This window comes from Lissotriton helveticus, chromosome 1_1, assembly GCF_964261635.1.
Source record: "Lissotriton helveticus chromosome 1_1, aLisHel1.1, whole genome shotgun sequence".
Lineage (NCBI taxonomy): Eukaryota > Metazoa > Chordata > Amphibia > Caudata > Salamandridae > Lissotriton > Lissotriton helveticus.
Window position 1 is genome coordinate 1655858210 of NC_136057.1, and position 144179 is coordinate 1656002388.

Consider the following 144179-nt stretch of genomic DNA (forward strand, 5'->3'; position numbering starts at 1 on the left):
CTTTTTGCAACTTTGGATGTCGATCATCAGTTGGGCTCCATTGGGTAAGATATTAGTTTGGTTTTGGACTTCCTTTTAAGGGGGATTGGACTTGTTATTTAGTTGCTGTCTAATTCTTCTCTGGCCATTAGGAGCCGGTCAGGCTATTTTAAGGCCATGGAAGTATGGACGCGCAGCGGACTAGGGCAAGACTCCTTATTTTATTCACTAAAGAAAATGCTTTTTTTACAATATTTTAATTGTTTTTAACTTTGTCTGACTTTAAGTTTGACAGTGTTCAGTGTTGTACTCCTATTCTGTACTGCGCTTGCAGCTCAGCTCTTTGTTTCTGGGAGAACAACGCCTTACTTCCACAACGCTTGGTTCAGGGCAGTTCAGGGGTTTTTGACCTCCTCACATCCTTTTTATTAGACAGTTTTAATTATACACAGCTGTCTTCCCCTTAAACGGTGTGGAGTGTCTTTTTATACACCGTCCCACGTGAAATACACAGAGTAAAACCGCAGAGGACTCCACTTACCCCAACTCCCACTTGGTGGCACTCCATGTAATATTCAGCCTGCCCGTGCTGCCTAAACTTGGGAATGCATCGACCCCTACTGTGTATTCCCTGCACCAGTTTTAAAGCATATACAATTATTTTCTGCACCACCACTTTTATTATTTCACTGAGCTTTACTTCACATTCATATGCAGGATCAGATCAGAAGAACAAGACTGCTTCACATTTTTCAAACACCAAACGTTGGGCCACGCGTAAATCAGCAATGCTTCGTACTTTTTATTCAAATACTGATAATTTTATCTGAATGCAGTTTCAACCAGAATGCTAGAAGTAAGGGGTATGCATGTGTGTATTTAAAAAAAAGAGTTTCTGTTTTGGCATTTCCCATTGCATATTTTGCTGTGATTTATTTTGTATACAAATTGTTAAAAACAGTATTGTTGAGCTGGCTAATCTAGTATACTAATCTATAAAACACAAGTACATGACAAACAATTATGACCTGTACAATTGAAGCTAAGGACAGAAAAAGGTAAAACATAAAAAATTGTTAAATACAAGTTGTACATTCAGGCTCCTTTATAATTTCATCGATATTTCGTTACTACAGTATCTGTGAATCAACATCAGTGTTTTTTTAATTAAACATTACAAGCCTTATAAAGGGGCCATAGTTATCAGTTTATGCTTACTTTTGTATAATCATGAATACGCATAATAGATTAACGTTCTATTCTATTATAGGGAAATTCGACTGACCCCCTTATTGTGACAGATTAACAGAAAGTCTTGATAAAGGTGGTAATTATTACTAGAACCCACCGAAACGCGTCGACGCCAGCCCTGGTATAATTCAAGACTCCAATACCGATGTTGATTCACAGATACTGTAGTAACGAGATATCGATGAAATTATAAAGGAGCCTGAATGTACAACTTGTATTTAACAATGTTTTAGGTTTTACCTTTTTCTATCCTTAGCTTCAATTGTGCAGGTCATAATTGATTGTCATGTACTTGTGTTTTTTAGATTAGTATACTAGATTAGCTAGCTCAACAATACTGTTTTTAACCATTTGTATACAAAATAAATGATTTTTTAACTGTTAAACTTCTTGTGTTATATATGGTTGCACTCTTTGCATTCAAGAGTATGTTCATGAGAATTTGTTTGTAACTTAACTCAAGGGAACCTTCGATACTTTTAGTATAAGGTGTGGCAGATTGCTTAAGCTCACTCTCACTTATGTGTCGCTTAATGTACCGTAAATAATTCAGCACAATGACAATTTCTTTCACTGTGCCTTATTACAAACATTTCCTTTGGCTTGTCTCTTTACAATAGATACACTTGCTTATATCACCATTGCTTGCTCAGGGGGCAGTGAGGAACGTTTAAATATATTGTACCTAGAAAGGAGACTTCCATGGCTAGAGGGAGATAGGCTGTGTACTAATGGAAGGGTCATGTGGGCGGGCCAGGTCACCCTGGCAAAGGCATGAGGAGAAATGTGGAGCGTGGAGTTATGAGGTGTCCCAGGCAGGCCTTCTTGTTCTCTGTTTGCACTAGCATACCAACACAAACATAGTCTCTGCTTCCAGTCCCAATACCATTTAAGCTGGTAGCAGTGTCAGGCTTGTTTTAGCACTGTAGCTCACTGAGCTAGTCTGATGCAAAGGTTTGTGTGCAACAGGGACATGTTTTGTTTCCTTGAATGGGTGCTGGTGTGTCATTGGTTCTACCAGCACTGCCATAACTGGTGAATTCGTTTAAACAGCTTAGTTAGTTATTAAGTCTGTGATAAAGCTGATTCTGAAGCTGTCAAACTTTCAAGGTTCAATGATAGCAATTTGAAAAATGTTATGGATTCAAAATTGCATTTTTATTGGCACACGATCCATGGCCCTGGTTTTAATGACCTATTGACTTATTTAACTGTTGACTTTTGATGGATTCAGAGGGTTCTGGAGGTGGTGACCGTCCTCGAACATGGTCCGATATTCATTTTATGCATTGTTCTGTAAATTGATTTACTCAAAATTAGTTACTCCTGCTGGAGTCCTTGTGTGCTAAATTATTAACTTTATTATTCCTCGTAGTTTGTCTCTGTTTTTGGGTGTTTGTATAGTGTCATATTACTTTTGTTTCATGTCTGTATAAGCATGTTTTGAATGTAATCAATGTGCAGTTGTTGGCGATAATACGTGTTTACACTTCTGCATATGGTCAAACATGGGATTGCTGTGGCACGAAATGCAAGATTTTGCTTTTGATTTTATGTACTATATTGAAGACCTCACTGGTGGAATCTGTCAGCTGATACAACCTCTGGTCTGTGGGTGGTGTCTCTCGTCTAATGCAGTCTAGTAACTTGTGCAATGTATTCACTTATTTAGTCTCATCAAGTGGGCATTTGCTCAATGTGCACCGTCTCTGGGTGTTTTGCCTCTTGCTCTCTCCCTTGCACTTCCACCAACCCTGTCAACTCTCCCCCACACACCCACTGCCCCTCTCATCTCTCCCTCACACTGCCACTACCCCCTCATCTCGCAATCCCACTGCCCCATCATAACTCTCTCACACTCCCTTTTACCTTTCTATACTGCCTGCTCACACATACTTAGCACAGTTTCTTTCCTGTGCCTTTTCAAGGTTTCCGTCCCTCAAACCCACACTTTCCTCCTCTTCCTGTGGTGTCTTCTGCGTACACAGGCCCTCTTTATGCATCTGTGGACTGCTTTCTCCTTCTTCCTCTCTTTCTCCCTCACTCTTTCTGCTCCTCTGTCTCAAGTTCACTCACTACTTCATGCACAAACTACCTATTCCTCTCTATCTTCCTTTCTATCTATTCTGTGCTGCTCTCACCCCTATCAATTCACCATGGACATAATACCATTATACAAATACACTCCACACAATTCCACAACTAACAATTCCAATACAACCCACATAATTCCACTCCACACCACATACATCTACTACACTCTAAACCAAAACACATGGGTAAAAGACATACTCATTTACAATGCCTTTAGCTCTAACTCTCGAAAATGCGAGACCTATTGCATTGCAAATGCTTGTTTGTTATAGTTCGCAGGTCTGAAACTTAGTTATAATATCTTAGACGCACTTGTTGAACCTGTGTGTGTCTTCTGGCATTGATACCTGACTTGACCTTCTCAAGGAAGATGTCTATTTCTTTTATTGTACAATTATCCACAGCGTGCCGTGGAAGTGTATTCGTCATGGGAGCTTCATGCGGCACCTCCTCCTCCTGGAGAGCTTAAAATTATTGAAAGCCCCTCCTGGCTAAGACTAACTGATACCGGAAAAAGCTATCATCAAAACTGAGTCAATGAAAATAATTAAGGAACAAATAAAATGAATAAGCAGTCGCACATTAAAAACTATATCAATAAACAAAAATAAATAGTGGATGCTAAAGGTTAGTAGAGATTGGACTCCTAGAGGCCATTAAATTCCAGGCAAATCAAGCATCATTGTAGCGTCTCATGCAGCAGTAGCTTGAGTGCGCTTTATAGCTCCTGTCAGATTCAATCTTTATTGTTTAAGTTAATTTAACCATAACATTTTGTTAGTAAAACTAAGTGAGTTGCGCCAAATTAATATACATATTAAAAAATGATTTAAGTTCCCAATAATACATACGTTTAAAAATGGTACAGGGTCCACTTGGTGCAGCATTGACTTAAAGTGCTATTATGGTTTCCCCATCATTCTGTTTCCTATTAATTTTTTGCATTAAATAAAGAATCTTATCAGGTTACAATTAAGCTTCGGGTCATTCAGGTCAAGACATCTTAATATTGCAGATCTACAGGTGCAAATACCCCTAATGTTAAAACATTTTTTATAAAAAATTTCAATATGGTTTTACACCTAGACAGATACATATTAAGTGAATAAAGTCCTGCTTTGATGCTCCACAGAGGCCACATGATGTAGGCCCAATGTATTCTAGCTTGGTTGATCTGCATTAGATGGTAGCAAGCCAAATCGTATTGCTAGCAGCTTTGTTTTTAAGAAGGGGGAGTAGGTCAAGCCCAAGTAAGTTGCAGGTTTCAGTTTCGTGTATGATTGCAAGACCATCCAAGCATGCGCACGCTTGTTTAAAATGATTTTGCCATCCATTAGTGACTTCATTCTTTCTGCTTTCTTCAGTATTTGCTGAAAGGTGAAAATGGAAAATTCTGTTGCCAGAGGTCTGTCATGTTCTTTAGCTTTAATGATGACTGTAGGTACTTGGTATAAGCTGATTGTGGGTCATCTTCTTCTGCCTTCCAGAGAGCGTTGTTAAGTACGTTTTGTCAGTTAATCCAGAATTTGTACCATGTGTTTATTGATACATATCTTCTTTGTATATGCTGTTGTTGCATTCCAAACTCCAACCTGACCTGCGCCGGTGAGGAGTTCCGCGGTAGGGTGAATACTGTTTTTAGGTCGAGGCTACCGTCCCACAGCGAAGCTGTGGGGGCGGAGCCGAAGATTCAATGAGTTCAACAGTGGTGCTTCAACACGCCTCTCTCTTCCATTGGCTAGCTTCGTAAATGGAGGCTAGCCATTGGAAGAGATGTGTGTTAATTACTATTTTACCCGCCTTGATGCGATCCGTGGGCGTTTCTGCCTCTTTTTTTAAGTCCCGCCCCTTGTTGCTGTGTGTCCCGGGCCGCGCTGTGATTGGCTGCCGGCCCGGGACACCCCCGTGACGTCACTTCCCGGGCCGCGCTGTGATTGGCTGCCGGCCCGGGACCTGACTTGTTTCAACATATAATTACCGTAACTACAGCAGCGCCCAACAAACCCAGCCAACCAACAACCTGCCCCTAAGGCGGAAACTTTGTATTAGTAGTGATAAAAGCATGCAGCTATACGATTGGTAGTAGAAATATTTTCATTATCATTTTCATATGGTTGGCTTAACGGCTACACGACAGCTATTCATTTGCTAGTTGTCCCCACACATTGCGACCTTGACTGGGATTGGTGTATAAAAACTATTGGCGATGATCATTGGTCTGAGAAACTGCACGTGCCTATGATAGTGTGTTTTGAGCCTGAATAACAACGCAAGCGGAAGTAGTTCGACTCTTTACTGAGCGCCTTGTTTTTCCGAGGGAGGTCTTTTGCCAAAGCCGAATCGGTGCCCACCTAAAGGAGCCGGAAGGCGGAAGTGTCCGACGTACATGTGCTCAGTGCCAGTAAGTAGAAACGTCACCCAAGTGCGCTCAGTCTGCCTGGGCTCTTGTCATAGCATAGTTTGTGGCGCTATTCTCCGCCGAGATCCACCCGGGCTGTACGTCTTTGTAGCTGTCATCTCAAGCTACCTACTTTTCGGTGTTGGTGACTTCCACGTCTCCTCGTCCGGTCTCGGAGTGTGTCTGCCCCGTCTCCCGCTGCTGCTCTGTGGGCCTGGATCTCCCTCCACGGACACCTACCTGGTGGACCCCCTTCTCCGGGTTCACCCGTCTCAGGAAGTGATCTAGGTTTGGAAGTAGGTCCCTACGGGCGTGGTGAGCGCGAGGGGGCGGGACTAAAAATGTAGAAACTTCAATGGGTTGAGCGCCTGCTGCGACCCTTCCCAACCCCACCTCTTACTCCAACACCTTCACAACATCCCTTCCATTATCTCTCCCTTCTAGACTCTGCCACAATCCCACCAACGCCGTGGAGCTTCATTGTTTGTCATGAACACCTATTCCTTCCTTCTGACATCCCTTACTCCCTTCCAATATAATTTATGTATAACTGCTTTAGTTTTGTCATTTGTGCTAGACGGGTAGGCCGAGCTTAATACCATTGGGGCCTGCTTAGATGACACAAAATTCTGCATAGAGGGCTCATTCCCACCCTACGTATATGAGCACACCTATTTACATCCTTATTGTACATTCAGCAGACCTGGTTGAGTTTATTTTCTTACTTAGCTGGATGACAGGAACTTGCTTGTATTTTTCTTCTAATTGTTTAGTTTTTGTTTAATTTCGTCTTTGCATAACATGTATGCCCCACGAAAGCATTCCGAAAATTAAAATACGAATTTGTTTGTATTCAATAATTAAAACTTATTACGCCAAACAAGGCGCTGAGGAGGTTTGCGGACAGGTAGCACCGTACTGTATTGGAGCCAAGTGCTAGGATGTAGTAATACAGAAGAATTACAGTTTCTTATGCTGTTTTTATTCCTCGTATCATATTGCAATATGCATCTCATGCAAATGGGTTGTGCAATTCTTTATAAATGGATGTTAAAGCTGTTGTTTGGTTTGAATTTTGTGGTATGCTATACACCATTAGGCACTTGAACACTGTTTTGTATTGACATTTGCTTGTGGGTTTTTAACCTTCGTGAAGTGCTGAAGTACTTTACAGATGGGTAGCACCCTACTCTATGGGTTGCTTCCCCCTAGATATTTTCATGCAAACTGAGTTACAGTTTGTCATACTGTTTATCTCACAGTTTGTAAGTAGTTTGCCATGCAGTCTGTTATATAAAGCTGTCCTAATTTGTCATGCCATTTGAGCTTTAGAGCCTCGGTAAGCAGTTTTTCAGGTAATTTCATATTTGGTTGTGCAGAGCACACAGAGTGGGCATCCCCAGGCAGAATGCATCATCCCCTCCGGACATCCTGGTTTGCATACATGAATTTCAAATAAAGGAGGAGATACTAAAGAAAGCACGCAGCTTTTACCCTGTGGTCTTTTGGGGCCTCTCCCCCACCCTTTTTCAGGACCTTGTGGCAATTACCTTGCAGAAACGCCAGTTGTTCCGACTAGTGACTGCTCATCTCCGAAGTCTTGGCATCTCCTACACGTAGGGACATCCCTTCCGACTAATCTTCCGATGGGAGGGCATACTCCTCCAGCTACGGTCACGAGAGGAGACATGTAGAGTACTAGGAATAGCACCACCAGAGGAGCACTGCACTGAAGGCACACCACCATCATCGCAAAGAGCGGAGAGAAGAACGGCTGTCAGAGTGGCCGAACCCCAGCCAAGCCAGACCCAGAAGAGATTGCTGGGGGTCAGCAGGCGGCCCTAGAGGCGGTCCCTTCCACAATGGCTAAAATTGTTGCCCCCTGAGCTGGGTCCAGGTCTCTGCTCACTGTACGACTAGAAGAGGGGCGGCGGGCGGTAGGTGTCGAGCCACAGACAACGTTACACCCCCCCATAGGATTCACCATGTAGTTCCACGGCTCCACAGGACTGGACACAGGACTATCTTTCAGATTTTTCTTATGGCTGTTGTTTGTTATTTTGTAGGGGTTTTTGTTGGGGTCAACACTCACCCACACAGGGGTTGCTTTGGTGGCACACACGGTATTGCTCTCACTAGCTGCACGGGCTTCCCAGGAAGAACAAAGCGGAAGTTAGCTCATATGCCAGGTAGCGCTCTCCAGATCCTAACGCTCCATGTACGTGGGCTTCACAACCCAGTCAAAAGGCAGGCAATCCTCAACTACATGGAGTCCTCTTGGGCAGACATATGCCTACTGCAAGAAACTCACCTTCTTGCCGAGGACTGCCACAGACTGAAATCTAGGGCCTTTCCCCAGCAATTCTTTTCATCAAGCCTTTCTAAATCGAGGGGGGTGGCTATCCTGGTGGGCCAATCCTTTCGCGGGGGGCAATCACACAGAAGATAGACGAAATCAGGGGTGCATGATAATATATCGGTTTACCATTGCAGATAGGTCACTCGTGATAGGTTCACTATACTCACCCAACGAGAACAAGCAGAGTTCCTGCATGGGGATATAGAGCGGGCACTGGGATCAGGAGATCAATTGGTACTGCTGGGAGGGGATCTAAACCTTGTCTTTGACAACTCGCTGGACAGAGACTTGGCCAATCCGGAGCAGTGTCCATGGATGGACTGTCCCGGTTGGAGCAACTAGGGATGGTTGACCTATGGAGAATCAAACACCCACAGTCCAAAGCATTTTCATATTACTCCAGTCCCCACAAAACATATGCTAGTTTGGACCACTTCCTAGGCACTAAAGAACTTCTCCCGTTCACTAAGGAGGTAGAGATACACACAGCTACACTATCAGACCATGGTAACACTTTCTCTCCCTACCCCCACCTGTGCTCCCTCCCTGATCCTGGCGACTAAGGGACTCCCTGTTGCATCACAAAGAGGTTAACAAGCATTTGCAGTGCAATAGGTCTCGCATTAACACGGGTTTGAGCTATTGGTATTGTAAATTACATTGCCTTTTATTTATGTTTTAGTTTTTAAAACATAAATAAAAGGCATTGTCATTTACAATGCCAATAGCTTAAACTCACTTAAATGCGAGACCTATTGCATTGCAAATGCTTGTTTATGTCTGTTTTTGAAGACTTTCCAGGGTTGCTGCATCTTTCCTGTGCTGAACTTCACTTGTGTAGGCCACAGTCAACATAAGTTTTGCTTTGATGACTGCTAATAATAGGGCAAATGATGGGCCGTTTACGCTCTTTGCGATTGAAGAGAAGGCAAATATTAGGCTGTTTCCTGTTTTTTAATAGGTACTCATTGTGTGTTTGAAAGCTGAGTTGATTATCTATATGTACCCCTAGATATTTGTAATAACTGACTGTTTGCAGATATTTTTGCCAAGTTTGAACGGCTATTGTTTCTGGGCGCGAAGACTTATAGTCATCACTTTTGTTTTTGTTGTGTTTATTTCTAGCATATTTGCCTTGGCAAAGTGTCCCAATACGTTAATTGCTCTTTGGAGGCCTACTTTTGTATAGCTTAATGATACTATATCGTCAGCATAGGATAGATGTGTGATGGGTAATGTAGCCAGGCGTGGGAGATGTGAGTTAGCCTGATCTAGCATTGGCAAGAGATCAGCCATAAAAAGGTTGAAGAGGTGCAGTGCTAAAACGCAACCTTGTTTTAATCCAATCTCCATAAAGCGCCTGTCAGTCACTGGGGCCCTTCTCCTTCCGCCCCTCCTCCTTCCGCCCCTCCTCGTGACTCAAAGGATTCTGGGACAGGAAGTGCCTCGAAGAACGCGCGCCCTCCAGAAGACACAAAAAAAGACAATTATTGTAAAAACTGGTGGCAGTTTAGTGAAGACATCATAGTGCTTGCTGAGAGAACATGTTGATAGTATGAAAGGCACATTACAAGTGCTGTCTAAACAACGAAATGGATAACTCACTTTTCAGCTTTCCCAAACTATCGTCCCTGAAAATGTTCAGTCATTAGCATAGAGGAGCTATTAATGGTGATATTTTTATGTTTTCCATGCTAGAATTTGTGATATCAAAGCAAAAATCTATTTGCATTTTCCAGATTACAGTCGCGTGTGAACATGACTTACATATAACTTGTGCACCAAATTACTAGGTACAAGCTGATATGTTTAATTTTGCACAGCTGTTTACCCATTAAACACTTCAACAACCCTGTTATCTTTCTTACAAAAGAGCAAGAGAACAAGGGCCATCTTTGAAGTTGGTTGAACTGAAAATTATCCTATTTCTAGAGGAAGCAGAATTTCATCCCCAATACTGTCCTTATGGTGGAGGAAAATCATCCGGAGGATTCTACTTTGTACTTACATTTCCTATAGAAATTAGACGATTTTCAGTTTCATCCAAACTCAGAATGAGGCCACAAGGATTAAAGCTTTTGAGGAAGGATAATTATGTCAGCACACATTATAAGGAATAAAATACACCCTGCCATAATTCAGAACAATGTTGCAAGTTACTTCAAAGTTCCATGACCTTATAAAGGCACTTTGCTTAGGCACCATTCCTCTATATGGTCACAGAATACTTGGGGGTATATATTCTAAGGTTTAGTGCCAAACTGATGCAAAATCTTTTTTACTAATTTAATTTGCAGTGGAAAATCACTTGAAAGTAGTGTGAAGCAGCACACGCTGCCTTTCATTACTTGGCATCAAAGAGGCATTCCATGGGTGGTGCATTGGCGTTCCAATGCAACCAACCAAGGTTTCTGACACAAAACATTATTTAATAAAAAAAGTAGACCGGGTTTTGCGTCAACAAATAGCACCCACTTCAACCAGGTGCTAAAAAAGAGAAAGGCTTTTATTTCTCTTTTTTCTTATCCGACTTTGCATGTGTGCTGCACTGAACAACACACATACAAAGTGGGGAAAAATGTAAAGTTAGCCTTACCATAGTATTTTGTACTGGAAGGGTATCCATCCCGTACAAAACCCATGCTATACTCATGAGAAAAACCTTGCACTAAAGTTCCAAATTTTTGCACCCGCGCTATGGAGAGGGGAGGAGAGTGAGATATTTCTGTAAATATGTCCCTTTGCTTCTCACGCAGCGCAGCATTTGCGACTGCTGCACTGAGTGATAATTTAGCAAAATAGGGCCTTGCTGACTTGCAATATCCTTATAATATGTAGTAGAGGAAAGGTTATCCCCTATAGTAACCTATTGCAACATTATATAGACTTAGGTTGCTCTGCAGCTGGATTGCCTATATGCCAAACAGGAGGGTTCCTCTATTGACAATGTTTCCTGTTTTTCAGCTAGTATTGCTCATAGGTTTCGCTTGTCTCATCATCACGCCTGGGAATTTCCCCTTCTGCAGTATGGTAATGCGTCTCGGCTGAAAGCCGCTCTTGGTTTCGACCAGAGCTTAAGTATAGAAGGCTTGCACGAAGTATACAGCCTGAGGGAAGAAAGTGTTTTGCTGTGGTCAGTTGTTAGTTTCTAGACAAACCTTGAGAATTCATATAGCTCCTTGAGTGAATGCGTCCAGTCTATAACTCTGGACTCCATTTTGGGCGGCAGATTGCCATCGTAGGAGCCACACTGCTTTTCATCATTCAAAGGTCAGTAACAGAATACATCCGAGAAACCTCTGTTGCCTAGAGTGCAAGCAAGCTGCAAACTGGAGCAGCACGTTATATATTTTTTAGGGTCTTATTTGCTGTGTGCATGAAACATTTTAATTAATCATTTAAAGGATATATGAGGTTACCTTTAACTGCCGATTTCATCTACAATTCCTCGTGGAATCCTCATGCTTTGAAATATTGCTTCTTTCCTGGCAGCGATACATTTTGTTTTCAGTACTGCTCATATAACAAGGCAATTCGTGTTGCAGTAGGGGTCAGATTTGTACCAATAATGGGCTTAAGTTATTCCATTTATGACAGGAGAAAGTGTCACTGGTGCAGAATTATTGCCCTTCATTGAAGGGTTTAGACCAGAGAACGGTAACCACGAGAGGGGGCGGTTTAGGGTTTGCTGGTACATCCTAGGGTTAAAATTTGAAATATAATCATTCTTTGGAGATGAGCATTTAGCCGATTTGTGGGTGAATGTGCTCCCTGTGATGCTGACAAATGACAGCCCCATTTTAACAGGGAAACAACCTTTACAACGCAACTTTTACAACGCACTACCATTACAAGGAAACTTTTACAACGCAACATCCATTACATCGCATGCCATTACAACGCAACCATTACAACACATGACACTACAACACATACCATTACAACGCATGTCATTACAACGCAGTCATTACAACGCAGTCATTACAACGCATGCCATCGCAACGCATACCATTACCATCCAACACTTACCCTACTGTTGCACCCCCTGGAGTTAGAATAGTAATTTTTACCCCTACACTATCCAATACTTACCGTACATGCAATGTAATGTTATGCGTTGTAATGGTATGCGTTGTAAAGGTAGTATGTGTTGTAATGGAATGCGTTGTAAAGGCAGTTTTTAAAAATTCATTGTAATGGCATGCGTTGTAATGGAATGCGTTGTAATGGATGTTGCGTTGTAAAAAATGTGTTGTAAAGGTATGCGTTGTAAAAGTATGTGTTGTAACGTCATACAACCGTTTAACACATTCGGTTGTGTCCGATAGACAAATCCGATCTGATCAAAACAGTTTTTTCATTCTCAGGGGCACTTTCCCACCAAAAAATGTGTTTCTTCTTTCCCCCAGGGCCTAAATGGTATTTTTACTCATACAGACCCGCCCTCTTTACCTTTCTCTGGTTTTCTGTTCCTGTGCCCCCCTTCTCTGAACCGTTTTGGGGAGCAGGGATTTTATCAATGTTAACTGTACTTATAGAACGCACATTCACAGTGGTTTCTTGGCGCTAAGGTGAGCTGTTGGGTGGTGAACTCCAATCCGTTTGCAGTCTGCACAGTTTTTCCCACTTTGCGCTATGCGGAGCGTGTGCAGTTCTGAAAAACTCTGATCCGCAGAGTTTTTTCCTCGCTTGCGCTCGCCAACGTTTATGTTGGTGAGCACGAGCTAGGAAAATCAGACCACCTCCCGCCGAGATTTCCCAACGAGGGCAGTCGCGGATGGTCGCCACTGCACACGTTGAGAAACCTTCTGTTCGCATTCAGGAAGCTGCCACTTGAGTAGAACTTCTACTTGAGCGGCAGAAAGAAGCAGCGCCCTCTTCCGCTGCGCATGGTGCCATTCGCAATGAATTTACATCACGGGGCAAATACCCGGTGCTAAAAATCATCGCGAACGGCATGACCTAACACACTCACCACCTTGCGGAACTCTGCATAGCGCAGCGGATCTCTTTGGTTAATTCACAGAGTTCCACGAACTTCGTCTAGGCCTAGCTGTTAGCTTTACAGTGTAAATGAAGCAGCCAAATCAAACTAGAGACCAAAGGCTTTTATAAATAGGCAGGTCTTTAAAATCTTTCTAAAAGACTCCAAGTTGGATTGAGAGTAGAGATCAGGAGGTAAAGTGTTCCATTCAGCTGGTGACAGAACAGAAAACCTTCAGACATCGTGTTTGGCTTTGTGAAATCTAGGCACTGCTAGTAGATTTGCTATGGATGAACATAGTGTCCATATAGGAACACATTTACACACTCGTTTGGTCATGAATTGTGGGGTCAGGCCATGAAGGGCTTAAAAGACTAAGCAGCAGGTTTTGAACTAAATCCGCTGTTTGGAAGGTTAATAAAGAGAATGAAGGGCAACCTAAAAACCTCGTGAGCTTGGGTATCGGTACAAACTGCGGTAAATGGGCAACAAGGGGATTATTAATGTCAATGTTTATATGTTTTTTCCTCTATACGTATATAATTTGTCTGTCCATCAGAAAGACATTGGGCCCAATTCACAAAGGCAACTTACGAGTAGTAATTTTACAAGTGTGGAGTCTCTGCACTTGGGGTGGAGTCTCTGCACACGGGGTGGAGTCTCCGCACTCAGGGCAGAATCTCCGCACTGTGCACTCTCTGCAGTCCTAAAATTTCACTCCAAGTGCGGAGCCCCGAAAGCGGAGACTCCGCACTCGTAACTTTACTACACATAAGTTACCTTCGTAAAGCAGGCCATTTAATAGTAATCCTTTGAATCAATCCAGACAAAAATGTTCATAACAAAAGAGCAAAACAAGAAGAGAGGCATACAAGTATGTAGACGTATCTTTCAATTATTGCACTTTATAAAGATGAAAGCAAGTAAACAAAGTAAAGACCCCTACTTAAGCTTAGACCCCATTGGGAGAGACGGGTTGAGTATGCAAAAATGGGTCATATAGCTTGGATAGCATGGACTACTAAACCACCCAGTTGGTGTGCATAGTGCTATGATGACTACTGTGATAAATCTAATATGCTTTTCAAAAATAGAGTTGCATACAGCTCACTGGCAAGACAACGTGGCATACAACTGGCAGACTGGCAGGATAAAACAGCCCAGCTCTCCCAACAAAGTCTGAACTAGGGGTGGGTGGAACTCGTGTAGTTTCACTCCACAGAATTCTGTGAAGTTACATAAAAATTCTGTGAGATTCTGTGGTGTTCCGTGAGCGGGCGGAATTCGGCACGTTGAGCTGCTCATGCTGATAGTTTGCACAGGTGCTTGTTCCATGCTGTAAAATCTGTGCGAATGGCACCACATGACGGGCCAGAGGTCGCTACTTCATTCTGCTGCCCAAGTAGATTTTCTACTCAACCTGCAGCTTTCTCAATGCGAACGGTCGCAACCTGCCTGGACCTACAGCGGATAGAAATCTCGCTGGGAGGCATTCTAGCGCCCGAAAATCACGCTAGGGGATGTAAATTCTCACTCGCGCTTGGCAACTTAACTTTGGCGAACCACACGTAATAAAAAACTCCGCCACGCTGATGTTGGCAGAGTTTTGCCATAACTCTGCCTTCTAAGCGGAACGTGGAGTGGGCAAAACTCTGTGAACTCTGCTGGCAGAGAGAATTTTTCACCCACCCCTATCATGAACATAAGTAGGGGCCTCAGTTTATCCTATGCAGTACACTCCTATTCACTTCACTCACCTCTGCAATCTACATATCTGCGTTAGTCACGTATGTCATTTTTCTCCCTATAGGCCTTATCAAAATGGGCTGAGGGCCTGTTTTGCAGGCAAGGTGTCGAAAGTTTAAACATATAACTGGGGATTTCTTTGAGTTAATCAGGCCACCCAGGATTTTGCGAATTTGCGATATGCAAACAACCCATGAAATAGGCACGTTTGTAAAAGCCCAGCGTTTTTCACAAAAGTGCTGCAACATTTAAAAAAAAAAAAAATTATTTACCAAAAAATTAGGCTGATTCACCTTTTATTGGCTCTGCACTATCGCCGTGTCAGTCTGTCAGTCATAATCACTTTATTCGGATAATTAAAACCATAAAAGTACACTACAAAGAATTTATAAAAACAACCATAAAACATATATAAAATTCATTCAAGATATTCTTAAGCACCATAGAATATAAAAGTAAAATCATTCCCCTCCTTATGGTATGAGAACTAGATCCAAATAAATAAGCATTTAATTACAGTTAAAATAGAACTAAAGTATGTCATATTATGAGGTCCCTTTTTTCCTTTCCCTAACACCTGCAACTAAAAAAACTGGCAATGTTAAAACTTTCCCATGCATTATTTAACATCTGCAAGTATACTAACGCAGGCCTAACCTGCATAAAACCCTTCCTCTTTAAAATAGGTACTAAAAAACGTTTGTGGATATGCAGATATCAGATATGTCCCGGAACATAGTAAAGTGCAAAGTGTCTTGGGAAGAAAAGTTGTCACAGGAGCAGCGACCCAAATCTTTCTCCGAGCTAATTAAGGAAGGGAGGGTTGGGAACAGGCAAGCTGGCGGCAGAGGTGTTAAATTCCTGCCTGTTGAGTGCTTTGCAAATGCAAGCTACGGGTCTGGCTCCCTGCCTATTTCCCCAGTCCCCCTCCTTCTCCACTGCCCATTCCAAAGAGATGACCCTCCTGCCTGCTACTCGCAGCCTTCTGTAACAAGGTGCTCAATCCACTGAGCTCCCATTGTAGAGCTTAATGAAGTTACTTTTAAGATGCTATAAAGCCTCACAACTTTTGGTATTGTGCCACTGGACTCACCAAGCTCCTATGCAGTTTGGGATGTCCTGATCTTATATGCCTGGAGGAAAATCTGCCTTTGTTGTGAACAAATTGCACATTGTATGTTGTTCAAGTGTAGGCAGATCTTTTCAGCTGTTGCTAAAATTCCGTCAGTCTTGAGGATTTGAAATAGTTCGGTATATGTTATGTTGCCTAAGATCACACCCAGAGTGAGAGTGTTCTTAGGTGTCTCTCCATATTCTCATCCAACTGCTTGCCTACTTCGTTCTGAGTGGTTCATCTTGCATAAGACTGTACGCCACTTGTGAGCAAAAGGTGCAGCTGCAAATGCACCGGATTCAGCTGCACTTACTGCACTGATGATAAACTGCATGTGGAGAGGGCCACACGTGTGTGTACATTGGAGCAATAGATTGCTAAGCAAGTTTTTAGTCAACATTGTAGAAATACATTGGCTAGCGCACCCCCGCTCAAAAGAGGATGGCACACAGTGTCATGATAGACCCAGGCATCTTGTCACATCTCTAAAGTAAAATAGTGATTGGTTTGGTAAATTGCTCATTGATCTTGCTTTCACCTTTCCCACGCATGTCTTCACTCATTCCTGAATTATCTGTAACTGTTTTCCTTCCCTCCATGGGTCCCATACATATGCCTCCACTCCCCATTATGTCTCCACTCCACCCTGGAGCCCGTCCCAGACCTCTCTCACTCCTTTCGTTCCTTTTGCTGGGTCCCCATCTAGTCCCACGTAACTGCGCAGCTTGAGGGGCGAAATCTACTTAAAGGTCTTGATTTATTTATTCATGACTCTTACAGGCAAGCTTAGTTTCCGAAGAGGGTGCTGTAAACGTGGTCTACCTTATGAATAGCATCACTTATTAAGTCTCACCTAGGCAGCGCTTGCGCTGTCTCTTCGAGACATGCTGTATTCAGGATATGCAAAAACAACAATTGATGGACAGAATGCAGAACAATGTCATACATTCACCCCAGTACAGAGATCTGGGCCTAAATCCATCGTTTTTTTGCAGTGTGGCAGGGTATGCTCAGACGTGAGTCCCTTGCTCACTTTGCCACTGGATTCAAACAAACCGGGCTGAAGACGGCTGCAATGCCAGAAACCGGTCCTCGGAAGCTTGTTTCCGGTCCAGGGAAGGCATTGCTTGGCAGTTCGGGCTGGACAGTTCCCATGAGGCACAGGGTCAGACTGATTTGCATATGGCCATGTCTGAACTGGGGTGGCAGAGTGGGCTAAAGAACGGTGGTGGATTAAACCCAGATCTTTTGACTGGGTGTGAGTGTTTGATTGGTTCAGATGCTCCGTCCATTACCACCCCCTTTTGTACCTCTTTTGCCCGCCATAAGTGTGGCAGGGTATGCTCAGACGTGAGTCCCTTGCTCACTTTGCCACTGGATTCAAGCAAACCGGTCTGAAGATGGCTGCAATGCCAGGAACCGGTCCTCGGAAGCTTGTTTCCGGTCCAGGGAAGGCATGGCTTGGTAGTTCGGGCTGGACTGTTCCCATGAGGCACAGGGTCAGACTGATTTGCATATAGCCATGTCTGAACTGGGGTGGCAGAGTGGGCTAAAGAACGGTGGTGGATTAAACCCAGATCTTTTGACTGGGTGTGAGTGTTTGATTGGTTCAGATGCTCTGTCCATTACCACCCCCTTTTGTACCGCTTTTGGCCGCCATAAGTGTGGCAGGGTATGCTCAGACGTGAGTCCCTTGCTCACTTTGCCACTGGATTCAAGGAAACCGGGCTGAAGACGGCTGCAATGCCAGAAACCGGTCCTCGGAAGCTTGTTTCCGGTCCAGGGAAGGCATGGCTTGGCAGTTCGGGCTGGACTGTTCCCATGAGGCACAGGGTCAGACTGATTTGCATATAGCCATGTCTGAACTGGGGTGGCAGAGTGGGCTAAAGAACTGTGGTGGATTAAACCCAGATCTTTTGACTGGGTGTGAGTGTTTGATTGGTTCAGATGCTCCATCCATTACCACCCCCTTTTGTACCGTATTCAGGATATGTGCATAAAGCTCCGCCTACTTCCTGCCCATCTTTTTAATTGGCTCATATCCGTGCCCTTTTAGATGGTTGCTTTTCATTGGTCATTAGGCTTTGTAGTCCCTCCTTAGTACCACTCTGTCTCTTTTTGGAAACTCCCATGAGAACATCCCCTATTACATGTGTTATTACGCCCTAGGTTTTAATTACGGCCTCAAGGCACTATTTTCTTAAAGGCCTTCAGACAGGACACTCACTTGGTCCTAAACAAGGTTGGCAGTGGTTACTTTACTCACTAGCACATCTCACATTTATGTTAGACCTTTTATAAATTTCCCTTCATCAGCTCCACATAGAGTACAACCTAATCCGGAATTAATATAATAATTCTTTTGTCACATTTTAAAGCTACTAATTGTATATATTGAATGTACTGTGGTACTATCTTGCATGCAATGCATTATGGGTGGGGTGGATTTATCGTATCTTCAAAGTGTATGATGCTCACTAGGGACCTCTAGGGACAGCTTGCGGTACTGCGCCTACACATCTCACATTTATATTAGACCTTCTATAAATTTCCCTTCATCAGCTCCGCATAGAGTACAACCTAATCGGCATTAATATAATTAATCGTTTTGACACATTTCAAAGCTATTAATTGTATATATGGACATAGCTATTTGAATGTACTTGTGGTACGGTCTTGCATGCAATGCATTATGGGAGTATCATATGTGACCAAAAGTTTGATGCTCACTAGGGACCTCTAGGCGCAGCTTGCGGTACTGCGCCTACACATCTATATTTGAACTTCTATAAATTTCCCCTCATCAGCTCCACATAGAGTACAACCTAATCGTAATTAATATAATAATTTGTTTTGTCACATTTCAAAGCTATTAATTGTATATATGGACATAGCTATTTGAATGTGCTCTTGGTACCGTCTTGCATGCAATGCATTATGGGAGTACCATATGTGACCAAACGTTTGATGCTCACTAGGGACCTCTAGGAGTTGCTTGCGGTACTGGCAGTGCTGGTGCCTTGCTTACTAGGGACCTCTGGGAGCAGCTTGTGGTACTGCACCTACCACATCTCGCATTTATATTAGACATTCTATGAATTTCCCTTCATCAGCTTCACATAGAGTACAACTTAACCTAATCCAGAATTAATATCATTCTTTCGTCACATTTCAAAGCTACTAATTGTATATATGGCCATAGCTATTTGAATGTACTTGTGGTACTGTCTTGCATGCAATACATTATGGGTAGGGTGGATTTACCAAATCTTCAAAGTTTATGATGCTCACTTGGGACCTCTAGGAGCAGCTTGTAGTTCTGCACCTAGAAAAGCAGTGCTGGTGCCTTCCTCACTAGGCAGCTCTAGGAGCAGCTTGCTGTACTGCACTGAGACATACAATGCTGGTTCCTGTCTCACTTTGCAATCATCTGCAATGCACTAGGTCTCTCATTACTGAAAGTATGAGCTATTGGCGTTGCATTATTATTTGGAACACCAATAGCTCAACCTGTCAGTAATGCAACACCTATTGCCTTACAAATGCTTGTTTTTTAAACTGGCAGCAGGTGGATCATATGACTTGTATGCCTTTATTTAGTGCTTTGAGTTGCATGCAGACCTGTGATGATTTGAAACATTGTAAATGGCAGCTGTTGATATTGCCGAACTGCTTGGCTTAACCTATGCTCCAGAATATTACCACAAAGGAGAATATAGCAAACAAACACTGTCAGACACTTTAAACATGCCTATTTCAAAGTGGAATACTATGCTAAAACAATTTCCGTTGATTTATGTCCTAAAAGGAATAATTACAAGTTAAATAAAGTGTCACAGTAGTGCCGCAAAATTTACATTTTCGTGTCGTAAAATGTAAATATTTGACCTGCAAAATTTGCAAATCTATGCCGCAGTATCCTGCGGGGTATGGTTAATGCATTAACTTTAAACAGAAGGAGTCAGAAAATTTTGATTTTTCTCTGTTTCCGACTTGTTCTGTCTAAAGTTCAAAAAGTTATGAATAGGGAGCTACCCTTTCTGTCAGGAAAAGGATTGGGTCAACAATCATATACAAAAACAGAGCTCCTTCTCCTGATTTTATGAATTGTGGGTGGTGTACCAATCCCAACCGGGACGTTCACCTTAATGAAAGAGATTTGCAGTATTGTCTGGGTTACCAAATTTCCAACTAGATATATCAGACCCAAAAGTATCATGAAAAACTACATATGCACAAGAAATGCTTAATTTAAAAATTGTCATTCATTTATTTGTAGAGTTTAAAATTCATAGTAACACAATTTTGTTATAAAAAACAACAAGAAATCCACATTCACTTTTTGCAAAAAATTTAAACACTCTCTAAAAAAATCTTTAAGTTAAAAAATGCTTATACAGCATTGTTTTCCACAAACATGTTAAAACATCATAATTGTTGAACAATAGATTTATAGGAACAAACTGTCGACGCGGCGTTTCGGTGCCTCTTTTAATCTTGCACCTTCTTCAGGACTCGTTCCCTGATTTGTCACATCTATAAAAACATATATCATAATACATCTCATTAGGTCCCATTCTTTTTAAACATCAATTGCACTTAGATTACTAAACATATTAAATTGTTCCCTAATATTTGGTAACCCCTACATTTCGCAATCCAAGATTTACTAAATCTTTCACAAGCATCTCTAACTGTCTACATTCTCATGCGTTTTAGACAGATTGCCTAATAGGCAAAACAGTGCCATAGTCTTATGACCTAGACACTCATGGGGTGTTTTGTTAAATTAACACTAGGGACTAACTGAGTTTTCCTTACTTTACTGTTCAGTCCCGCCCACAGATCTTTCTCAACTTACCCAGGTGAGTTATATTCCCTGGATCTGTTTTCTCAATCTTTATGAGTCTGTTTGCATCTGCTCATATTTCTTTCTTATCTTCTGTACTAGAAAGAAAAGAACCTGTCTAAAGTTCATGCATTAACTTGGAGAAATTCTCAGTTAAATGTTTGAACTTTTGACACCTTGCATGCAATCAAACAGCGGAGTCCACTATGATATGTACCTAGATTTCTTTCTGAAGTCCTTCTGTCTGCATCATATACATGCTTCACACACACGCACACAAGCACGAACGCACGCACACACACACACACACACACACACACACACACACACTGTAATTGTCTTTCCCTTGCAGTGGTCTATATTTTAACATCTGAGTACCTCTTTCACACACCTTCCCACAATATCGCAGTTAAATTTGACACATACATGTCTATCACTCTGTGCATTTGGTTGAGAGGCCATGGACTCGATGAATATATATTCAGCACACCTTTATGACCCACTGACAGGCACCGTCAGAAACCTGCACTGCTTTCAGCCTTACCTCCATAGCTCTCAATCGTGTATCATCATGAACACCCACCCACACCCTGAACTCACAGTTGAGGCGACTCAGTCTGTAGTATCTGCTATACAAGACTCATTTGTTGCATGAATAACTCATCATCGAAAATTAATTACTACTAGGAAAGACGACCACTCATACAGACCACTGAACCTAAAGTCAAATATGTGAAATATATAACGAGGGACTTCTTTGTTGACTTGGATTACATTGTGTTCTTACATTTACTGTCGGGAAGGAGATACATGTTTATGCATTTATTGTAAAGGACACACATATTGGTCCTTGTAGGAACTCATTTCAATGTCTGTGTTTAATTGCTACTGGTTCTGAAAACTGCCAAGACCCATCACACTTAAAGCCCTGCATTCCCTGTAGGTTTCTATGGCCCGCCTTGCTTATCCCTCGGCTACTCTGCCCCAATAGTTCAACCTTCTTTCCTTTAGTCTTAAGTCACCATCTTTAGTGGTAGTTTGATTCTCTCCGTTTATTTATATTTTTTAACTGTGGATTGTTCTTGTGTCATATTTGCAGTTTTCTTATTTTCATTTGTAGTACTTGGGTTTGTAACATTCTGGTGATATCAATTGTGTCTAATATGTTATGTTGCATTATATTTTATTGCACCATTTATGTAGCGCTTACTATCCCTATGTGGGGTGCTAAAGCACTTGCCTGCATGGGTAGCATGCTATACCAAGCAGGGTGCGTGGTTGGAAGGATGATGTCTTTGTTTTGATCATTTGTGGGAAGTGTTTCCATGTTGTGCGTGATGACCACTGAGGTGTGTTGATCGTGTTATGACGGGACGCAACGCGTATCAGCATGGTGGATGATGAAGTGTGAGAGACATGTGCACAGTTTTATGGTTTTCAGCATATTTGCAGCTTTGAACAGCTCTGCAGGTCCCTTTCCGTTATTTCTTATGATTATAGTCTTCCTAGCTGGTTATTGCACTGTGTTGTCAAATTTGAGATTCTGAGTATAGTTATGGTTTTTGAGATGGCATGAATGGAGAAAGAGAGATGTGGAGTGATCTGTTAGGATGGTAATTATTATCATCACTATATCTGAGTGTGGTTGTGAGATGTAAAGAAGCAGACAAAGTTTATAGATATCTGTGACCTGCAGTGTTTGTCTATTTTAAAGTCCTCGGAAGAGTGCTGCAGTGTGAGACAGATCTATTTAGTTATTCCATGCTTGTACATTTGGTGATGTTGTATTTTGGCTGTACAGCACTCATGAAGGACTACCCTCATCACAGATATGTCTTATGTGAATGTAAGAGGTAGGAGTTACATTTTGCTAATACTGCTACATGCTATGGGTCTTGGTATTACTGTAGGCCATAAATGTTGTATATGCAAGTGCATAACTATATCATGCCTCCAACATAGCAGTAAAGCGCGCTCTCAGGCGAAAATAGTAGATGCATCTTTTGGCATCTACTATTTTCATCTGAGAGTGCGCTTTACTGCTGTGTCGGAAGTATCGAATTGCCGGCTGGCTCCACCGGCAAACGCCCCACCTTCCTTGGGTCGCAGGTTTTCCGGCAGGAGCAAACCGGGTTTTAAACTATATAATGCCACAGATCAGCCCTTCTGAGTTTACCTACATATCAAAAGCAATTTGCTGGTCGAGTTGTTTCCAATCTGTGGATTAAAAGCTGACGATTGCAAGTAAGGGTGCAACTGTTTTCTGGGCTCTATTGCCAGGATAAGGTGGTGCAGTTATATAGCAAATATCCATGTTTTCAACTGTCTTTGAAAGTGTATATGCTCCTGAGTGCTTCTAATGCTGGCTGGTAGTTAGTGCCAGAGCTTGGCAGCTTGTACAGAGAAAGCAGTACCTCCAAAGGGATTCTTACGGTGAGGTGCTATGATGATAAGTAGCGCAAGCCTGGTGCGCAGTATTCTCTTTGTGCTAGTCGTCTGCACTCAGCCTCCCATAGAGCTGTGGATGCATCACCGTATAGCTAATAGCTTAGTAATATGTTTCTGTACTTGCCACTTGTCAGTGTCCAGTAGCACACATATAACAATCCCACATGTAACAACCATGTTTTACCTGTGTAACATTACAGAGTGGTTTAGTGGGTTACAATAGTGTTACCTCAGACAAGTTGCTTTACCACACATTGCACTCCTGAGGCTGGTCTGGACGACAGGTCTGGAATACTGTTTGCCTAGTCTTTTTTAATTTCAGAAATACATTTTGTTTTCTATGTCTCCTAGAAGTAAGTCAGCAATTTTTGAGGGGGTGATGACATTGTAGCATTAATCTGCCCTTGTCTCTCTAAAGTGTTTGAAAAATGCAGCATTCCAATTTGTTACAAATATCGCTTCTCTGTCCAGGAATTCCTTCCATGCTACTCAGCAGGACTGGTCCTGCCCGCTGCAGCACTTGACGCCAGAGCTTTGGCAAGCCATCTCGTTAAAAGTAAAGAACTCTAACCACATTAAGGATTATTGGTTATACTTGTATGTGGTGATCCTCTGTTTGGGGGGCAATGCCCTAACGCTCCAATGGATGGGCCACCTCTGGGTCTGAGTGCTGCTCCAGCAGGGATTGGAGGAGAGGATTGCCCCACACCTCAGGATGGGGCCTCTGCTGATCAGCTTCCGAGGGCACTGCTTTTATGAATGCACATTGTGACAGCCTTTTCACCCCAGCCCATCACGTACGCTGTGTGCCATCCAACTGTAATTGGTATGTTGAGTGTGTCACACAATCTGCCTAGTGTAAGCATTCCAGGGTTTGGAGTCGGATCTGTATGGAAGCGTTTGATGGTCCTTACTCCAGTACTTGACATCAATAAATCAACTTGCCTGGATCTTGTATTTTTCTGTGGAATTAGTGTGACATCATCACTGGTGGCGAGCTCTGCTTGCAAAGTGGGCTAGTGGCAGACCAACCAATCCCCTTTGGAGCCGCACAAAATCCTCAGCTGTCCCCTTTGATTCGGCTGGATGATGGATCTAAGTCTGATTGGTGTATTGACTTCAGCAGTGAGTTCATGTTTTGGAGTTATTTATGCTTTAGAAGTAAGAGCGTGTGCTGCTTATTTGAATCCGGCCCAAGCACAAAGGACTTTTGCCAAGGCTGCCCGGGGGGCCACGTAGGGGACCCTCCAACAGGGCGGCCGTCTTAGTGCCACAGGAAAACAAAGGACACAGTGAATGATGTGCCTTAGTGCGCATTGCTTGGCTGCTTACATCACCCACAACATCTTGATGTATGGTACATGGCAGCCATCTTGGGATAGGGACAGTGCAGGGAATGCACATGGATGTGCCCCAATCCTCTCACTATTACTCACAAGTGACGAAATAGAAGTAGTGGCACCTTTATTCATGTGAGTTTTTTTTCTTAAATGGTATTGCAAACTTTAAGAAACTTTAGACTTTTGTGTCTATATCAAATTTAAAATACACGAAGTACTAAAATGTAAAATACGCTCCTTCTCCTGGCTGCCTCATTACATACATATATGTTTATCGGCAAAAATATCTGCTACTAAAATTATAGTTTATGTGAGCAGATGAGCAATTTCACTGTTATTGTCAGCCTCACGATTAAAAAACCATATATAAATATATTCAGCTAAAGGCAATGCTTCCATTATCCACTCTTGTGTTGGCTGATTGTGCAGAAGTAAGTGTGAATGAATGTAGTATTTTATTTTGTTTACTTACATTTTGTTTAAATCTTTTTTATTATCATTTCCAAGCAACAGTTCATGTCACCTGTATAATTTGGCATACTTTGATTTGCCCCTATCTCCCCATATGTTAAGCAGTACCAGTTAGGGCCCGTCCTGTATCTTTAAACCTACCACACGCCCTAAGCATTCTCGGACCCTCTTCCTGTAGGGGCTTTTTTCCAGCAATAGAACCAAAGTATGTGTGTGAAGGTACCCCTATGATCACACCTCTTTGCGCACCTATCATTATTTACCATCACTAGTAGGATCCTTGTAGGATTTGTAGCTGTATGAGGCAGAATCCTGCTCTGATTTTCACCTCCGTCAGAGCTCTTCCCACTCTTCATCTTACAGTTCCCAAGCTCTGGCTCCAGTGGCAGCTCTAGGCTCATGGCGGCTCTGGGCAGGGAGCGTAGGTAGGGGGGCCCCGGAGGAGCGCAGGCGCGGAGGCCAGTGAAGAGGTGGGGAGGGTCAGGGTGTTTGGAAGTGGAATAGAGCCGGAGGCCGCCAAATCCCTGCCAGGGGCCGCCACGCAAATATGTATCCATCCTCAGAGGATTATTATATTAAGGCTATATAATGGCGTGGCGGCCCTGTGTAGTTGCACAGCTTGCACATGCCTAAGGCCGCCCCTGCTGGCTCCCAATCACTTTTCAGTTTCCCTAGATTATGGGTCTTCAAACTGGGGGGCGTACTCCCTAGGGGGGCCTTGTGTGATCTTGGGGGTGGAGGAGGCTGACTCTGGCCAAAAGAAGTCTTATGCTGATAGCAGTGCTTTGTTTTAGCGGAAGAAATGAGCAGTAGTAAGTCGCTCTGTGATGGGCCCTCACTAACATCTTTTGCCATTTATATCCTAGCTGGGAGTCTGTGTCAAAGGGGAAGGGACTCCAAATATTCTTCAAAACCCCCAACCCCATTTATAATAATCGCACTGTGGATACTTTTACCCGCTAGCAAGGCCTGCCTGATCAGAATAATGTGTTTGGCAATCATATCTTTGGGTGCATTTGTAAAATGGTAATAGAACTTAGCTACAATGTTTAAATAAGTCCCGACATATTTAAGCATTGTCAATTTAATAGAATAATTATGAAAAATTCTGAGTGGGGCCCAATTATTATTATTTTTTTCCACTGGGGGGGTCATTAAAATGTTTGAAGACCACTGCCCTAGACGATCAGGGGAGTTATTGACTATTGCCCTACAGATCAAAAAGATTGCCTTTTTGAGGAAAGGTTCATAGTGGGCGCTGTCCTCCAGTGGTGACGTCATTTCTGTCCTAATTCTTGTTCTTATGGGATGAAAGCGCTGGTCGATATGAATGTAGCATTATAGCTGCAGGTCTGCATTAGGTATTCTTTGTGAAGTGTCTTGAGAGAAACTGGTCCTCGACCCTTTCCATATGTCACCCAGGTTGCTGATGCAGATGATGTCCAATTCCAGAAGACCCCTCAGTTTGCCTACTTCTGTTGGTGCATCTCTATCTCATAAGGGTGTTTCACTTGTCTGACTTCCCTCCCATCCCAAATACCTGTTTGTCTACTTCCAAACTTCAAGAACTGATCTCATGTGTTTGGGAATCTCCTGCCCTACTTAGCCCTGTATAGGGCTGCGAGGTATCCCTTGGAGTCCATCACAACTCAAAGAGGCGGGTCCTATTGTGGGAAGAATATCCAGTTGTTAACCACTTCTAGTTGGGCCTCTCATCACTTGCTCAGTTTTATTATTTGTACTGCTGTTTTACAGTCCCACATCGAAAATGTTAAGAACCCATATGGTTATTTCCCTTTACATTTTGACACCGCATTCGTTTGACCAAAAGAACTTTTCATTTCTAAAGAATTTAGACATGGTTGCATTATACCCCATATAGTTCACACCGCACAGATTAGTACCACCTTCTAAGCAGGTGCGCGAGAAAGGGGCAGATTAGGTCTATCCAGGCCACTAGGCAACTGACATTCAGAAAGTGAAACCTAGCAAAAACACACAGGTGGTATTTCATCAAAATCACAAGGGAAATGAAAGTGATATCACATTCTTTGACCCTGCTAATGTCACAGGAAGTTACATCAAATGATGTATGGCTGAGTAGTATCATAGGAAATGACACCGCCCAGCTCATGACTCTGATAAAATAACAGATGAAAGCAGGATAAGAACATCCTAAAATAAGGGTAAACCTAGTAAGATAACTTCAAAGACTAATGGATGTGGCAAGGAAGAGCACGGGAGTAGCAATTGTGACATTCCTTGTGCCTCCTGAAATTGTGTCAGTGTCATCAGTTACAGCTCATGAGATCCTTTATGTTTCATGTGATGGGCTGGTTAATAAACATCCCTGCTTCTCCTCTGCTCTGCTACTAGAGAAGCATGAAATGGCTGATCTCGAATCTGGGAGAATTATGGGCGCAAAAGATAGAGCCAGGGAGCTCCCCAGAGGGCACCTCGGGCGCAGCAGTTACAAATGGATATGTACCAAGGACCCTCCCTCCCCTCTGGAAAGACACAGGGAAGGCAACCTTCAAAGGCTGGGTCAACTGGATCACCTTCCTCAGAGGGGCGGATAACATAATGGCACTGCATGCACCCAACCACACAGCAAGGGGCGAAATGTGGGCCTCGCTGTATAGACACTTGGGTCCAAACAAACCCCCATAGAAGCCGTCATACTCTGCCCAACGAAGCCAATAATGGGCACTGGATGCTCACCGCGGAGAAACATCAAACATCATAATGCTCTGTCTCCCCTCCCCCACACCCACCTTCCTCTACTCCTCCTTTCCTCACTCCTCTCTTTCTTCTTAGTGAGGGTACAACAGTGTTACCTGGAACAATTTACACCAACCAGCAATTCGAGTGTTTATGACTTACTTCAAGCCATACGAGCCACTATGCCTTATGTAACCCCAAGGCGTCTGTATTCACCCTCACACACTACTACTGTACTGTGTATATATATATATATTCACAGAAAAAACCATAGGTTATAGACCATATATAGTTAGGAATTAGCATTTACAAAACCTTGAAAATTCACTGAAAAAACCATAGGTTATAGACCATATATAGTTAGGAAATAGCATTTAGAAAACCTTATTTTACTCACACAAAACCATTGAAATTCCATATATAGTTAGTTGCACTAACTATATATCGCGCACCTGCAATCCACTGCTGATGATGTCACATATTACATCATTCATGACATGGTCAGTGACATCACTGATGACATCACTGATGACATCTCAAATGACATCACTGATGACATCACTGATGACATCTCATTTGACATTACTGATCACATCACTGATGACATCATTCATGTGATGATACAATGAACCTCTTCAGACTCTAATATAACCTTAGATACACTCAGTGTAAACAGACACTCACAGACTGTCACTCATCCATGGAGTTACTCACACACCTAGTCAGTCTTGCAAAGAATCAATCACACCTCGATTTCCTCAACTATATAGTTATACACACCTTACTTATTGGAACATATAATAACACATATTTACTCTGTTATACAATCCCTGATACAAGTTCACAATAATCCATACAGCCACTCACACATTCACTGGCTCTTATGCACAGTTATTTATATATGTCAACTATCACATGTACTGTGTTTTACATATGTACTTACTTTGACATGTAGCACTGAGATATCCATTCACTCACCAATACACTCATGCACACAGTCAACCGCCCATACAGATGTTTCCACATGCACTTTTGAACCCATACATCTAGTGAATCAACTGCTCACACATCTATGCACAGAGTCATACACCTCCCAGACACCCACACACACACTCAGTCTCCCATACAAATACTTGGGCAACTAATCAATAACCCATATAGTTAGTCATATAGCTAATGATCAACACATGCATCAGATTACAAAACAACAGACACAATGATGCACAATTTAAAACAGTTTAGTCACTAACCCATGCACTCAGTGAGACACATTTAATCACTCACTTATACAGTCAGTCATGCACCTACTAAATCCTTCATCCAGACACTTATACATCCACTCATTCTTCAATATGTAAGACATATTTTAACTTTACAGAAGCATACAGTCACTGGATGTTGTCATCAGTGATGTCATCAGTGATGTCATTTGAGATGTCATCAGTGATGTCATCAGTGATGTCACTGACCATGTCATGAATGATGTAATATGTGACATCATCAGCAGTGGATTGCAGGTGCGCGATATATAGTTAGTGCAACTAACTATATATGGAATTTCAATGGTTTTGTGTGAGTAAAATAAGGTTTTCTAAATGCTATTTCCTAACTATATATGGTCTATAACCTATGGTTTTTTCAGTGAATTTTCAAGGTTTTGTAAATGCTAATTCCTAACTATATATGGTCTATAACCTATGGTTTTTTCTGTGAATTTCATTGGTTTTTTAACAGCTAATATCTGTAGCTGTAAAATGTATTCTTCTTTAAATCCAAAAATATATTTTATATGTTTATGAATAATTTTTTTTTAAAATATTTTTTTTTCTTCGTTCCCGCTTCGCGAATCGGGAAGCTTCCCGTTAGCTGACCTTGATGCCGCGAAATAGACCGCGAGCCGGTAAACGTTTCTTTACCGCAAGTGCCGCGTTAGAAAACAACATCGTGACGCCTCCCGTCCGCATGACGTTCCACGTTGTCGCTTGATACGTCATATGACGTGCTACGTTAGCGAACTGGTACGCGAAGCGAGTGCCAAAGCGCAGGTTTCTGGAAGCAAACCGGGAGGCCCTGCAAAGCGCTTAACGTAAACACAGCAAGTCATGTGACTTGGTAATAACACTTTTCATTGGTTCATTTCACTTTTGGTTTCCTAATGATGTAAGACTAGGTCATATAATCTAAAATGAACACTTTTGATTGGTTGAGAACTCTTGTTTTTCCCAAATGATGAAAATCCCTCCTTCTTTCCTCACTCTGACTTTCATCATTGTGAGAGAAAGACCCTTTGTGATCACTGAGCAATGGCTTCTTTAGTAGCTTCAGCTGGTGCTTCCCCACCACCTCCACCACATCCAAGGAAGAGTGGACCACCTGCTCAAGTTGTAATTCAACAAGAAGAAGAAGAAGAGGAACAGGAGGACGAGCACGAAGAGAGGCAGTTTTTGCCTGAGCAGCCCAAGACGTCTCACCGGAAAGAAAACTTCATTTGGCAATTTTTTAAAATTCCCAAAGGTCAGAAAAAAGTAAATGCAAGATACGTAACTTGCCTTATATGTCAAGATAGACTGTCCAGAGGGACCGACAAAAAATACAGTTTCGGAAACTACACAATGCATCGCCATATGACTAGGTGGCATCCTAACAACTACAGTGCTGCACAGTTTCGGAACGACCTAGATAATCTCCCTATTATGGCCAGAAGATCTGTTGTACCGGAAGTAACGGGACCAGAGGGCAGGGAGATGGTGCCAAATATACAAATGAGATTTGGTGAAGTAAAACACACCTGCGTATTTTGCGATGGATTCATTTCCTACGGAGAAAGAAGCATCACTCTGATCAACAGAGCTATTGACTATCATATGCAAGTTTGTCCGAAACGCCCAAAATAATAAATACTTCTTTTTTTTGTTTTGTTGCTCCTGTTGAGCCCTTTACAATGAATCGTTTTCATTGCCCCCTCCAAGAAAAACCCAAAAAAATATAAAACTGTTCCGAAAAATTCAAAAACAGTAAAAAAATGTTCAGAAAAATAAAAAAAAAAGTTCTTTTCAGAACTACCTCCCCGTTATTAAAAAATTGGTACAATATTTGGAACTGTGCCAACCTCTATTTCTCTTAGTTCGCTTCCTAGTTCGCTCGCTGGTACGCGAACTGGAAGCGAACCAAAAACAGTAAGTATAAGGGAAGGAAACACACACTTATGTTAAAAGAAAGACAACTATAGGGGAGTAAACTAGAGATACTATTACCCATAATCCACTACTGATGATGTCACATATTACATCATTCATGACATGCTCAGTGACATCATCAGCAGAGGATTGCGGGTTTTTTGGCAACATGCCTTATCCACGGTTTAATAACGCTGCCTTTTGCTTTATATAAGTTTTCAAATTGTATGAAATATATACCAATAGGTCTTTATGAACCTTTAGGTAGTGCTTTTGTTCATGAGGTCTGGTCGCTTCCATACACATACAGATGTTTCAAAGATGATCAAGAAGTTTATCTGAATGGAGAGGAATGCACTGAGACGCCAGATCATTCACTAATGTGTAGGCACATACAGTTACACGATTCATGCAACAAACACCGACCAAATATGGCTTGCGTGTTGCAAGGCACGCCAGTTCCTGCTATCATCCCCACGTTCAAGTTGTTGGAAAATGGTAGTTATTTGATGCTCAATAATGAAGATTGTTCTGAGTTAATTAAAAAGTATTCCTTTTATCGTAACAGTAAGTGAACGGGTTATTTGCTGCAGAAATGTTCTATTTCCTCCCACACATGAACATAGGGAGTTTTCAATCTGGCCACAAATACCAACCTTGGGACACGTTTCAACGGCATGACAAGAATAAGAGCTCTTTTGTCTCAGAGAGAGGTGGCCTTGAGTTCGGCCCGTGAAACTTTCGTACTTCACATAGCGAACACCCGTACACAGGTTTGCCTTTCAATTTCAGCAACATGTTTCCGACTATCTTTAACGCATCCTCCACAAAATCCCTGGCACACTTTTTTAAAGTTGTTACCAGTGGTCTCGTGACTTCATTTGAGAAAATCTTTGGAGTCATCCCTGCTCCCTTTCATTCCATTTTCTCCACTCTGCTTCGTGGATTGCATTTTTACTTGCATTACCAGCGGACGCTCTTGTGCTTTTTTACATTTTTAAATATGGATGTCCCTCCTATGCAACCTCCGACCCTGCAGCTGCTGACACTGTTCCGCAATCGCATGCTAGAATATTATGGCACAATGCCGTTGGCGATATTAAGCACGGCATATGGATTATCTTTTCGGTTCTCCTACTTCACCTGTGTCCAGCCTGTATTTCACTGCCTGACCTGTGATTTCGATTGGGCCATTGATTTGTGTCTCTGCGGACCGGTTTCTCCTGACGTCGACTTTAATCAGCTGATGACTCCTATCATTACTCACGAGTTGATTTGTCCTGGCGAAAGGATTATGGCTGTGGCATTGATGCATGGACTACTTGGTCCCTGGAATTTACTGGCGGCAGCACAGTCTTTCTTGGAACACAGCTTTCTTGAAAACCCACCGAGCTGTCCTCTGATGGTGATAGAGGATCCGGTGCTGGGAGAGCACGTATGTTCTTTTCCGCTTTTAAATTGGATGGCTGAACTGTTTTCGGATGAAGACGGTGACTTCCTATTGGAGGCTGTTGCAGCTTATTTTGCATACACAGTTATGTCATAGACCTTTTTCATGTTTCATATGCTGAGTACTAGCATTTCATTGACAATTCATTGACTTATTTGTCAAGTTTGTATTATTTACCTTGCCTATTGGCTTAAGACTCGATAAAGTACTTGGCTGTTTTATTTTTCTTTAGCATTGAATTTTCCTAGTTTTTAATGCTTTACCTTGCGGACCGTCCACATATAAACTTGCAATCTGCTCTCATGAGATGGCACTTCTATTATCTTATTCAGTTCGTTTCCGGATCATGAGGAGGTGTCATCTAGGTCCTGGATATCTTTACACCGTGTTAAGTTAGCATGGGCTCATTACCGGTTTAAACGCCATTTTTCCTTTTTTGCAACTTCTGCACACGACACTTAGTTGTTGCTTTAGCTTTCCACCTAGTAGTTCATCGTGGTTTACATGAGAATAATATGTTATTGGTCTACTATCTGCTTTACTTGTTAAACTATATCTGTACAGCGAGTGCTAAAGTTTCAAGAACAACACGATACAGAATTGTTATGAGGTCTGATCTCCACGACTTCATACTCATAACATAAGTGCAACTTCTGCCAATTCTGGGCATGAGGCGGGTTTTATATTGCTTTGCCGAACACACATACACAACAGTTGATGCGGTTCACATGAAGAGAGAGCTGGTGTATGCTGATGTGATTCCTTCAAATGTAAGACACTAAAGTATGGACACGCCCTAAACCAACACAAAGAGACCTTCTTAGCAAATAATATAATATGTGTATTAGGGAGGGTGAGATATAAGCAGCCGCGGGCCGTGGAGGGAGTTACGATGGGGCAGGGAGGCGGGGAGGGGGAGAAGCAGGGTGGAGCCCTCTCTACCTTGCCCCTCCCCCTCCCCGCCTCCCTGCCCCACCGTAACTCCCTCCACGGCCCGCGGCTGCTTATAAGTGTTGCTAACTCTTATTCATTTACAGCATGTTAACATACTGTCACCATTCGCTTTTTATGTACTAGTAACTATGCTGGTAATTTTGCTACTGATAATATGTGTACTTGTATTCTCCACCCTGCTTCTCCCCCTCCCCGCCTCCCTGCCTCACCGTAACTCCCTCCACGGCCCGCGGCTGCTTATAAGTGTTGCTAACTCTTATTCATTTACAGCATGTTAACATACTATCACCATTCACTTTTTATGTACTAGTAACTATGCTGGTAATTTTGCTACTGATAATATGTGTACTTTTATTATCTAAGGTACTACGCCTGAGAAGACGGCATTAGTAAATAAACATTTCAAATACACATGTGTTCTTCTTAACTCCATGTTCTGGTTTCTAAGAAATATATAACGACCGACTGTTCATGAGTTCCACGTATCCTGAGGTACTATAAGTTCATATTCTGGATTGTCTAAACATTGAGAGTTTGTTATATCCAATGTGACACTGTACCTAGCTTGCTAAATAGTTTTTGATTACTAACGTGAGTTTTGGGACACCCTAATTCGCCGAGGTTCCAATCCTCTGTCCACAGTTCTGTGTGAGAACAGAAACCCTGCGACAAGGGCACCCCCGACCCTTGCTGGAGCTTCATCACACTTGCGATACAACTCCAGCAATGCGCCACCTTTACGGCACAGATACATCACGCATCTGTGCTGTTTTTGCCCCATGATGCGCCGCATTGTAAATGCAGCACACCATAGGTGACGGAACAGCGGCACAGAATGACTAACACATCCCTGGTGATGCGCCAGTCATCATAAATCTATCCCTATGCTTCTTATCTTGTTAGAGATGAACCGCCATATGTATCATAAAAGTTATTTGCATTTCCTAAATAGCGAACTTTAAGGAATAAATAGCGATTCTTTACCATTCCTAGTTTGCGATGAGCTATTTGCTAATTAGCCGAATGTAGCCCAATGAAGCCCAATGTAGCCCAATGTAGCCCAAAGATGGCCGCCAGACACACAAAAAAACAAATGTAGCCCAAATATCAGCCAGATGTAGCCCAACTATAGCCCAGTGACAGAATGACCAATCAGCTTCGCAAACCTCCGTTACGCGAAGCGGAGCGCTGTTACAGATATATATCTTTTTTTGAACGTTAATTTCTCAAAATCCACTGGAGCACATATATTGAGACCTAGCAAAGGCACATCGGGCTACCAGTCCCTAATATTTTGCCAAGTTTCGTGCAAATCCATTCAGCCGTTCAATTATTATTTTTATTATTTTTTTTTGCCCCGCGGGGCCCTTTTAAAACCTCCACATCAAACCTAGGGGGTCAGCGAGGATCTACTATGCCCCCTTATAGTTATTTCCCCCTTTGTTTTGACCTCCTCTTGTCTCTCGATCCTACCGAGAGACAAGATGGCGGCCGCTACGGACTGTTTGGAATGTTGACAGACGCCGGAGAACCAATCAGCTTCGCTTCACAAAGCTCCGTTGCGCGAAAAGTCCGCGAACCAGAGCGCTAACCGGTCCGCTGTTACAGATATATATCTTTTTTTAAACGTTAATTTCTCAAAATCCACTGGAGCACATATATTGAGACCTACAAAAGGCACATCGGGCTACCAGTCCCTACAATTTTGCCAAGTTTCGTGCAAATCCATTCAGCCGTTCGGGCTAAAAGTGAGGCCAACCGCCCTATGGAAAACTCAATGTTAAAAACACGTTTTGGGACCCCCCTTTTTTCTCGGCCCCCACTGGACGAACCCCCCCCAAATTTTCAAGGGCTGCTCAGAAACAAAATGTGCCATTTTCCTGAAAATTTCAGCCGATTCCGTCCACAAACGCCAAAGTTATTAGACATAGAATTTTCAAAAAACCCATAGAGAAAAAATCCTAACTATATATACCTACTGGCGACCGCCAGTAGGTAATACAAATCTTCAATAAAATACTTTGAAATAAAAAAAAAACAAATGGATATGTGCCATGGGCTGGGATGATTGATGAATGAACTAGGTCTAACCGCTAAGAGGCAAGTGTAATTGTCTCTGTGTGATGCCAGGAGGGTGCAGTAGAAAGTGCAATGCTGTTAAATGGGATTGTGTGCGCTCAGGCCAGAGTTCACGTGGAGATCTAGACGCAGATAAGTAGATACTGATGTAAAGAGGATTATGCTGTTATTAATCCTCCCCAGATTAGTGAGCCTTTTTTTTTTACATTTTCAAAGCTTTCCCTAAGCTGCTGGATGTGTGTTAGCGTAGTGGGGGTTGTACTGGACGGTCATCATCCATGCTGTAATGTTTTTATTCCTTCCTCTGACATCCCACTAAACTACAGACGTCACCTTTTACCACTTAACTCCTGAAACTTTAAAATTGAGGGTCCCAAATTAGCGCCCACAGTGATTTTTTTTTATAAATCTTTTTATTATTTTCAAACAAAGAGAAAAGCATTAAATAGACATATCATCAAACAGCAAAAAGAGATCGCAGGGCAATGATACACGTCACATTGATTGGAAAAAAGGACTTTCAATAGTACACATGGGGTAGAGTGATTGAGTAAGAGGTAATAGGGACAGATTTGTCTCCCCAGTATTTCTACGCTAAAAGTGTGTCTTGTTCCCGATCTTCGTGTGATGAGGTGGGTCCCATATCTAAGCCCCTATAAGAGAGCCATCCGCCATCCCGCCCAGATCTTTTCCCATTTGAGCGGACAGCCCAACCCTTGATATATCTGCTTCTCGTTCAACATGCACCAGTCCGTATCCCGCTCTCATTCCCTCACGTTTGGGATCCTCACTGCCCTCCATAGTCACGAAATATTCCGTTTAGCTACTATAAGACCTAATGACAGCCCGGTCTTGGCGAATTTTGGTGCTCCCCAGATGTGTAAGATGCATTTGTTCGCTGTTTTGGGAGGGGGTTCCATAGTAATCTCCCCAAGGGTTCTTTGTAGTTCGATCCAGAAAGTTTGGAGCACTGGTCATGCCCATATAATATAGAAGAAGATCCCTCCACACCCACAGCCCCGAAGGCAGAGATCTGTTGGGGTGCGTCCCATGGCTCTAAGTCACCCGCAGTGATTTAAAATGCACTCAATCTGTGTCCGTCTTTGCTGGAGGGTGTCCACTGACGTTCCCTTTACTTACTGTGGAAAATTGGAATGCAATGCCCAGCTCTTGAAAAATAATTTGGACCATATTTAGAGTATTGCTGATACTCTGTCAAAATGTAGACAATATGTTGTCTGCCATATTGACTTGTGAGCCGCGGGCCCGCAGCAAACCTATACTGCTCTAAAGAAGCAAGCAGCAAGTAGAAGTAAGTGCTTTACCTTATTTGAATTCCATACCCCATAAGTTCCAAGTTAGTGGCAAGTGCATCATTATGATCGTCCCTGGGGCAGTAGCCAGTGGCCAGTGCATGGCCTGAAGTGGCTTCTTCGCTTCTGCTGTCTGCTCTGACTCTAACAGGGCTAGCTGGTCCCTAATCAGTTAGACGGGGACAGCGGGCCCAGAGTGGAAATAAAATGTGTTGTTTGTTTGTGGATTCCCTCTCGATGTAGGATTTTCTCCTTCCTCTTGTGTAGCCAGTGTCCCACATGCACCGTGAGCACAGCCAGGGCCCCGTCTTTCCTGACTATGGGTCTGTACAATAAAATGTCCCCCATGGTGTACAAGAGTCTCCTCACTCCCTCACTTCAGTCCAGTGAGCCACTGCACAGCAGCTGTGTAATTCTGCACTCACAGCTGGGGTGGCTGGCCAGGGAATAGGTTCCTTTTAGTGATACAGCCGCCCTTATCAACACCAAGCCTCAGGTCCCTACTCTCCTGTATGAATTATTTTCTTCCAGTCTAAGCCATGCAGCTTTACTCGTAACAACTTTCTTATGCTGATTTGTGTTTCAGTCGTGAATATTCAACTTTGGGGCATATTACCAACGATTAGCTATACTTATCGCTAACGAGGCTTAGCAACACATTTTTTAACGCTAAGCATCACCGGAAATTATCGCAGAGATAACTTGCTATTAGCAAGGTTTATCTCAGAAGTGATAAAAATCCTCGCGCTAACTGCCAAATGAGAGATTATCGCTGGAAAACCAACGATAATCTCTCGAAGTTTGGCGTTAGCGTGATGATAGGGGCTCACAAACTTAGCCATGATATCCGCCTTCCATAGGATATCATGGCTAAGTCAGGAAAATACCAGGTGTAAAAAAAGCAGTGCTAACCGCGGTTAGCGCTGCTTTTTTTTATCACTAACAGGGTTAGCGAAATCCTTGATAATAGGAGAAATGTCGCTTAACAACATTTCTCCTATTATTTTTCTCTGGAATGCCCCCTTTGCATCTCATTAGAAATGCAAGGGGAAGCGTAGAGAAAAAGGGTGCTAACATGCGAATTTCCGTGTTAGCACCCTGTTGCTGATAGGGAGATAATTTTATCTCCGCTTTCTTGGCTTTTAAAGCCAAAAAAGCGGAGATAAATCCCTTGATTATATGCCCCTTTGTTCTCTGTCTGATCTAATTCTGCTGTCTTCCTCCCAATAGCAGCACCGTGTGCCTCTGCCTTCGTGCAATCAAAATATAGGGGCATATTATCAAGGGGCTTTATCTCCGATTTTTTGGCTTTAAAAGCCAAGAAAGCAGAGATAAAATTATCTCCCTATTACCAAGCTGTCGCTAACACCAGTTAGCGACAGCTAATAGGAGATAGTGACCATCTTGGGCCCCGCTTTGCATGTCAGTGATATTTATCACTAATGACATGCAAAGTGGGCGTGCCAAGATGTTAGTGACTGCAAACAGTCGCTAACATCGCTATCTCCTATTACCAACTTTTGGAGATATTCGCTCTAAGCGCGAATATCTCCAAAAGCTAACACTTGCCCAGGAGCAGTTCTTAGCCATGTTATCCAATGGGAGGTGGATAACATGGCTAAGAGCATTTGCTCGATAATGTGGAAGGGCGAGATTTTGATCGATACCTCATCACTATTGATCCAAACCTCGATCTGGTCGACTGAACCTTTGTTGCCTGTCTTGGAGGAAGAAAGTGCCCCTCTCTGCAAGTTAGTTCACCCAATAAAGGACTCTGCTCCCAAAGATCACAAACAACTTCTAGCTTTCAAAAGTTTATTGTAAGGATATGATAAGCTGCAAATACAGGCATCTCAGAATGAGATTCACGAGATACACAGGTCCAATTACATACATGTGCTCTCGGAAAGCCCTCAGACGAGCAACGGAAATCACTAACACAAGTTCTAAGAATAATAAAGCTATCAGCATTGACGCATATCTCTCCTTCATTTAAGTTGGAGGAAAACGCACAGGTTAGGCTGTCCCTACCCTGCTCTAGATGGTATCCCTACTTAACCAAGTCCCAACCTAACAAAGGTGTCAGCAGTGAATGACCCCCAAGGGAAGTCACTCACTCTAAGTCTCTTGGTGAAAACCTATAGTTCTCCAGTCATGACCCCTCTCTGCCTACCCATCCGCTCTCTAAAGGGTCCTCAGGTATCTGCTCTAACTCCACCCAGGGGTGCTGTCCCTAATACAAAACAGTCAACAACATTTGAGACGCCCCTTGCGAGACGCCCCTCACGTGGTGTAGCTTCTGGCTTTTTCCATGATGCTTTGTATTGGGCCTCATACGTTAGAGTTGACCTTGCTTCTCAGACTCTTCTCCGGCCCGCTGATACCCCTTAAACATTCCGGAACCCTCCTCCATGTCTGGGCCGTCTACTGAACAGACCTCTATTCATTCATTTATAATTGGATCCCCCCTTTTCCTTTGCAGACAGATATCTGCAGCCAAGAACCCAACTCTCATAGACTTCCAAAAAAGGCTTGCAACATTTCTCAGCCCAGACATGTACGTGCAAATCGATGTTAAAACATTTCAGGCCTACAATATTTCTCATCATGATTATAGCATTCAACTTCTTCATTAATTAAAGCATGTTAATACTCTTATTCTATTATTCAGTAAACATCTCTATAAATCATGGCCCATTTAATGCAATGACCAAAACATTAATACAATCTGTGTCGTGAAAAGAAACACCTTCCCTTTTAGCTCTGGCCCTGAGGCCTACCACATTCTGCGTTTAACCACATACCATCTTACATTTTAACAGCTACACGACATGGATTCAGAAATAATCACATCTACTAAAATCATATAGTGTCACACATTTCTGTATTAGTTCCACTTCTACTTAAATCTCTACATTAGCTATACATTCAGAATATAATTACAGATACTATTAGCACTCATGGCATTTCTCCTCATGATTTGTGCTTACTACAGGTAAGTGTGACGTACTCATACATTTAGGTCAGTTTGCGCTCTCTCAGTTCCCCCCTTTGATGACCTCTCGGGGTCATCACTAACATTTAAACTGCAGTTATTGCTGGCATGATTTGTCTCTGCGCTTCCAGAGCCCTCAGGCTCCTGTACTGATTATCTTGTATGGCAGCCAATCTCTGCAGCTGTTCTCTTTGGGCCCTTTCTGACCTTCTTGCTCTGTACCATTTGAATACCCTCACCAATCCCCACAATATAATCCCACAGATCAATATTATGATGATAGGTTTTAGTATATACCACACAAAGCTTTTGCCTAAGGTGGAAATCCACCCTCCAACTTCACTCATTCCGTGGCCCACCTTTTCCCAGACATTTTCTCTACTCAAGTCTTCGATCTCCTTGTGAATATTAGTTATGTTCCTAATAACTTTCTCAAGGGGCTTCGAATTGTCTGGAATGTAAGTACAACATTCCTGGACCTTCAAAGCCTTACAGACTCCGCCCTCTTTTGCTAGTAGGACATCTAACGCAAGACGGTTCTGAAGAACCATAGCCCTTATCGATTGCATCTCTCCTTCTACCAGCATTAAGGACTGAGCAGTGCTGGCAGACAACCTGTCGACAACTGTTGCCAGTCGTCTAATTTTAACATCATTAAGGATTACTCCCAAAAGAGGGAACATAGCTCCAAAGACATCTCCAACCATTTCTGCATCTCCTATATCTCTCCTTCCCCTCGATGATGTCTTGCCCTCAATGATCACTAAGTCTTGTGCATGATATATTTTGGGGAAGACAATTGCTAAGTAACATGATCCATACCAGTTGTCAGGTAGTCTCACGTAGGCATTTCTTCCACATACAAAATACACATTTGGAATCACTTGCATTCCCTTCAGGAAATCTTTAGTATAGTACTCTATATTGAAAGCATGTTCACAGTCGACTTCTCCCACGTATACATTTTCATAATACGTTTTGGCTCGGTGAAGACATAGCTTTCCTCTCTGCGTCTTATCTAAAGCTATTGGACCACTACTACCCTTTCTCTTGTGTGCCTTCTCTTCCTCGGTCCAATCTGTTTTCCATTGTCCTGATTTTTTCAAAATCTTTTGTCTCCTGTAACGATCATCCACCTGCCCTATGAACTTCTTCTCGACTTCTGACACCTTGCATGTCAGGTTATTTCTACGGGCATGTGAAGTATCTAAGGTAATCCAAGGAATGAAGAACTTGGCCAATCTGTCTTCACTCTTCCAGTAGTCCCATTTGTTCATCTGCTTATAATTTGGGACTTCTGGCAACACTGAATCATAATTGGAGAAATAGTATTCGAAACTATCTCTCTCATAAAATATACTAAGCAATAAGCTACATGTAATGCCATATGTCAGCGGGAGGTGATGGTATCTAATGCCTTCATCTACAGACGCCGGCAACTGCATGCAGACGTAACAATCCTTAACCTCCATGGCATCCACGTATTCATATAAAAGTTTAGCATAAGCATTTGACCTAAAGTCTCCTTGGGACTCATCTACGTGTAACCTGCGGGCTTCTGCAGCTAATAACGCTTTCTCTTGAGTGTTTTCCCTTTTCTCACCAGCAACAGTAGGTGTAAGCGTTTCTACAGAATTCACATCAGTTACCTTTGCCTCTTCCTCATGTCCCTTTACATAAGAAATTGTTACCACTAAAGCTATTAATATTATCACTCCTACTATTAGTGTACCTATTATACATTTAGCTCTGCGGTTCTGGGTGCCGGCCTCCATTTCGTCAGACAATATGGCTCTCTCTTATCTTAGCAAAAAGTTCTTTTCCTCTCGTTCCTTTACAGTCTCTTTTTAATCCTTTTGTCTTTAGAATCCACACAACTGGAAGCTGACAACCTTCTTCGCAAAAGTCCTTTAACAGTTCAAAAAAGACAACCCTAGCCCTTCTCCATCAACTCAAGGGAAGTTCCCTAAAATTCTCTGCTTCCTGGGCGCTAGGTAATCTTCTTTTTCTGCTTGCTTTATTTACAAAGTCCTTTAACAGTCTACTATCAGGTTTGTGCCTGTAGCTTCAATAGCATAGTTCAGTATTTCCAAACGAAGATTGTGCTCTTCATGTGCTGTTATCGTTGTACCAAAGTCGGGGAATTGCAATTCTGAAAGAAACATGTGTTTTAACTTGCTGAGGCGGGGAGGTCTGGGGAGCATGAATGTTAGTGACCCTTCTTGTTCGACTCCGGGTACCAACAGTCGTATTTCCACGGTGACAATGGGCTCAGAACTGGACACCACCACCGCTCGGATCCTCCCTGTCTCCGGTTTCACAGACATTTGTCGCCAGATATGTCCACTCAGGTGTGGAGTATCTTCTGTTAGGCACACGCACTCTTCTTGACCTTCTTCGGTCCGGTGCTTCAGCGCCCTGAGCACCTTCTTCCGGGTCTGAGTCTTCTGATATCGGAGGAAGGGTTACCTCTGGAGTTGACCTCAGGCTAGAGCTCCTTCTTTGCGGCCAATTAGCTTCTCCACGTGCCCTTCTACTCCTTCTCCTTCTTGTCTGTTCTCGCTCTCTGTCAGACCTGTCAGTGTCTGACTCGTACTCCCAGCTACTTTCTCCTTCTGTAGCGTCTTCCGTTTCGCTGTTGTACTGACCGTCCTCAGCTTGGTCAGACTCGTTCCCTGCTTCCGCTGGCACCTCTACAGCTTGGCTAGCCCCCTCTATGGCTTCTCGGTCCTCTTCTGGACGTCTATCCGAGAGAGGAGCTGTTTCTTCCCGAGGTGCTGGAACCCTTCGCGTATGTGACGCGTGGATCCAATTGGGCAGGCCTCCCACCTTCACAGCTGTGTTCGTGATCAGGATGATCTGGAAGGGCCCACGCCAACGAATATCCAAGCAGCTTCTTCTCACATGTTTTTTCACCAGGACCCAGTCCCCAGGGTACAGGTCATGGCACGGGCCCTGGCACGATGGAACCTCGGCAGCCTGCACCTGAAGGGACACAGAACGAATGGCGTCAGACAGCCCCTTACAATAGTCCAGGATCATATCATCTGTGATATTTAACAGTGCAGTAGTTGGGACAGATGGCAGCCTCATTGCTCTCCCCATTAACACCTCATGTGGTGATAACCCCGTTCTTCTGTCTGGGGTACTACGAAGGCTCATGAGAACCAATGGCAGGGCGTCAGGCCAACTCAGGGTCGTTGAGGAACAAACTTTGGCTATTCTGGCCTTGATCGTGCCATTGATCTGCTCCACAATTCCTGAGGCTTCTGGTCGGTAACTGCAATGCAACTTCTGATCGATATTCAGAGCTGCACAAATCATTTTCACAAGCTCGCTGTTAAAATGTGTTCCCCTATCTGATTCCAAAAAGGCCGGCACCCCGAAGCGCGGAATGAGTTCCCTAAGCAGTAACTTGGCCACTGTGAGGGTGTCGCACCTACGTGTAGGGTATGCCTCAACCCATCTGGAGAACACACAAACAACCACCAGGACATAGCGGAGGCGGTTGCACCTTGGCATTTCAATGAAATCTATCTGCATTCTATTGAATGGACCTCCAGACCTTCCTATGTGGCTCAGTGCAACTGGTGTTCTTTTTCCTACGTTCAGCTGCTGGCAGGTCACACAACGCTGGCACACTGCTTCTGCTGCTATTCTAAACTTAGGATTGTACCAAGTCTGTCTAAACACTCTCAGCATAGCATCTCTCCCTAAGTGTACGGGACCATGTATGAGTCTAGCCATTGGACTCACCATCTCATTGGGCAACACTGCTCTGCCGTCTGCTGAGACCCAAAAATGGGACTCACCCATTACACATCCTGCCTTTTCCCATGTTTCTTTTTCAATATCAGGAGCATTTTCTTGCATGTTTGACAGTTCATCCCAAGTATCAACAGTTTCCAGTATCATGGCTAATTCAGACCTTACATTTATTCCACCCACTTCCACCTCTGTGAAAGAGTACCCTTGTTCCGCGCAATACCACGCAACTTCATCAGCATATCTATTGCCTTTCGAAACGAAGTCCTCATTTCTGGTATGTGCGGTGCACTTTACAACTGCGATACCTGCTGGGCATTGCAACGCCTCTAACAACAGGCGCACAAACTCTCCATTGCGAATGGGAGAGCCTGAAGAGGTCATGAAGCCTCTTTGAGACCATAACTGCCCGTAATCATGAACTACCCCATAACCATATTGGCTGTCGGTGTATATGGTGACTCGAATTTGATTGCTGGCCAAGCACGCACGTGTCAAGGCAACAATCTCGGCTACCTGAGCGGAGTGTACTCCTTCCAGGCACCCAGCTTCCACAACTCCAGCAATTGTACAAACAGCATAAGCTGCTCTCAACTGCCCAACTTCGTCTCTTACACATGAGCCATCGACAAAGAAAATTTCGTCTGGGTCGGTCAGTGGCTCATCTACGATGTCGGGTCTGGGTTTGGTGCATAGTTCAGTCACATCGAGGCAGTCATGGTCTGTACATTCATCATCATCCTCGATATCATTTGGGAGTGGCATCAAGGTAGCAGGGTTCAAAACAGAGCATCTCTTGAGGGTCACATTCTCTGCAGCAAGAATAACTTGCTCATATCGCGTGAGCCTGCTGTTGGTCAGATGCTGTGTTTTGGTCCTGGTCATCAACAGTTCAACAGAATGGGGCACGCACACCTCTAACGGGTGCCCCATGACGATATTTTCACATCTCTCAATGCTGACACCCGTTGCAGCAACGGATTTGAGACATCCGGGCAACGCTGCGGCTACTGGGTCTAAAGTAGCCGAGAAATAAGCAACTGGTCTACGGGCATTCCCATGGATTTGGACTAACACAGACAACGCGCAACCTTCTCTCTCACAACAGTAAAGAAAAAATGGTTTATTGTAATCAGGCATTCCCAATGCCGGAGCACGACACAGGTCCTCTCGCAGCTGTAGGAATGCCATCAAACAGTCTTTGTCCCATGGTACCGGATCGCTCACCTCCTTGTGCGTCAGTTTTTGCAAGGGCTTTGCTTTCAGTGAAAAGTTCACGATCCACTGTCGGCAATAACCCACCATCCCTAGGAACATCCTGACCTCTCTCTGTGTCTTAGGCGCATTCATTTTCATGATCGCCTCTATCCTGTCTGGTGACACCTTTCGTTTGCCTTTCTCTATTCTGTGTCCCAAGTACTGCACTTCTGTCAGGCAGTACTGCAATTTTCCCGGGGACACCTTGTGCCCATTGGCAGCTAGGTGATTTAACAAAGCAATGGAGTCCTCCCTGCAAGCTTCTTCTGTTTCTGACGCCACGAGGAGGTCGTCTATGTACTGGACCAGAACTGACTTCTGGGGCAGCACTAGACTTTCAAGATTTTTCTTCAAAAGCTGGTTAAAGATCGATGGGCTCTCTGTATACCCCTGAGGGATACGACACCATGTTAGGACGCGATTCTCCAGCTTAAATGCGAAAAGAAAATGGCTTTCTTCGTCCAGAGGGATCGAAAAGAAAGCCTGACAAAGATCGATCACAGTGAACCACTCAGCTTGGAATGGAATCTGAAACAGTATCACTGATGGATTCGGTACCACTGGACAACACGAAACGACTATGTTATTAATCTTTCGAAGGTCCTGCACTATCCGAAATTTCCCATTTGGTTTCTGCAGACCCATAATCGGGGAGTTGCATGGACTACCCACGATTTCTTTCAGTATTCCCTGTTTAATCATGGACTCGATCACGGGTTTTATGCCTGCAATCGTTTCTGGAGTCAATTTATATTGGGGTGTTCTTGGGAACTCAGCATGCGGTTTCACTACAATTTTCACTGGGTCCACCCCTTTTACCAATCCTATCTCTTCCCCAGTGAAATCCCATACTTCTGGTGCCACTGTCTCTCTCAAGTCCCAGGGGAGCTCATCTACTGTTAAAGTAGGATACAGCTCCACGCATATTCTTGAGTTTGCAACTTTGAAGTCTGCATCATCATCATTGGTCAATACCTCCACTCCCTGAGGTGTACAGTATATAGTACAATTCAATTTACACAACAGGTCTCTTCCTAGCAGACACACAGGACTTGAATCGCAAACCACAAACTGGTGCTCATCGCTGTACTTCCCTATTTTCACCTGTACCGGTTCTGTCAATTGGCTGGTTATTCTCCTGTTTGCGACCCCCACCACCTGTATGGTCTCTCCAGACATGGGCAGGTCTGGAACTGCAGCTGATCTGATCGTGGATCTAGTGGCTCCTGTGTCCACCAGAAATGTCGTAGGGCACCCTGCTACTTCTGCTTCCACATAGGGTCCCCTCTGGTCCACCTCCAAGGCTGCCCCGAGGGTGCAGTCTTCTCTTTCCACTCTCTGTCCGGTTAATGGGTCCACATAATAGCACTCTTCCCCTTCTACAAACAGGGGCATTTGTCTATAGGTCTTACCCATAGTCCCTACTCGAGGAGGTTGCGGGAACTGGGCTCGGGGAGGAGCCCCCCCTTTGAGCACCTTTCCTTGGTATGGCGTCACCCCTCTTGTAGGCGCGCTCTGGACCTCTTCCTCCTCTATCTCTTGCTCTCCTATCTCTACATTGTAGGGGCACTCGCGTTTCCAATGCCCCACCTCGTTACACTGGTGGCACCTAGTCGTTTTCTTCAAGGCAGCTATGTCTGTTCTGGGTCTAAAGGTGGAACTCTCCTCATTACCCTTGTTCTGACTGTACTGCTTCTTTCCTCCTGTACCTGTCCCTTGCTGCTGTTGCTGCTGTCCCCCCTTTCCTGCTGCCTGCATCTGTACCACCATCAACTTTTCTTTTAGTTTCTTAGCCTTGGAGTCTATCTCATCACAGCAGTACCTGGCATATCTCAGTATTTCGTCTAGGGGTTTACTTTGCCAACAAATCGAGTGTTGCTGAATCATTAAACTAATATCCGGTCTCAGTCCTAGGACGAACTTGGACACGAATTGCCCTATGTCTTTTGGATCCATTACATCCAAGCCGCTATACTGTTTAAACGCCTTCAGCAATCTCTCGTAATATTCGTGGACTGTCTCTTTGGGTTCCTGTCTTGTTCGGTCTATTCTGACCCAATCTATGTCTTGCATTGGCACTTTCTCTTTCAGCCAAGTCATCACTCTCTCGAATTTTGCCATCACAATCTCGGACGGCCCATTAGTCTTAGCATCTCTCTCTGGCTCCGTTGTGGGCCACTCAGCGCTAACCTTGCATGCTGTCCACAGATCTCCTGGTACTACAATGTCAAACAGCGTGTTCAGATCTATCCATAGGACCTTTGAGATTTTTACAAATCTCTCCACTTGCTTGTACCACTCCACTGGGTTTTCCCGTAATTTGGGGAAGGAGGTGGTAAAAGCAGCTAAATCTCCCCTACTCCAAGGGACATGTACATAGTTCCCATTTGCGACTTCACGCAAAGGGTAAGCTTCTATTCCCTGCTGTCCTCCTGGTGTCATACCAAGCGTGCTTCTCCTGCCGGTCCCTTTCTTGGACCACCTCTCTTCCCACTTATCTAGTGCCCTCCATGTCCTTATTCCAGCGATCAGTTCCCTTATGTGCGTTTTCAGCCCAATCGTTCTCCTCTCATCTAGGTCTCGATCTGTATAATGTAGCCTGTGGTTACCCTGTAATGCTTTGGTTCTTGACAAGTCCACCATATATTTGCCTGCTAGTTCGACTAACTTCTCATGGACTGCTCTCGCTTTTCGAGTAATGTCCTTTGCCATATACAGTATTTCATCCTGTTCATACATTTCCATTCTTTCTAAAGGCAGGGTACCATCTACCATATCATCCAGGTCTGACCTTAAACTGGCGACATCGAGTCTCTTGGCTTTTATCTCAGCTCGCAATATGTCTTTCGAAGGGGGCTCACTGGTCTCCCTACCATCCCAACTTCGAGCTCTACGTTTGGGCTCGGGAGAGTTAATGGGTGCCCTCCCTTGCTCCCATCTCTCCAGGTCCCATGCTCGGCCATCCGATCTTGGAAGGTGATGGAACACGGGCCTGTTACCCCTACTCTTGCTCTGCCCACTCTCTTCTTCTTCTCTCCTCTCACCGCACACCTCTCTGTTATTTTCCCTCTGGTCTCTACTCTCTCTTTGCCTAGTATCGCTCAGTATCTGATACGATCCTTCCTGGTTCCCCATATTCCCTGGGCTGCGCTCATTTCCGTCATCACAGGGACTATGGTGCGACCTCTCACAACTCCCATTCAGTTCTCTGGTGCCGGGCACACAGTGTGGACACTTAAAGCTGTTTCTGTACTCTTGCGCTCTCCTCTCCCCTTCACTGAGTATTGGGCGCGCCACCCCTCCACTCCCGGGGCCCCCGTTTTCCAAATCTATTCTATTCCCACTCCGGGCCCAATGGGTGACTCCCCTACTATCTCTCTCTCTACAGTCCCACTCCGGGCTGCTCTCCCCAGCCCCGCAGTGAGTCCGAGCTCGGCTGTCCTGACTTTCCCTTTCAGCTTCCGCAGCTATGATGCTCTTTTGAGCCTTCACTGCCTCATCCCACTGCTTCATGTACTCATTTAGCTCTTGAAAGGATTTTCGTCCAGATCCCCTCAGATCCACTGGCCATCTAGGGCCCCCAGGATCTCCTCCTGGGTCCCCTGCTGTGTGCATCGGGGTGCTCCACTCTCTCGGTATCGGCATCTGACTTGGGGAATTGATCGTATCGTTCCTTCTTGCCTTCTCTGCTCTTTCTCTGTCCTTCCGTACCCGTTCTTCCCCTCTTGCTCTCTCTTGGTCATATATCGATATTATAGGACCTATGGTAACAGGTACCTGTAGTGCATCTGGTAATGCGTAGGATGTGGCGCTTTCCGTTTCCGGCGCTCTTTGTACCACAAACCTCCCGACTACCTGTTGCACCTGACTAGGCTGGGACAGCTCTTTCTTTGCCTCAGGATCCCACTCTGAACTGGGAAGCGGTCTATGCTCTCCTGCATTGCCCCCCTTTCCTCCTTCCGTATTCTCGACCTCTCCCCCTGCTCTATTATACGGGGGTGGCCTGTCTGTCAGTAATCTGTTTATCAGGCTGTCCTCTGTTTCGCTCTCATCATCTTCTTCTAGGGGGCTTTTATTTACGGGCACCTCTAACACTGGGTACAGTTTATTTACTTCCATGTTATGCACTCTCCATCTTTTAGCATCCGCATCCCACCTGGCATCCTGTACTGCCCTTACCGATCGTTTCACCCTTTCTTGTCGTCTGTTCATATTCTTTTCATGCGCTGCCCTAATCCATGCATCAAGAGCTTCAAACTGGGTCGGTCTAGGCAAGGGTCTCATTGAGGTCATGACTGATTTTAATCGATGTAACACCTCTAATCTGAACGTCCCGTACTTCGGGAACGTCAGTTCCTCATTTCCTTCAGTAATCTTACTCCACTCTGATATCCAAAGGATCGTATGCAGCCCAACATTCACTGCCATGTAACGAGCTGGCGTACCCTCCGGCGGGGCTTCTTCCCCTTCATACGATCCCCTCTTCTCTTTTTTTAACACCGCTCTCAGCCATTTAAAACACTTCATAATTATGCGCACAATATCCAGCCTCGCTACTCTGTTTACTTCCTGATGACAATCCACCAATCCTGTCGCGGCTTTGCTAACTTGGCCTATCGCAGCGCGGTCTTTCTCCGGTCGGCCAATCACGTCGCGACCCTTTCTGACGTCTTTTCTAGCTGGCCTATCACGGCGCGGTCTTTCCAATCACGTCGCGACACTTTCTGACGTCACTTTTCTCCGCTTCGCAGCAGCACCCCTCCTTTCTCAACTCGTCTCCCGGTTATGCATGCGTCCCATTCATACACCGAAAAATGACTACTTCCGACCAAGCGGTCACTTCTCTCGACTGTACGTCCACAGTCTATATGTAATTGTCAACACAACTGACGAAATGTCTATCGTCTCTCTGATAGGTTGCTTACACACACAGTAACTTCCGACCAGCGTCCGTTACTCACGCACTCACTCTTACGGTCCCCCTATCTCGGTCTTTCGGGTGATCAATGGTACCTCATGACCCCCTTCACACTAGTTGACGATTACTCTGGGTGTCCGATACACCCGAACCACTTAAGCTCTCCTTGAACTTAAGATTTCCACCGGTTGCGCGCGCTCACAACCTGTTCCACAGTCACTCTACAGACATTCAACTCCGCCAGACATTACAACATAGATACAATACAAAACACCGCAATCTAACACGCATAACCCTTTATACTCACTCTCGACCGATACTGCTGCCTTTTCTATCTCACGTCATCCGGATCTTCTTCAGCGGGCTGTTCTTCCGATCATCGATCTCTAGGGGCCTTGGGGTAAGCTAACCTGGCCTAGGTCACCGTCCTCAAGAAGGCAACCATCCTCTATAGCTACCAACTGGAAGGGCGAGATTTTGATCGATACCTCATCACTATTGATCCAAACCTCGATCTGGTCGACTGAACCTTTGTTGCCTGTCTTGGAGGAAGAAAGTGCCCCTCTCTGCAAGTTAGTTCACCCAATAAAGGACTCTGCTCCCAAAGATCACAAACAACTTCTAGCTTTCAAAAGTTTATTGTAAGGATATGATAAGCTGCAAATACAGGCATCTCAGAATGAGATTCACGAGATACACAGGTCCAATTACATACATGTGCTCTCGGAAAGCCCTCAGACGAGCAACGGAAATCACTAACACAAGTTCTAAGAATAATAAAGCTATCAGCATTGACGCATATCTCTCCTTCATTTAAGTTGGAGGAAAACGCACAGGTTAGGCTGTCCCTACCCTGCTCTAGATGGTATCCCTACTTAACCAAGTCCCAACCTAACAAAGGTGTCAGCAGTGAATGACCCCCAAGGGAAGTCACTCACTCTAAGTCTCTTGGTGAAAACCTATAGTTCTCCAGTCATGACCCCTCTCTGCCTACCCATCCGCTCTCTAAAGGGTCCTCAGGTATCTGCTCTAACTCCACCCAGGGGTGCTGTCCCTAATACAAAACAGTCAACAACATTTGAGACGCCCCTTGCGAGACGCCCCTCACGTGGTGTAGCTTCTGGCTTTTTCCATGATGCTTTGTATTGGGCCTCATACGTTAGAGTTGACCTTGCTTCTCAGACTCTTCTCCGGCCCGCTGATACCCCTTAAACATTCCGGAACCCTCCTCCATGTCTGGGCCGTCTACTGAACAGACCTCTATTCATTCATTTATAATTGGATCCCCCCTTTTCCTTTGCAGACAGATATCTGCAGCCAAGAACCCAACTCTCATAGACTTCCAAAAAAGGCTTGCAACATTTCTCAGCCCAGACATGTACGTGCAAATCGATGTTAAAACATTTCAGGCCTACAATATTTCTCATCATGATTATAGCATTCAACTTCTTCATTAATTAAAGCATGTTAATACTCTTATTCTATTATTCAGTAAACATCTCTATAAATCATGGCCCATTTAATGCAATGACCAAAACATTAATACAATCTGTGTCGTGAAAAGAAACACCTTCCCTTTTAGCTCTGGCCCTGAGGCCTACCACATTCTGCGTTTAACCACATACCATCTTACATTTTAACAGCTACACGACATGGATTCAGAAATAATCACATCTACTAAAATCATATAGTGTCACACATTTCTGTATTAGTTCCACTTCTACTTAAATCTCTACATTAGCTATACATTCAGAATATAATTACAGATACTATTAGCACTCATGGCATTTCTCCTCATGATTTGTGCTTACTACAGGTAAGTGTGACGTACTCATACATTTAGGTCAGTTTGCGCTCTCTCAAATGCATGAATATCGCTGACTTTTCAGCGATATTCATGCATTGCGGCCGTTTTTTATCGCATTTGCGATAAACCTTGCTAATAGCAAGGTTTATCTGCGATAAAAATCGCCGATTTGCGGCGATGATTTTTGTCTCTAAATAAGTTAGAGACAAAAATTATCTCTATTGGTTGGTAATATGCCCCATAGTTTTATAGCTATGAAGTGAAGCGCTCCTTGTCTTGTATCCTCACCGATCATATTATGACATTTTCAACAGACATTAAATATTGAACTCGGCTGAATTTGCTCTAAGTCAACATAATGCTCTGTACAGCAAGTACAAGTCATGTGTCAATGTTTATTCTGGTGAAAGACTCATACTTGGGACACACTGATCAAAGACATCACAATACGACATTTATTTCCCTTCTCTCTGAAGTGTTTAATAATAATGCGATATTGGAGTCCAGTAAAATATATATTAAGCATGCAAGATTATTTTGAATGTTGAATTAGGTAACAGTCAGATTTAGTACAACACTTAGCAACGTCATATATTGTGCTAGGATTCAGGTCTCATGTATACACACACTGTAACCAAATCCTCATAAGGAAATGTGCTTTAAAATGGGTTTCTCATGTCGCCTTTTCACCGTGACCTTTTTGTCCATGCTGTGTCCAATTAATTTAGATACACACACACAGATGAGGACGCAAAAGCAAAGAGCAATCACCCTTGAACACAATTTAGCAAGGTTTATCAGCCAGTAAATGAATATATTTCAATTGAAATGTCTCTTAAGCTTGTTCCCTATATATTAGCAAAGGGACCAGACAGTGCAAGGGCACAAAATCAGATGACTGTACAAACTTGTTGCAAAATTGAAAAAGTGTACTCTATGACTGGCGTAACTCCACTGAGGTAAATGTCATTAGCACGTATTTTTGATATTTCTAAAACTAAGTATGGCGGAATGGGGGTTGCGCCTTTTGACCATGTTTGGCTTCCTTAGTTGCCTCCTAATTTGGTGCTTGTGTTTTATTAGTGTGTGTGTTTATGCCAGTTTAGTAGTCTACATTAGTAAAATACTAACCCCCCCTCATTTCTGAACTTCTGGTGGTTATAACTGGTCTGCTTGCATGATAGGGAAAAGCTAGGATGTGGTCCTGTGGTCATTAAACCTATGTATAGCATGTGGATGTCACATGAAGTATAGCATGTTTTCATGAAACTCACACAACCCTTCGAGGGGTTAAAACTTCAGCATCAGGATTTCCCCCACTGGTGGCACTTGTAAGTCCGCAACTGCTGCACTTCTTCAAGGCAGTACACATCACAGTTGTGTTAATGTTAACCCATTCGCAGTGAGATGATTGCATTTGAAAGACACTCTGTCATCTCTCCCACTAGTGAGTTTATCCTGTGATTGCCTATATCAGAGGTCTCCAACCTTTTCTGTAGTGAGAGCTACTTCTGAGCAGTGAAAATCCTTGTGAGCTACTCAAGGCCAAGCCACTTCGGCAGTGCTACTACACAACTCCACACACAGCTTCACTGATATTGTGCCTAATGTCCTTAGAGCCAGATATTATGGGTTGAACAAATACTTTGACTAGGGGCAATATGACAGGGCTGCTATGTGTGTCATTGAGAGTGTGGTCTGTGGGATGTATGAACATGTGTGTATGAACAAGTACGTTTATAGGGTACTTTTTTGTATCTATAGGGATTTTCCAGCCTCTGTGTGTGATGAAAGTAACCAAAAGTTAGATGCATCAGTTCCTGTGATAGCACCAAGTCAAAGGTCCTGCAGTGTTTCTTCACCATTTGATTTCATGGGGGTCCAAAGGGCAGATGATGTAATTTACTGTGATGTCACCAGGTCAAAGTGTATGTGATGTCACTTCCTGTAACATCATCGGGGTGGGTCAAAGAGCAGGTGATGTTACTTCCTGTAATGTCCTCATTCCAAAGTCATGTGATATCACTTCCTCTGGCATCAGGCAGGGGGGTCACATAGCATGTGATGTTCACTACCGCTACACTAGCATTTTGATGAATTGGCATCCATGAGGGCATCTCGTCTGCAAAACGCAGAATAAGGCCTTTTAAATGTTGAGGTTGTTTTAATGACTGTACCCATTTCTTTCACCTTGACTATGGAATCATTGATTCATGCTCTTGGGTCAAACTTCTGAATAAAGCAAGGTGTCATTTTTGTGGATACCTGAATGTTTTTAATGAAAACAAGTAGAAAAAAATAGCAAGTGGTGACAACGTTTTCAACTGTATTTTTTTGTCCTGGTGGCTGATTTACAATAGCAATATAATGTTATACCCCTCAGCTTGTGAGTCAGGCCCTTAGTGTGTACATAGCTAGTCAAATACTCTCCAATTCAAATGTTTCATTGTTAATGTTAGTGTGGTGATCCTTGATGTTTAATCTGCTTGGAAGACTCTTGGAGCTTAAATCTTTGGGTATCATTTGGCTACATGTTTTCAATTTTTTGCTGTGTGACCTTTTATTCACCTTTTTATATATGTATACATTTGTTGTGTGATTCTATTTAGTGTGTATCAGACCTCTGTTGCATCCAATGCACACTTTGAGATCACAGTCTTATAAACCCCGACCAGTGAAACAAAAAACTACCTTTATTGCTGTGCTCCTCAGAGGTCCTGCCTCTGGCGACCTGGTGCCATGATCCACCACAACTAAGATGAATCTGTTGTATGGCTATACAAATAGTGCACCTACTACATGCAGCTTCACCAATGGCACTGTGGTCTTCTATTGGGCTTCTGGACCTACCACTCAGGTGTCAAGTTGGACAGGTCCTGGCACATTCTTGGTCAGTAAAACAAAGAGCCCAACCATACCTGTGTCTTCTTAATGCCCAAGTGTCCTGCTTACTAAATATCATGAGCCAGTTAAAGAGGCAGTTTCTGCACACTAGAGGAACTGTGAGCCTCTTGCTAGCACCTCGCTCAGGATAGGCTAGCTCACTGTAAGACAGTCCATCCTCCCAGCCAATGTAATGTCTTCTAAGCACTCCATTGCTGACGTGTTCCTGGACATACTTCTGAGGATGCACACGTATAGGGATCTCAACTTGTGCCAGGCAAAGCTCCTTCTGGTTGTCTCCTCCACTCTGATAGTGACCCAGAATACAACATATAGTCTGGTTTGAGTATCCCATGCTCCTCTTCATCTGGAGCAGGGACAGTGGGTGCGCCAACCTGTGTCTTCTTAGAGACTGCCCTAATCCACTCACTACCCTTCTTTGGTCTCTGTAAATTTGGATGGTCATTGTCTCATTTAAGATTGATGTGCAGCCTGTGCTCTGGTCAACACAGCTGATGCTGTCGAAGCCATTTAGGCATCTGGGCCTTAGTGCTAGACCGGCTGCAACTAGATCATTGGTTGAAAGACATCCAGTACCCTCTCACCCCATGGCTATTGTACCATTGATTTCTACTTCTACTCTGATAAGCAGGTACCCAATTTCGTCCCCAGTGGCAACCAGGACTGTGCTATTGGCACCATAGGAAATCTTCTCATATCTGAGATACTTCCTCTTTACCCTAGCCATCCAAAACCTAGCCATTTAAGCACCTGTATCTTCCAGCACAAGAACCTTCCTTGCATACTTGTTGCCTACTTCCAACATAAACCCCATGGTATTTGAATGAATGTACTCCAGGACATCATGTGTCCCGTTCGCAGATGTCCATAGCAAATTGAATGAGTGCTCCAGGGTCCTCTCAGGTGCCTTAACCCAGATTTAACACGCTGCCTATGCTAGGCATGGTAGATACAGGATTTTTCACCTCAAAATTAGTTTTGTTAAACCTCTTCTTGTGGCACCTACGTCAAGTCAGCACTCCACTTTGGGAGTGGAGGGAACTCATTTTCTCCCCCCCCCTTGTTCTAGTAGCTCAGTCGCATGTGTCGAGTTCTGGACAGCGGCGGATCCTCCGCTAAGGCGGAGGAGCGTTGCCCCACTGCTTTTAAGCAGTGTCACCAAAGGAAAAATAGAATGATAATAACTCAAGTTATCATTTAATTTTTTCCATGTTGCAGCAGCTTTGCAGGCGAGATGGGGCGGGGCTGCTCTGCTGACCTAGCAGGGGAGGGGAAGAGTGGTATACACTGCAGCGTTGTGATTGGCTCAGGGGAGCCTGGGTGCTTCCTGGGTGCTCTGTTCTGGAGACGACTATGGAGAGAGCGGCAAGGCACAGCAAGGAGGTGCGTTTTTTAATTCTTAACCTCTTTTTCCGGCACCCCCCACCACGGATCTGTGCCAGCCAGCTGGTTCTGGACACTTGGCAATTACGCTTGCCCTAACCCTCATGTTTGCAACTAGTCTGTTGACAGCTTTTCTCGATTTTCTTTAGCTTAATGCTAAGATATTCCAGCCTTTTATTAACCCTGATAGCTAATCACTTTTCTGCCAGAAATGTAAGTTTCTTTGGATCCTTTTCTGTAAAGTCAGTCAGACAAATATTTTGTAAGTGGGACATAGAACTCTTCACTAAGTTGCTGTTACCATCAGTTTGTTAAGGGTGTAAAAGTCCTTTACCTTCATCCTGTTTACATGCTCATTCTAAGCACACAACACACAACGATATCAAGTTTCTAATGGAACACCAACAATTATTCGTGTTCCAAGAATCTCTCAAGGTATTGAGGTGGCTTCGACCCAAACCAAAACGTCTTATCAGAACTTCCTTCATTCGCTCATAATTCATTTGATTAGCCCCGGGATTCTCCCAATGAGTGAAGTACCTTCCATCCACAAGGAACTCAATAAAGCAACCCCATTGGAAATGTCATTTAAAGCCTGCATCCACATGCTATATCAGAGCTCCCAAACCATCCCAAAATACCCCTACCTTCCACATCCAATCGCTTTTGGAACTATTGCAGGAAAACTTGCAGAGTTGGCGGGCAATTGCCTTTCTTAGATATAGCCATCTTCATTTGCCTTGCTTTTAGTTACACATATTTTCAACGCCCAAGCTGGGGGCAGATCTTTTTCTTAATTTGCTCCCTTCTTTTGAAATTAACTACTTCACCTATGCCAATGTCAAGTTTATGTTAATTTCAGGAAGCTTCTCGAAATTGCGTTATTGCAGGACTGATTTAACTTGTCTCCTTGCTCATAGGCTGTCTGTGCCGAGATACCGCTTCTGGGTGATTTGTGTTCATTATTAGCTATAATAACATAACATACCATTCTGAGATTTTCTTTTTCTCCAAGGCAATTCTCTCTCTTTACAGTTCTCTTTCCTTTTCCCTTTCCTTCTCCTCTCTCGCCCTTTTCATTTCCACTTGGGCTAATTTCTCCTATCTCTTCCACCTCTTGTCTTGTTCCTTATGAGCTAATATCTACTGTTCCCTTTCAAACGTCTTGGCCTTCTCAACTTCTTCAGCCTTATCTTTCTGAAGGGCCAACTGCAAATATAGATTCTCGGTTTACTATAGCCCACCCAGCCCAGGGATGACATCTGGAATAGGAGACAGTGGTACTTTGAAATCGGGAGGTGCAGGGAGGTTGGGGAGCGTGAGAACAAAATAAGTTGTCATGTATTCGGGCAGCGGATGTGTACTAAGCAGGTCACAAATGGGGAGTCGCCAGGTTGCAAACTTATCTGCGTGAAGATTACCCCTGCCGCTGGTCCCATGAAGTGAAGCTGATTCCGCCTTCACGTTAGGGCGCTTAGAAATCTCAGGAGCGTCCGGGTAAAACCATGAGTTTTATCCTGTCACACACACACTCCCGAGGTTAGGGTCACCTTAGCGTTTGTATACCGCCAGGGAGGTCTTTTATTTTTTATCTAACTTGTTCCTCATGCAAGCTCAGCCTAATTGGCAAGGATGAGCGGAAACATGTCGACCTTTTTGCCCATTTAGGATACAGTTGGTTCAGTTTTATAACCAACCTGTGTCCACCTCACCCAATTTCTAATGATGGCTTACTGTTCCTTTATTAAAGTTAGTTTGTGGAACCAGTTTTGCTTTCTTTTAAATCACTACTCACTATCACCACATCACTTCACAATTGATAAAAAACCATACTCCACTGTAAATACAGGTGTCGCAGCACACCGGGGAGACACTCGGTCTTCCCGGTGGGAACCCTATGATGAAGCATGTCACCAACCAGGTTGGTGAGTGAGGGTTCTTTTTACCAATTAAAGGTTTTTTCACTAAATCACAAACTTTTCTGATTCCCTGATTTCTGGTTGTAATCACTAGCCCTCCCTGTTTTGATTTGCGCCGGAAGTCATTCCTTTATTGTTGATTTATGCTTCTCTCCCAGACAGTTTGGGAGTGGCTGGATAGTTAGGAAAAAACAAGCAAGACCCCTGCTCAAGTGTGATTAACGGAGATGGCACCAATCCTTGTTCCCTGGAGGATGATGTGTGTCAAACCCTGTTTGGAAGGCCACATGGAAAGCAGGAGTTACTGGGCCTCAACTGTGGTGGGTGGGTTTGTTTGTCTCTGGTGTTCTGGGATCCTTACTACCATGGAAAAGTAAATTGGGCCATGTGCACCCTTTCTGCACTTGACTCTAAAGGTAGAAAGGGCAAGCAGTAAAAGGTTTCTCAAGGAGGTAATGTGGAGGAAGAGATTCAGAACTCAAAAGTCAAACAACAAGCATCATTCATTGTACAGCCCTGCTTTTCGTTTAGTAAAACGAGTAGTACTTTAATCACAGAAACATGGGATAATACAACCAAGAAATGTTAATCATCACAACTTATTGGACTATTGGTGCTACTGAAGTTAATGACATATAAATCAGTAAACTATATTGAAGCTCAACTGCTGTTCGCTATGTGCATAGATGAGTTTTATGACCCGCAGGTCAGTTACTATTTCCTTTAATAAACATTTCTCTTTATGCGGGGTTATTGTTAAAGCATTGAATCCACATACATCCGTAGTAAAGATCACAGTCAATGTTCACTTCAGGTAATGATTTCACCTGAGCTGTCGGGCTCTTGCTAAGCTTAACTCAGAGCATTGGGATCTGTGGGCTACAGATGAATGATGACCATATTGCTGGCAATTGTAGCATCTCAGCCAAGGTGGTCGCACCTCCCTCTCTTTGCGAAGGACCAGTTGCAGGAGCAACAGCTCTTTAGAAGTAAGCTCTGATCGGGCAGGTCCCACAACTTCCAGAAGTTTGCTGCTACCCTCTGGTCACTGTGCAGAACCCCACAACTTCCAGAACTTTGCTGCTACCCTCTGGTCACTGTGCAGGACCCCAGTCTTGGTGGGTAGAAGCTAGAGTCAGCACAAGTATGTTACCTGTCAGCAGTTTCTGAAGCAATTATACTTGGGGGAGTCATTGAACTGGTTCAGCTCACATTGCTTAATCATAGAAATACTTTGAAGGTCAAGAAATCTTCGGGCAGACTCAGGACAACTCTGGTTACTCTCTTGCAAACAGTCCTTTTGAGCTGCCCCTCTACTGGGCTCAGCAGCTGGGCATCTCCTTCAATGAGTGATCTGCTCTTTTCAGGCCAGCCATGCTTCACCCTTATCATCAGTTCAGGCAGGGTTCCAGGTCACAAGCAGACCTACAGCTCTTTAAGAAAGATGTGCAGAATCCAGGGGATGCGCCTTTACCACTTGGAAATTGGCCGGGAAGAATGCCAGCGCTGGATCTCAGTAGTCCTTCGGGTACTCTGCGGAGCACTCTTCCTTGGTTTTGTAGAAACTGGCAGCAGAACCAAGTAGGGTAGTTTGGATTCCTCTTTTGTACACAATGCCCAGACAGAGGATGTTGATCCCACTCTCAGTGCTCAGGAAGTGGTTTGCTGTGGTCCTTCTCATATTTCACTTCTTTCTGAAGTGCAGACACAATCTTTATAATACGCGATGACAGGTAGTACTGATGCTGGCTCCAGGAACGCATACCCAAAACATGCGATCAGTGGTATGTGGAACTTTTGCAACTGGCTGTGATCACTCTCCCTAAAGTAGCACTCTGGGGACACACAAGGGGTAGGCCCTGCCTAGAAGTATTCCTCCATCTAACAACAGAATCTGCTGATTTACCACCAGCCTCCATCATTAACCCACATGTAGTGCTCAGGAAGGCCTAATCACAATTCCCTATTAAAGGAGTTACCAAGGAGTATCTAAAGCCAGCCCTGCCTCTATCCTGCCATTGCCAAAGATTACACCCTTCAGCTCAGGAGTGCAGGCAATACACTCCCACTGTCTGGGGAGGCTGCATCACACCCTCCATTTTGTGCAATTTTAAACCAGGGCAATCCAAAATGGACCCTGCCTTTTCGCCAATCTCACACTCATATCCACACAGTCTTGCTCCCATGCACGCCTTACACAACATGCACACAGCCCACCCGTGTACTGGTCTGGGAGTCTCATATGAACAGAACAATACATGATTACATGAGTGGGGACCGTAGGTGCCATAACCCTCCTTTATAAGAGATACACGCGTGTTTAGTGCTAGAATTATAACAAGCGAAACAGCGCATGAGCTGCATTCGCACGAGAGACCTAAAAATGGTACACAGCCACCACCACTTAGGGCCAGATGTAGGTAGGCTTTTACCGGTCGGTAACGGCCGAATTCGGCCGTTACCGACCGGTAAATGGAATTTGAGATGTAGGGGGCATATGTTTACAGAATCGGTAAATTTACCGATCGGTAAATTTACCGATTCTGTAAAATACCGAATCGGTATTTTTACAGATTCGGTAAATTTGATATGTAGGTGGGACTCTTCTGAGTCCCACAAGCCTTACAGAATCGGTATTTTACCATCAAATTCAATTTGATGGTAAAATACCGATTCCGGTGTGCATGCACATGTGTGCATGCACACCTGTGCCATATGACAGGCAGACCTGCCCTTAGAGAATGTATGCCTGCCACATGGCACCCGAACATTTGGGGGTGCTAGAGGGTGTCAAAGTGACACCCCCTGCACCCTTGTGAAATTCGGTATTTACCGATTCGGTAAATACCGAATCGGTAATGCCCATTCATTCCTATGGGCTTCAAAGCCCATAGGAATGAATGGGCATTACCGGTCGGTATTTACCGAATCGGTAAATACCGAATATTACCGATTCGGTAAATGCACATCTGGATTTACCTACATCTCAGTACTTCTATTTTACCGATTCATAAATACCGAATCGGTAAAATTCGGTATTTATGAGTCTGTAAAATAGATTTACCTACATCTGGCCCTTAATGTCATGACATGATGCAATTTCATTCTAGATATTCCCTTCTTTGGAGGATAAAAATATGTATATATCTTTCACTATATTTCTCTCCCCCCCCCCCCCCGCCCCTGTTTTTCCGGAATTGATTTTGTCAGGAGCCTTTCAAATAACTGTCCGGTACTCTGGATCCAGGACTTCATTTGTAAGAAAATATAACAAGCATTTATAATGCAACGGTTTCGCCTTTGCAACAGTTAGAGCTATTGGCATTGTAAATGACAAATTTGTCATTTATGTGTTGGTTATGAAAACGGATAAATAAATGGCATTGTCATTTACAATGCCAATAGCTTAATCTCTCGCAAATGCCACACACAGACCCACACCTACACACACACAGACCCACACCTACACACACACAGAGCCCCCCCCACACACACAGAGCCACACTTATGTCTACTATAGTCAACAAAAACGTGTCCCATCAAAACAAAGATAGAAGGGCTCATGTCAAAATAGAGGATGCTCTTCCAAAACAACTACTCAGTTTTTAAAATTTCAGCCATTATAGCTTTGAAACATGTTTGACATCTTAGTACACAGTACTTCGACTGACAGAACAAGTTCAGGTTGCCCAAAAAAGGGAGGCACCTCTGCGCTTCAGAAATGCGCCCAAAATGACAGCCTCTAGCACTCGTGACACGCTGAGGTCGCGGCCTCAGCAATTAGCATATAAACTGGTAGAAAACTGCATGAATTAAAAAGCTTTCTAAAATTCCGTACGATATCGTGGAAAGCCGGGTCAAATGCGGTGTCAGCGGAAACAGGCCGCAGTGACAGCAGTGGGAAGAGCCCGGGGAGGGAGGCTGACAGTGCCAGGAACGGCAGCTCAAGAAACGAAACCTAGTGCCACTGACAGCTACCCACGTGTGAGTGCCGTTGGGGGCGCGGTTATCAACTGGTAAGATCCACAGTCGGAGGCTACAGAGCTACCTTTAGGCACACACGTCTGCTAGAGGCGCCAGGCCCACTCTCTCAGAGCTGTCATGAGTCACACGTGACAGCTGACACCACTTAACCGGACCCTGAACATGGTCAGCCGTGCCAATATGACCAAAAGACGAAAACCTTAGAGATCTCCACGTTAATTCAATGACTTGATGAAATCCACCCCCTCAGTAGTCAAACTCTTACCCCTGCAGGCCTCGACTGTAGTTGCCACTCCTCCTCCTCCAAGGGGCCCCGTGCGGCAGCAGGTAATTCATGCCGTAGGTGCTTGCCTTGTTCTCCCGCTTCCAGCGGCCAGGGTGGTACTGGTGAAGGTGGTCATAGTAGTTTGGGTGGGTAAGGGAGTGGCGGGCGCCGGTTCTGGCCGGGTACAGCCTGGACAGTGCATGGAGCGCCGATGCTGTGGGAGCTGCTGCTGCGGGCAGTGCGCCCGATGAGTTGATGTAGCCGGGCGGGGGTGGGCTGTCATGACCCGGGGAAGAAACGGGGGAGGGCGTCCCTCCCCCTCCCCACGTCACCACTACCATGACCGATCGCTACTGGCTAACCCTGAGACACTTCATTGTCTACAACAGTAGCGGCCCGTGGTGGGAGTGCAGCGCGCACACAAAAATTAGTTTAATTTATTTGTTTGTTTATTTACCTCTGTGCGGCCGTATTCCAGAGTTTACTACCCCCACCCTTCCCCTCCCCTGCCCTGTATCACCGCCCAGCAGCACTCCCACCACAGGCCGCTACTGGTCTACAAACGAGCTTACAACATTCTAATGTTCTAAAACACTGATATTACACCCGTACAACAAAGTGTTAAATTGAGCTATAAAATTTGTGAAGAAATAGAACAAAGAACGAGAACATACATTGGGAAAAACAATGTGTCTGGTGCTGGGTGCAAGCCTTTGGCTTTGTCAGGGCTTGTTTTTGTTTGTCAAGTTTTTTGTAAAATATTAGTAATGATGGAGCAGCCGGGCCCTATCCAGTATAAAAAAGCAAAATATTGACTAAAAGCAAATATATATTTGTCTCCAAAAATGTGCATTGTAATGGCAGTCCCTGGCTGAAAGGAACTACTTTGTGTGTGGATGTGTTTGCTGTGGATGTGTTCGCTGTGAAAGAGCTGAATGCTGTTACTCACAGTTAAGTTAGCCAAAGACTGATGTGGGCCTAGCCACTGCCCCGTGCAGAATGCTGCAATAAGTAGAAGAAAAAAGTGAATGATGAAAGAAATACAATCGATAAAGAAGGGTGACTCAAAGCCCATATATGTAAGTATGTATTTTAATTTCAGTAAAATCGAAAAGTCTTGCCTAAAGCCGGTTCTGCAAATGGCACTTTCTCAAAAAAATGGGCATTTTTCATAATATACTAATGTACAAATAAGAGGCAGGACTACTGCCTGCTTGTTTTTAATTTAGAAATATTAACTCTTTCTAACTGTTCCCTACATTCACTTACTAACTACCTATCTGCGTGTTCCCTCTGAAGGCCAGGTGGTTGGTGAGGTCAATCACTGGTATGGAGCAGACACCGGCTCCCCAGAATAACCTAACCTGTGAAATGTTATTTGGAGAAATGCCAAAGTCAAGATCAACCACCTTTTCGGGGATGGCAGCTCTATATTCAGATCACACATCTTACAAAAAAAGGCATTTGTGTGCTCCATCATAATATCGGGTTATTGAGTCGTTCATGAAACACACGAACTCAATTTATCACTAAAGACTCAGAAAACACCAACATGAAAAACGTTGCTTCTCATCCAGCTCTGGGTTTCATCATAGTGATGCAAAGTGCTCTAAGCACAGACTTTGCTGTGCTTGGTTGCCCAAGGAAGCATAAATCCATGCTGTGTCTCAGAAACAGTGATTTAGTAAGTTCTTAGAAATACGGCACACTCAAAGAAGGCAACTCAACAATTCCACAAAACATCTGAGGTAAATGTGTAAACTGGCCCAAAGCACTTCCAATACGTATGCACAAAAGGATAAACAATTGTAATATAATATGATAGGGTAACGATATTGACAATATTCGGACAGAACAGCTTGCACATGCATAGTTTGGTTGGTGATTCAGCTAGCATTGTTTATGTTTTGCAAGTGGGAGCTACTTTTTTGTTACTTGCATGTGTTTTGAGCACAATCTGTCACTGCTATGACATTACAGAGCATTTAATCGCCGGCCTTCCACACTACATCTCCAAAATATTATTGCACTGTTTGCCAACAAAATTGCAAAAAGGAAAATGTCCACACAGTTTTGCAAATTCGAGGTACTTTGGCTGATGCGCTCTGGGAGAACGGTTGAGTCTTTTTTTAATAAATGAAAATAATAGGTTGTATTTTTTCTTCAGTCGAAGAAAAGCAAACACCGAAAAGTCGTTGACAGTAACGTTATGCAAAACCTGCTTGTCGCCTCCCTTGAAAACAGACTCCAGTTTCGGATTACAGCCACCCTCCACGCACAGCCAGCCCTGTGCAAACACCTCCCGGTTAGGAATGCACAAAGGGCCTAGTTCACAGCGACGCCGTCAACGTTCACTTCCGTTTCCAGTTCCATGCTGGTACAATGGGCCTAAAATGGATCCCTCTAACCCACCCATACTCTCACCCTTCTCTGAAAAGGCAAATATGTCATGAAAGCATCCTATATCATGTATATGTTAAGATCCCAGCTAAATGATGGGGGATGTGCAATACACCCTTCACTACAGCTCCTACAAGGTACAGGAAGTTTTCAGTAATGTCAAACCAGGCGCGAGAATGTGTTTATTTACAACATTGTGAGGTTATGCGAAACAGATACGGAATATCCAGAAATAAGATTCAACACTTTTTAAAAGACATCTTGGTACATTAACTTAATGCAAAATTCAAGTATTGCACACATACAAAGCGAAAGCCCCTCTGTGCCCGAGTCAGTCTGGTCACAATCAACAACAGTGTAAATAAATAGTAAATAGACATATTGTAATACAGAGTAAAGATACAGCAGAAAAAAATGAACTATTCAAACTTGAACGGCATTAAATATCCCCTTCACAGATAAGAAGGATCGTTCAGTGGGTTAATGGCTGCATGCTCGCTGCAGGTCACAGGTTAGAATCCCTGTGAGTTTTTTTTAGGTCTGGCCTAGAAATAGAAGTTTACGCTCTTCTCTCCTGACACACAAATACACACACAGATTTCAGTTGTCCCTCTTCACCCACGGGACTGTTCAGGTGTCATTTACGTTTTGCATCAGCCCACCAAAGCATACCTCATGGACAAATCGTTCTGCCCACTTCAGCCATTGGCTCTTGTCACTGTTGAGTGACGCATTCAGCCTGTGCACATGTACACATCTGCCGGATTTTACTTGTAGTGATCTGCCTAAAATGTAGTTGCGTTTAGTGCTAAAATTGGTGGACCAATCTTTGCTTTCATTCATGTTTTTATTTCATGTTTATTTTAATTTACTTTCTGGGATTAGTCCATGTTTAATTTTTTTTGCTTGTAAAAATATACAGTTCGCCTTGAAATGGCGAGATTTTTACGTATTATTATTTTAAAACTTCTATCACCTAATGTACATCTCAGCAACAAAAAAAGTTATGTACCAAATGTATATATTTGCCAAGGCTTTGCCAAGGCTAGACCCAATGGCTTTGCCAATACTGCTTTTATTAACATTTCAAGACACGGACATGGAGTAAAGTCCAACAGCAGAGTTTACACCTAAAATAATCCGCTTAAATACTCCAACTTCCACAGAAGCCTGTGGTGACGTACTATTATTAGGAGGTTTACAAGTTTGCGTTTATTGAATGAGACAGAACAACGTCCCACAAAAGCCGGATATGCCAGTCAGTGTAAAAAGTGTAACCTGTCTGCTTCAAAAGAGACCAAACTTCCGTGAATTTAATCTGGTAATATTGTCGACAAAAGTACTGTAAAACGTGGAGATTTTAATAAATGATAAATACACAGCATCGTGGAACAGGCTGCTGAAAGTGTAGCGTGCACATTGTATGCCAGCAGCTCGATGGTGGCCCTAGCTAAATGCAGAAACACATAGGGAAATGCCCACTGCCCACGTCCATCGTTTGAGGTGACCTGCACTGTCGCCGCTAGGGTGGCGGCGTCACAGATCTGTGCTGTGTGCTGAGCCGTGCAACCACCTGTAGCTGCCAACTCTCCGAGTGCCAGCAGGAAGCGCGCGCTCCAGGCCCGACGAGAAGTGTGTGATTCACGGGGCCAAGGCCCCCTGGGCTGGTTTATCTAGGCTGTGGGGTTGTCTTGTGCCACTTCACACCCAATCAATACACAAACTGTCCATGTCCAATTAAGGCAGATACAGCTGCACGCGCTACAATGCCCCCGTTTCCACAGCGCACCTTTTCTTTTTAAAACATTTCCTGAATTTTATAAGTGCTGGTCTAGGGGGTGGACTGTGCAAATAGCGGCAGAAGCTTGCTGTTAAAAATCTCTAACAACGTGACTTTTCAGGCCAAACACACAGGTCGACACTGTAATATTATGTAAACAGCACAAAACCGCACAGAGTAGCCCACTAGAGGAGAACTTCCCCAAATTGAATATTTTCATAAATATAAAAATGATAAAGGACCCTGATTTGTTCATTTATTCAGAGTAAGAAACCGAAGCATTAATGCTTATAATTTGCATTTGCTGTTTACAGCTCATACAATTGCAGAAATGCGGTATTAACATAAAATATATTGTTTTTTTAAATTTAACTCTAAAGTGAAGCTCGCTGGTGAAAGGGAGCGATTATCTATTACAGGCCCATTTACAAAACAGGCTGTTTCCAACCGGTGTCAAATTGTTTTTTATGAATATACATTATGAGTTTAGCGGGATCTCGCCTGTTTGAAATTAAACTATTTAAAAAAACTCTTCGACCATTATACAAGTCCAACATCGGCAGGTGACTCGGGATACTCAAATTGTTTTGCGAATGCACAAGGTTGGACGAAGGGAGTGTGATCAATGGTGCACAGCAAGCGTGCAGAAGTTCCAGAGACAAGAGAGATTTCCAGGATTACCTCCGAAGAGTACACAAGTTCCATTCCGATTATTTACATGGAATTTATTTTATGTGGCTATCCGGAAGGTCTGGCATGGATTCTTGCTCTTGATGCTCGTAGGTCGCCTCTGGCTTAAAAAGACAAAAAAACACCCTGCTATGGAATGAATACACAAGAAACCTCTGGGTTGGGATTTCCTTAACCGAGCTTCACGCTCTGTTGTTTGATCGAGAAATAAACTAAAAGGGAAATTGTACCATGTATCCATCGGCACAGCGCTTCAGAGCCTCTTTGGGGTAAGAAGCGCTGGCATGCCTTCTTTCCTGCATACAACCAATTCAACCTGCCAGTGTTTTAAAAGTATGTCCTTTCAGATGCGTGCGTTTGACCTTTGGTGGCAATGTTACTATATGATATTATTCTTAAACTTTATGCATTGATTTTAAACCCACTTCCGTGTTACTTCCTTGAATGACATTGTGACGTGTGATATATCGCTCCCTCGATGCACCGAGCGCTCTTCCCTCACCCTTCTCATCCAGCCGAAAGCAGTCAGGCTCTAGATACAATGTGTTCGATCCGGCCATGAACAGAGACGTTTTTACTCCGGGTGTTAAAGGAAGTCACGAAAATCTGAACACACAATAATTATATTAGTCAAAACCGGCAGATGGCACACATGGCAACTAGTCCTATTTAAAGACAGTGCTCCCTCTATTTTCCTCCACTTTTATATTTCCCTTTGTTTACTTTCTTTTAACAGATGGCCACATGACAAATACTCTTTTCTTCCAGACTAACTCGCGGGTGCCCCAAACGTAAACAAGATGCCTTTTTCATGCATCAGACGACGTAAAAACACATAACAAGACAACGGGTGTGTCAGTCCACGGCCCTGTTAATTGGGAGCAGAGGAAAATGAAAAACAAGTCAGGTCCCGGGCCGGCCAGCCAATCACAGAGCGGCCCGGGGAATGACGTCACGGGGGTGTCCCGGGCCGGCAGCCAATGACAGCGCGGCCCAGGACAAAGGGGCGGGACTTAAAAAAAGACAGAGAAATGCCCACGAATCGCGTTTTCCCGAGAAAGCGTGATTGACAGCCTCTGTCTCCCAATGGCTAGCCTCCATTTATGGAGCTAGCCAATGGTAGACAGAGGCGGAACCAAAGCACATATGTAGGATCATGAGATTTCGCCGTGGGCGTTGCAACTGCTACGCAGTTGCAACGCCCAGGACGAAACCTAAAAATAACAAGCCGAGGGTCCAAAACTGTTTTTATGGGAGAACACTGCATACCAAATACCAAGCCTGTCGAGTATTGTTTTCACCTTATGTCTCTTTCTTTCACCTCCTTATACTTCCTGCCTCTTTATCACACTCTTGTGGGTTTCTTTCACCCCTGATTTCTTTTTTTCTATTTTTCTTCTTTTTTCCCATTGCTGCCTTTCTCTCTTTTGCTCTGGGCCAAACATGAGCCCAAGTCTTTAAATATGAGTGCCCAAACCCACCATCTGCAGCCCCTGGCACACATTAGGAACAATCTGGCTCCCTCCAGAGCCTGAATCACTCATTTTAAAATGTACTTCGTACAAGAATAACCTCATGAAAAACAAATACATGAATAAGTCAAAGATGTTACCGTAGCCTTGTTCCCTAATAGTGAGAAGACAAGACTTGATCTAGCTTGTCAACATAATTTGGCAGAGACCTAAACTCTGCATGGGGCATCACCCTCCTCATTGTTGTGTTTGACGTGATTAAACAATGTATTGCCCTTTGGAATGGTTCTCATATGAAAAACCCCAGCCAGGGCACTTTCGTCTTGGATTTGCATGGCGCGTCGGCTAATTCTATGTTTGCTTCTCTTTGAACAGAGCAAGAAATGGAGGAGGCCTTCTTCCAGCTGTCCCAGGAATTCAGGCAGTTGCAAGCTGTGTGTGCGAGGCAGGCGGAACTACTGCAGAGGCTCACCACAAAGAAGTCATGGACTGCTGGTAGGGTGAGCTGGACTGTACCACCATGGCGCTAGGCCCTGGGCGGATGGAACATCCCTTCTGAGCGCTAGCAGAGCACGCTTTGGCCTATCATGACAGACCACTCTACTTCCCACATGGCTAGGACATTATTCATGAGCTATATATAATAGGCAGAGGTGCCCAGTCCCAACATGCTACTCTCGTGGATCCCATGCGGCTGGGATATCCCTCCTCAGCGTGGTAGACTGAGCATGGCCTGTCGTTATGACCGATATCGATAGAACATAAGTCCTGAAAGCAAGCGGGGTGACTGTGTGTTCGCCTAATATATTGCACTGCTAGGTCAAATGTGGATAGGACATCGAGTCGTAGCTCTGGCGGGTTCTGCATAGTTTCACCTATCTTGACATGACACTAGGTCCCAATTGAATGGTATTACATTCCTAAGTGTGAGTATCATGAGCACCCTTTGGCTTATCATGGCATGCTAGGACATTGTTCATGAACTATAATAGGGTGAGCTTGTTCTGGCCTGTCTTACTGCTCTACTAGATTCCCTGTGGCTATGCTATCATTCTTCAGAGCTGGTAGAATGATCATTCGCCGGCTATCATTCCATGCCGTCATGTCTTACATGGATAGAACATCATTCCTCAGCATAGGCTGACCTTTGGCCTTCATATTAAGTCACTAAGGGCCCGATTTATACATTTGCGGTATGTATACTCTGTCGCAATAGCGACAAAGTATACATTCCGTCAATATGAAGGTTCCCCCCGCCTGATTTAAATGCAGGGGGACCTTCAGTTTGGCCACAGTAGAGACTACTTTGTCTCCGCCTTGGCCAAACTTCTCTGAGGGCCCTGGGGACTAAGGGCCCTCAGAGAAAGGGCTTCATAATTTGGTTGGGCAGACATGTGCCATTTTTTACTGTACCTTACTGCCAGGTAAAACCTGGCATAAAAGATCAGTAAAATCGTTATAATGTTCCCTCTGCCACGAAATAAGCCTCAGGTGGCAAGGGGAGCATTACTTTTTTTCCTTTTCATCAAGAAAATCCTGTGTTAGAGACGAAAAAAAGAAAGCTGTTTGCATCAGGGCTGCGTCCTTCCAAACAGTAAAATTCATTGACAGGAACCGCCATGAAGGCGGTTCCTGCCAATGCCTTTATAAATGTTTGCCAGCTAGGCGGTCATTTATAAATCTGGCAGGCGGTCCTTCCACGGGGCAATGGAGTAATTTACTCCGTTGCCTGGCAGACCCCCGGGCTGTTCGCCAGGGTTTAAATCAGGCCTGTCCCATGTGGATAAGACCTCATTTTGGAGGCTTTGTAGGGTGTGCATGCACCAGTCTTTAATACTATTCCACTAGGTCCATTTGACTAGGATGACATTCCTGAGCGCTAGCAGGCTGAGCATGTGCCACTGTGTCCAACCATTGCTGTATGCCTAGGGTGGCTAGGACATCATCCTCGTGTGCTGGCACTATGAGTATGCACTGGCCTCTCAAACGATGCAGTTAGGTCATATCTTGATAGACATCATTCCTTAGCACCAGATTAGTGATCCTGAATCAGTCTATTCTGCCATGTTAATAGGGCACAGAGGCTACGACATCATCAACTAGGGGTTCAGCATGTATTTTCTTTTAACTACGTTTGTATTATTCTTCAACATGGCAGTACAAATCTGTCCCCTCCAACAGCCACCCACCTCTCCTTTCCCTCCCCGTCACGCATTCATACTCAGACCTCCATGTGTTCAGACCACAGCTCCTGCAATGCTCGTCAGCCCATAATATTCCCACCATCTCCCCTATACTTGGTCATGATTCTTGGGACAACCTCTAACTGTATACATGGATTCCTCCTGTTTCGAGCACCAGTCCATTGCTGATCGCCATCCCGAAATCCTGGGGGGTTTGGGGGATTTCCATTTATTTGTGATGCCTCTTTTGGTCAACACTTTTGCCACACCCACTAGAACGCTTTCCACTCTAAGTCGTCCAAGATTTCCAGTAGCGCAACTCTGGGGGTCATGTAAATTTTTCTCACCAACACACAAGCGTATTTTCTTGCAAGAAAGCTCCAGTATCGCGCAATGTTAGGACAGTGCCAGGCCATGGGAAAAAATCAGTGTCCGGGTGTGCACACAGGAAGCACCTGGGTTCAGGAAGCCTGCCGTGTGCCAGAGGCAGCATGGCGTCAGATATGTCACATGCGGGTAATGCAACTGGATGAACCGAAGCCTGGAGGATGTCGCAATTTCCCAGGATGCCATGCACTCTTCCCTCAAGTTTGAGTCATCAAGGGGTCCTACCCAGAATTCCCATTTCTGTTTTAGGGACTCAAATTTGTCCCTAACGTTATTTATGAGGGAGCAGTATATCTTGGGCATTTCGCCTTGGCCCAAGTTGCCCATCATCAACAGCTCTTCAAGCGGACTATATTTCGGTAGGTCTGAAAGCACTGAGCAGTGTCTGGTCTTTAAATACTTTGCATGTGTGTTAATTGGAAGTGTGTTTGAAGCTCATTAGAGGGTTTTATGTGTGCTCCACTCAATACATTCCCCAGGGTTGGGATGCTAATCCTGCCCCACTCACCATTCTACAACGTGATTTGCTGTGTCAGCCTTCTGTCCCTCCCTGTAAATCTGAGCGCGGCCCACAAACTCAAAAACACCACACTTGTGATCTCTAGAGTGTGAGTAGGGATGGGACCCCAAAAGAGGAAACCAAGGACAATACCTAAACCCAGTACAGCCAGTTCCATACAGAAGGCTTGAACAGCTAATAGTTGCGAGCTGCCCCTGCCGCTGGTTACCACTCTGAACTTTGCACTTTTCTAATTTTAATTACTTCTGCCTAGGCTCGTGATCTGTAATATTTTAAAACTGTTGGGAAAACTGTTTCCGAATTTTTTATACCTCATCTGAGTGTGCCTGTATGACTTTTTTGTTTTACTTTTCGGGCTGGTGTGGGATCATGCACCTTTTCCTCTGGCCCCCCGGTCCACCGCAGTCAAGAGCGGACTGTTTGAGTGAAGGAAGGCCAAGGGGAAACTTTGCTCGCTAATTTTTTACCCACTTCCGGGTTGTGCCATTTGCTGTCGCCATATTTAGGCAAGGGACGCTCTAGTGCTTGCGTTCCCTGCCCAGGTGGGCCCTTTAAAAACAGCCCATGGTACTAGCGCGCAGCGGACGTGCGCAGCGGGCGTGCCAGCAGCGCGCCAAAGGCGCGCCAAAGGCAAGCCCTTCTGCGCCCATCCACGCCAGGCCGGGACCTGGGGCCCAAACCCCTGCCCCTCAAAATAACACCAAAATAAAGTTCTCTTTTACGCAGCCGCTCAACCTTCGCACGTATCCCCGACCTATGTGCGCCTGCTGGGATGCTGACACCAGCACCTCAGCCTGCCCAGGTTGCAACTTTTCTTTTAAAACTTTCCTCACTGAACTAAGCCACGCTACTACACCCAGCACTACAACCTATATGCCTATCCAATCAGCTAAGAAATGCAAGCCAGCTCCCCCTAACAACTTCTTATTTTTAGCATTAACTGTTGCTCTCTCCCCAAACATCAGGCAGACATCTTCGATCTCTTAGTAGATCTACAACCCAACGCCATCTTCTTAACAGAGACATGGCTAAACAGTTGTTCAGGACCTGATGTGGCCAGAGCCCTGCCCTCTAACTATGCTAGAGGAGACAGGGTGGGTGGAGGAATTGCTATTATCTTTAAAAGAACATTATGCTGTAAATTTGATGAATTATTAATTCCCGACTGTGAAGTGGCAACTTTTATACTCAATCTGACACCACAGTATACCCTGTCTTGGCTACTGGTGTATCGCCCTCCAGGCCCTGCTGGTTCATGGGCTCTAAATTTCCTTGACTTTGTCACTCCGCTTTTGTTACATTCAGCCAATTTCACAATCATTGGGGATCTCAACCTCCATCTAGAGGATCTCAACTTCATTATTGGTTGAACTTTGGTTTCTGATTTGACGGCTATGAACATCTTACTTCACAACCGGGGGCCTACACATAAAGCAGGCCACCTCCTTGACCTCATTTTCTCCAACCTGCCTTCTTTACATTGCCCAGCAGCCACTCCGCTTAGCTGGAATGATCACTTTTTAGTGGGCTTTAATTTGTTGTCCCCCATTTGACACCTGCAAATAGTAGCTCTACGGCTATACCCTTTAGGAACTGGAAAAACCTCGACACCACCAAGTTTAATGTATTGCTGTCTAATAATGTCCCTAAGTTTCATAATAATGTCACCTTTGACCTGTCAGCATTTTATAACTGGATACAATCCACCCTCGACATCTGCCTTCCACTTTCGACCAAGAAGTTTAATAACCACCGCCCCCTCGCCCCCTGGTTCAATGATGAACTAAAAGGGGAGAAAACCAAATGTAAAAACTCGGAGCGTCGATGGCGAAAAACCTATTCACTTGTAGCTAAATCTGCTTATCTTACTATTAAGCGGTCCTATCATTCCCACTGTAGGGCTGCACGCGCTAAGTATGTTTCCTTGTCCATTACGCAGGTGAATAATTGTGCAAAAACTTTATTCAATCTTGTCAAGGATCTATCGGGCGCTGCCGCCCTGCTACCGCCTCCTATCCTCAACACTACACAATGTGAAGATCTTGCTCAATACTTTCTTGAAAAAGTAGAAACCATTTACTCCGCTTTGGCTAGCACTGCCATCCTCTCTTTCCCTCCACCTGCTGAGTTCTCGATCTGCTCTACCTCAGTGCCCGACAATCGCTCTGTCCAAACACAGACGATTAATCTTGACTCCTGGCCACTCCTGGACATGAAATCTCTTACTCATCACCTCAGTAAAATTAAATCTGGATCCCCCTGTGATCTATTGCCTATTACAGTTCTGCTACAAATTGAATCGCCCTCTCTCGATTATATTCTTCAACTGCTCAATTCATCTCGAATTCGACTGTTCCTCCCAACTAGTGGAAACATGCTATGGTTGTCCTATTATTAAAAAAGACTAACGCTGACCCCTCTCTTCCCTCCAACTTTCACCCTATTTCACTTCTGCCTTCTCTCTCAAAGATTCTGGAGAGACATATCAATGGGCATCTGTCTTAGTTCATTGAAACGAATGGGCTTCTGCACCCTTCCCAGTCCGGTTTTCGGGCCGACTATTCTACGGAGTCCACTCTACTAGGGGTGACAGAAATGCAGCGTCACAAGATTGACGCAGGCGAAACCATGGCCTTGATATTACTTAACCTTAGTGCGACCTTTGATACGGTCTCCCATACCATACTCATTAAGGCCCTTCAATTATCGGGTGTCACCGGGGCAGCCCTAAACTGGCTTAGTTCTTTTCTCACTGGTCGCACCTTCCAGGTCTTTTCTACTACATCAAAATCAAAGCCTCATCCCTCTCCTTATGGAGTCCCCCAGGGCTCGATCCTCAGTCCCTTGCTGTTTAACATTTATGTTAAACCGCTGGCGGCTATGGTAGAGGAATCCGGTCCGTCGCTTTTCTCCTATGCCGACGATACCCAGATCCTCTTCTCTCTCTCAGCAGGTAATACCACCCAGCCCTCTGCTCTTAGATCCGGCCTCTGCAAAGTTGTGACCTGGATGAACGCCAACTTTTTAAAGCTTAATGGCAATAAGACTGAGGTCCTGATCCTGGGTAAAGATCGAGACCTTTGGGGCCCCCAACATTGGCAGCCAGAGACGGGTTTGCTCCCACAACCTTCTACCCACGTGCGTAACCTTGGCTTCATCGTGGACAACTCCCTCTCCATGCAACAACAGCCCACTAAGGTTGCTGCTACCTGTTTCACCATTTTGAAATGGTTGAGAAAGATTGCGTGGATGCTCCCATCTCATGCCCAGCGTACCGTAGTCCAAGCCCTTGTCACCTCTAGGCTGGACTACGGGAATATACTTTACTTGGGCGTCAACAAAGAGGTAACACGAAAATTACAGCGAGTTCAAAACTCCGCGGCTAGATTACTCTGCCGCGCTCCCAAATTTTCATCCACATCCGGACTGCTGGTTGATCTCCACTAGCTTCCAGTGGAGAAACGGGTCAAGTTCAAAGCCCTAACCTACATGTTTCGCATTAAGCATTTACAGTCGCCCCGCTACTTGCAACTTTTAGCTTGTCCGTATGTTCCTCCCCGTAGTCTCAGATTCTCCACCCAAGAGTCCCTAAAATCAAGCTTTCTCGCATGGGGGGGCTCTTTCTCTTACTTTGGCCCTACCTTATGGAATACCTTGCCACTGCCTCTCCGCATGGAACCCAACCTTCTTTTATTTCGTAGATCCCTGAAAACATGGCTTTTCAGCCAATAGGCTGCTCTATTCTCTGCTGTTCTTGTACAGCGCCGGGAAACACTTCTGGGTAGCTATGCGCTGATATACAAATCCAAAAAATAAATAATAATATTAATAATAATAGGCTGGGTCACTCCAGCCTCCAGTCAGCCAACCGTTAATAAGCAGGAGCTTTGAGGCCCAATAAGAAGATTGCAGATCTGCCATCCGCATCCTGCCCTCATATGTTGACTGCCAGCATTTGTATCAGGCAGTGCATGGGGTTCGACCTCCCCAAAGGAAGAAGCACATTAGTGCATTGGATTTGACAAACCATGCTTCGGGATTGGGAGTGGAACATTTTGCAGTGCATATAGGTACAGTGGGAGTACCATCATTTTGAATAGAGCCACTCTTCCCAATATGATTGCTGGGAGTTTAGCCCAATTCTGTAAATCGTCTTTTGTGTTATTGAGAAGGGGAGTGAGGTTAAGGCTGCATGTACGTTTCGGCACCACAAATATTTGGACACCCAGATATTTAAAGCTTAATCGTTTGGTCAGGATATTGTTCTGCCACTTCACTGTTTCCATTTCACCTTTCAGTGTAACCAGGAGTGAATAATGCAAGTTTGTGTGAAGGCCGGAGGCCTCCTTGAAGATTTTCTGAATGTGCATGAAACAGGGACCCGACATCTGGGGATTGCACGTCATCGGCAGATATAGCTATCCGGTCATCCGTCACTTCTTGTCTTCTCCAGCCCTGTGTCTGAGCATTGCAGCTGATGAACCGGGCCAGGGGTTCAATCGCCAGAATGTCAAGGAGTGGAGAGAGTGGATGACCCTGTCTGGTTCCACATTGGACTGAAAAGGTTTTAGAGAGTACCCCATCTACAAGAACCTATGCTGTTTACTCTTTGTAAATACTGTATATATTTACCTCTAGAGAAGTTAAATATATACAGTATTTACGGCTGAATCCCATACACTGAAGGTCTTGGTCCTGGTAGGACCACACCACAGTGTTGAATGTCTTCTCAACGTCCACTAACAATTGTGCACCAAGTTCGGGCAGGCCCTGACAGTGGGCCAGCGCTACGTTGTCTAATGCAGTGGCAGGTACCACAGTTGGGCAATAATCCATATGGGTCAGGGTGAATAAGGGCCTCTAGGACTTGTTGGAGCCAATTTGCCAGCACTTTAGCAAAGATCTTTAACTCTGTATTAATCAGTGAAATGGGCCTGTAGAAGGCATACTTGTCTGTGGCCTGACCCTCTTTGGGAAAAACCACTATGGTGGCAACATCTGACTCTAGAAGGAAGGAGCCTGTTTGTGCCGCTTCTACGTACAGGTGCAACAGGTGTGAGGTAAATGTATTGTGGAAACTGCAATAGTATTCTAGGGGAAGCCCTCCAGTCCTGGAGTCTTCCCTGTGTTCAAGTCTTGTATGGCTTTCCAGATTTCTTCCACTGTTAAAGAGCCTTTGAGTTCAGCCCTCTGAGTCTTCTTAAGATGAGGAAGAGTTATTTCCGTAAGGACTGGATTGGATCGTTCTCCTTCTTACCGGGGGCGATAGGCATATCGTGCCTTATAGTAGTTGGCAAATGGTTCAGATATCTTCTCCACGGATGTACGTCATTACGACGCACACTTTTACAATGCGTTCAATTACAACGCGGTTGTAACAACGCAAGTCGTTACAACGACTTGCGTTGGGGGGGCGCAAATTAAAAAAATTTAATTTACTATTCCAACACCAGTCCCCGTGGATAGTAGGGAAGGTGTTGGGATAGTAAATTAAATGATTTACTATCCTTGAGCGCCCCCCAGCGCAATTCGTTGTAACAACTTTCGTTGTTACGACCGCGTCGTAATGGAACGGCGTTGTAATGGTTGCGTCGTAAACGTCACATACCCTTCTCCACGGTAGTGACGTATCACCCTGATGAGTTTGTAATGCTGGGGATTATCTTCGGCCTCGTCTCCCCAGTGGGTAGCCAACACAGGAGCTTCCCATTCTTGTCCTCGTGTTTGTATATCCTTCGAGTTCATGCTTTCTAACATTGTCGGGCCTCACTAACGCTAGCTTCTGCAGCAAGACTATTGATCTTGAGTTGTCGATGCAGACTTTTGGCAGTGCTTTTGTTACACTATTTCTCTAATATTAATAATTCAGCTTCAAATGTAGTAATCTGGCTGTATTTGGCCTTCTCTGCCTGTCAGAGGTATGACTTCGTTATCCCCCTAATTCTGCCCTTACTATCTAGCCACCCAAGTGTGCTTGGTGAGGCTCAGTTGGAGTAGAGTTGAAGTGAACTGGTCATCCATGAGACACCAGGCATTAAACCCTCATATCGGATGCCAATGCAGTCCAGGTTTCCTGAAATGGAGACAACCAGGGAATGGTCTGAGATCCCGCACAGGAATATATTGACAACTGGTGTATATATTATGTAGGTTGCCAGTAGGAGCATTAGGTCTTGGTTTTAGAGGGTTTTGGCGGATGTGGACATGTGCATTCCCTGTCCACCTTGTGCCAGGTCCTCCTTGCATTTCTAAGACCCATGAAGGCCATCCAGGACCCAAGTTGCTATGCTGTTTTGTTCATGTTAAAATCCCTCCTATAAATGTGATCCCCTGAGGGAGACCCACAACAATGTATGTGAGTTCCCCAAGGGTTTGTATGTGTAGCTGATGTGGAATATATAAACTCAGGATGATAACCTGCAGCCCCTACATTGTGCCCTTGACAACAACATAAAGACCCTGAGGGTCCAAGCAGGTCTTCGTTATAACCAGTAGGAAATATTTATGTAAGAGGAAGGCTACCCCTTTCGATCCTCTGGTATAACCTGTGGGGAAGGCCTAATCATCTGTCTCAGAAAGAACACCTGGTTCCTACCAGGCATGTTTCTTGCATTAGTAATTCTGCTGGGCTGGTTTTCTTTATATTGCAAAGAATCGCAGTTCACTTAATTAGGTCCAGAAGGCCGTTGGCATTTCAGGTAATTACCTGAAAATCAGCCATCCGGTTTAAGGTTGGTTGTGTGGTGTGTCCTTCGGTGTAGAATGTCAGTCAGCTCGCTGGGGGGTATGGGTTCATTTACAGTGTGTTGGTGGATAAATGTGCTGCCAGATGTGCACCAAAAAACTGAACAAAACCAGAACAACAAACCATTTCCTTCCCCCCAACTCCCTACGCTTCTACCCCAGAAGGATCTGGTGCCCCAATTCCCCCATGAAAAGAACTTTTTGCAACCTAGATTTGGCATTAGAGGTGGACCTTCTCCTGGTTAGGATCTTCAACCCAGGCGTCAAAGGGCTCCCCCTCTGGGCTGCCAGTGAATCTCGCATAGTGGGCATCTCTGCCCATGACCCTTTAGAACCCCCCCCCAATTTTCAGATATAGGGCCAGGTTCAGTCATAATAGCCGTGAACCGGGAAGCTTACCTCCCTCCAAGATGACTATCTGGGAGGGTTGGGGAGTCCTGTGTGCCTCGCTAGTGACTTCTGTGTGTTTCAGAAGAGTCAGGTGACTCGTTGTGGCAACCTCAACACCTTTGGAATTTCAACGTTTTCCGTGAGGTGTTCAGTGGGAGTTGCTTGGGCACAGGAGGCCAATGATCCACGACCCTGAAGGACAAAAGCTAATGCCATCAAAACTATCTCTTCTTGGCCATCCGACCCCATGCCTCCTCAGGGGTCTCAAAGAAGAAGGACCGTGAGGTGTAGACCACTTTCAGCTTTGCCAGCTAGACCTAGGTGTTTCTGACAGCTTCAGCTTGACTGACACAAGATTTCTGCTGTTTCTGGACCAACTTGATGTAGTCAAGGAAAATTATGATGCGGGCAGATTGAAAGTGAAGCTTTCCCTTCTTATGTGCTTCCCTCAGGATGTTGTCTGGGTCCTGATAGTTTAGTATGTGAGCAATCATGGGTCTTGGGGGTGCTCCAGGCAGAAGTCGTTGGTCCAAAGCTCTTTGCGCAAGCTCCACAACAAACCACTGTGAAAGGGTTGCTTCCGCGATCCAAGCCCTAGGCCCTGTATGCATCCCAGGATGCTTGTTTCCGGTCCAGGGAAGACGTGGCTTGGCAGTTCGGGCTGGACTGTTCCCATGAGGCACAGGGTCTAGACTGATTTGCATATGGCCATGTCTGAACTGGGGTGGCGTGGTGAGCAAAATAACGATGGATTAAACCCAGATCTGTGACTGAGGGTGAATGTTTTTCCAATGTGCATCATTCCGTCCATCATCTAGTGTGTTTTGCTGTTCGCCCTATGTGGGAAGGGTATGTCCAGACGTGGGTCCCGTGCTCACTACGCCACTGGAGTCAAGCTATTCTGGCTGATGACGGCTGATAGCCAGAAACCGGTCCTAGGATGCTTGATTCCGGTCCGGGGAAGACATGGCTTGGCAGTTCAGGCTGGGCTGTTCCCATGAGGCACAGGGTCAAGAATGATTTGCATATGGCCATGTCTGAACTGGGGTGGCGTGGTGAGCAAAATAACGATGGATTAAACCCAGATCTGTGACTGGGGGTGAATGTTTTGCCAATGTGCAACATTCCGTCCATCATCTTGTGTGTTTTGCTGTTCGCCCTATGTGGGAAGGGTATGCCCAGATGTGGGTCCCATTCTCACTATACCACTGGAGTCAAGCTATCCTGGCTGATGACGGCTGATAGCCAGAAACCGGTCCTAGGATGCTTGATTCCGGTCCAGGGAAGACATGGCTTGGCAGTTCGGGCTGGACTGTTCTCATGAGGCACAGGGTCAAGACTGATTTGCATATGGCCATGCCTGAACTGGTGTGGCGTGGTGAGCAAAATAATGATGTATTAAACCCAGATCTGTGACTGGGGGTGAATGTTTTGCCAATGTGCAACATTCCGTCCATCATCATGTGTATTTTGCTGTTCGCCCTATGTGGGAAGGGTATGCCCAGACGTGGGTTCCGTGCTCACTACGCCACTGGAGTCAAGCTATCCTGGCTGATGACGGCTGATAACCAGAAACCGATCCTAGGATGCTTGATTCCGGTCCAGGGAAGACATGACTTGGTAGTTCGGGCTGGACTGTTCCCATGGGGCACAGGGTCAAGATTGATTTGCATATGGCCATGTCTGAACTGGGGTGGCTTGGTGAGCAAAATAACGATTGATTAAACCGAGATCTGTGACGGGGGTGAATGTTTTGCCAATGTGCAACATTCGGTCCATCAGCTTGTGTGTTTTGCTGGTCCCCCTATGTGGGAAGGGTATGCCCAGACATGGGTCCTGTGCTCACTACGCCACTGGAGTCAAGCTATCCTGGCTGATGACGGCTGATAACCAGAAAACGATCCTAGGATGCTTAATTCCGGTTCAGGGAAGACATGACTTGGCAGTTCGGGCTGGACTGTTTCCATGAGGCACAGGGTCAAAACTGATTTCCATATGGCCATGTCTGAACTGGGGTGGCGTGGTGAGCAAAATAACAATGGATTAAACCCAGATCTGTGACGGGGGTGAATGTTTTGCCAATGTGCAACATTCCGTCCATCATCTTGTGTGTTTTGCTGTTCACCCTATAAGGGAAGGGTATGCCCAGATGTGGGTCCCGTGCTCACTACGCCACTGGAGTCAAGCTATCCTGGCTTATGACGTCTGATAGCCAGAACCCAGTCCTAGGATGCTTGATTCCAGTCCAGGGAAGACATGGCTTGGCAGTTCGGGCTGGACTGGTCCCATGAGGCACAGGGTCAAGACTGATTTGCATATGGCCATGTCTGAACTGGGGTGGCGTGGTGAGCAAAATAATGTTGGATGAAACCCATATCTGTGACTGGGGGGGGGGGAATGTTTTGCCAATGTGCAACATTCCGTCCATCATCTTGTGTGTTTTGCTGTTCGCCCTATGTGGTAAAGGTATGCCCAGACGTGGGTCCTGTGCTCACTATGCCACTGGAGTCAAGCTATCCTGGCTGATGATGACTGATAGCCAGAAACCGGTCCTAGGATGCTTGATTCCGGTCCAGGGAAGACATGGCTTGGCAGTTCGGGCTGGACTGTTCCCATGAGGCACAGGGTCAAGACTGATTTGCATATGGCCATGTCTGAACTGGGGTGGCAGAGTGGGCTAAAGAACGGTGATGGATCAAACCCAGATCTTTTGTGAGTGTTTGATTGGTTCAGATGCTCCATCCATCACCACCCCCTTTTGTACCGCTTTGTTCGCCATAAGTTGGCAGGGTATGCTCAGGCGTGAGTCCCTTGCTCACTTTGCCACTGGATTCAAGCAAGCCTGGCTGAAGATGGATGAAATGCCAGAAACCGTTTCTAGGAAGCTTGTGTTCGGTCCAGGGAAGGCATGGCTTGGCACTTCGGGCTGGACTGTTCCCATGAGGCACAGGGTCAGACTGATTTTCATATGGCCATGTCTGAACTGGGGTGCCGTGGTGAGCAAAATAACGATGGATTAAACCCAGATCTGTGACTGGGGGTGAATGTTTTGCCAATGTGCAACATTCCGTCCATCATCTTGTGTGTTTTGCTGTTTACCCTATGTGGGAAGGGTATGCCCAGACGTGGGTCCCATGCTCACTACGCCACTTGAGTCAAGCTATCCTGGCTGATGACGGCTGATAGCCAGAAACGGGTCCTAGGATGCTTGATTCCGGTCCAGAGAAGACATGGCTGGCCAGTTCGGGCTGGACTGGTCCCATGAGGCACAGGGTCAAGACTGATTTGCATATGGCCATGTCTGAACTGGGGTGGCGTGGTGAGCAAAATAACGATGGATTAAACCCAGATCTGTGACTGGGGGTGAATGTTTTGCCAATGTGCAACATTCCGTCCATCATCTTGTGTGTTTTGCTGTTTACCCTATGTGGGAAGGGTATGCCCAGACGTGGGTCCCATGCTCACTACGCCACTTGAGTCAAGCTATCCTGGCTGATGACGGCTGATAGCCAGAAACGGGTCCTAGGATGCTTGATTCCGGTCCAGAGAAGACATGGCTGGCCAGTTCGGGCTGGACTGTTCCCATGAGGCACAGGGTCAAGACTGATTTGCAAATATGGCCATGTCTGAACTGGGGTAGCTTGGTGAGCAAAATAACGATGGATTAAACCCAGATCTGTGACTGGGGGTGAAGGTTTTGCCAATGTGCAACATTCTTTCCATCATCTTGTTTGTTTTGCTGTTTGCCCTATGAGGGAAGGGTTTGCCCAGACGTGGGTCCCGTGCTCACTAGGCCACTGGAGTCAAGCTATCCTGGCTTATGACGTCTGATAGCCAGAAACCGGTCCTAGGATGCTTGATTCCGGTCCAGGGAAGACATGGCTTGGCAGTTCGGGCTGGACTGTTCCCATGAGGCACAGGGTCAAGACTGATTTGCATATGGTCATGTCTGAACTGGGGTGGCGAGTTGAGCAAAATAACGATGGATTAAACCCAGATCTGTGACTGGGGGTGAATGTTTTGCCAATGTGCAACATTCCGTCCATCATCTTGTGTGTTTTGCTCACAGCCTGCATGCTCAAGTGGAGCTGCTCCCCACTTAGGAAACCCAAAACCCTTTTGAAGCACCCAGGCCTTCCACACTATTGACATGTGGAGAGGCAACCCAGCCCACTTACCTGAGTGGCACGATGTAAGTCTATGGCGCTTCTAAGCCCATCATCCGACCATTGTGGTCAGTCTCTATGCCGTGCAGTACAGCACTGCTCACCTTTAGCGTAGGGGCAGCCTTACGTCTCCCTCTGCCTGTGTGGGGGCCTCTCACCAGGCCAGGGTGCCTGCATGTTTGTGATTCCCCCCACCAGATGCCTCTATTTCTGGTCCTCCCTCCCAGGGTGGATTGGCAGGCCCCTTGATTGGTGATCAAAGCGCACTTAGGCCGCTTACCCCAGCAGTGCCCCGCGAGGCAGCACAGGCAGCCGGTGGTTTTCATCATATTTCAGCACCTCACCCTCCACATTGGATCCATCTTCAATCACCCTCTGTTGGGGGCATGGACATGCTCGCCAGGCTGGAGCCCACATAGCACATGTAAGTCTCTTCCCTGGCCAGTGAAGATTAATACATATATGGCATTACCACTGAACAACAGTATAGTGAACAAAGAATGGCCTATCATGTCATTAGTAACAGGTCTCCCATGTCTAGGACACCATTCCAGAGCACTAGGTATTGTAAATCCATCTCAGATTATTTGTATTACTTTAAATGGAGTTTTTATATAGTGCTACTAACCTCTGTAAGTTGGACTTAGTGGGCTTCATGACTGTGTACATATACAAGGCAGTGATAAATAGTACTTAAATCACAAAACGGGAACAGGCAGTGGGGAACCAGGCAATCATTCCTCCATGATGGATGCTGTCAAGATAAAGTTCCCCATCAAATTTGCCCCCAAATTCAATGGCAAAGCGTTGATGGAGCAAGAGTCTAGAGGGCCTGGTCAGAGCCTGGTTTAAGAGGTCAAATAGTCTTAGGCATGTGACCAATAGGCCAGGGTTACCAGACATCCTGGATTTCTCTGAACAGTCCCAGTTTTTGGAGGTCTCTCTAGGCATACTATAGGAAAGTAGGATTGCTTTCATGGTTACACCCACTTTTTGCAGGTGTCATTATGTTTTACTGACTAGGATTCTGCTAATCAGGATGCCAGTTTCTTTGCTTCCTCCAAAAATTGGACATGGTGAGTACTTGGTTACACTCCAGATTGGCTACTGGTGTACCCTTGTAAGTCCCTAGTATATGGTACTAAGATACCCAGGGCATAGGTACACCAGGGGTCCCCCATTGGTTGAAACATGCATTATGTCACCCAAGGGAGACCACTCAATTTGTGACTACAGGCCTGCCATTGCAGCCTGTGTAAGCTGGTACTAGCACTACTAACGACAGATATTAGTTTACTTATATCTGAGGTCACTGCACTTAAAACATTTGTCACCCTTAAGGCAGGCATTTCAATCCTGAAGGCAGGGTATTCAATTATAAGTGTGAGAGTGCCCTTGCATGAGCAGGACACCCCTACAATCCACAAAGTCCATTCTCCTGGATTGTAAGTGCATCAGCATTTACGATATATAGAGTGGTCACGCGATGACCATCTCTAAACTGGCTGTAACGAACCATGTCATGTTTTGTGTCAAACATGTTGGAATCATACCGTAACACCATAAACGGTATTTGAGGTATGACTCCATGCACTGTAAAGCTCCTCCACGAGGCCCTCAGTGCTCCTGGTACCAATCTTCTAGGCCTGGACAGCATACTATAGCTGCTTCAAACCAGAGACACGATTCTGCCCTCCTGCTGCTGAGCCAAGCTCGAGCAGGGTAAGGCAGGACAACAGGTTTCCTGTCAAAGGGAGGGAGGTGTGACCACCTCCCAGACGGGACTTAGCATATTGGGACAGGGTGGAGGCGCTTGCCAGTGCGACTATACTGCTTTCAAGGGCACATTTGGTGCCCTCCTTGCATACTTCAGTTGAAACTAGTTCAGGAAGCTGTTGGCTCCTGCTCTGGCATGAAACTGGACAAAGGACATGGGAGTGTTCTCCCCACTGTCCAGCCCCTTCTCTGGGATGGATCCCTGAATCTTTCCAACCCTTTCCTTAGGGTACTTAAGTACTTATCTGTGGGTGGTTCCTTAGATTCGTCGTGTGGGACAAGATTCAGATCTGAAATCACTTTAACTGCCTGGGCACCTTGGACTTTGCTGTAGTTCACTTTGGGAACCACGACTGCAACTGGAAGACTCCTGCTGGTCCTCTTCTCGTCATCCTGCCAGTCATCTGCAACATCTGTGCATGTGCTCCATACAGATTCTTCACAAGGCCTGTGGACATCCAAGACACCCAGAGGCCTGTGGACAGCCAAGACACCCAAAAGAGTCTCCCTTGGAGTGAAGGAGTCACTTCCCTGCATCTGCAGGCACCACAATGAAGCTGACCAGTCTGCAGTTCCTGAGCTCCCTCGTACTCTGAAAGGTTCAGCAACACAGATGGCGGTTATGTGACTCCCTCGAGGCCTGCACAGCAAGTTTGAAGCCAGTATCCCTCTTCAGAACCCCTGGAGCAATACCCATGTGCACCACAACCACTTGCTGATGCCAAGGTTTGTTGGCTTTCTCCTCCAGAGATCTTCTGGCTCTAAGAAGATTCAGCCTCAAGCTCCTCCTGGAACCAAGATCTTTGTCCTCACCATATCCTCTGCACCATTGGCCTGCATCATTGGTGAGCTACTTGAGGTCCTTTTGCAACCCCTGTGCCTCCAGCCTGTGGGTTCTCTTGTGGGTCTTCTATGGCTTCGGTAGGCTCCCCTGATTGCTCGGGGCCTACTCTGACTTACCTGCTCGTGGTGAGTCACTTGCACCTTGCTGGTCCTGACATACTACGTTGTTTGCCATTGCGAAGGCTTGTTTGTGCTCCCGACGGACACCGACCCCTAGCTCTCGACATCCATCATGGGACAGTTCATGAACGGCTCCTGGTCTTCCACAGCCTCACCTGGTCTGCACAGCTGCAGCTCGAAGGGCACCATCAACTTTCCTGCACCTTCCGACATTGGTGGGCTTTTGTCTTCCGTGCCTCTTTGTCACTACTTAGTGGTATAGACTCATTCCCCTCTGTTTGCAGGCACTTCTCCTCCTAACCAACCTTTGGGTTCCACCGGACACTTTGACCTTCTGCGCCAGCGGCATCTTTCTAAAGTCCTCCATTGTGGTCTACAGCGGTTTCCGACGTCAATTCGCACCTATGCACCTGCCTTCCCTGGTGTAGGTATCCTGGTTCCTGGGGTATCCATGGGTGAGGTGACTCTCCAACCTTCCATCTTCCACAGGATTTCTCAGGGTTCACTGGGAAGGGTCCTTCTTCTTTAGAATTGCAACTGCGACTTACCCATTGACTTCTATTGAGCATGCAGTCGTATTCCCACTCTGCACATGGCCTCCATAGGGTTCCTACATAGTCACCTTGGGTGGGTCCTTGGGTTCCCTGCTCTTCAGCGTCTTCTGGGTCCAGTCTCGACTTAGGTCGTGGATCGCATTCCACTATTTTACTATATGGTATGATCTCCCCCTGGCGACCACTGTGTGTTTGTGCTACTTACATGTTCTATTGCTATAGTATTGTGTGTATTGTGATTAAATCTCTGGTCAGGAGATATTGCAATGTGTTAGTGAGAGTTTAAAATAAATACATATTTTTATAACTACATGGTGTGGTTCTTTTTCACTTAACCTACACCATAAGATTGCATTTTTGTAAAACAAGCTGCTTTACACTCCTTCTGGACTAAGCATGAAGGCTGCTCTCCACAGCTACCACTTAGAGAGGTATCTATGGTTGTCTAGGACCAGTAAAATCACCATAAGTGTTGTCTGGATTAGTGCAGGGTGCTACACTTACATAAGTGTACACCATATACTTAGTCAGCCTCCTACACGTACCAATGCTTTTCACACTTTTAAATACATTTCCTGGTTTTTCAGAGATGGGCTGAGTCATGTTGAGGGAGTACCAGCATTGAAACATTGAATGTCCCCTTACTTTCACAGGCGCCTTTAAAGCTCAAAACAAGTGAAGTAATGAATCTATTTTTTTGCAGCTTTGTAGCTGAACTTGACCCAAAGATATTTCAAGTGCTTTAAATGACCACCAGGTACATTACACAAGGTCAGAGGAGGTCAGCTGGGGCCACAGTTCTTGGTCCCAGCAGAGAGAAGAAGGGGACTGGGTCATGGAGGAGGTCATGCCACGCTGCCATAGCTTATGCTTTAAGACTGCAAATAAACAAGAGCCTAAAAGCTTCAGAACAAGTTTATGATGGATACACCAGGTTCACAGTAGAGTACTTTCTAGCTAAAAGTAGCTGTTCTGGTACATCTGTAAAAGTAGCAGATCTTTAGTCTGGAAACATGTTTTTGAACTGCAACCTTCAGAACAGTTTTCCGAGTGCTTGAAGGCCATTGCCACCACACTGTGTTTGTGTGCAGGCACGTGCACACACTTTTTTTATATGCCTATAACATTTTCGATGGCCTCCTTCAGCCCTACTCCTATGTTTGGCTCGTCCCGGTTTTTCCATTTATTGTAATGTACTGTAAAAAATCCCAATAAAAACATTAAAAAAAAAAAAACTCTGGTCGCCCTACAACAGGCAGAAATGAATCACCCAGCACCATACTTCTTTTACACTTTTCTGCTTTCCATATGACTGCCACTAGTCTGGTAGAGTACCTAGGGCCAGATGTAGGTAATTCTATTTTACCGATTCATAAATACCGAATTTTACCGATTCGGTATTCATGAATCGGTAAAATAGAAGTAGTGAGATGTAGGTAAATATCTTTTTACATTTACCGAATCGGTAAGATTCGGTATTTACCGATTCGGTAAATACCGAATCGGTATTGCCCATTGATTCCTATGGGCCTTGAAGCCCATAGGAATCAATGGGCAATACCGATTCGGTATTTACCGAATCGGTAAATACCGAATCCTGCAAGGGTGCAGGGGTGTCACTTTAACACCCTCTAGCACCCCAAATACAGGCATGTGTGCCATGTGGCACACATACATGCCCTAAGGGCATGTCTGTCTGTCACATGGCATAGGTGTGCATGCACACCTGGAGTCGGTATTTTACCACCCAATTGGATTGGGTGGTAAAATACCGAACCTTTAAGGCCTTTGGGACTCAGAAGAGTCCCACCTACATCTGAAAGTTACCGAATCGGTAAAAATACTGATTCTGTATTTTACCGATTCGGTAAATTTACCGAATCGGTAAATTTACCGAATCGGTAAAATTGGCCCCCTACATACCGAAAACCCATTTACCGGTCGGTAACGGCCGAAATCGGCCGTTACCGGTCGGTAAATGGCCCCCTACATCTGGCCCCTAATTCTTTTTACTAACTGTGTTTTAATAGGTCTACGCGCCTGCTCAATTCATTTTTGAGTGCGCCTTTTCATTCTGCTTTGTACTATAATTAGAGCAATCTGCTTTATGGTATTTACTTTTTTTGACATTTCCATCTTCATTTATCCATATTTAATTCTTACGTATTCTATATGTATTTATCCATATTTATTTTGTACTTCGTGTAAAAAAAGAATCTGATATGGATATATTTCCACATTTATTTAACCAACAAATGTTTACTCATGTGTGCTTTGCCAATGGGTTTCACCCATTTACATTACACATTTTTCCTTTCAAAGCATTTGCATTGTAGAACAGCTTAAGAAGCTGTTCTGCTGAAGTTATTTAAGCTTCATTAGAAAATGTTTAATTTTGCAGCTCCCCTACCTGTCAATCTTTCCAGCTATTGACCTAGCACTCATGATTGACAGTACTGTGAATCGTCTAACAGAAAACCTAATTTCCGTATTAATCCATACTTAAAAATAAATACAAACAGGAAAATAGATGGGTTTCTTTTTGTATTTATCTGTAAAAATGAGTAAAAATGGAAAACTGGGAGCCATAGTTATAGTCAGTTGTTTACACTTACCTGCTTATTTGCCCAGCACGTCTCTCCTGGCTCCCTTCCACTTTAGTAGGCCATAGTCCGATATCCAGACGCCAAATGTCTGTAGTTCAAACGTGTGTAGTGGAACCAACGCAGGGCAACTTATTATGGCCTTTCATCTGGCACTTGTTGGCAGGAAGAGTCAACCCCTCTTAGCACCCCATAGCAATAGAAGATAAGCCCAGTGCAATATCAGCCAATATGAGCTTGAACTAGGAGAGTTTTATCTACCACTATGTCAAAACTGTGCTGAGAACGAATGTGTTTCTTTGATTTCGTTTTAACGATGTAGCCTTTTAACAGTTCCTTCTGGCTTGGCAGGATATTATCTAGACTGGGCAAGAGAAGAAAGGATCAGTGCTGGAATCCACAAGATTGTGATGGGTCAAAACCTTAGATATTAGAGTTCATTGTGCAGTCTTTAAGTGTGTATTTGCTTCTAAGTTAATGATTGCATGTTGTCTTTTCAAAAATATTTTTAATAATATCGAGTTATTGGAAACTATGTTACCTATTTTGTTTTTCTTTTTTTGAATGCTGCACATTACAATGGAGCTTGGCATTTCTTTCGCTATGGGAGTGCTTTGACCTGTTAATACATTGGAAAGTCCCTATTTTTAGAGCCCCTCAAACAATTTCTATTTAAAGCATCCTGCTTGGAATGTGCTGGGGGAGAGAAACGGATTAAATACAAAGTCAACAACAGATTTCCTGTCTCCCAGGGATGGGACACTCTACAGTATTCTTGAAGCAGCCCAATCATATTTAGGACACATTTTCTTTGAACTGTGAAATGTACCTTTGCATGAAACACTAACATGTTCAAAAATAAAACTTACATGTGTTGGTGGTTGTGAGATCCACCTCACTCTTGTATCTTGCACTTTGCTTGTCTTCTGTATCAGTCTGGTTTTGAGCATGTCCTCCAACAGAAATAGAAGAAACACGTATGCAACAGCTGTGTAATTTATCAGGATTGCCATAGAAGTAAGAGGTAACACAAACATTTGTTCAGGTGAGGGTAGCAAAGGCACCGTGACACTGCCCAGGTTCTCTACTTTTGTCACACAATGTAACAACAGGAGAGCGAGGAAATGACCTTAGTACTTGTCCCTTTCCCCAGTAGTATATAGAAAACAATGTGGACAAGTCCTTTAGCAGGTATAGATCAGGGTTGTTCCCCTGTCACCTAGTAGCTGGACACTGACAACAGGTTGTTGTTTTATGATGTTTATGTTGGGATTCAATCTTTCACGGATCTATACACACGGCACAGGCGCATTGGCCACGCCACCCCCCACACGTAGGTTAACAAGCGGTCCATCGCGCAATGTAGTTAGCGGTCTAGTGCCTTTTAGGATTACGGGTTCCATGTGCATCCATGACGCCACACGCTGCCTAGACATACATGGGCTTTTCTACGGCTCGCGCATCAGCGGGACCCGGTCCATGAACTAGGTTACGGCGGTAGAGCTCGGAGACAAACGTGAGTAACATGATTGTATCGCAGACCTGAGAGACGTGGTCTTATCTCAACCAATAGACTTTTGTGATTTGTTGGCAATACCGGCAGTTCGCATCCTGTAACTACTAAGGCTACTGACATTGCTGTATACTTAGAAAAAGTTTTATGGGAGCTACCCTTTCTATCAGGAAAAGGATTGGGTCAACAATATATAAAAAAACAGAGTACCTTCTCCTGGGTTCACTACGACACAAATAGTATTCTTATACCATTCATGAGGGCATTAAATAACGGCGCAAGGGGTTGCAGTGTTACACCAGTTACCAAATTTACACCTTTATGCATATGGTGCCTGAAAGTATCAACAATGACATGAAACAGTGGTATTTATAAAAACACTGATCAATCATTTATTGCAAAACAGATTAAAAATAAATAATAACATGTACAGGGTAAATGCCCAACTTATCGTAAGATTTTTAAACAAAAACATACATCATACTTAAAAGGTTGCTATTATAGCAATGTATTACACAAATATTATATCATCATCTTTACAATAAAATTTAAAAAAAAAAAGAAGTTTGTCATGGGAACGAAAAGTGTCACTTTTCGTTCCCATGACAAACTTCTTTTAATGCCCTCATGAATGGTATAAGAATACTATTTGTGTCGTAGTGAACCCAGGAGAAGGTACTCTGTTTTTTTTATATATTGCTGTATACTTAACCTCCCTGAATCCCATTAACGAGCTCATTCTCTTAGCGGTCACCTATGATTGTTTTCCGCTCACAAACGCCATGTTGTTTAATACATTTGCAGGGTACCCATGCAGCAAACCTCCGTGTGACTGGATCCATGTATCCTGACACACGAAAAGCTAAAGTGAGCGTTACTTGATTGTTCAGTGTTGTGAGTCTTGTCCCTTTTTCCGTGTCAGATGTATTCTTAATGGAACTCACGCGCTTTTACTCACTATTGTGTATAATTATAATAACACCCGATGTGCCATATAAGCGAATAGCCTTCTGATATAGGCACAATATAAGCACGTATTTCTGCATTCATAGTATGTATAATACACCTATGGCGCATTGTACCCACACATGGTTCATTACAGCTACTTCCTATGCATGCCCTACTTGGTCGACATGCATGTTGAAAAAGCAAGTTCTGCCACAAAACCTATATGGACGCTGTTTGCTTAAAACATGCATGAAAAGCCACTCACAATGTGATCATAGTTGCTGGCTTCTATTGTTTCTTTTTCAGATACTTTTCTCGTCGGATCTGTAAGTAACTTGATCTACTACACTCACAGCGCACTTTAGGATGTACGCTGATAAAAACACCACAGTGGCCCCCTAACCTTTTTGGTCACTCACACCACCTATGGTCCTGAAGAAAGCCTCACGACCATCATAGAAGGCTGAAACTAGTTGACCTACACTTTGTAAGGGATATAAAGGCACATTTTACCTCACACATATTCCGCCTATGTTTTTACTCATGCCATAGGACCCTTCTATTAAAACTTTTACAAGGGTATTTCCTATAGGCATTTTTAACACATAATCTCACTTCACATAGCACTTCACTTCACACAATATCCCGCTCTGCTGTAAACAGGCGTCGAAGCACAGCTGGATTGCATTCGGCAATCTAGCTGGACCCCGATGATGAAGCATGCCACCTACCAGGTAGGTGGGTGAGGGGTTTCATAAACTACAACCTGTTGTCAGTGTCCAACTACTAGGTGACAGGGAAACAACCCTGATCTATCTCTACTTTTGTCCCCATCCAGGAGTAGGGTGTTGTAAGAATAATAAAGGATTTAAAAAGGATATATATACCCTGGGAGGAATAAAAGTAGTATATGGTAGCCTAGTGGTGTCCAACCTTGGTCCATGAGAGAGGATATGTGCAAGATTTTCAAGATGCCCACATGGGATACATTTACATACCGTGATTAGGGATGGCAAATATTTCTATATTTTGCAGTTATCTTAAAAATCTGCCATGGATCCAGCCCATTGGGCCAAGGCTGTGCACCAGTGCTGTACAGAATACTGTATAGGTAGATCTACAAAATAAAATATCTCGCCACATTCCATTAATGGTCTTGGGTCCTCGTCAATCCAGAGTCTAAAGGTCCCAAAAACCAAGAAGGCACGGACCAGGTAAGATCTTTGTTGTCCATGGAGTCCTTGGATATTCACAGGTTTTACCTGATTGATTTATCATTGTCCTATACTCTCTTAAGGTATTTCCACTGTTAACGAGAAAAAAATGTCTACCTTTTTCTATCATTTTTGTAGTAGTTTCAGCAATTTACATAAACATGAAATAGATAACGTGTTAAAACACTATTAATGTATTCTTTTTACTGCCGAGGTACTGGCATGTTCAATGTAGGAAGGTGAATCCATGCCAGAATTTGCAGATATCCGCATAATAGACATATACATACAATGAGTGTAAATGAAACTCATTTACAAAATCATAGGTGATCCTGAAAATCGGACATGGATCCAGCCATCCTGGACACCCAGGCTGTAGTATGTATTTTATCATCTTTCTAATCAGAGTATATAATACTTTCTATTTTTGGACTTTATAGACATGCCTGTTTCTATGCCTGTCCAGCGTACAGATGACCAAGTACGTGAACAAGCTGAAGACCACGGATCTGAATCGAAAGTGGAAGGCATGCCTTGTGGTCCTCTTGACTGGACTGCTTCCAAATCTCCCCATCCCTCCTTTTCAGGAAAGAAACCCTGCAAAGCGGACTCCTCTTTGCTGCTACCAAAGGAGAACTACTGCTTCATGAAGCAGGGGGCCATAGAGGAGCGTTCTCAAATGGACGCATCAAAGAAGAACATTTCTACTCATGATGGGGCCCATGGAGAACACCAGTGTGACCTGCTGAGAAGGTATGGAACCCAGTGCCCTGGCACAGACTCCATTAATGAAAGAAATGACTCCATTCCTACGGTACAAGTTTTGCCCTATCTTGAGCTTACTGACCACAATTGGTTCAATAGCTTTCCGGAACTTTACAATCTACTTCACTATATGCAGTCGGAGGTCGTTTTGGGACAGGACAGTCTACTATCGGACGCTAAACTGCCCATGCATGTTCGAGGACCCGAACAGGTATGAACTGTTCTTGATCAAATTATTTAAAGTAATTATATTGCTCCAAATGCCTTTCAAAGAAGACACCCAAGTGTTCCCTGTGTGAAGCTAGTAGTGTGACCCACAACAAAATTCTCTTTATAAAAAGATAAGTCGATAGCGGCAGTGGGTCTTATCGAGAGCCAACACCTTTTGCTCTTAATAGCACTCATTCTTCCCAGAAGATCATATCCTTTAAACAGTCAAACACACTTCTTCCAACTACACCATGCCTCTATCCACTTGATCACACCGTGTCCAGGTAGACTGCGCATGTATCTCCCCCAGACCACTTCCCACTCCCCTACACCACACCAACTTCCATGAAACATAACTCCTCCCACTGAACCATAACAATTAGAGCACAAATACTCTCACTAAACCACACCCCAGTCCACTAGACTGTTCCCCCACCCAGTAGATGTCTCTGCTTCTCCCAGTCAACCATGCCTCCTCTCACAAAAATACACTTCTCCCAATAGACGACTCCGCCTCCCATTGAGCCACACCTCCTCCCACTAATCCCGGCTTCTCCCATTGGACAACATTTCCAACCATTAATCTGCACCTTCTTCCTTCAAACAACATCTCCACTGGATCTTACCCACACTATCTTTCTCTTGACCACACCACTTACCATTTGGTTGCCCATTCCCTCCCTCTCTCCATCCCCTTGTCCATTTTTGCTGTTAACTCCCACCCTCCCTCTCATTGTCTTAATTGCCAACACCTACCTGCCATAAGAAAAAAAGGCTATGACGCAGCCAGCGCTGGCGGCGTCATAGCACTTTTTTCAAACTTTTAGCTATGCTGCACTGTATTGCTATACAACATAGACAAAAGACATTGGATGCTATTGCCTTTGCCAATGCTTGTTCATTTCTGCTTTTAATATTCATGTTGGCACAAGAGTGGTACAAAATACACAATACAAAATATATTTGACCGTAAAAAAATGAAATGCAAGAGTTTTAAATAGTTTTGCAATGCTATCTTCTCATCTGTAGTAACAAAGTCCTCATTGTGTTCTTTTCACCCTCTGCCAAGACTTCCTGGAATCCAAGATGTGTGTCTGAAGATTGCTCCCTGGCTCCTGGCAACAGCCTCAGTTCAGACTCACCAGGTCTCAGCTCCCAAACCTGCGACTTCTGTCAGGCTGTTTTCCCAGCTGGAGCGGCAACGAATGGCGAATATCTGAGGCACCTCACTGCTCACATTGAGTGAGGAGGTTACCAAGAGCAAAACATTTGTAAAATCCCTGGAGTTTTTAAAATAATTCACATCCTGGAACGGTTTACTTCCGCTGATGGTAGTAGTGGACACTGGCAGCCATTTTACTTCTGATGCACAGGTGAAGGCTCCTTTATGGGCCCTCCCTGACAACGCTTGATACTTGCATTAGTCTGACAAAGAGCTTCATGAAAAATAGCCTAAGTGTTCATGTATCTTTGTCTACTTGTCTCGCAAACACTATGGGGCACATTAGTATGGCAAATGGGACCGCCCGCCAAGGATGCTGCGGTCCCGCACATCCCATTAGGATGCGCCCGCCACACTGACAGGCGCATCCCGCATTTTTAACATTGCGGCGGGTGATGCTGAAAGCACCGCCCGCCGCAATGCCAAAAATGCATGTTGTGCTTTTCAATGCACAATTTGACAGGCACCGCATGTTGTACATTGAAATGCAGGGGAGTACCATAGGTACCCCCATGTGCACCCCCCAACCCCCCAGAGTACCTGGGGGGCCCGCAATGGGCCCCCGCAAGAAATCCCTGCATGCATTGCCGCCATGGAACGGCATGGTAGCGCCCACATCTTAATATGGCTGGCGGACACCGCCACCATATGGATCCCTTTTCCGCCCGGTCGACTTGTCGACCGGGCGGAAAAGCGTCAGGCGGTCTTTCCGTCCACCACAGACCCCCCAGTCATGATAATATGGCGGGGGGGTCTTTACAGCAAGGATGGCAGGCGGATCAACCCCGCCCGGCTGGCTGTGGCTACCGCTGGCCCGGCGGGGGTGATCTGCCTGCCATCCTAATGGGGCCCTATGTGCCCACTTACAAGCTGTGCAGTAGATACCACACTGCAGAATTACAAGTGGGCTGGGTGTGGGTTTATCTCCAGTAACTCTATGTGTTTTTCCACACACAAACTCCACCTGCGGAAAGTAGACTGGAAACAGTAGATGTGGACTGGTTGCTCAAGTGCACTGCATAAAACACAGTTTGTAATCGGATGCTAGGTATTGATTATCTAGTGCTGATACACACTATTGGAAAAAATAAAACTTAGTCCACTAGGTTCTCAAAACACCATTCCAAAAATCAAAGGCTGCATTTGTTCCATGCGGGTGACAAACATCAATTCATGCATTTTGGAGACACTGGCATGTCATCTCAACTGGGGTGAGGATACTGCAGTTGTTTCAGGACAGGAAATGTTAGATTTTTTTTCGCAAGATGAGCTTGTTTAAGACATGTCTTCTTGATATCCACTTACATTTTACTAAAAATATAACAATGGGGTGTCATGTCAGATGTTCCAAATCACACATTCTGTCAGTGGAGAACTGGGATAAGTACCAAGCTAGGCCGCATTACTTGAATGAAAGGAAAGACTAAAATCTTGGAAGAGCACTCAAGCCTACTGCCTGACGCCTGCTCTTTGGCATTTCCAAACCCTAAACAGACAAGGATAGGTCCAGTATTAGAGTCAAGTGTAATGGTAAGCCTTTGTTTTTGACATTTTCCGACCTAACCCTTCAACCTATTTTGTTCTTCTTTACTCACTTTGGGTCTTTCCAGGATGTTGTATGAGCCATGAGAGTTTGTACAAAAACTTCACTGTCTTTGGTAAAACAGTGGGGAATGGAGGCTGGTCAAGTATAGGTCCAAAAAGGCTGGGGCAGATTCATGTGAAAACCTGAAATGCATAAACATATTTTCAAAAACATAAACTACAAAACATTGACTACCAAATTCCTGACTTTACATCAAATAGCTTTCTCGAAATTCTTCAGCCTGTACCTAATCCCACTCTGAAGTGTTTGTACTAAAATGCTGTTAAAGGAATAGGAACATGAGTAAGAACAGTAAATGAACCCAGTCCTAAAATCTGTATCAATTGAGGTTGGTTTCATTTAAGTGTTAAATAAAGATTAACATGTTTATATGGAGATATTTATTACGGTCAACATTGTGGTAGTCTGTATTTTTGAACCTATGTCTTTGCAGAATATTTGTTTTTCAGTCTATTATTAGACATATACAGGCATATGCATCAAAGTAAGTACCGGGAGCAAATGGGCAGATTCTCAGAATCTGTCCCTTTGCTCCCGGTATTTTTGCATTTGCGATGCATCATCCCAAATGCAAAAATCGCAATTTAAGGAATCTCTAAATTGAGATTCCTTAAATTGCGATTGCATTTAAGGAATCCCAAATTGAGATTCCTTACATGCAATGCATGAAAGTAAAAAAAATAGCGAATTTGCTAATAGGGGGAGCAAATTACCATGAAGTTGGACTTCATGGTAATTTGCTAAAACTTTGAAAAAAGCACTTATGTGCATTTTTCAAAGTTTCATGTTGCGCACACACATGCCCTTAGGGCATGTGTGTGTGCAACATATGTGCATAGATCAATTTCAGGGTTGCAACAGGGTGTCATTTTGACACCCTTGCACCCTTGAAATTGCATGAGCAATTTGTGAGTACCTACTGGTACTCGCAAATTGCTCATGCAGGGCCCGATGTAGGTCACCAAATACCGGTCGGTAACGGCCGAATTCGGCCGTTACCGACCGGTATTTGGTGATTGAGATGTAGGAGGCAATATTTTGCACAATCTGTAAATTTACGGAATCGGTAAATTTACCGATTCTGTAAAATACCGAATCGGTAATTTTACCGATTCGGTAAATTCCAGATGTAGGTAGCAATGTTTACAGTGCTACAGGCCTTCAGAATTCGGTATTTTACCACCCAATCCTATTGGGTGATAAAATACCGAATACAGGTGTACATGCACATCTGTGCATGTACACCTGTGCCATGTGACAGACAGACATGCCCTCAGGGCATGTCTGTGTGCCACATGGCACACATGCCTGTATTTGGGGTGCTAGAGGGGGTCAAAGTGACACCCCCTGCACCCTTGCTGCAATCGGTATTTACCGAATCGGTAAATACCGATTCGGTAATGCCCATTGATTCCTAGGGCTTCAATGCCCATAGGAATCAATGGGCATTACCGAATCGGTATTTACAGAATCGGTAAATACCGAATCTCAACGATTCGGTATTTACCGATTCTGAAATACCTACATCCCCCCCCCCTCCATTTTACCACTTCTTAAATACCGAATCGGTATGATTCGATATTTAAGAAGTGGTAAAATTAAATTATCTACATCGGGCCCGCAATCTCCATTACATTCAAATGGGCCTGTAGGCCCATAGGAATGAATGGGACAGCATTCCTTAATTGCGACTAGCAATTTGCGAGTAGCAATTAAGGAATGTTTAGGAATCGCTATTTTAATAGCGATTCCTACATGCATAGGTTTTTGCTATTCCTTAACAGCGATTCCTTAAAAATCGCTATTTAGGAATAGCAAAAGGCTACGTTGATGCATCTGCCAGATAATCTAGTTTCACTATAAACATATATATAATTTATGAGGTGTGATAAATAGCCCGTTCACGCGTAATCTGGCCTGTAGTGTTTATCCTGAAAATCATATGTGTACATCAACAATGTCTACAACAGGTATCTCCTTGAAGTAGTCTAATCAATTCTGATATATTCAATACTTCACCAATCCGTATATGAAAAAATAAATAATGACCATTGGAGAATTGGAATTGAACAAAAGCCTACGTATGTGAAACTCCACTGAAACTAAAAAATTACATAATTATGCTCAACTAAAGTATTCAGTGTGGAAAGTTATGTTATGGTATAAAAAGATTTGTACCGCGCTCTAATACTCTAGAGTGTCCTGGCGCGTGCGCGGGCTGTGGAAGAATGGGCAGGAAAATTAGATGACCAGTTTAAACAGATGAGTTTTAAAAAAAAATGTAAAAAGGCAAAAGTCCTGTGTATGCTGTAGCTCCACGGAAGGGCATTCCAGGCAGCTGCTGCTTTGCCAGAGGGGGATTGGCCTCCCAAGTGCGCCCTACGAAACCGTGGGATGGCCAGCCAGCGCTGAGTGGCAGATCGTAAAGGGCGACTCAGCGTATACAGAACAAAATGCCTCCTAAGATACGCCGGCCCTTGGCCATGAATGACCCTGTGAGATAGAATAAGGGCCTTGAATTGCACCCGCTTGGCCACAGGTAGCCAATGTAGATCACGCAAATGCTGCCGGACACTAGATCTCCAAGAGATGTCAAACAGAGGCCTGGCCACGGCATTCTGTATGATCTGAAGTTTCTTAACCAGATAGCCTGGAATGCCAATGAACCATGCATTGGCATAATCGAGGCAGGAGAGGATGAGGGCGGGCGCTACCATTTCTTTAGTGATTACACGGTGCCTATAATGGAAAAATAGAGCCTAACATGTGACCAAAAAAGGAGAACACCGTGACAGACTCTGCAAAAACAAAATCAGATAGTGTTCAATTGTTAATATCCAACAGTTCATATTTTTCATTATGCATTTATCTACATTCAGTGTGTCTTTATTGCGTTCAATGGCGTTTCAGCCGAGATGTAAGTTAAAGGGTCATCTTCAGGATGCAGGAGAACATTTGCTGAGCACTGGAGGTGTCTGTGAAACTGGAAAAATACCAGGAGAATACTTGTTAGGTCAGTCTAAAATTAATGCACATGGTCAAGGAGAAGTGGTTAAAGAAGAGATACATTTAACTCCATTCAGGACACTTATTAACCTGCAAAGAGATCAATTGGATAAAAGGTTCTACTTTTCTGGTTAAGTACTGGCCTGAAATAAGTTTAAGGTATATCTCCAGTACATTTCCCTAAGCCTGATGATGACCCTTTAACTTCCATGTAGGCTGAAACTCTGTTGATGTATATGAATGCAAGTACACGATTTTAGGTGTGGAATTCAGATTTTATAAATTAATCATATTTGATCCTTTTTTCAGGCCTTGTTCCATGCTTTGGATGGTACATGATATGTACATAATTAGATATAACCATGAGACAACAGAAAACAAACGTATTTCCTCTTTCTCATTTTGTTGCTCTCTGCCCTTGATTGCCACAGAATAAAGAAATTAGGGTTTCCCCTTCAAAATGCATCTATGTATCTGGGCAGGTTTACAAGCAATTGAACCAAAATGAAGTGTGACAGTACTTGCAAATTTCTTTCACTCATGTCACTGATCATGCAGGGTAGCTGAGAGTAGAGATGCATATTGCATCCACCTTTCAAGATATAAGCAGGAGCATGACATTGACGTGTCTCTTTGCTTCATGGTGCATAGCTGACGTCCTGCCCGTCATGGTACACAAACATTCATCAGCCACGTGTGAGATCCTCAGTTACGAGATATAGACCCCAAAGGGATGCAGTCTTCATAGAGAGTGGTGTGGTAGGTAAGTGATGAGGTGTTAGGATAAACTTCTTATTCTCTTAGAAGTGTTTTTTACACTGATAACCCTTAAAATACATCATGTTTAGTTTTCACAAAAAAAGCTATCAACTGACCGCATTGGATATCACAATATTGAGGTCAACAACATTGACCTACTAAAATATTGCCTACCAGTACATGGCTGAGTAAGTATTTACTATTCTTAACTCCACTTCTACTTAACTAGAGATATCATGAATTGTGGTGGTTAGCTTGAAGTAATTTTTTCAATATTGTTGTCAAGTGATATATCATTGCTGATATACTGACTTGGTGCATCTAGCCAATTTTTCTGTTGTGCACCATTCATAATATTAGGATACAATTCTCTGTTCATTGACTGAGTTCAGTCCATTATATGTCACTATCCCTGATAAGACTTCGGTGATCTTCAAAGGAGTGCTCTTGATCATGGAAGCTCAGGTAAATACCTAGCTCCATGGGAACCGTGACTACATTTCTGTAATAGGCTCAACCCAGGAAAATTGTACATGTTCTCCAGTGTTATGTCATATTATGTTTAGTTACGTTCTACTCCATCGTTTTAAGTTATGTTTTGTTGTTTGCATTTTTGTAGCATTCATCGTATGTTCTCGGACTACCGTGGGATGTCCGGGCAGAGACGTTTTAAGTCATGGGCAAAGTGTGCAATTGCCAAGGGCCCCCACCTTCAGAGGGGCCCCTGGGAAAGTAAACTTTCTCTCTATCTCCCATCCGTCTATGTCTCCATCTCAACCTTTCATGTATTATTCAATATCAACACAGTCCGGAGCACAGGTACCAGAAAACAAGCCACTATGAACTTCACAGCTGTAGCTGACAGAAGGAACGCATGTATGTTTTTCCCGGGCGCCCCAAAATCCTAAAGATGACACTGTGTCCAGGATGTGTGTTTCCACATGGGTCCATGCGTTCTTCTGTCAGGCTACAGTGTGACGTGCATAGTGGCTTGTTTTTGGTACTGTGCTCCAGGACTGTGTTGATATTGTGTTCCAGAATTGAGTTGAGTCTGTTGTGCCATGTGAAGGTTCAGCATTCGGTGCAGATGTAGATTTTTTATTGCCTGTGATTGTATAACTTAAGGGTGTTAAGAACTGTCCAAACGTCTTCGGTTGATGAAACGTCCCTTGCTGGCAGTTAGAGTCAATAAGTGCCTGGTGTTGCTGACTCTATGTCATGTTTGAGGAGCGGTGATCGTATGCAATGCTCTGCGTGAGAAGCTGGCTTGGTATATGATATACACATATGCAAGTGAACACCTTGCACGAGTCCAGACAGCCCTTATGGTGATTTAAGAGGTCTTAGGCAACCTTAGAAAGCATTCTAAGTGATAGCTGTGGAGAACAGCCTTCAGGCTTAGTCCAAAGGAGTGTAAAGCAGCTTCTTTTACCAGAATGCAATCTTATAGTACAGATTAAGTGAAAAAGAACCACACAAAGTATTTATAAAAATATGTATTTATTATATAATACTCTCTAACACATAGAAATATCTCCTACCCAGAGATATGCACAATGCACGTAATACTTTAGCAAAGAAACACATTAAATAGCACAAATACACAATGTTTTCATATGTTTCTGTATGGCTTTTCTTGGTTCAGGTGCTGAATAGTGACTGTGTTTATCTTAGATCTATCTGTATCTGTGCAGTGTCTTCTGTTGTCTTTATGTGTGACCACTCTTAGTGACTGGCGATGTTGAGATGGACTCGATGATCAGAGGTGTGGCATATCTGTGCTGTGTGGATATTTGGGATATATTCTGTCTGTGATGTCTCAGCTTCAAATCTTTGGTGAGTTAATGACTCTGTCATCATTTAATTAATCTTTGAAGAATTCTGTTGGGGCCTGATCATGGAATCTTCAGTGTTTCACTGTGTTTTGTATCCAGCCCCCCTTTGCCAGCTCTGAAATTACCACATATTTACATTAGAGGCACTTTGAAGTGACTGATTACTTCTGGGAGGCACTGCATATAAACAAGTGTTCTCTGTAGAGACATAATCCTGTTATGTATTAAAAGTCTGCAGTGCATAAAACCTGACTGCCCCCATGGCTAGGCTCAAATATAGTGAATTAATTTCTATAGTGCAATCATGACAGAAATACCTGTATCAAACGGGTTCTTTCACTTATGCAGCTATGCAGTTCCATGCTTGACCACTGGTGGCCCCAGTTCAAACGGCTCTAATGAGAAGAGCCCCCCTAGTCGCTTTGAAGGCAACTGCTCTTTCTTCACAATATCTTCCCATACCAAGCTCAGTCAAAAAAAAATCTCACCCACAACAGTGCATGTTTACCCCTACCGGTAAACATTCTTTACAACACGGTGTTTACACCGCGAGTCCTTTACTACGCAGCCATTACAACGCAAGTCGTTACTACGACTTGCACTGGAGGGCGCTCTGTCAAAGGAATAGTTTGATTCACCTACTCAGCGATACAACTGCTCTCTGCACTCTCTATATCTCTACACCTCTCCTTTCTCCTTTCTCTTCGCGCCACCAGGGGGGTAGGAAGACAATCAGAAAGCGCGCAAGGGGTGGGGGAGAAGCCTAAAGGATTACGAGAAGAAGATGAAGCCAGCGTGAGAACATGAACTATGAACTTAAAGGCACAGGCCAATAGAGACAGTGTTGCATGGCTTCCCCCCCCCCCCCCGGGCGTTCTTTCCTATCCTTATTTTTCCCATTCCCCATGTGTTTTACTCTGTACCTTGTATATATGTCTTTTTTTCAATAAAAAATTACCGAACTAAAAAAAAAAAAAAAGGAATAGTTTGATTTTCTATTCCAACACCTTCCCTACTGTTACGTGGGCTGGAGTGGGAATAGAAAATTAAACTAATCCACAATCCAGCGCCCTATAACGCAAGTCGTTGTAACGACTTGCGTTGTAATGGCTGCGTCGTAAAGTACCGCAATCATTTTGATCATGTTGTACTGACATACATCCCTCCGACCACCCGTCTGTTTCCACCCCCTGCCCTCCCACCCAGAGTCTGGTGTTGCAGCAGACTACATACAGGAGCTCAACCAAGCCATAACCAAGAGGAACAGGCAGCCCGCCAGACTAGGGCAGAGTTCAAAACAAGGAGCTGCTAAAATAGCTTCGCCAGACGTATTTTGCGAAAATCTCTGAGAGTTCCACTTAGCCATAAATTATTCAAGAGATTGACTATCAAGCAGACTCCTTCCAATGCTCAAAGCGGCTCCATATTTATTTTCCCCTTGGATGAAAAATATTGTGCCACCAACCCTCCATCTGGTTTGCCAATTTAAAGAGTTTTTAACCTTCCGAGGCGCTTCTGTTGTCATCAACATAATGGGTTCATTCTGCAACATCTGTTCCTCTGCAGCGATTGCTACCTCTTTGGCAAATGGCCACCCTCGTTGGATGCAGAATTGTCTGCGGCGTTCTTCTCTTTTATTGTCTGCGGAAGCTCGTTTTCCCTTATGGAAAGAGACGTCCCCACAGCGGCCCTCCATGCTACTTCCGCATAGAGGGGCAGAGATCTGACCAGTTATAGCTGGGACTGGGAAGTGTGCTAAGGATCAGGAGACAAGGGAGAAGAGAGCCCAGGGTCCGCAAGACAAAAGTCAAGAGAACAGACTAGGATGAGAGAGTACCCAGACATGTCTTCAGCAGTTGTATGATAAAATAGAACATTCAGAAATACCGGCTGGCATAAATACTGTGTTCTAAATATAATTTACAACAATGTTGTTCCATTGTGTTTACATTTTTATTATTAAATGCCAGGGGGGATGGATATATTTGCAAACGTTACTTAATAAGCTATAGGGGATATGTATTAAGAACTCATGTGACACAGCGCAACAACCAGGGCTGCTGCCCTGAGCTGCATGAAAGGAAGAGAGCAAGGCAACACCATATGTATTAAGATATGGCGCTGTCGCGCTCTCTCCCAGCACTTTAGGCTGCCTTGATCCAAGCACACACCCTTGCACTGTACTGTAAGTGTGTGTATGCCATCTCTAGCATACGTTTTGTACTGGAAGGATATCATTTCAGTACAAAATACAATGCTTAGACATAGTTTAAAACTTTTTTAACTTTCTGTGTGCTGCACATTACAGCCTATACTCAAAATTAGAAAAGTTTTGAGAAAAGAAAACTTTTCTCAAGCATTATGCCTGCTTGGAAGAGGCATACATATTTGATGCAGAGCCCTTTCTGGCTTTTTTAGTAGATTGGTCCTTCGTCAAACCCCATAGGTGGTTTCCTAGTACCACCCTTATACAACCATGGGACGCAATCTTGATGCAAAGTAGTGTAAAGAAGTAGATAGTACTAATTTACATTACTTTAGGGATACTTTCTGGTGCAAATCAAGGTTTGCACTGGATAGTAAATAGTTTATCAAGACTACCCCATGTGTGTAACTTTTCACTGTCGAAAAGCCTTGATAAATTGGCCTGATATTTAAGTGGGACTATCTATTGAGTATGAAATTCTGGTAGCACACCGGGGTATATTATCAAGGGGTTTATCTCCGCTTTTTTGGCTTTAAAAGCCAAGAAAGCGGAGATAAAATTATCTCCCTATTACCAAGCTGTCGCTAACACCAGTTAGTGACAGATAATAGGAGATAGCGACCATCTTGGGCCTCGCTTTGCATGTCAGTGATATTTATCACTAATGACATGCAAAGTGGGCGTGCCAAGATGTTAGCGACTGGAAACAGTCGCTAACATCGCTATCTCCTATTACCAACTTTTGGAGATATTCGCGCTAAGCGCGAATATCTCCAAAAGCTAACACCTGCCCTGAGCAGTTCTTCACCATGTTATCCAATGGGAGGTGGATAACATGGCTAAGAGCATTTGCTCGATAATGCATGAATATCGCTGACTTTTCAGCGATATTCATGCATTGCGGCCGTTTTTTATCGCATTTGCGATAAACCTTGCTAATAGCAAGGTTTATCTGCGATAAAAATCGCCGATGTGCGGCGATAATTTTTGTCTCTAAACAAGTTAGAGACAAAAATTATCGCTAGTTGTTGGTAATATACCCCACCGTTTTCAAGCTTTTGACATACCATTTGATGGAGAGTCTTGAATGCCATTGCACAGCACAGTCCTGATGTGACTCTGGGTTGAACCCTATAAGAATGACGAAGGGGAAACTGCCCAACAAGCCATCCTGGAACTATCTTCAAGATGGTGGCATGGATTGAAACAACTGATCCTTTCTCAGAAAATAAATCCCACACTCCCAGTAATAAATGTCCATCTGAAAGTTTATGAACGGGATAACTACAATAATTTTTGGACAAAACGTTTGTTTTTCTGCTTTCTTGTGCCTCAGTCTACCGAGGCACAAGATGGCTGCTAACAATTTCTGTTTTGGAGTGTTGATAGACAGTGGCAGCCAATCAGCACGAGCTGCATGCTCATTGGCTTTCAACACTTCAAACCAGGAAGTGTTGACAGCCATCTTGTGCTCGGTAGACTGAGGCACAAGAAATCAGAAAAATAAACGTGTAGGACACAAAAAGGGGGCAGGGTAGAAACACCCTGACCCCCTAGGCCTGCCCAGGTGGTCCCACAAGGACCCCCAAGGCCCCAAAAATGTTTTTTAAAAACCCGGTCTGTTTTTTTTCAAATTATCCCCCGGGGGGACCAAATCGCAGGGGCATAGTGATAAAGAAGTGTGGGGGGGGGTCCCAATCCCCCCCACACTGCCCCGGGCACCTCCGTCCCCCGGGGCAAAGCAGTGCAGCCCCCTGGCACATACTGGAGGCTCCTGGTGGGCTAGTTGGCCCCCAGGGACCCCCAGTATGCAAGGGGAATTAGTTCCCCCTCTGCAAACGCGCCGGGGGGCTGCGTTGCAGAGAGGTGTAAAAAGGGGCATAGCCTCATTACACCTCTCTGCAATGCAGCCCCCTGGCGCATACTGGAGGTTCCAGGTGAGCTAGTTGGCCCCCAGGGACCCCCAGTATGCAAGGGGAATTAGTTCCCCCTCTGCAAACGCGCCCGGGGGCTGTGTTGCAGAGAGGTGTAAAAAAGGGTGTGGCCTCATTACACCTTTCTGCAATGCAGCCCCTTGGCGCATACTGGAGGTTCCAGGTGGGCTAGTTGGCCCCCAGGGACCCCCTGTATGCAAGGAGAATTAGTTCCCCCTCTGCAAACGTGCCAGGGGGCTGCGTTGCAGAGAGGAGTAAAAAGGGGCATAGCCTAATTACACGTCTCTGCAATGCAGCCCCCTGGCGCATACTGGAGGTTCCAGGTGGGCTAGTTGGCCCCCAGGGACCCCCAGTATGCAAGGGGAATTAGTTCCTCCTCTGCAAACGCGTCAGGGGGCTGCATTGCAGAGAGGTGTAAAACATTTTTTTTTCAATTTATATTAAAAATATGTAATGCAATTTAAAAAATAAAATATCTAAAAATAAATAATTTAAAATAATGTAGTAAATCAGTATAAAAAAGATAACAATTAATACATTTAAAGATTATCATTTACAAAACCATTGAAATTCACTGAAAAAACCATATGTTTCAGCCACATTATAGTTAGGAATTACCATTTTAAAAACCTTTGAAATTCCCCCGTCATAGTTAGTTGTACTCACTATAACTCGCGCGCCCGCAATCCACTGCTGATGATGTCACATATTACATCATTCATGACATGGTCAGTGACATCACTGATGACATCATCCTTGTGAAAGAGTGGCAGACCTCCTCTCAGCGTAATATAACCCTTGATACACACATTCAAAAATAGAAACATTTTCAAAAAACTGGAGATACCAATTCCAGTTAGAACAACCTATTCAGTAATTCTAAAATCTACATACACATCCAGTCATTCACTAACAGTTCCATATGGGCACTCATACATATATTCACTCAGCATAGGTACTCATACACCTATACATCTTATTACACACGGACACTCATCTATAGAGTTATTCACACACAAACTCAGAAGTATCCTGTGGCTGCTGTTCTGCCATTTTGATATGAAAAAAGATGGAACAAAGCAGAGAAGTGGGTGATGTTTTTCAAGATTCTGGAAAAGAAACTACTATAAACCATTCAAAAGTGTTGTTTTCATGTCACATGACTTTACGTGCACGCAACGTATGCGCATGCATGCGTGCACGTTGGCGACCGTCGCATATAAATTACGTTTTACCCGATTTTCGTAAAAGCTTTTAAAAACGTGAAAAGGAGGCAGGGAAGAGACTTCCAGACCCCCTAGGCCTTCTCATGGGGCCCTTGAAGGACCCAGTAGGGCAAAAAAAACATTATTATTATTTTATTTTTTTAATCGCGAGGTGCGCGCACGTTGCTCGCACCCTAGAGGCAGAACTGAGTCAAAAACAATAGTGGAGAACATGAAAAGAAGGGGGCAGGGTAGAGACTCCCTGACCCCCTAGGACTTCTCAGGGGGTCTCTAAAGGACCCCGAATGGCAAAAAAAACATTTTAAAAAAAAGAAAATGACGAGGTGCGCGCATGTTGCGCGCACATTGAAAAACATTTTTTTTGACTGTTTATATTTTGATTGAAGATGTAGACTATACTGTTTAACTTTATCCAAATCATAAAAACTAGCTGTGCCGTTGCATATTACAGGATACAGTCAATGTATTACAATATACAAAGGCAGTTTGTTGGAAAATAAATATATAAAAAATATAAAAATTGATACATAAATTAACATTTTAAAAACCTTGGAAATTCACTGAAAAAAACATAGAATTCACACACGTCATATTTAGGAGTTAGCACTTAAAAATCTTTGTAAAATCACTGAAAAACACATAGATTTCACACACGTTATAGTTAGGAATTAGCATTGAAAAAAACTTAGAAATTCACAGAAAAACCATAGGTTTCACACACATCATAATTAGGAATTAGCATTTAAAAAACCTTGCAAATTCACTGAAAAAACCATAGGTTTCAGGCCTGATATAGTTAGGAATTAGCATTTAAAAATCCTTTGAAATTCATTGAAAAAACCACAGGTTTCAGGCCTGATATAGTTAGGAATAAGCAAAAAACCATAGAAATTCACTGAAAAAACTGTAGATTTTAGGGGTGTTATAGTTAGCTGGACATTTCACTCGTACAAAACCATTGAAATTCCTCCGATATAGGGGACCTGCGTCCGTCCGCCACCCCGAGGTGGAGGGACCGTCCGCAGGGGCAGCGGCGGTCCCTCCGGTGCAATTAGGATGTGACCACCACCCTGGCGGTCACATCCCGTATCTGTAACCTTGCGGCGGGTGCGACGGGTGCTGCTTGAAGCAGCACCTGCCGCAAGGTTAAAAAATGCATGCCTTACATTTACATGTACAAAGCGGCAGGCACTGCGCGGTGCCTACCGCTTTGCGCATGTAAATGCTGGGGGGTACCATAGGTACCCCCCGTGTGCACCCCCCACTCCCCGACACCCTGGGGGCCCGCAACGGGCCCCCAAACACAAAAGACCACATGCTTTTCCACTGCAGAAAAGCCGCCGTGGAAAAGCATGCTTCCGCATGCATCCTAATATGGCTGGCGGTGTCTAGCAGTCACCGCCACCATATTTGCCAGCACACACCGCGGATCAGTGGCGGACGGACTTGCCATCCGCCGCTGATCCCACCGCCATCCTTATGTGGCGGTGGGTGTTTCAAATGTCCGCGGCGTTGAATCCGCATCCTCCAGGCCGGCGGTGGCTTCCGCCGGCCCGGAGGATGCGGATTCACCGCCATCCTAATCGGCCCCTTAGTTAGTTGTACTAACTATATCTCGCGCACCCGCAATCCACTTCTGAGGATGTCACATATTACATCATTCACGACATGGTCAGTGACATCACTAATGACATCTCAAATGACATCACTGATGACATCATCCACGTGACGATACACCTCATCATACACTAGTATAACCTTTCGTCACTCACTGTAAAATACAGAGTACCATATTTAAATCCATTGACACACCGATACAAGTTTCTAAAAAACCACTCAGTGATTCCTAGATCTATACACACATCTAATCACTTACCTACAGATTCACTCATACATGCAGTCAATGATCAATAGAACACTATCAAATATATTTATACACCTATATCGACATTACACACCAGCACACATCCTATTCACTTATAAAGTCATCCTATTCACTTATGCAAACAATGGATCATACTTACATTTACTTAGCTATACACTTATACAAACTCCACTTCATGTATTCATATAGATAGTAAATTATACTTAGTGTGTTAAAAAATCACTAATACAAGTATACAGTTATCTATACAGTCACGCATACACTCAGTGAGTCTTACGTATACTTATTTATAAACAACAACTGACACATACATTGCCTTTTATTTTTCTACTTTGTTGGACATGTACCATTAAGAGAGATATTTGCTCATCCCGCCACCCATAAAGATATTCACTCACCCAAACAACTGTTATAACATGTAGTCTTAACGTCATATACCTACTAAATCAACAATTCACACATCTTTGGGCAGTCACACACCTCCCACCGAACCACACACACATTCACTCTCCCATACAAATACTTAGTTAACTAATCAATAACTAATATAGACTTTCAAATAGCTAGTAACCAACTGGAGAAGTAGTTTTTACAACAACTGACAAAGTGATACAAATGTTCACACAGTTTAGTCACTATCCAATATATTTAGAGAGACACTTTAAATTACTCAAGTAAACAGTCAATCACACTGCTACTAAATCCTCCATCCAGATATTTATATTTATATATCCACTCATTATTCAATGCACATTGCTATATATATAATACATATTTAAATAACAAAGCAAACCACATTCACTGGATGACGTCATCAGTGATGTCATTTGAGATGTCATCAGTGATGTCACTGACCATGTCATGAATGATGTAATATGTGACATAATCAGCAGTGGATTGCGGGCGTGCGAGATATAGTTAGTACAACTAACTATATCGGAGGAATTTCAATGGTTTTGTATGAGTGAAATGTCCAGCTAACTATAACACCCCTAAAATCTACAGTTTTTTTAGTGAATTTCTAAGGTTTTTTAAATGCTAATTCCTAACTATATCAGGCCTGAAACCTATGTTTTTTTTTCAGTGAATATATATATATATATATACCTCTGCCTGTATGATTATTGAATGTCACTAGATAAGAATTCACTAAACTAAGGCCCTCAATAAGAGTGCCCGGGAAAATGGCTAGGACTATGTTGTCATTACAAGTTGGACCCAAAGGGTTCCCTTAGAAATGGGGGATCAGTAATTCCGGGTCCAAAAACCCAGGTAATTCCTCATTTATGTCCAGATTTTCACACGTAGGATCTCCATGTGAAAATAAACAGATCTGCAAAAACAATGTAGATCTCATAAACCTGATGGGGCCAGTAACTTTTGTTATCGGCTCTCATCGGAATTAAAAGGCCACTCATGTTGAGGGAATAAATGTTGAATGAATGACTGCTTTTTAATAAACACATTTTATTTCTTTTTCAAGTTAAGAATACACTCTCACATATAACGTTTCTCTTGGCTGTTGTCCAATGGTTAACATTTATGTATTCAGATTGATGTACATCACATCAGTATAATATTTATTTGCTCCATGACTAAATCCCCCATCAACTACCCCCTCCCATGCCCCGACTGTAGTTCACTATTAATGTTCCGTTTTACATGTGTGGGGCGCCGCCTTTCTCTTAGAGTTTTGATTCCCATCCCCCTGTTGCTAAACATCCCTACAGACCCCCCTGATACCCTACTGACTTGTCTCATTTTACTCAGCTGGTGGCATCTGCGCTAAGTCCCGTTCCAAGTTTTGTCGTATTGGGCTCCCCTGTCGGGATTGTACCACAGGGTTCGGTCCGCCTGATTACAACTCGGGATGTCGTATGCTCTCCACCAGGGCTTCCCAGGTTCTGGCCCTTTTGATTTTAACTATCCCCCTTTGTGCATTTCTAAGTAGGATCCTACTCTCACAGCTCGCCCATTTCTCCAGTTCCTGTTTCCATCTTGCAAGACAGGCCCCCCCCCCCGGCTGTTAATTTCACGCCTGGCCAGAATGTAGGGCAAATCCTGAAAATTGTCAGTGACCTTCCATTTAGATGTGTGAGGGAACAGGCTGAGGAGGCAGTGCACTGGTGCAAATGGAACTTCCCGGTTGGTTATTTTTTGCTACTTCAGCCGTCACCTCCTGCCAGTGTGTAAATAAAATTAGGCACCCCCAGAACATGTGCAGTATGTCCGCCCCAACTCCCCACACCTTGGGAAACCCACATCTACCCTGTGAAAATATCTGTTGGTGTGTTCTGGAGTGAGATATGCGCGACATAGAAATTAATTAGCCTAAAGCAGGCGTTCCTGGAAGTCTTTGAAGTCCTGTCTAGTGTGTTCTCCCAATCTTTATCTTCCAAAGGGATGCCCAGGTCTATTGTCCAGTGATCCCTCAGTGCCGTCAAGGGTTGGAGGGAATCTTTACCAATCGCCCTGCAAAGGCAGGTGACTGCCTTTATATTGCCTCCTGCCGTTCCTATATAACCACATGTGGAGTGGTGGTTGGGTTCCAGGTTGCCCACCCCCCAGTGCCATCACTTAGCCCCCGTACTCGCTCTGTAGAGCAAGAACTGGCCTTGGGGGGGTGTCCCAGTCCGCTCTAAATGTTTTGAATGGCAGGAGCTCCCTGTCTCTTTATAGGTCACCCAATCTGGTGGCCCCCACCTGTATCCAGCCCCTCCATTGTGCCCCATGTGGCAGTGTCCGGATCACTATCATTGGGAGGTGTGGTGAATAGGGTCGTCGGGTCCGTGACTTCTGTAGGCACCTACCCCAACACCCCAGTATCACTTTGAATTCATTTGTGCACTCCAGTGGTGCTCCCTCAATCCTCAGGAGGGCATGTAGGAGCTCGCCTCTCTCAGGGGTGAAAGGCTCTATTTCCCTTCCTTACATCAACCTCAACACTATCCATTGCGTGATTTGTAGTCTGGGACAGGTAACCCCTCTTCTTCAATCGTTCTTTTTAGTGTCGCCCGGACCATCCTTCATCGGCCAGTCCCCCATATAAAAGATTTCATGTATGAGTATAGTTCTGCAAACCGTGCTCTTGGTATCCATACAGGTACTGTGGTGAAAAAGTACAGTAATCTTTGCAGAGCCACCATTTTCAATAGGGTGACCCTGCCAGCCACAGATATAGGGAGGCTCCCCCAGAAAGTCATACTGTCCTTTAAGGATCTCATCATCCCTCCTATGTTTTATCTCATCATCCCTCACATTGTTTTATTTTGTTCACTTTGCTCAATTTTAAACTTTACTTAGCCGCTCCCCGGTCCACCGCTGACATTGTGTCGGATTGTTGTGGAGGGAGGTCGGGTTGCTGAGGACGCCGGAAGTGAGTAGACTTCTCGCGTACATCCGGTGCAGTTAGACGACCCCATGTAATTTAAGGAGATGGCTACCTGGACACGCAGCGGACGTGCGCAACGGGCGCGCCGACGGTGCGCCAAAGGCAAGCCCGTCTGCGCCCGTCCGCACCAGGACGTCGCCTCTCGCCAGGAATTCTGGCCAGGATGAGTCGATAGGTAGGATATATAGCAGATATTTTTTGCTGGACTTGAATACTTCATCTAGCGCTTGTAGTATAACTCAGCCAGAACTTTTGACGGACTCTGTCCAGTGTATCTGCGGGTATACCTTGCCTAAACCGACAGCCTTTATTCCCTCTATCACCGTCTGCCACCAAACATGGCTACGAATTGCGCAGCTGAATATAAGATCGTTAGCTAAGCACCATGCCGAAGTGCATGACCTTATTGGGGACAATTCATTGGACATTCTGTTCCTCACGGAGACATGGTTGCAAGAGGACATGAACTTGGTTCTCAATCTGGCTGTACCTGAGGGCTACTCAATACATACGCTGAACAGACAATCTAGAGGTGGGGGCATTGCTGTTGTATTTAAATCCTACCTTCAATGCACCTTCCAGAAAGTTGAGACTGCTGGATGTGAATGTGCGTGTTTCAGTATTTTTATTAATCCCCATCTAACGTTATCAGGCATTCTGATCTATAGACCTCCAGGCCTAGACAGCAGCTTTACCAAGGCCCTCCTGGATGTAGTGGGTGCTCTGGCGATAGGAACTGCTAATTTAAATATATTTGGAGATATGAATCTCCATTTTGATCTGACTTCAGATAACAAAATAACTGGTCTGTTAGCTGATCTAGCAGCATTTCAACTGTATCAACGAGTCACTGGCCCCACCCACATAGGAGGACACCTATTAGACCCCATTTTTTCAAATATGGAAGAAGTGGTAGTAGATGCCCCTATCCCGGTCCCTTGGTCAGACCATAGGCTGATCATCATGTCTTTGCCTCTAAATAGCCCTCCAGGTAAAAACAATAAACAAAGGGTATATAAGCGATCCTGGCGGTAGCTACGCCTTGACGACTTCTATGCCCTATTGAAAACAGACCCTCCTGTTTTCTCAGATAACACAGAAGAAGGCTCTGAACAGTTCTGTTTCTGGCTGATACAAGCCCTGGATTCTCTGATCCCGGCTAGCTGGATTCCAGGCCTGTCCCAAGAACCAAACCCATGGTATAACGAGTCCTTAAGTAATTTAAAGAAAAACTGCAAAATATTCGAACGAAAGTGGAGGAAATCATATGATCTAGAAGCAAAAAGACAATACTTCAGTGCCCAAAAAAACTATCACAGAACACTATGTAAGACACGGGCGGCTTATTATGCCCAGGAGATTAGACTTAGTCAGAACCCTACAAAATTTATTTTTAAAATGTTAAAGGATCTTAGTTCCAAAAAAGCATCGACAATGATGGTCGCCTCTGAATCTCATTGTGAAAAGTTAGCCTCCTTTTTTGTGGAGAAAATCCGGATGATCTATGATTCTTTCATCCCTACGCCGGGCCCCAGTTTTGGTAACGCCAAACCGATTCAGAAACTCTTGAGCATTCCAGAAATGACCCAGGACGATTTCTCTAAATTATGTGGAAAAATTAAATCAGGTTCGCCAGCGGACCCTCTAAGACCTGCCCAATTTAGAGAGACATCCGCCCTAGTGCTTGACCCTCTTTGTAAAATAATTAATGCCTCCTTTACATCAGCCGTAATACCAGCAAGATGGAAACAAGCCTGGGTGTCCCCTATTATTAAAAAGGCCACATTAGACCCAGCCACGCCTGAGAATTTCCGACCCATCTCTTTGCTTCCTAGGCCAGCGAAGGTGGCAGAAACACACGTCAATAACATCTTGACGAAATTTCTCCGCTAAAATAACATCTTGGATGCCTCACAACATGGCTTTCGAGCTGGCCACAGCACCGAAACGGCTCTGTTGGGCATGACAGAACATCTCAGGACCATACTGGATGCAGGTCAAACGGCGGCACTGACCCTATTGGACCTCAGTGCTGCCTTCGACACGGTCTCGCATGAGGTTCTGTTGTATAGGTTGAAGGGGGCTGGTGTTGATGGTATTGCTCTGGAGTGGTTTCAAGCTTTTTTAACCGATAGATCCTTCCGGGTCTCCACACCACCATTTTTGTCGAAAGAACGACTGATCAACCAGGGTGTACCCCAGGGCTCGGCACTCAGCCCTACGCTATTTAATATTTATGTTCAACCACTAGCTGAGGTCGCCAAACAATGGGGCCTTTCAATGATTTCATACGCTGACGACACTCAGCTAGTGGTAGCATTGGGGGAGCCTAGCATCCCGAACGCTTTTCAATTTAAGAATGGCCTTACAGCTGTAGCTAGCTGGATTGTAGTGTAGTTCCTATTATCCCAATAGGCTCTGCGCATTGGAATAATATCTTCAATAGTATAGACCTAGGGCAGAGGTTAACTAGGTCTTCTACCGACGATATTAGACTTAAAGTTTTGTGTTTGCCAGCTAGCTCAGAATTCACTAGAAACTTTCTCGAATAGGCAAGGAGGATTTTAACCTCTCTGGATAGACAAGAAGGGATTTAGTTTCTGACAACCATAGAACATGACAACTTTGCTCTCCCCTAATCAAGAGTGTATCTCTAGAGTCGTGTGAAAACAATAGACAACTTATTTTACTCAGTCAGTACGTGCATTCTTAGTTTCACCAGTTTGTAGAGAAATAAGAGATGGGCGTGGTTCAATAAAAGATGTTATTTATTGATCAGTCTCTTTTCTCATACAAGAGAAATGAATCGCTATTATTGCAATACTTGTAGTTAAGTAAAGTGCATACAGTAGAGACAGAATTATAAAATAATACTGTAAAAGCATTGATATGGTTTCTGAGCCATATGATACTTTAAAATGGATAAAATAGATACATACATATATACATTTGACTAATCATACTCAACTGGTGCTTCTAACCACGCCTACCCCAGTGTACCTGACCTAAGCCTAATACGTGGGCGGGAGTAGATAAGTAGCAGTTTAAGTTAAGTTTGTTTTGCCAAGGGACTGATTCGAGAATTCTCTGCAAGGGGTTATTCAGTTCTGTACCTGAGATCTAGAATGATGGAGGGCTGGTATCTCTTATCCCAGGTCTTGATATTCCAGCTGCCTGCGAGGGCTGCTTGGAAGCCCCGGAGCTGGATTTCTCGGCAGGAGAAAGGCAGCGTCTCGTTCTCAGCGCGTCAGGAAGGCGGGGCAGCGTCTGTGGGCTTCGCTCTCTGCTGGGCTCCTCAGCACGTCTCGCTGCTCCGATCTCGTCACCACCGCATGTGTTTGCTTAAGGCAATGTCGGTAATATTTATACCTGAAAGGTGCCGAGATTGACGTAAGGATCGACATATATACGTCAATAAGGATGTCATATGAACGGGCTCGTTCGCACATTCTTTGCTGAAGTTCTCAGTGAAATCAAAACAATGGCTATGGGAATTTCCCAGGTCGCTGTAGGTTTGATTTGTTTTGAGAACTCCGTATGCCTTATCAGGGGCTGGAGGAATATCGCTTGTCTAATTAGATGGCATGCGTTATGACCTAATCAGATAACGCGCTTCTGTGCCGTGGTGTGGCTTAATCAGATAACGGTTTTTGCACCGTTGGATGACTGCTAGTTAATTATTAACCAAACCAGGGTCAGGAATAGGGGAATCGATACAGTACCTATAGGAATACATCACACCCACTCCACGTAGACTATGTCCATATTTACAAATCTAGGCATAGTGAATATCAGCAGCGTTTGTGTATACCGTACCACCCCAAAATACATTTATATGCATTCCTAAAATTGGATTTTATAAAATATACGAAACACAATCACATGTACTGTCACGTATACTATAAGCACAAGCAGTCCAATAATGCTACTCATATGTTAAAAATTCAGCATAATCTAAATGCGAAAACCACACATGAAATGGCTCTTAATACAGAAAAAAAGTGCGAGACCATTTCATCACAATCATAAAGTTATGTATAACAGTGCTAGCATAGCGAATGTCTTGTGACTACCTAAAAATAGAAATTTAGTTCTCTAAGAATAACGTCTACTTTAAGCAGAAGATAAGTGTCCCAAAAATCGTAAATATTGTCGAATTGGGGAAAAAGTTCTTGCAGTTTGAAAAAAAATTATGAGAATTTTTTTTTTTCATATCGCTTTTCTTCAAAAAGTTGAAGGCCAAATTCAGCATGTAGGGAACTCCAAGTGCTAGTTTGCTCAAAGTTATTCCTGCTGCTCTGGTGAAAACATCATATTATTTAGACTGTTGAAAAAACTGTCAACAGCTTCTTGCGTAAGTTCCACTAATTCGGAAAAGGTTGTTACCATGCATTCATGAGCCTGAGCATGTTTGCCTCCATCGATGTTTGGATCAGCATAGCTGACTGAAGGTCGTACCTGATCGATGCTGCTTTCATCTTGTACTTCACTACCCCTCAATCGTAGTGGTGAAGACTCCACGAATGCCGTCATCAGGATTGGTAGCCGCTGGGGACAGCACAATGCATGAGCCGTTACCGGACCCAACAAGGTATCTGCGTCCATTGGCACATCCGATTGTAGTGCCAGACAGGTGTCCAACACGCATTCTTCGCCGCATAGCAAGCACCTTAATACAGGCATAACACAACTTTGCCACATTGGTCTAAATGAAAGAAACCAAGTCATGTTCAGGTCTCTGAGCCGGGATAGTCCAAGGATTTTAGTTACCCGGTCCCGGTAGCCAATGGCTAGGATCATTTCTTCCCTTGTCGCAGGTGTTTTGTCTGTGACATGGTTTGCCGTAGCGAAATAACAGGATCAAAAATAGAATACCCGCTACTAGTCCCAAAAGGAGTGGAAGTCCGCCAAAAATGGAATGGACAAAGTCTGGAAAAATACCCAGGATGGCTTTGAATGGAGTTAAAGCACCCGAAAACACTGTTTTAAATACACTGGAGATACCAGTGGTATCAGAAATATTTAAGATTTCGTTCAGTATTTCTGCGAAATGTATGGGGGAATTAGTTGATAATAATGAATGAATCTCTTCTGTTGTCCTTGCAACTTGGAGATCATACGTTTCTTTTGATGACGTGAGCCGTGTCGGCATCTGTAGGAGCACAGTCTTCATTCTGCTTAAAGTATCTATTCGAATAGAAGCAATTTTCAAATCGGGCCATAACCTTGCCTCCCTGTCTGCAGACTCGCTGGGGAACAATACATGTTCACAGCACATGACCTTCCAAGTCACAGTTATGAGATAAGGTTTTCCGGGCAGCAAACTACAACATCTGCGATCTACTATTAGAATGTAACTCCCGTTCGAGAGTCTCCTAAAGAATGGTTCTATTCGTGTTGCAGGTGTGCCTAGCTGGTAACATGAAAGGTTATTTGAAGTCCCTTCACAGGCTCCGTGCAAACTAATACCCTGACACAGAAGTGTACCGCTCAGTGATCTTGCACAATTATCGCCACTGAGAAACACTTTCTGGCCTTTATTGCTGACACATTCATGTGTATAGGGCAAGTTCCATATTGACTTAATGTATCCTTTACCCAACCTTTCATACTGGCCTGCCTGTATATATTTTTGGCAGAATTGAAACTGGAAAGTAGTTATCGGAATATTTATTATCCCATGTATTATCCATCAAATGACAGGTCGTTCTGACATTGTCAATGGTAATCTCTCAAGTTTTTCAATGCTCAGAATTGTATAGTCAGCACCCTTCTGTGCCAAACTGATTTGTTTATCAGTGAGGTTAAAGATATTAAATAATGACGTTGTGTTGATTAAACGCCAAGGCACATAGCCAGAACGCAAATTTTGTAACGTCCAGCCAAGCTGTACAATAGAACGCAATTGGGACTGACCGTGTTGTAACATCAGTAAGTCTTGCGATATTATATCGATTGCTGAAGACACAATGCTGTCCAGAGAATATATTCTGGAGGACAGAGTCATTAACCCATTGTCCACCACAGAAAGTGATTTTTCCAAATTAATACGGTCAATTTCCCGTATTTTTTCTGCTGTCTCAATTTGAGTTACTTTCCAGACTTCGTTATAAGCTGCATATATAGAGGCCGCTATGAAACGTTTTTGACGCTGTTTGCTTGGTCCCAATATGAAATCACGCAAGTCAGCACCTTCTGTAAGTAAAGTTAGGTGTTGCTTAATTTCAGCCAGTGTGGACGTTTGTAGCCATTGAAGGCAGAGCTTGCCCACGCTGTAGGTTGTTACTATCCCTGGATGTTGTCTTTGGGAATATCTAGGGTCTGGCCTAGTCAATGTGAACCCCTGTTCTTTGTTCAGGAATCTGTCTTGACAGTTATTTGTATCTGTGGGCCAGATCAACCATTTTTTCCATTCAGGATGTGTTCTGTTTTGGTTTAATATATGGTTTACGTCTATCTCAACATCTATAGAGCTATTACTGTTCACTGTTGGCTTTGGAATAGACGGTTTGTTCAAATCTTTGATTTTGGCTAAGCCAAGACAGGTAGTTTGTTGAATAGTGTCGTTCAAAAATATAATTTGTTCTGGGATCATGCAGGCTCTAAACAATGATTCTATACCTTGTACTTACCAATCTCTTGTACCCCAAACAGTTTTTGCTTCAATATTATTGTTCCAGAAATCAAACCCAAATGTATTCATTTGTTCAAAGAATGAATCGGAATATATCAATTTTGTGTTTGTAAGCATGGTCTTCATACCTGTCTTATTTGACAATTTGAAATAAAATGTTTCTGCATTACTTGTGTTAAACCCTGAAAAGTATGAATATTTATCATAAAATGTTTTGAGCTATCTTTTGGAGGAGTAGCACAATGTTACCATTGGTTATAATTTAAAACATTTCTAGGTTGAGCAGATTTATGTAGATAATGGTTACCATAATGGTTGTAGCAGAACATCTGATCATAATTAGACGAACCCTGCAAATAATCATGTTCTGTAAATTTAGCAGACATCACAAGATCAGACATCATATCATTAATACTTTCAAAGTCCCAATCATCCGCAAATGAGCTTGGTTTTACAAAGTCACTCAATGAGATCTTGAATTAGTGTGGATACTTCAGGATTTCAACCGGACCATATATTTAATAATCAGTTTTGTCCCATGCTACACCGCCTGGTATAGGATTGGCTGTGAAGTTCACTGAAGAAAGTTCTCTTTTCTCGATGTGTGAAGATGTGTGTGGTTTAAGGACCAAGTTGATTTTCTGGCTTGCTGTGTCCATTTTAGCATATTTCCCTTCAATGAAATGTCCCAAACATAGTACTAAGATGAGCCAAAGAATGAGGATAAATGCACCGAAGGCCACCCAAAATTCAATCCATGGAGAGATCAGATAGGTTTCTTTCAGCTGTTGAAAAAGTTCCTTAGCTTTGTCTTTAAAAGTTTTTGTTGATGGCTGTTTCTTTGTTTCACTCAGGTCTTCAGATGAATCATCGAAGTTAATGAAGTAGCCGGATGCTGTTCTGTCAATTGTTCCAATTGCTTTTGGATTTTGCTTTCTTTCATTAGCAAAGTCTGCAGTTACATCATCATAGGTTGTTGTTTCTTGATGAAAAGTTTCAATTTGGGTTTTAAGAGGTTCAAGTTCCATTGCTTTGTTGCATAGTCCTTGTTGATTCACTGTAGATTTCCCAAATGTGATCAGTCTTCCAGTTTGAGCCTCTGTATTCGTAGCAAACATTGGTGCTCTGCTACTTCTTGGGAGTCCACTTGGCCTACTGTTTGTTATCGGCCACATGATTGTGGTTTAACCAGGTCGATGGATACAACTCGGTTCTCCTTTTTACCAGCAAGGGGCGGTAGTACTACTGATCTTGTCCCGTTGACAGACAAGACAGGAACTGCTTTTCTGTAAGAAGGCCTAAATTCCTTCTTTACCGCGATCTTCTCTCTGACTAGATCCCCGACTTTTGGAATCCAGACAGGCCTTGCTGGGACAGGTGGTTTCTCTTCAGTGGTTGTTGGCTGTTGTTTCAACTTTATGTTGCTCAGGTCTTTTCTTGTTTCATTTAAGTCCTGTAAAATAGCCAAACGATCTTTAATATCAAAGCTTTTGTCTTTAACCACTGAAGTCTGACTATCAAGATCTTGGATCATCATTCTAGTCCCGAACAATAGTTCGTACGGACTGAACCCTTTCAGAGAATTCCTTGGCAGGTTATTTAGACTACGTTGGACACTTATTAGATGTTTGACCCACCCAGCTCCCGAACCTAATACCTTTGCTGTTATAGATTGCTTTATGTCACGGTTTTTTCTTTCTACGATTCCGTTTCCCTCGGGATGAAATGGACAAGAGTACCGCAATGCAATGCCCATGCTGGTCATGGCCTCCTTATAAGCCCGGGAGCTAAAAGCAGGACCCTGGTCAGAATGTAGCATGCCAATTGCGTATGTGCCGATAAAGACTCGCAAATCTTTTATAACAGTTCGGGCGTCAGCCGATCGCTGGGGCCACATCCATATGAATCTCGTGCATGAATCCACTGCGACCAAGATATATTTATAGTTACCATCCCTTTGTAAGGGACCACAGTGGTCCAGGTAAACACAGGCTAATGGTTTATCTGAGATTAGAAGGGGCGTCTGTGCTGGTCGTTTCACTGTTGATACTTTCATTCGTTGACATGTTTCACATTCTAGAACATAGTTCCTTGTTTGTCTTCTCATTTGTGGCCACCAATATCTCTGTTTTAATAATGATACTGTGGCTGAAACGCCAGCGTGTACAGAAGCGAGTCCTTCGTGTGCCGCTATAATGAGTCCTAACCTATGTTCCATGTTTGGAATTGCCCTATCCCCCACTCCAGGGATTCGAGCAAATGGAACATTATTTGCATCAGTTATGTATGAGTACTTTACTGGAAAGCCTTTCGGGAGTGTTTCTATCGCATCTTTTTCTGTAGCGCTGACAGCCTGTAATATTTTGCTGTCTATTTTTGTTTTTGACCGGGTGATAGCAGCTACGGAAGCCGTTTGCACTGCTGCCTTCGCTGCTTCGTCAGCCAATGAATTCCCTACAACGTGAACGCCATCACGTTGATGACTCAGTGTATGTATCACGTGAGTCTTTTGTAGTTCCTTTTGAAAAGGAACTATTTGTTCCCAAAGCATTTTATGTTTGATTGTGCCACCTTTTGCATCTTTAAAACCATTCTGAACCCAGATCTGCAAGTATTCATTGTAAGATTGGACGCAGTAATACGAATCGCACACAATAAGTGTGGGGAATTCTCGATCGGTATTTTCAAGCGCCATCTTGAATGCCAGTAGTTCTGCTCTTTGAGCTGTACAGTCTCCTAGAGATTGCGTTTTAGTGACCACAGGTTTAAATTTTCCTTCGTGCCAGCGACCTTTAACAATCGCGCACGCAGCACTGTAGGCTTGCTTACCCCCCACTGCGGGTTGTGCTGATCCGTCTGTATATATTATACAGCCGTAGTGTTCTAGAGGCAGAATTTCGGTCGGCGGAGGACATTCGAATTCATATTGGAGAAATTCTTGTGTTTTTAAATTGGGATCAAATTCGTATACCACGTCTGTTGCAGCAAGAGAGTTAGCCCACTGTATCCATCTTGGATGGAGTGCTTTAGCATTCGGAATGCTTGCCTTGGTTACCGCCTCTAGAGCTGGTATAGGTGTCACGATGATTATTCGTTTACCCTGTGCTAGGGCCCGCTCCTTTGCTACAGCAGTCTGTACCGCGGTCAGAATTTTTTCCGTTGGGCTAAATTTCATTTCAGCTTTTGTGTACAAATGTGATTTGTATGCTATTGGTACCTTCTCTCCCTCATTAGAGGTCAGGTATGTGAATCTGCATCTTCCTGGGATGACTCGAATCACAAGGTTGCGTGTGTTGTCACGTGTTTGTAATTTTGTTTTAATTAACATGTCTGTTTGTAAAGATCTCAAAATTTCTGTGTGTTTTTGAGTCCAATTGATTCTTTTAAAATCTGGTTTTATTAGATCATAAAGGGGTTTGACCCTTTCTGCATAATTTATAATATAAGTTCTTCCGAAATTCAGGAAGCCTAGTATTGATTGTAGGTTTTTTAGTGTTCTGGGTGCTTGGATTACAGCACATTTCTCTAGGAAATTGTCAGCCAGGCTTTTGCCTTCACTTGATAGTTCATATCCTAAAAACAGGACTGTTAGACGGGCAATTCTTGACTTTTTAAAGTTAAATTTGTAACCCTCTGCTGCGAACCCAAGTATTATGGTGTTCACTCTCTTCAAGTGAGTATCCAAGTCATCGTCTGTTAGATAGATGTCGTCGACATAAGATAATGCCTCGTCATCATAGGTTTGTAGTAACTCTGTTACCCTCGCTGGGAATAACCCTGGGCTGTTCTTGAACCCCTGGGGCAAACAACAGAAATTCTTTTGCGTGCCATTTATTGAGAACGCCGTCAAATATCTGCTCTCTGGTGCTATATTTTGACAAAAGAAACCGTTAGAAATGTCTAAGGTTGTTTTGTATATTTTTGCGCACTATGTTATTCATTAGTGCAGCACTGTGCGAGTTTTGTACTGCAAATGTTTTGCAACATGAGTTAAGGTGTCTGTAGTCCAAAACAAGACGATATGAATTGTCTGGCTTGGAGACAGGAAACAAAGGGTTGTTCATTTGTGAGGTGCAAGTTTCAATCACCCCCTGGTATTCAAGTTGATCTAGGATCTCTTTTACCTGTTTTTTAGCTTCTTGCTTAATCGGGTACTGCCTCTGTGCAGTAGGTTGTGATTTTAACTGGATTTTGTGAGGAGGAGAGTCCTCATCCCATCCCACATGATTTTTATATAAGGCAGGGGCTTGAGCTACTGCCCACTTTCTTGCAAGTGTATATTTTTTATGAATTGGAATATGGTTTGAGAAGGCAGGCATAATTATTTCTTCGCCATGTGGGCACTCCCTGACAAACTCTGGAGGCCAGTCTTGTTCAGCTAGAAGGATGTCATAGCCCTTGGACAGATTATCCCAAAATAGTCCCCTTATTTTTCTAGTCTTATTCCCCTCTATACGCAATGTTATTTCATGTATTTTATGAGGTTTGCTAACTCTGGTATCTGCAGTTTCCACCTGAATGTATTCATTCGTGTCCACTGTCTCCAGATGATTCATAAGGACTTTGCGAGCTATGCTCACTTCTGCTGCGCTGTCTAGCATTGTCTGAGCCCATTCTCCGTTTTTCAGCTGTGTCCTCAGTATTCTCGGCATTGTTGATTACTTTAATACTGGCTACCTTCTTTTTTGGAAATTGTAATTTTTTATTCAGATGAGCAGGTTCTTTGTCTTTGGACTTGACGTGCTCTTCCCTTTGTTCTGATCGTCCTCTTCTTTCCGATTTCTGCGAGGAAGTCTGAAAAGATTTAGAGGGACGTGTATCAATATCTTGATATCTATCAGGTTTCCTTATATTATCCCTATTTCTAAGGTTGTATTTTTTCACAGAGGGCTCCCGTTGGGGAGACTTGCGTCCTTGGTCGGGAGATCTTTCTCTCTGCCAAGGAGACTTTCCTCTGGACTGGAATCTTTTTTCTTTAGGATTGGATTGTTTATTTCCATCCCAGCTCTTTTTTTGATTGTTTAAATTATTTTTTATAAATACCTTTTCAGGACTTTCAACTAGTTGGGGTTTCACTGGTATTCCACCCAAACTATCTCTTCCTAGTTCTTCATAGGATTTTTCTATGATTCTGGCAATTTCAGATGGTTGGTCTGCTATATTTGTCTCTTTTAACCTCTGGCGAATCGCCACATTTGCTGCTTCTCCCTTTATGTTGGCTAATAATATTGCCGAGACCTGCTTGAAATCTTTCAGTAGTTTCATACCGAGAGTTAAAGCGGGTTCTGGACCGTATTCATCTTGAATCTGTTTTAGCACATCTGGTATTACTGACATGGTCGGTACACCATGTGTTTTTGTGTAAATGGAAGCAAAGACTGTTCCCCAAGTGTCACAGTCCTCCACATGTGGTGCGATTCCCATTGGGAGACAGATAGTCAGAATCCTATGTTTCTCAACATGGGTGGTATCTGGAAACACCGCCTCTATTTGAGTGATTTTTTGTGCTAGCCAGAAAGGAATTTGTTCCCGTTTTGCGGGTACTTTACCTAGACAGGACTGTATGTTCTGAGGTGTAATTTTATTTGTGTTCCCCTGATGAGTGGTCAGCTGTGGAATTTTAATTGCTGGTTGGATTGTTGAAGTCCGCATTACATATTGGACTAATTGTCTATGTATTTTTATTAATTGTTTTAGCTGTGCTAAAAGCTCTGGTGCAGGCATTTCTTCAATGTCTGGATGTGGTGTATATCCGGCTAGGACCGGCCACGTTGCTCCTGGTCTACCTAGTGGACCGAGCCTGGTGATTATGTTTTAGGGCGCCATGAAACAAGAGCAGGTGCTCTTGGAATTTGAGTGGTATTTCCACTTCCTCGAAAGGAGTGTACTCACTAGGAGGTTCCTCTATTTTGTAATAGTGGAAGTCCTTTTTTACAGCGTTTGCTGCTGGAAAGTTTATCCATGAATAGAATACCTCTGTCTGCCGATATTCGTGTGCCTCAATTACGAATATGACTATACCACCTCTTGGTGTCAGTCCATTTTCTATAAGTTTTAAGGTTATAGATTTCCTTATGTTGACCGGGATGAGTATTGCATTTGGGTCATTTTCCAGCAGAGTATTGTCTGCTTCTAGGAGTTCAGCTGCTAGTCTAACTGTCTCCCTTTCTTCTTCAGTTTCTGACATACTATTGTCAAGAAGGTTATTCTGTTTGTTTGCAGATCAGGTTTCTATGGAAACAAAGATTAGATGCACAATATTTTGGAACAGTGTATCCTTCAACGTTGAATAAACCAAGAACCATACATAGGAGTCTCCTCCTGCGAGGTTTGGCGAATATGACCTTTCACCCACTCCAGACGTCTTTGGAGTATTATGGGAAAAAAGGGGTCTGTGTGAAAAAGCACGACTGAGTTACTCTAATGTCTTGCGTTAGTTTTATCGCCTATCCAAACGTTGGGCGCCATGTAGTGTAGTTCCTATTATCCCAATAGGCTCTGCGCATTGGAATAATATCTTCAATAGTATAGACCTAGGGCAGAGGTTAACTAGGTCTTCTACCGACGATATTAGACTTAAAGTTTTGTGTTTGCCAGCTAGCTCAGAGTTCACTAGAAACTTTCTCGAATAGGCAAGGAGGATTTTAACCTCTCTGGATAGACAAGAAGGGATTTAGTTTCTGACAACCATAGAACATGACAACTTTGCTCTCCCCTAATCAAGAGTGTATCTCTAGAGTCGTGTGAAAACAATAGACAACTTATTTTACTCAGTCAGTACGTGCATTCTTAGTTTCACCAGTTTGTAGAGAAATAAGAGATGGGCGTGGTTCAATAAAAGATGTTATTTATTGATCAGTCTCTTTTCTCATACAAGAGAAATGAATCGCTATTATTGCAATACTTGTAGTTAAGTAAAGTGCATACAGTAGAGACAGAATTATAAAATAATACTGTAAAAGCATTGATATGGTTTCTGAGCCATATGATACTTTAAAATGGATAAAATAGATACATACATATATACATTTGACTAATCATACTCAACTGGTGCTTCTAACCACGCCTACCCCAGTGTACCTGACCTAAGCCTAATACGTGGGCGGGAGTAGATAAGTAGCAGTTTAAGTTAAGTTTGTTTTGCCAAGGGACTGATTCGAGAATTCTCTGCAAGGGGTTATTCAGTTCTGTACCTGAGATCTAGAATGATGGAGGGCTGGTATCTCTTATCCCAGGTCTTGATATTCCAGCTGCCTGCGAGGGCTGCTTGGAAGCGCCGGAGCTGGATTTCTCGGCAGGAGAAAGGCAGCGTCTCGTTCTCAGCGCGTCAGGAAGGCGGGGCAGCATCTGTGGGCTTCGCTCTCTGCTGGGCTCCTCAGCACGTCTCGATGCTCCGATCTCGTCACCACCGCATGTGTTTGCTTACGGCAATGTCGGTAATATTTATACTTGAAAGGTGCCGAGATTGACGTAAGGATGGACATATATACGTCAATAAGGATGTCATATGAACGGGCTCGTTCGCACATTCTTTGCTGAAGTTCTCGGTGAAATCAAAACAATGGCTATGGGAATTTCCCAGGTCGCTGTAGGTTTGATTTGTTTTGAGAACTCCGTATGCCTTATCAGGGGCTGGAGGAATATCGCTTGTCTAATTAGATGGCATGCGTTATGACCTAATCAGATAACGCGCTTCTGTGCCGTGGTGTGGCTTAATCAGATAACGGTTTTTGCACCGTTGGATGACTGCTAGTTAATTATTAACCAAATCAGGGTCAGGAATAGGGGAATCGATACAGTACCTATAGGAATACATCACAGGATGAATGCAAATTATTTACAGCTAAATGCCAGTAAGACCGAGGTCCTACTGGTAGGAAAAAATACGTCGCTATGGGGAGAGAACTGGTGGCCAGACATATTAGGAACCCTCCCTGAGCATAAATCAGAAGTCAAGAATCTTGGAGTCTGGATTGACTCCTCTCTTAACTTCACCATTCATACCAAAAAAGTGGCAGCCACCTGTTTTGGTATTTTATGCAACCTCAAGCCCATCCTAAAATGTTTCGATCCATCCACCCGCCAGCTAATTGTGCAGTCAACTATCCTCTCGCGCCTGGACTACGCAAGCTCTTTGCTTGTGGGAGCCAACCAGGCGGAGATTATAAGACTGCAGCGGGTACAAAACGCAGCTGCAAGAGCCTTGATAGGTCTTCCCCGCTTCCATCCAGGAGCGGATACCCTGGCCAGGCTTCATTGGCTCCCGGTAGCCAAGCGGATTCAGTTCAAGGTCTTGTGCCTCGCTTTCAAGATCTTGAAGCTTACCACCCCGCCCATGCTCTGTTCACTATTGACTCCATATGTCCCTCGTCGTTCTTTGCGGTCGGAGGGCCAAGACTTGGCAGTGGTCCCCAGGGTGAAGCGTTCACGCATGGGAGGCCATTCTTTTTGCTATCTGGCAGCTAAACTATGGAATACCTTACCACCCCAATTGCGTGGGCTACAAGACCTCCTGCCTTTCAGGAAAGCCATCAAGACCCACCTCTTTTCCCTAAACTAGTTCCACAGATTCTGTTGTGTTAAGGCATGCCGGATTTTTAGGCAGCCCCCCTCTTACGGTTGAAAAGCGCCGGGACGCCCCTTAGCTGGGGCAGCCGTGCGCTATACACGTAACACGTAACATAACATAACATAACATAACATAACATAACATATGTTCCCTTCTTGAATGTCTGATTGGGAATGATACATTTTGACTCCCAAGTATTTGAAGCAGAGAGGTTCCCACACTAGGTCCCCCAATCCATCCGATGGGACTCTGTCTACCATCAACGGGAAGAGGCGGGATTTCTGCCAGTTTACTCTGAACCCTGAGAGGCCCGTAACTCTGCCATCATGTCCCTGGCCCCTCACAGTCCCCCCAATGACTCAGGAATAAGAGGAGATTATCAGCATACAGTGCAATGTGATGTGTATGTTATCCCAGGTGCAAGCCTCTGTATCTACCACCTGTTCTGGCTAAGCTTGCCAAGGGTTCCATGGCTAAGGCGGACAGCTCGGGGGAGAGGGGACATCCCTGTCGTGTTCCCTTCTCCACCCCATACTGCTCCGAAATTGTGCGGCTCGTTCGCACCCTAGCCAGAGGTTCTGCATACAGCAGCCACACCCATCGTATAAAGCCATGCCCCACCCACATCTGCTTCAGCACGGCATACAGAAACCCCTTTTCAAGGATGTCAACAGTCTTCTTTTTGTCGACAGCAATGACCACTCCTTGCCCTCCATCTTACCCACTCACCTCTATTATAGATAACAGTCGTCTAATATCAAGCGTCGTGTTTCTTCTGGGATAAACCCTGCCTGATCTGGGTGGACAAGTGTAGTCATGAAGGGGAGGAGTCTTGTCGCCAACAACGTATTCAATATTTTAAAGCCCAGATTGAGCATAGATAACGGCCTAGAAGTCATACAGTCTTGGGCTGATTTGCCCTGTTCAAGCAGTGGGACTACTAGTGCCTTGCATGTAGTATTAGGGATGGTCCCCTCCTCTCTGGCTGCCGTGTACATCTTCGCCAGTCTTGGAGCTAACTTCTTTACATATGTGGCATAGAACTCAGTGGGGAGTCATGGAGTTTTGCCCCTAGTAAGCCCTTTAATGGCTGATCTTATTTCATGCTTCGTTATATCTGCCCCCAGCAGGTCTGCATTCTATTCAGTTAAGGTGGGGAGGGGGAGGGGAGCTAGGAAGCCCATTGTGTCTAATCCCTCATGGGTCCTCGAGAAACCTGCCATTTATCTCTGCCTGTTTATATAGGGGGTGTCCTGTTTGGTCAGCTATTTCCACTATGGTGTTACCTCTGCAGGCCGAGTTGGCCTGCCAGGCCAGGAGACTACCTACGTTATCTCTTTCCGCATGAGTGCGTTCCATGTATTTTTTATAATCAAAACACCTCAGTCTTTCCTCCTGGGCAGCTACCTCCTCCTTCGCGGGTGCTCTGGCCTCTGCTTCTCCATTTCGCGTACCTCCACGTCTACCCTTTTATGTTTGCTACCAGTGTTCGGTGAACCCCTATGGATGTCGCCATGCACCTGCCCCAAATTACAGCCTTAAAGGCGTTCCACTCTGTCAGCCTAGATTCTGTTGAGTCTGTGTTTTTAGAAAAGTAGTGTGCTTTGTGACCGCTAGTGTCCTCGAGGAAGACCTGGTCCTCCAGCACTTCGGGTTTTAATCACCAGGTGGGGATGGGCGGGTGTCTCATCCCCCATTTTAGTCTTATCATGACTGGATTGTGGTCTGATACCATGCGGGTCAAGTATTCCACCCCCTGTACTAGGACATGTGTGTCAGGAGAACACAGGAAGGTATCCAACTGTAAATGTAACTCGTATACGTGTGAGAAGTGAGAGTATTCCCTATCCAGGGGGTGTGTGCATCCACCAGTGTCCACCAGCTCCCACCTGGACTGCCATTCCTTGAAGGCTTTTGCTGTCTTTTTGACTGGGGAGTCCCGAAGTAGAGGATGGGAACGGTCAAGGGTTGGGTCCGCCACGTAGTTAAACCCCCCCCTAAGATAATGGAGTGTATCATTGTAAGGGAGAGGGTCTTAGGAGGATAATAATGGCCAATAGTCGGTAGTAGTTAGTGGATCGTCGTTTATTCACGATCAACAAAAGAAACAGCTAGTTCGTTCAGTCTCTGACTACACAACGAAGAGTAAGAAGCGAGGTCCTCAAGTTTCTCTCACTTGGTCCAGGACTTCCTGACTTGGGTCCGCATCTCGGCGTCATGAAAAACAAGGGAAACACAAACCGACCATTACTGTCACATCCGAGTGCTTCACTGATAAGAAGGGCGGGAAAGGGGGAGTGATGAGTCACCGGGGCCCGACACCAAACATAATTATTGTTTTCACTGTGTTTTGTCCCAAGGAAAACAGCATTACCGGGAGTGAGACACACAGTGGAGGTACCGGGTCCTCCCTCAGTCCTCCCTTATCGGTTCCCTCCCTGTGAGACAAACAATCCCCTCAAACGGCCCGGTACCTTGTCCAGCCACACTCCCCCAGAAGTGCGGCTGGGCGGCTCGTGGTGACGGTGGCCTCCAGGCGTATTCCCTTCGTCTACTTCTCGTCCTGGCAAGTCGTCGGCGTCTCGTCCTGGCAACGCGTCTGCTTCTCGTCCTGGAAATGCGTCTGCTTCTCGTCCTGGAAATGCGTCTGCTTCTCGTCCTGGAAATGCGTCTGCTTCTCGTCCTCGCAACGCGTCTTGAACGGCGATCAGCTCCCGATTCCCTTCTCCGGCTTTCGCGCTGTGTTGTTCCGGGAACTCCTCTTTATCCGCCCCCTCGGGTGCTGATAGGTCGGAATCGCCCGACGTCAGAGGAGCGGAGACCGCCTCCACCGGGGAGATCCAAGCTGCGTTAAAGGGACCATAGGGTTCCTGAGGACGGGGCGGAAAGGAACAACAGTTAAGGTCCCCGCCGCGTTCCACGCTGACACAAGAGGCTCCGTGACAATCATGTAGGGTGCCAAGATGCCAGACCTCTTGTCAAGGAAAGCAGGGTGGTCTGTATTTGGTCCATATAAATTAACGATTTTTACATCCTGGCCAACCAGCCTGCCCGTGACTATTAGGTACCGGCCATCCGGTCAGCACTGACTCCCGTATGCTGGAAGGGAATTCCTGCTCTTATCCAGTTCAGCACCCCCTGGCAAATGCTGAATATGAGGTGTAGTATGCCTGCCCCCGCTACCTACAGCGTAACATGGCTCCCTCTAAAGCCAGGGTAAGGGTTTCCTGCAACAGTGCAATGTGAACCCCCCTCCATTTCAGATAGAAGAATATTGTATGTCGCTTCTGCATAGTGTGCATTCCACTGACATTCCAGGACAAAAGGTAATATGTCATACCACTGCCCATTGCTGTAATTCACCCCCTCCACAAGCCCCTCCCTGCGTGCGTATGCTCCTCAAGTGGTGTGAGAAGCTGGCCTGGTATCTGATGCCCACTAATGTAAGTGGGCACCCTGCACCAGTCCAGACAGCCCATATGGTGGACAACCTTAGAAAGCTCTCTAAGTGGTAGCTGTGAAGAGCACTCCTGAAGGAGTGTAAAGCAGCTTGTTTTACCAGAATACAATCTTATAGTATAGATTAAGGAAAAAGAACCACACCAAGTATTTAAAAAAAAAAATGTTTTAATTATAGAATACTTTCTAGTACATTCAAGTATCTCCCACACTGAGATACACGCAATTTGTTTTGTTTTACGAAGTTTTATATAGTGCAAACTGAAGGTATCGGGTATCAGAGCGCTTGACACGAGCACCAGTTGCATTACATGAGGACACATTCATTATTTTTTGTTAGGCAAAGGGAGATGAAGTGATTTGCCCAGAATCACAGGATGTTGCGCATCCTTGCAGAGACTCGAACCCGGTTTCCCAGATTTGAGGACGACCGCCCTAGCCGTTCGGCCAACTCCTCTCTCCAATGCACATAATACTTTAGCAAGAAATACAGTAAACAGCACGAAATATGCAGAGGGTCCGGGCACAGACCAAACCATATATTAAGAAAGTGGTATAGGAACCAAGACTTGAGTCAGGATTAAGTCTTGGGGATGTAGAATTGCTGGGACCCACAGAACCACCCAGATTAAGGTCCCTTCCCAGTGATCACTAGAAGAACCCCTTGGAAGGTAGAAGGTTTGGAGAGCCACCCGACCAGTGGATACCCTAGTACCCACAATACCTACAACAGGGAAGCCGGGTGCATACATATGAAGTGCTGTCGGAAACCGCTGTCGAACCCAATGGAGGACTTCATGAAAGTGCCACTGCTGGAAGAGGAGAAAGTGTCTGTGGGAATCCAAACGTGGATTCATGAAGAGGAGTACCTGAAAGCAGAGAGGACAGAGTCTGTGTCACTCAGTAGTGTCCAGGAGACTTGGAAGACGAATGCCCTCCAATGTCGGGTGCTTCAGGTAAGATGGTGATGACCTTGACTCTGCGGCTGTAAGGACCAGGCGATGCTGAGGAAGAGCAGGACCCAGGTACAAACTGTCCCATGAAGGATGTTGAGTGCTGAGGGGTCTATGTCCCGTGGGAGCACCAACAAGCCTTAGCAAATGTAACCAAAGCAAGAAGCAGCGAAGGTGCAAAGTTGGGACCAGCAAGGTCCTAGGGACTCACCTAAGGCAGGGCAGTCAGGGCAGGCCCAAAAATAATACGTGTTACCCACAAATGGACCCACAGGCCGAAGGCAGTGGAGTCGCGAGAGGACCTCAAGCAGCTCACCAAATATGCAGACCACAATGCACACGATGTGGTGTGGCTGAATACTCTGGTCACTGGAGATGCTTGAGGTTGGGGACACATGGAGCCCGAAGATCTTCTTGCCGAGAAGCCAACAAGCCTTTGCAACTGAAAGTTGGACATGGTGCACAGGGGTTTGGTTATTGCAACCCCCACGAGGGATACTTGCCTCAAACTTGATAAGAGGGCAGGGCAGGCCTTTGGAGCTGTGGCAAGCCACCACCTGTGTTGCAGAGCCCATGGAGTCCAAAGGAGCTCAGAATCTGAAGAACGGTCGACTTAGTTGTGGTGCCTGCAAATGCAGGGGAGTGACTCCTTCACTCCAAGGGAGATTACTTCACGTGTATTTGATGCTTCACAGGCCTTGGAAGGTTCCTGTATGATGCATAGGCACAGACGATGCAGCTAACTGGAAAAGAGATGAAGTAAGGCCCAAACGAAGTCCTGCGTGCCCAGACGGTAGAAGTGCAGTGGTGTCTGATTTGAATCTTATCTCATGACGAATCTAAGGACCTGCACCCAGGTAAGCCCTTAAGTACCCTAGGGAAAGGGTTGGGAAGATTCAGGTAACCCTCCCAGGGGAGGGTCTCGACAGGGGGGAGGTTACTCCCATGCCCTTTGTCCAGTTTCGCGCCAGAGCGGGAATCAACGGCTCCCAGGACTGTTTGAACTGGACTATGCACAGGGACACCAAATGTGCCCCTCATGCATACTTTCTGGCGCTGGCAAGCCTTAATACACTAAGTCCTGTCTGGGAGGTGGTCACACCTCACTGTGACAGGATGCCTATTGTTCTGCCTTCCCCTGCTCAAGCTTGGCTCAGCAGCAGGAGGGCAGAATTGTGTCTGTGGTCGGCTGCAACCATTTTGTGCTGTCCGGGTCTAGAAGGCTGGTACCGGGAACACTGAGAGGCTCCCAGTGCTTGGAATCATACCTCCTACATCGTAGTATGGTATGGGGTTATGATTCCAACATGTTTGATACCAAACATGATAGGATTCATTGCAGCCGTTTTCGAGATGGTCATCGCGTAATTATGTGGTGTCCCTCTATATAGTATACGGCTGCTTCACTGACAACCCGGGAGAATGGACTCTGTAGGCTGCAGGGGTGTCCTGCTCATGCAAAGTCACCCTCTCACTTAGAACCAAGCATCCTACCTTCAGGATTGTAAAGGCCTGCTATAGGGGTGACTTAAAGGTTTTAAGTGCAGTGACCCTTGGATATAGTAAACCTATATCTTAAGGAAGTGGTGCATGCACAAACTTACACAGACTGCAATGGCAGGCCTGTAGTTCCATTTAAAATGGTCTCTCATGGGTGGCATAATCCATGCTCCAACCCATGGGAGACCGCTGTGGTACCTATGCCCTGGTACATGGGTACCATATACTAGGGACTGACAAGGGTCACTCAATATCTAATCTGGGATGTACCTAAGTACTGAACACAACAGTTAAAGGAGAAAGCAGATAGACTGGGGTCCTGATTATCAGGATCTCAGTCAGACTAGTCAAAAACAGCATCCCATCAAGCAAAAAGTGGGGGTATTCATAGAAGCAGATCCTACTTTCTTACAAGCGGTAATCAGTGTGGCCCCTATTAGCGTTCAGCCCCATCCTACCAAACAAAATTTCCCTTCAGTGTCTCCAACCCAGAACGTTATAACCCCCACAACTCCCCCACCCCAGGACAAGTGAGTAACTCTCCCCCAACCAAACTGTGCGTATTTATGCAACAGATAACAAGAAGTGAAACACTAGCGGGACTGGGCAAGACGCGTAATCCGAAGGTGAGCAATGTCCTCCCGACCCCCCCGGGCTCCCTCCCAATCCAGCATTGGTTCGTACAATATGGCGGGTCCCTGGGTCTATTCATTAAAGCTTTTCCAAAGACCCCCTCCTTCTCGTTCTCCCCCCCTTCTATACTTCTATATTGGCAGATGAAATTATATGAAAAATACCTAACATAGCCATTGTTCATATCATTTCATCTGATGATCTGGGGGTCCCCACTAGTAGTTCCTGGCTGGATCTCCCCGTCGTACTGGAGCTGTGATCCAAGTCCAAGTCTCTGGATTCCTCCCCAGTAAGTGAGGATGTTACTCGGTCACTGACGCACTGAGAGACTCTATCGCCACCACCGCCCTGTCCCTTTCTTGCTGTTTCTCCGCTTCAGAGGGGGCAGCAAGAGTCTTTCCTCCTCTTTCTCTATGACATCCTGTTTTCCTCTCCCCCTGTCCTGCATGGTCTTGTCCTGTCTGTGGGGTGCCTGCTCAATGATCCAATTCCACGCCTCCTGTGGTGTGTTAAAGAACTGTGACCCTGTGGGTGTTGCTATTCTCAATTTAGCTGGGAACATCATTGAATATTGTACTCCTAGCTGGTGTGGTTACCTTTTGGTCGCCAAAAAGGATGCTTGCTGTTTTTCTAACTCTTGTGAGAAATCCGGGAGGATTCTGACTGTGCTGTTGTCCACTACCAGTTGACCCTTCAAACGGTCCCAGTCGAGCATGTGATCCTTGCCTTTGTAAAACAGTAGTCAAGCCACTACTGGTCGTGGGGCCCCCCCAGACGGGTGGGCCTTGCTCGCGCGCTATGGGTTCTTTTCAGAGCGAAGTAAGGAGAGAGGCCCTCTTCAGCCACATTTGTACAGATCCTCCTCTCTAGGTACCCGATCATGTCAGCTCCTTGACTTTTTTGGGGAGGCCCACGACTCTCAGGTTATTGCGACGCGATCGATTTTTGGCATCCTCCACTCTGAGCTTCTCCATCTCTGCCACTCTGTCTGTTGCGGTGGACAACTTAGGCTTCATTCCTTTAATATCACTCTCATTGGTGGTGACCTGTTTTGCCAGCCGCCTATGATCTGCTCTCAATAGCACCAGGTCTTCTCTGAAGGTGTCTATTTTCATTTGAAGTTGAAGCAGTGGGGCGACGCTCCTCCACAATATGCGGATGAGCCGCCACTGATGTAAGCAAATTTTCAACAGTAACACAAGGTAACATGTGGACCCTCTAACGAAGGGCCTTTCCAAACTCTTAGGGTCATTGGCTGCACTGCCGATGCAACATTTTCCTTACAAAGTCCTATTTGTTGCCTGCACTGCCGATGCAACATTTTCCTTACAAAGTCCTATTTGTTGTCCACTGTTTTCATCACCAACTTATTAGAAGGTGGAAAAATACTCTCATTAACCCTATTTTCTTCCTTTGTTCACTGTCTGCACCCCTGTTATTACTTACACTGCTATGTTCCTGCACCCTTCAATTTTCAGGGCATTGATGAACTATGAGACTGTTGGTTTTGCCCTTCAGTTCATGTTCAGTGTATTCCAAAATGTGTTCGTTAACTCCAGAATGTGTTCCTTAATTTCACTGTTAGCCAGTCACATTTCTGTATGTTCTAGCAATGATGGCCTACCAGGTTCAGAGCGTCACAAGACCCCGAAGGATTTTTCCTTTTCCTATGAGTAGATATAAGCGGAGGGGGGGGGGGGGGGTATTCAATATACTTCTGGAGAGCTTTATTTTTTGCTTCCTGTGATGTGGCTGTGAGTTTCCCTATATTTACTGATTAGTTTAATGGGAAACATTAAGTTTTCCTCCCTTATAAAGCCAAGATATCATTAAAGTCCTCTTTCAAGCAGTTGAAGTCGCCTGTCGTATATGTGATCTAAAAAACATAGACCCTGATTAAATTTAGGCCTCTGGTCTAGGTTTGTGTGCACACTCCTTTTTGTGTCCAAAATGGAGTTGCAAGCCAGATGCAAATTGTGCCTAATATTGGAGCTTGCACCTGCGATTTGTAGCAGGTAAAATCTTCTACAAAATATGGGGCATATAGCATGCAACATCACCTTACACACCCCCAGACCAAGGAAACTCGTGCAGAAAGTACGCGTAATTGCCACCGCCTAATCGGGACCAAAGTCACTAGATTAGCCGTAGGCTCTCAGGCCTCGAGTTACCCGGTCAGTAAGGGGCTGCTTGATGTCTAGTGCACACTGATATTGTGTTCTTGTGTAACATAACAGGTGCTCATGTAATACGCTCCAATACCTTCGTGTCGAGTTCGCGCTATATAAATCTGCAACAAAAAAAAATATATATATCTGCAGCTGGCGCGGGCGCGACATTGGGAAGCGCTGACCTGTGACCTCTGTCCACCTTCCTAAATGCAGCAGTGAGCTCGGCCCCCCTAATCCATCTTTACTCAATGTTTTTCGTGGGTTCTTTTGCTGTTTCTTGTTAATTCCTATTCAATCACCATGTACTTCCTGGCAATCACCATGTACTTCCTGGGTGATACAAACAAAAAGCGCATTATCCTGTGACGTAATACGTCTGTGAATTTATGCGGAGTTAAACTTACTCAGATATTGGTAGTGCACAACGACCGCACTTCCTTCTGACATTTCAATTTCTGAGGTTCCAACAAATATCCTACTGATATAATATTCCCAAGGTATTTGTTCCAGTGTTGTGTATGCAATGAAAAGGTTTCATTATGTTCCAGGGGGGAAGTGACATCATAGTGTAATAAAAAGCTTACTGACATGATGTTATGCTCTCCGAATAAGGGCTTACTGTCATTGGTGCAGACGGTACAGTGGCACCGGGCCCCTGAAGTCTGCGGGGCAGACTGCACTAGTAATCGTTGTTAATTACTTCCTAAAGGGACATTGTTTGCTTCAATTAGGACAGCTAAGCCACTGCATCTGAATGACGTTTCACGTATTCCTTTGCGTGCTCACACCTGGGGCTCCAGCATAGCGACTGTTTACATAGCGCACTAATCTTTTATAAAGTGTCAAAGAGGATTTGTTTACTACAGTTTAAACAAGCATTGGCATAGCCAATAGGTCTCGCCTTTGGGGCCTTATAAGTGTTTGGGCAGAGCTATTGACTTTGACAATGTGTTTAAGCTATGCTGTAGAGAAGTGTGGCTGCTGTGCAGCATGCTGAAAAGTTGTAATAAAAAAGTGTCAAAAGCATTTTTGGTACCTCATATATGACCAAGAAGGCATTATGTCCAACAGAACGACCATGTTAAAAAATGTATATACAATAAAAAAATTCATAATTTTTCTTTTGTTCTTGCAATGCTGGTTAAAGTTGTTTTTGAGGGGGCATAAACAATTGGAGGTTGAAGGTTGTGAACTAGTACCTGCATATAACACTAGCAGCGGCCAGACGCTAGGGGACAATCAATAAACGGCAGATTCCGAGAGCAGGCTGAGGGGATGTTGAGTGATGTTGAGGTGGTGGTGGTGGTGGTGACTGGTGCTGAGACGATGCTGAGGTAATGCTGAATGATACTTAGGTCTTGCTGAGTGATGACGATGTGGTGGTGTACTTGCAAAGGCGATGTTGAGTGATACTGATGTGGTGTTGAGTGATGTTGTGGTGGCGCTGAGTGATGCTGTGGTGGCGCTGAGTGATGCTGTGGTGGCGCTGAGTGATAGTGTTGTGGCCCTGAGTGATGCTGTGGTGTTGCTGAGTGATGCTGTGTTGGCCGTGAGTGTTGCTGTGGTGGCCCTGAGTGATGCTGTGGTGGCGCTGAGTGATGCTGTGGTGGTGTTGAGTGATGCTGTGCTGGCCCTAAGTGATGCTGTGCTGGCCCTGAAGTGATGCTGTGGTGGCCCTGAGTGCTGCTGTGCTGGCCCTGAGTGATGCTGGGGTGGCGCTGAGTGATGCTGTGGTGGTGCTGAGTGATGCTGTGGTGATGCTGAGTGATGCTGTGGTAGCATTGAGTGATGCTGTACTGGCCCTAAGTGATGCTGTGCTGACCCTGAGTGATGCTGTGGCTAGTGTATTAGGATATGAGCACTTTATACCCCGGTCTGTGACTCGTGTTTTGGGATGTGAGTACTTTGTTCCACGGGTTCTGGCTCATGCTCCAGGCGATGACTTCTTTCATCCCCAGACTCCGTCTCGTGTATCTGGATCGGGATGTGTTATTCCCCAGACTCCGGGTCGTGTATTTGGATAGGGGTGTGTTATTCCCTAGACTCCGGCTTGTGTATCTGGATAGGGATATGTTATTCCCCAGGCTCCGAGTCGTGTATTTGGATAGGGAAGTCTTATTCCCCAAGCTCTGGGTCATTTATTGGCAGAAGGCTATTTTAAGGCTGTTACTTCAGGCCCTTTGCCTGGTGTCGCGGGGGTGGGCCTGTGACGGTGTCCTGGACTGGGTGGGGGCGGATTTGCGTTTTCTAACTCAGAAGGAAGAAGTGATGAAACCCGATGGAGAGGTTTAAAACATATCAACTTTGCTGGAACAGCTGCTGTCACGAGCGAGCGGCGCCCGGGCGAGGTGAGTGAAGAGAGAGCGGAAAGGAAATTAGGGGAGAATGGAGGAGGGGTGGGGAGAGCGAAATGAGAGAAGCTTGTAAGAGAAAATGAAGTGAAAGATGGAGGCGGTGAGGTAAGATCGGAGGGATAAAAATGAAAAGAACAAGGAGGGATGTAGAGGAAAGGTAAACATCGAATAGCAGGAGAAGGGGCAACGAAAAGAAATGAGGCGGGGTCTGAGGATGCAAGGCAGAAGTGAAGGGGGCTTAGGGCAGCGATGAAGAGAGGAAGGAAGAAAGAATGACAGAGAGCAAAGGAGCAAACGAGAAGGAAGCCGCACATGAGACTGATGCCGGAGAGGAGGGAATGGGAGGCCAAGTGCGGGAAAAGGTGAGTTGAGCAGTGGGAGGGGGCAGAAGTAGAGCTGAGTAAAGACTGGGAGGGCTTGAAGAGCGGACAGAAAGGGAGTGTAACGGGGCAAATACGGCCGCTCTGTGAGGACTGCGCACCCGGCACGGGTGGACACTCAGCTGTTACATTCCTCGCACCCAGTGGTTTCATTCTGCTGGTTATAGAGCAACTGCGCACAGACTTTGCCCAATCCTATCCCATCATTCTACGAGGCAGTGAGGCAGTGAGGAAGTGTTCAAGCATCTCATGGTGGTTTCAGTGGAAGCGACGAGAGAAATGGGCATCAGGTCAATTAAATAGGCTCAAATACAGCAGACAGGCGTGGTAATTAATGTCCACACATCTGAGCCATCTATATATAAAGAGGTATTTGAAGACTGCCCCTTCTTTTCTGTATTCTTTACAATAGACATGGTGTATTTATAAAGATAGCTGATGGTGAGTAAAGTGTAAAAATAAAAAACAAGACAGCAAAAGTTAAAGCAGAGGTGCGCGCGCACCACTCGCGAAGTTGGCAAAAGTGATAGCAGGGATAATAATAATAATAATAATAATCCACATTTGTATAGCGCACAATCACCCGTTAGGGTCTCTAGGCGCTGGGGGCCGTCGGGAAGATTAAGCAAGCTATTGCCCAGAGTCGCACGGTGCTGGGTTAACCTGCCGCCGGACCCGGAGATCGAACCCTGATCCCCAGATTCCAGCGTCAGTCGCCCTGGCCGCGGCGCCACACCTCTCCCACTGGGATGCGCGCGCACCACTCGGGAAGATGGCAAAAGTGTAAAAATAAAAAAAAGCAAGACAGCAAAAATGAAAGCATGGGTGTGCGCGCACCACTCGCGAAGACAGCAGTGCTACCCACAGGCTTTTGCCGGCCACGTCATACGCGCGCTTGTGCGCGTGATAGTTAGCTGGTCGCCGGGAAAGTAGCACTTTTCAAAGCAGCTACTAAATGTCTCTGCCAGTCCAGCGAATGCGCTGGATCAGGCCAAGACCTAACAATGACAACTCAAGCACACATTGGGGGAAAAGGAAAATCAAAGGCTATACATGTTATTTTCCATTCCAAAAAGTAGGTAACATCGTCCACTTTGCAGAAAATATATATTTTTTTTTTTGCCGGATTTAATCGTTTTTGTGCAGTAAACAAAGGTTTCTATTGCAGAGTTAACCTTCACCGAGCACAATTTCAGAAACAACATTTTGCAATGCACCGCACTGCCCTGGCCTCCAAGTGAAAAAAATGTCCACTCCACCCTGTTGCTGTCATATTCTGCGACATCTAACCGTATTGACCCAGGTGTTCCTCGTCAATGCCCCATCTCCCCTAGAGAAATCTTCAAGTAAGAAGAGTGCTCGACTGTCCTGTGCCACCCCACATCGGCAGCAGGACTGCCCCTTCTCCCCATCAATGGGAGACCCCTAAGATGGTTTGGACACGTGCACCTGTGAATCAGTGTAACTAGCGTCAAAAGCGGTGTCGTTGTAGGTGTGCTATGGAACCCCAAGAAAGGAATGAGAATGGAGCTCCTACATCCCGGTTCGGTAGTAAATTGACGTAAAGTGGGCCACCCACACTTCTGGGCCCAGGTGCTGTTGCTGCACCACTGACAGCTATAGTCCTGTTTGAGCAATTGCTGTGAGCTCTTCTCCTGCAAACAAAATGGCAGCAATCAACTCCTGGCTCGTGACCTGCTCCATAAGATGGTGCAGTCTGCAAATTAGAATGTGTTTTTTATCACCCCACTCTGAAAGAACTCCACTTGCTTCCCTTGTTAGCCCACGTCATCTTCAAAACCAGCTGCATCCTCTACAAAGCCATCATGGAAACACCCTCGACCATCTGGCTGACAAGATAACACACCTGGTGGCTCTCATCACACCCACAGTCCAGTCCAGAGAAGCGTGGCTCAGTGGTTAGAGGCGGCAGACCCGGAAGCTGAGATCGACCGTGGACCAGGGTTCGATTCCCAGCCTCGGCGGGTCTCGGGCTCAAAAAAAATTCCACGGACTCGACAATTCTCGCTCTGGTGCCTACTCAACTCAGGGGGTCACACTCTGCGACTCTGGGCAATAGCTTGCTTAATCTCCACTACGGCCCCTCGCGGCGGGATGCCTGGCTTTCACCTTGTGGACACCCTGCTGGGGTTTCTCACAGGGGAATAACAGGACGGGTTCCCTAAGCAAGCGCCGGGACGCTCACGGGCAGCCGTGCGCTTTACAAATCCAGCACATTTACATTTACTCCTTCAGACTGGAGGCAAATAAGTGCAAAAATGAAAACAAAGCAAGAAGCCTTCTCCATTTATGCACTCTGCATCTAGAACAGCATCCATATAGCCATCTGGCCCACCCCCAACTCTGCTCCAATTTGGGATAGAGCTAAAGACACACCTATTTAAAGAACCCTACATCACAATGAAGTAACTCCACTCTCAGAACTAAGCTTTTCCAACATTTCCTTATTGATTGTATTCTTGCCTCTGAGCCTATACATCACTCCACTGCTTATTAGCTAGGTTCACTCTATGGAAATATCACATATATACATATATATAAAACATGGTAAGCCTTCAATTGTAAGCATTGAATGTTTGCTAGTGGTTACACAACTCGTATTTCACAGAAAAGAGATATAACTGTGAGCCATTTCCTTTAATTCACAATGTTTTATTCCTCTGCAAGATACTTATTTTTACTAAACAAATAAAAAAGTTAAACACAGCATTTCGTCTTTCCTTCAGTGCTGGCAAAAAAAACCTTTTACAATGCCAGTGATTACTGGCGTAGCCGAAACTCGAGGGGGCCTCTCAGCATGGCATGTGGAGGGGCCCCCTCCCAGGCTCAATCAGGAGCTCTGCAGCCAGAGTGCTGTGCTGAGGGGGCCCCCTGGAGCTTCGCACTTTGGGGGCTGCAGGGGCCTGTGTCACACCCCTGCCAGTGATGCTCTCAGTTCGGCTGAGGACAGGGGCCGGATAGGTGGACTACGCGCACATCTTCTAGATGGATGTGTAAAAACAGAAATTCCCACCCCTGCTCAGACTAGGAAGTGCAGGGACAACCTAAATAGGGTGCAATCAGTGGCGGCCGACACAAATAACAAGCATTTACAATGCAATGGTCTCGGCATTATTAAAGGTAGAGCTATTGGCATTGCTCATGACATTTTTTTTTTTTATAAATCATAAATAAATAGCATTGTCATTTACATTGTCAATAGCTTAATCGTTAAATAAATGGCATTGTCATTTACAATGCCAATAGGTTAATCGCTCGCAAATGCATGACCGATTGCATTTACACCCATACAGAGCCACACACACAAAGCCACCTACACACACATACAGAGCCACCCACACAGAGCCACACACACACAGAGCCACACAGAGCCAGACACACACAGAGCCACACACACAAAGAGCCCACACACACACAGAGCCCCACACACACACACAGCCCTACACACACAGAGCCCCACACACACCCAGAGACACATACACACCCAGAGCCACATACAGACACAGAGACACATACACACACAGAGCCACATACACACACAGAGCCACATACACACACAGGAGAGCAAGCACAGCGAGCGGGCAGGGGTTCTGATGTGCACTGGCATAAAGTTTGGGGTACAGCGTGAAAGGACTCTCTCTCCTGCACACTGTACTTGAATAGAGGGGTTGCATATCAGCAAAGATGCAATCCTCCAATTCAGGCCTTTTCTTTGACAAATGAATTTATTAAGAAGTGATAGTTTAATTAAATAAAGTGAAGTGGAGCAGGACTGCAGTGCTTTGGTAAATTAAAAGCATAGCCAGGAGCATGTTGACCCGCATCAAGGTGGTGTCTGTGCATAGGTGGTCATTAAAACAGCACCAACCTCGACTCAGTTGTCTCTGGTTAATAAGACACACGCATGGAGTTTGAGGTCCATGGGTGATGAGAAAGTCAATCCAGGTTTGTTTTTTTCTTTGAATTTCGTGACTTGTGTTCCTGCTTTTGTACGTGAATGTCACAATTATAAGTCTCAGGGTTAAAACAAAAACCGGGCCTGGACCAACCATGTAAACATTTATTTTATTTATTTTATTTTTGGAATTTTTAATGCGCAACTAATACCCTTGGGTGTCTAGGCGCAGTGAGATACTCTGGGATGCACAAAATTCAGAGCGTGAACTTATTGGTTGAATAGCCATGTCTTCAAGGCCTTGCGAAAGGCAATGAGTGTTGGTGCTGTTTTAATATGCAGGGGGAGTGTGTTCCACAGTTTGGGAGTTGTTACCAGGAAACGTCTATCTCCCCATGTGGCCGTTCTTGTGCGGGGGACATGCAATAAACAGCTTGCCGCTGATGGCAGAGCTGGTGCCTCGGATTGATTTACTTCATGCCTATTTCCTGCACCGTTGCAGGTTCGTTTTCATCCTGCTGTCTCCCTTTTGTCACTGTTTTCTGATCTTTATCATTCTCATGGTTTGTCACCTATTATGCTTGTACCAGGGGTGCACTTTACAGAATTTCAATGGCTTTTTACCAGATTCCAAGCGCATTTCTGATCTGACAAAAAATGTGCAATGTCTGTGTTGCGCTTATGTGAATACCCTAAGAGACGGTAGTTTAACTCTCCCTTCCTTTGGTGACATTAATAAGTGGGGGTTCTTTCAGTTGTACCTTTCACCCATGGGAATATACAGGTGATATAGGCTCAGGGTGGCCAGGCACTTAAGAGTGGAATACGTTATGTTATATATGAAATGTGTATAAGCGCCTTCTACAAAAGTATGGCTGCGCAGCGCTGTGAATATGAATGTCAGTGAAAGCAAGAAGTATCCTGGCATGTTTGATGGAATGGCTCTTTAGATCCTGACAGTTTAACTCAGAATTTTTCTGATGTCCTCTCAGAAGAGACAGCCAATTAGTTATAAGACGTAAAAAATGCGTGTTTAGTCTGCAGAGAGGCGCCTTCTTTTCATGTCAGGGTGTAGCGCCGGTGCCCACTCAAACTCAATTTGGGTGCTATGTAGCCGCTTCTCGTCTGCCCCCGGTTACTAAATCACAATATTATTAAATTATTAACATATACAAAGTGCACGCACCGGCTTTTCTGTTTTCGGATGTCGCACACAAACGTTTTGCACGTGGAAAGTCCTAATGTTTATCATCAGCTTTTCATTTTCAAACAGGAGGAAAGTTGAACTCTAAGCACTCACCTTAAGGGGGGCAAATCACAAGAACACCTTCGGATGAAA

At 44.5% G+C, this 144179-nt stretch overlaps 1 protein-coding gene across 1 annotated transcript; it reads left to right on the plus strand.

Moving 5' to 3' along the window:
• The first annotated feature begins 11137 nt into the window (after positions 1-11137).
• LOC144773854 (TRAF family member-associated NF-kappa-B activator-like) lies at positions 11138-96402 on the plus strand. Its single transcript, XM_078658944.1, has 4 exons — positions 11138-11351; positions 68641-68760; positions 92667-93202; positions 94271-96402. Exons 2-4 carry the CDS (start codon positions 68649-68651, stop codon positions 94445-94447), a joined length of 825 nt encoding a protein of 274 aa, XP_078515070.1. The 5' UTR covers positions 11138-11351; positions 68641-68648; the 3' UTR covers positions 94448-96402.
• The last annotated feature ends 47777 nt before the right edge of the window (positions 96403-144179 follow it).

What these genes read in the sequence shown, in the direction of transcription:
- LOC144773854 (XM_078658944.1), top strand. Translation starts at nt 68,649, where the DNA reads ATGGAGGAGGCCTTCTTCCAGCTGTCCCAGGAATTCAGGCAGTTGCAA. An exon ending in AAAGAAGTCATGGACTGCTG is followed by an intron (nt 68,761 to 92,666) that starts GTAGGGTGAGCT and finishes TGGACTTTATAG; the next exon opens with ACATGCCTGTTTCTATGCCT. An exon ending in ATGTTCGAGGACCCGAACAG is followed by an intron (nt 93,203 to 94,270) that starts GTATGAACTGTT and finishes CCCTCTGCCAAG; the next exon opens with ACTTCCTGGAATCCAAGATG.